The sequence below is a fragment of the Melospiza melodia genome (assembly GCF_035770615.1).
Source record: "Melospiza melodia melodia isolate bMelMel2 chromosome 10 unlocalized genomic scaffold, bMelMel2.pri SUPER_10_unloc_1, whole genome shotgun sequence".
NCBI classification, from domain to species: domain Eukaryota; kingdom Metazoa; phylum Chordata; class Aves; order Passeriformes; family Passerellidae; genus Melospiza; species Melospiza melodia.
Window position 1 is genome coordinate 739,523 of NW_026948501.1, and position 121,540 is coordinate 861,062.

A 121,540-nucleotide genomic window follows, 5' to 3' on the forward strand; every position below is an offset into this window, starting at 1 on the left:
CTTAATTTTCACATGAAAAATAGTCTTTTCAGAATGAGAAGAAACTCCAATCAAAATTCCAAGATTTATAAGTAAGGACTCTGTGCACAAAGGAACTCTGTGCTTGCCGTAGAGTGTCATGTGCTAAAGCACATGAAGGTCACCCCAAGGATTATGTGATCCAGACCAAACACAACATGCATCTCCTACAGGAAAAGCGTGTCAGAAAAACCCCATGTATTTGCAAAGCCTTGGCTTTTTGGTCTCCAATGTCTTTTTAAATCTAGAAGAGGCTATTCTTTCCCCCATTAAATCTATCTTTCCTGGACATGCAGTGGTAATCCTCATTGAACTGCAAAGCCTATCATGAAGAAAATTTACTTTGTATTGAGACAGCTCATCTTGTAACAGAATTTTAATGCAATATGACAGGCAAGTTTTTTATTTTTGGAGAGAAAGAATATCTGTATGAACTTTGCTAACTGCTCACACTGCATTTATTGGCCCTTTACTCTTACCCTTGCACACACGTGCATTAGATACCAAGGGATTGAAAACAATTTAAAACTGGCCCAAGATAAGGACCGTATTCAATGACATTGCCCAGTGCTTTAAAGCTTAAAGAAGCTTTAAGCCCATTGTACTGGGCCCAAAGTAGAATTCACTGCTAAAATTTAATAAAACAAAGACCTTCAGGTCCTCAGCAAGGTCCAGGTCACTGCAGGAGGTTTCCAACCAGTTTCTAATCTATTTAAAAGAATCTTCATCTTCTTTGAGACTAACATTGTGAATGGCAGAAATCACAGAAATGTTGACAAGGCAGACTTGTTTCTATTATGACTTCCTTCATAAGACATGAAGGGAAACAGCTCGTGTAACCCCTTCTAACCTAATGAGACAGGTTAGAAGAAAAGGGCTCTATAGAGCTGCATATATATCTACTGCCAGCAACTCAGAGAAAGGTGGCATCCCATGCTTGTTACTCAAGAGTCACCATTACAAACTGTGCTGCAAATGATCTCAGGAACATTTTGCTCCTCATAGTTTTAAAGGATTGCATGCCTTTCAATTCAGGTGGGAAGAAAGTTCCAGATTCAGGGGAGGTGTCCCAGCAATTTCTTTTGTCTTCTTAAATCTGTTCTGTTTTGCTCTTTTTCTGGCAGCGTCATACCACCTTTTTCTTAGCTTTTATTCCCTCCAGTTCCTAGCAGAGCTGCAAAACAGAGCCCTTCTTTATTACTTACCTGCTGAAACTTCTCTCTGAGACCATACAATTTACCTTGGTTGGAGACATGGCTTTATTTCCCAGATGTAAAGAAACTGACACCGGCCCTCTGTTACAATTTTGCTGCTCAAAAGTGATGGCTACAACTTGCTTAAATTGTTAACTCACTCCAGAATAACTTAACTGATTCTGGTCAGAGAAACAAATGCTGCAGATAACTCAGACTGTAGATAGTGAGTGCCTAAAATGAAAAATGGTCCAATTCTCAAGAAAAAAACCAAAATGCTGGCTAGGGTGGGGAAAGAATTGGACAGGATATAAATAGGTAATTTTAAGGCATGCTGGTTATTTGGTGTTCTGGTGCTATATCTAACAAGTTTAAATGCTTAAAATAAATCTTGTCTCAGCTTCACAATTTATAGCACGGACCTTGCTTCTATGAGAGCAAAGAACCTGGGAAATTTTCAACAATTTGTAAGTTTGTTTCTGCTGCTGTATCTCCATTGTACCTGATAACCATGCAGCGATGGCTGGCCAGCTTGGCTCTTTTCTGGTGAAAATGCTATGGAGAAGACCCACTTCATTGACCTAAAGGACAGGACTAATCTAAGAGAGCCATATCCATTTTTACAGTAATATATTTCTGAAATAATTTGTTGTGTATTAAATTTGTGTATGTATATTAATGCTTTAAGGTAGGATTTGGAAAGTAACAGGTTGGATTTTCAAATGACAAAAAATCCAGATTGGTTCATCACTGATGAATCTGCTTTCTTACTCTGGTTTATCTAGACCCTATTCATAGACTTCATCTAGAACTACTTTTGTTCTGGAATGATTAGTCCATGGAAATTATTTTTGGGAATGTCACTGCAAAACTGTGTTTCCATTCCAGCACACTACTGAAGACCTTGACAGTATATTTCCACAGTAATGCCTGCATCAACATTGGCTATTTCAGGGGGAAGATAAAGAGCAATAACGAACTACTGGGTAATAAAAAATAGACTGAAGCCCAACACAGATAACTTTTCATTTTATTGCTTTGCTATTTTTTTCCTGAAGGTAAATGCCTTTGTGAAGACCATTTCACATATCTTTTGTTTTCAGTGACAGATTGCTCGATAGGTACTTTTGTTTTTCTTTGTATAATTTACTCCTTGTGATGAGGAGCTGGGAAATCTCAGAAAGCTCTCCTTTAAATATGTGCCTCACCTGAAGAGGCAGGGTTTTACCTCTGTGGAAGGAGCACTTCACCAGGGCTACAAAAGAGAGCATCGCCCTCCAACTCTGCTGCAATCCCTCCTACTTACAGCATCCTACTCCCTGTCCAGGCACAGAGTAGTGTGTCAGGTGGGCTTTCGGGTCTGGCTATTTAAGAAGCTCTTGTTTTTTGGAGTGGTTCTGGGAGCTGGGAAGAGGCTGGGAGGGTTTGGTTCCCTCAGACAAAATTCGTATCTGAATTGCTCTCTGATGCGTCCATGGAATAACACATCAGCCAGAGAAGCCATGCACAGCCCGAGGTCTCTCCTCTCGGCTTGTGTCGCACAGCCGCCCCCAGCAGCTGCACCGAGAAGCTTTTGGCTCCAAGGGCAACAGCCGGGGTAGAGTCTGTGGCCCTTAGGTTTCCTTTCCTAATCCTTGTGACGTGATTTTGAGCTTCGCGCTGGGTTCGTCCACTAAGGGGCCCATAAACACCCCTGTGGCATGCGAATGATGAGGAGCTTGAGCGCCTCTTGCTCCCTGCAGCTGCATCCCGGAGCCCACTGGTTCGCTCGGGGCCGAGTGGGATGCGCACGGTTAGCCCAGGACGGGTCTGGCTCAGCGGGAGCTCCTCGCAAGGAGCCACGCAAGCGGCAGGCGTTGCTTCCCCGGGGTCGGCCGGGAAGGGGGCAGGAAAGGGTGTTTTCCGCCCTCCCCTCGGCCCCCGCTCCCGGCCCTGGGGAGGGGCCAGCCCCGGCGGGTGCGCCCTTTGCCCGCCGCTGCCCCCGGGCCGGGCGCAGCCCCTGCTCCCCTGGCAGCCGGGCCGGCCCCTCCGGCGGGTCCCGCTGCCGCTTGGGCCGAGCCGGGCCGGGGCCGGGGCGGGGGCGCGGGCGCATCCCGCCTCCGCCGCCTTCAGGGGCGCCGCGTCCCGCTGGCGGCGCCTCATGGCGCGATGCAGCTGCAGTGGGAGGGAGAGGAAACCCACCCCCCTCGCCCGGCGGCCGCCTTTGTAACCGCCCGGCCCAGCTCAGCGCGCAGCGGCTCGGGGAGCGCCGGAGCGCGGCGGCGGGAGCAGATGGAGCCGGAGGGTAAGGCTGCGCCCAGCTCCCCGCGCCCCGGCCGCGATCCCGAGGGAGTTCTCGGTGGAGGCTGCGGCGGCCGCGGGGAGCTGGGCCGGGAGCGAGGCGGCGCCGTGGTCCCGGCGGGCCGCGGGGTCTCTGCGGCGCGGGCGGGAGGCTGGTTCCCGGGCCGGCCCCGCTCCAGGTGTGCGGGCCCGCCGCCGCCTCCTTCCCCTGCCCTCCCCTCGCCGGCCGGCGGGCGGGCGCGGTCCCGCCGGCTCTGCCGGCGCCAGGGCCCCGCTCCGCCCGCGCCCTCGGCGGGGAGCCTGGGGTCGGGCCGCTCCGCCGCGGGGAGGCGGGGGCCCAGCGGAGCAGCTCGCACGGACTCGGAGGCGCCTTCAATTAACTTTCTTTCTTTAATTGATTTTTTCTTTTCGTTCCCTGCCCCCGCGAGCGGCTGGCGCGGTTCTGATGCAAACCCATCGCCCGGGGGCCGGCCCGCCCTCCCCGGGCTGGACCCGCAGCGGCGCTGCCCGCGCTGCCCGCGGCCTCCCAGGCGCCAGCTGCGGGCTCGCCCCGAGCTGCCCCCGCACACGCACCCCGCACCCGCCGTCCCTGTGCGCCTCACAATGGCCAGGGAATCCATGTTTGAGTAAATGCAGCGCTGAGTTGTGTAAATATATTTTTAGTTCTCGTAAAACCACACAAAATCAGTTCTGTTAAACATTAATTTCATTAAGACTGCTATTAACTGTAGAGATTAAATTTATTTCCTGCCAATCCATATTTAGGCACTTATGAAATGCTGAGGTTTTTTTCCTTCTCTCCTTTTTCAATACCTTTTGGAACTGTTAGTACTCTAAACATAAACCATTTCCAGTTGCAAATTGGAAATCTCTGAACCATAATGATCTGCTATGTTTAGCTGGCTGCCTCTGTAAAACCAGGATTCTCGTGGGAAAAAAACCAAAATAAACAAAAAAACCCCAAAAAACAGAAACAAGGAAGGAAGGGGGGGAAAAGCCCAAAAAACCCTGAAGAGATTTATGTTTAGAAAACTGGCCACATTCATCGTTGCTGTTTTTTAAACCTCAGTACCTATGTCACATTTTCCATTCCAAATATTAAGAGTGGTGTAACTATGTTAAAGGGATATACTCTACTTTCCATTGCAAGCTTTAGGGAATTTTAACACAAAGGAAAACAGCTCTGCAACATAAAAGAATCTTGCAGTGCCTGATACACAGCGGCACCAAGGAATCGGAGAGACTATTGGCAATTGTTAATGACCAGAATTGGTTTTGTTGAGAAGCATGCAGAATGGAAAGGGGTTATGTATGGCAACCAATACATTGATAAAAGGATTCTTGCATTCTTTAGAAGTTTGTCATTCATAGAAAGCTGTTTTTCACAATGCTAGGAGGATGTTTTAGAGTTCGTACTCCATCGAGCAGAGCTGTGTTTATAATATCCCTTGGACTAATCAAGCTGGGTTGTTCCTGATTTAGCTCATTTGTGACCCAGTTCGTTATGTTGTAAGTGTTCTTACCTTAATAATGCTAAAGAAAAATTATGAAAATGACACTGAGTTTGAAGGAACTCCTTTTACAGAAATAAGTTCTTATTTTTAAAAAGTGGAAGTTTTCTGTCCTGTTTTTACCTACAAAAGTTGGGTCAACCTAGGAAAGATGATGGCGAGTTTCAGAGCTGCTGAAGTTCCCCACCTGCCCTGGATCCAGAGATATTCAGGCAATCTGACTTCTGGCACCTCCTGAACTTTGTGTACCAATCTTCAGTACGTTAATTTTTAGAGGCTGGTCCTCCCACATGGGTTGGAGCCTGCGGTAGTGAAATGCCCATGCTATCAGCCTCCTGCTCTGTTAGTGAAAGAGTCAGGGCTCTCATGTCAATTGCTTGTGAATTGCAATACAAGCAGTATGTAATTGCAATGTCAGTTGCTTGTAGATTGGTGCAATATGTGTCCCTCTGTATGTGTGTGTTTGTGATTTCCTTGAGTGTGGTGCGTCTCGCTAAAGAGCATCAACCAGTGAGGCTTACTCCTGTTTCCAGAGTCAGGGGACTCAGTGTGGTAATATAAGGGAAATAGAGCTTGCTTGCTCTTGTGGCTCTGATCTGATGTGCCTTGCTTGCATAGTCCTGGCTGGAATCCTTCTTGAATGGAGCTGGAATTGCTGTTGTTCAGTCATATTTGCCACAATTTCCTGCATTTAAATGTATATCTAAAACTCTTGCTGAAAGTGGAGTCAGGACTTTCTCTTTCCAGAGGACCTTTGCCTCTTGCCGAGTGTGCAGATCTAAGGCCTGGCAGGTAACTTCTACAGAAGCAGGAAGAAAGATGGAGTTGATACTAGGTTGCCCTTTCCTTAATGAAATCCAGTTGTAGCATGCGAATGCTACGGAAATACTGACCGACACAATTCTTGTGGGTGTCTCCCCAGCTCCTAACAATGGCTGAGGAGGTAATGTAGGACAAGGTTGGGACTGCAGAGTGTATTTGGTCTTGGAGTGTCTCAGTGGTGCAAGAGAGAATATTACATTCAAAACAATAAAAGCAGTAGAATCATAGTGATGATGGTCCCCATGGCTTTTTGTGTGGGATGAGCTTCTGTAGCGTGGTCCAGAATGAGGAAGACTGCCTTAGGTCAGTGGTAGTGGAAGCGGGATGTTGAAACCTTGTGACACCAGGAGTGACAGACTTGAGAAGTCAAAATCCCAGGTGACGATTTTTTAGTTGTGCATTGTTTGCACTGCATTGTTTTCAAGGCGGTTTTTGTCGCATGGTTTTCCAATGGTTTTATACTCTGAATTCCCTGATCAGGTTCAATGTGTTTGGTTTTGAGGAAGCTTTGTTCTCAAAAAAGCTGTGTGAGGTGCAGTGGTGTGGGCAGGGCTGCTCTCTGAAATATGACCTAAAGTCCAACTGTTTCCTACTGCTTATCAATGAAAAATGTACGACTAATTTCTGCAGGAAGTTTTGGGAACAGCTATGTCTTCCCATGTGTCTATAAGCTTAAAAAACACTGAATTTTCCTAACTGAAGCATGTCTGTTCCTGCGGACCAAGCTTAATAATTATGGATGTATGGAGTTTTTTTCCAAATTGTCTGATTGGTTGTTTTAGGGATCTTGATAAGATTATTGGAGATCAATAATAGTCCTGCTTTGATCAGTGAGTGTGACCAAGGGGTCTGTGTGAGAACTGAAAGGGCAGGGAGTATACATGCAGCAATGATGTGATTAATGCTTTAGTTAGTTTCTCTGACTGTGCACTGCTTTCTACCACATAGCACACAGAAGCTGTGAATTTCTGAAATGCTTTTGAGCAAGATTTTGAGTAAGATTAATTTTCTTATTCAAGCTGTTTTGTTGAAATTTATATTTTAATTTTTAAATTTAAATTTTTCATTTACTGAAAACTCAATTTGAAACTAAAAGAGGTGACTGGTAAAACCTAAGTAATTAATATTTCTAGCTCCCTGGATACAGATATTGTGTTAGACATTTGAGCCATTGATTGCATTTGAGTTGAGTGAACAGTGGTGGATAAAATCAGTAATAACTACTGTAGTATCCATTTGTATTGGCAGCATCAGATTTGTGAAATTTGATGTTTCACTTGAGAGACAATGACTTGTGATTCTTACACAATGGTGAATATTGATACTCTTTTGAAAATATGTCTCTTGTTTCAAATTCTCTGAACTAGCTGAAAGTTCCTTTTAGGTAAAAAAAATAATGTGACTTCATATATTTCAGATGTGGGAACAGAGGGTATGACATAACCTGAGCTAAGATGGACTTGGGTATGAGTGGGAGAGAGGAGGAGGAAAGTAGGAGGGAGTATGGTTGAAGTCCTGTCCTTGATGTGACAGCTCTTGAGCCATGCTGCCTGCCCGTCACCAGCTCTCAGGGCTCTCTTTTTGTTCTCTGCCAACCCCTTTGAACACCCTGCTGAGAGCTGAGCCTGGCACCCCTGGGCACACGACCCCAGACCTCCATGGTGAAAATCCATGTGAAATTGAAAATAGATGTCTGCAGCTCACTGTTGCATTCTCTGGAGCATTTGGGAGGCAGTCAAGTCACAGCACGGAACTCTGGCTGGTTTGGAGGTTATGAGTGGTGAAATTTGAGATGCCTTTGTTGGTGGAACAATAGTGAGGTATACTGGAAAGTGCTTCCAGGAGAACTTTTTTCCCTCCCTCTACTCTCCCCCCTCCTATTCACAGCCAGGTCCTAAAAGCAAGGGTTATTATAACTTGATTTACATTTTACACTTTGCAGCATCTTAAAATTTAATGGGTCTTTGGGTTTTATTTCACAGTTTGTGGCTGTTCATTCTATCTGTACTGCCTGCAGTTAGGAGTTGCTGATATTGCAATACTGAGTGTTTGCTTTACCTGGGTACCCAGCGAGTGCTGTGCCAGCCTGTGCAGGAAGATGTGCTGGTATGGGCTGTCCCTGCTGGTGATGCTCGTTGGAGTGACAGCCTCATGCTCATCTCCACTCCCTTGGTGGTGTGGCTGTTACCTTTTCTGTCAGTGGTCACCATGTCCTCTATGAGAAATACCCAGGTCTGCAGTTGTGGTCTGGCTTCTCAGGGTTAACTTGTTGAGTTTAAGTGGCATTATTTAAAGCACATTGCCTCTGTGGTTCCTGACCACTACCTCACAAAATGCTATTCTCCCTGCCTTTTCTTCTGGTTTTGCTGACTTCCATTGCTTTTTTTGTTGTTCTGTGAAAGAGTTTATTGGTATTACCTGCTTCCTTGTTTTCTGGGTTGCAATTTTCTTGCTATTTGTCTGGGATTAAGACCCTTGTGTGGGACAGAAAGGAGTGATTCAACTGCTGTGAAAGGGCTAGGTGAAGAATTGAGGTGAAAGGCTGAGAAGTGGAGGTTGTTGACATAGCATAATCTCAATCATGGCATACAAGACTCCCTGCAGGATCCTTAAGGGGCTCAGCAAAGTGAGTTCATCAACTCCTCATTTGTAATAACCTCCATTAACAGAGGGATGAAATTCCTATTGTGAAGCCAGGCCGTTTGAGTAACATTTCAGATATGGGCACAATACTTTTGTCCCTCAGTCTTTCTTTTCTCCGTCTTAGTGTAATTAATTTTGTGGTTATGGACTCTAAAAACCAACAGCTCTTCCACAGATAACCATCAGCATAAAAAAGTTGCAGGAGTGCTAAAATGGGATTTTTCTCTTTTGTTGAGGAGCTTGGCAGTGCTTGAATGATGTAATGTATGTTAATGGTGAGCCTAGTAAATCTGGCTTCACTGTCACAAGGCATCCCCAAGAGGCATTGTTGGTCCCTCTCTGTGCTCGTGTTGGGCACCAATAACCTGAGAAAGATGTTTTGTGTCTCAAAGAAATATGTCAAGTGTTACCAGCTTTGGTGTCTTAAATGCTGGTGAATTTCTAGAGAGCTCAGAGTTACTAGAGGCAACTAGTAAGCTAGCAAAACTAGCAAACTGTTTCTAAATTTTAAAATTTCATAGGCCTCTAGAGTACATTTAAATGTGCTGGAAGTATTGATAGCTGTTCAGAGAGCACTCTTGAGGCTGGGTCAGAAGCAGTCATTGGGCAGTGAATAGAGTAAGGTAGAATTAATGGTCTTCAAATCTGTTGATTTTTTTTTTTCCTAGTCATAGTAAAAATGCATCTTTTGGGATGACAGAACCTTCAAGGTACTGGCAGGGACAGAGCAGACCACTGACCTTTGCTGTGAGAGGTGAGGAGCTTTGAAACTTTTTAGGTCCTCATGCATTTCAGCATGGCCATGAGCAAGTTCTTTACTGTAATTGCATTTTAAAATCCTGAAATGTCCCCTTTTGCAAGATTGCTCTGGTTCTTTATTTCTTCTTTATTCATCTAACTTGATGCTGCTTCGCAGAAATTCTTTTGTTTAATGAATATTCAAGGAGGGAGCATTTTTATGCTGGACTATTGAACGAATCAATTGCACATGAAATTTGCCATTTTTCTCTCTCGAAGCATTTTGAGTAATCTCCACTGAAGTATACAGAATCACTGCTAAAAGTGTAGTACCTTTACAGGTAGATTCTGGTGCTCATCAAGCTGGTTAATTAATGTGAATGGCTAAAACACTAATAGAGAGTCCGAAGCTGACGCTGGTGAGATGTCAGCCTGTTATTGGAAGCCCAGCCTCTATCCTTGGGATGGAGCATTTGGGTACAGTGTGTGCAAACAGCACACACACCTCTACATGGCATCACGACAATCTGGATGGAGATTTTTGGAGGACAGCAGTCTTCATATTAAAGAATCTAATTTCTAAAAGTCTGAGGAACCCAGTAGTCCCAGTATTTTTTGAAAGACAGGGTGACATCTAAATATCACTTGGACGTCGGAGGTTTCTCCTCTTTATTTTATACTTCTGAAAAACAGGCAGGTGTCTGACTATAATGAAGGAATTTATCACTCGGCTCTAGTTTTCTTAAACTCTTGGCCTCTTTTTATTCTTTCTTTTTGGGCTTGCAGGCTCTGAGCAGAAATTCTCTCTTGGTAATTTAACCCTGAGGAAATATTTACATTCATGAGATTCTTGCTACTTCAGTAATCATTTTGAACCGTGAGGTTGGGACAGGGTGAAAGTTAATGTACCAAACACTGGGGCAAGGAACTGTGAAAGGAAGACCAAAGAAGCCTCCAGCCATGGGTTTACCATGTTTGATATGAATCACCTGCTAAGTGTAATTTGGTTATCACTTCCAGAACGAGATCTACAGAAATACCGTGTTTTCTGCCACTGGCCCTATGTGTCTGATGGGGGCTTGTGATTTGAATTTTAAAAAGCTGAATAAAACTGTTTGTGTAAAAACTGAATGGAATGAAGAAGTAGAATAGAAGACTGAGATAAAAAAAGAAGGAAAAAGTTTGTACCATGCAAAAAAACCTCATAGGGGTGTAGGAAGAGATTTTGAAGAAAGAGGGTTTTAAAGTCAAATTAGTAAGTAATCTGAATTTTGTGGAAAAGGAAACCTGTACGAAACGCTCTGGAAGATTAACCTGTGGGCAGGTGAATTCCCTTACTGCAGAAGTGAGGGGAAAGTTCTCCAGGGTAACACCAGCAGAGAGCTGAATAAATGCAGTAAAGGAAGGAGTGATCTCTCTGCAGACCAGTGAATGAAAATACCACCAGATCTCAGCTTCCTGTGTGTTTGGTTTTTTTCCCTGGATTTTGCTGTTTCAATCCAGCATCGTGCCCTGTGCTGGCTGCAGTGTTTCTGGGAAAGACGGGGGATGAGAGTGTACTCAGTTCTCACACCTTTTGGGGGAGAAATGTGCAAGGTTTCTCATGGAGGTTCTTGGTGGAGGATGGAGCTTCCTCATACAAGCCCACCCTGGCCACACCTTTTGAGATGTGTTTGGAGCTGCAGAGATTTGGTAGTGGTGTGGCCCTTGGGTCACGCTGCAGCTCCATGCTGCTGCTGGATTGTGTGCACCTGCATGGGATAGCTGAACACAGAATCCAGTGCAAGCTGGGCATTGTATTCCCTCTTAAATTGGATGGAAAAGGGGATTGTGCCCCCATAGGTAAAATTGTACTGTTGGGTGACATGGTTGTACTGGAGCTGTGCTGAACCTACAAAAACTGACAGTGATTAAGGCCTAGCCCCCAGGCTGTAGTAGTGTACATCTTGAAACTCTTAGAGGTTTGTATTAAAATAACATATATGGTTTTTCCATTTAATTTTTCCCCTTTTTTCCTTGTTTGTTGAATATCTGCAAAGCCCTTCACTGGGGGTAGATGCATTTTGCCCGGAGGAAACTTCAGCCATTCCAATTTCCTGTTGGAGCCAGGTGTGCCACCTCTGTGAATCGCTCTCACTGGCTGTGGGAGTCATTCATTCAGAGAGAAGTTTCCCACAGAGGAACAAAGGGTGCTGCCTGCTGTACTCTCCTGGATCTGTTTTACTAATTGCTGTTGAAATTCTTACAGCCTGTTTCTTGGCTGTAGAAATTCCGGGGCCAAATATCAGCACTGTGGGGAGAAGTCCCCTTCTAATTGTGGCATGGTTGAGAAATGCGTTTCTTAAAATTTTTTTCATCTTATGCAATTACATGCCTTGCTTTGCCATTTCTAATTTACTGTTGGAAGTGCAAGTGTTCCCAGCTAGGGGAGAGTAAGATTTCCTCAAAATAGTAAAATAAAAGTAGTAATTTAAGAAAGTCCTGTCTCATCCATGCTGTGTGGGATTGTTGGAACTGGGTCTTTGATTGGAGTTATGGCTGCTTGATCTTGATGGCTGTGCAGTCAAAAAAGTTGCTTCACTTGGAATGCAGAACAGATGCTTTTCTTATTCACTTGAAAGGATAGTCTGGTTTTTTATTGGTATTTTCCAGACCATGCAAGTCCCAAAAGTTATTTTTAAAACTGCTAATCCTCTTAGGACAAAGAAACTGCCGAAGCAAATGTTGAGTATAGGAGAGCTGCTGAGTTACTTGTCCATTTGCTTTGGGGCTCTGGCCACAAACCAAAAACCTTTGTAGCAAATGGTTATGGAATAACTGGCAGCAAGAGGTGGTTTTATTATTTCTTTTCTTCCCCCTACTCTCAATTGTTTAAAAATTCCGTTGTGTTTTAAAGCTAGAGGGTTCATTGACTCACAGAATTCACGGCCTCCACAGAAATTGACATTTTCTTATGGCTGGTAAAGAATTTCTAGTCATTCAGAAGCTGTATACAGAGCTGTGCCATGTTGCTTTACTTGCATGTTTGAAGTGTTAAAATGTTGTATCATGAAAATGTATTAGGAGGGTGGGGTGGATGTTCCAACCCACTCCTCTGTACAAAGTGTTGAGTTTTGTGTTTGAGCTGATTCATTCAAAGCTGTAAGGAGGGTTCACATTATATCTGTTCTGAGGCAGGTGAGTTGCCTCCAGCTGCACAGTGTGCACGGTTTTATTGCTCCCTTTTCTCTACTCCCTCTTTGTTGGATTTTCATGGAGAATTGAGCAGGATCTTGCTGAATGATTTTTGATGACAGCTGAGCCTCCATAGGGTGGTGGCTTCCTCTCTCTCCCATGGAGGGTCAGAAACCCAGGAGTCATAGGTGGTGCCTGTAATCTGGGAGAGCCTTGGTGAAATGCTCTTAAAAATCTTAAACTGTGAGAACACAGCTTTTAATTGTGGCTGTTTGATTCCCCTACATCTGCTTTTGCACCTACATTGCTTGGGTCTGCCAACCACAAAGGTCTTGGCTGCTAAGACTATATTCCAAATTTGCCAAACACATTAGATTTTCCTGTCTTCTGGTTCCTGATCTGTTCCATTAGCTTTATAGGCTGAACATCAAACTCCTGTTGAGTCCTGGTCTTCTGTTTGTCCCACTTCATAGTGCCTGAGGAATCCTTGAGTACTACTGATGTGACTTAGCATCAACCTAACACTTTTTTTTTTTCCTCATTTCCAACTATTCTTGGTCTCTTCCCTCTGACATATTCAGTTCTGAGTGACACAGTTCTATGGAAGCTCCAGGATATTCCTGATGACATCTGTTCTAAAATGTTTCTGCTGTTGCGTCTGCTTGGCGGACTAATAAAAATTAATAAACCCCAAGTTACTGCAGTTGGAGCTGAATTTAGCCTTGATCTTCAGATCGTTCTGGAGACCAAATTGCAAAAATGCACATTTTTGTGCATTACTTTCTGCCCTCTAAAACTTTTAGTTTCATATCCAAAACTTATTGAGGTTTAGATAGATTGTGTTTGTGGAGTTATGATAACTCTGTGCTGCTCTTTCCCTCATTTTTTAATTTTATTTCATTTAATTCCCACCTCCCACTGAATTTATGTTCCTCTATCTTGTGATGGAAGAAGTGATTTTGCATATTAAATGAGAGTTTTGAGCATGTAATCTCTTGGTGTAGCTTGAAGAGTTCTGGGTGTGGTAATATGATACATAACAAAATCCATTGTCATTGTCATTCCTAAGTACCATGCATCCCACAGGGAATCCCTTCAGGCACCTACTGAGGAGGTGCTTGACACTAAAAGCTGATTTTTTATTTCACCAGATAGTGAGGAAAATAAGATGAGACTTAATCTAATATCCATTTGATTGGTAAATCAATATATTGATCTGTCTTTTGAAATGCATTAAACATGTTTAAATAACATATGTCTTAGTTTCTAAAAATACTGCAGAATCATCATTTCCAGTAAAGGCCTTAAAATACTTTTTTATGAAATAAAATTGTTTTTTCTTTTTAAAATGTTAGAAGAATTTTCAAGGGGATCACATTTATAGAAGGGGGAGTAGTTAGAATATGATTCTCTAACTTCCATTTTGGTTTTGTTTGTTTTTTTAAGACTTGAAAATCAGATGGTGGTTTAAGGATTTTTTAAGTTGATGCTGGGGATTGCAGTGGTGTGCCCTTGCTGAGAAGGCTTGTGGCAGACCTTCAAATCCAAATCCTTACTTTTCAGTCTGGTGTAGTGAAGATTCCGTTAATTTATTTCACTTAGAAGCAGAGTAGGATTTTCAGCAACTTTGGTGTTAAAAGACACAACCCAAAGAAATTTTACAGCTTTCCCCCTCATGATTCTGCTGCCAGATAGATTTATTGGAAGGCAGTCACACTTCCAGGGATTAACACAGCCTGGAGCAAGATAAATCCTTCTCTAAACAGAGTAGGCAGAGCTTTGCCTGGGTATTGCTTCTTCGATGTCTTCCAATGTCAGTGGGTAACCAGTGCAGGACTAGAGCTGATAAGCCAGATTGCATGCCCAGATTGCATCCCCAGAGAAGGAGAATCTGTTGGAAAAAATGCTTATCCAAAAGGGAGCCTGAACTGGAAATATGGTGGTAACGTTCAACTTACGGATGGATTTATAATCAGAGTTCTGCTTAAAATGATGCATCTTAATTGTATGTATTTTTAGATCATGTTGCAGCTTGGTAATAGACTTGTGTAAATGTGTCTACTGAATAAATGTGTAATTAGTGTCCAGAATAGAGGAAATGTAATTAACAAGATTTTTCTTCATAAGGACCGCATTTATCAAATAGGTTTGTCTTTTCTATGTTAGCAACCTGGTCTAGTGGAAAGTGTCCCTGTCCATAGCCAGGGGATTGGAATGTGGTGGTTTTTAAGGTCCCTTCCAATGCAAACCATATGTAATTCTGTAATATGAATATGCAGAAACTGAATGTAGATTGTTATAAGTTCTTGTTTTGGCTTTGACTTGTACTGGGTTTGGTTTTCAGTGATGAAAATGTATTGCTGCATCTTTAGCTGACTCTTCAGCTGACTCTGAATTTGTCCCCATGCCCTGCACCCAGCTGGTCTATTCAAGATGTGGTGTAGAGTCTTCATTTCCACTTGCTGATATTGATTAAACTGTAGTGCCCAAATTTTTTTCCTCTTCCTTTTGGAATACATTAAATGCATTTTTTAAGAGCTGGATGTCACAGTTGCAAGATTTGAACTAGTTTGTTCAAAAACTGGAAGTCTGTATTTTTTCTACATTGTTATTTTTAGGTTTATTTAATGACAGTCATGATAGGGGCTGATTTATGCAGGATTTGAAGTGTAGCTCAGCTGTGAATTTCTACAGCAGTTTATAGAAAGCGTAGAAATGCTTGTGGAGGCTAGATAGTGACAGTGTTTGGTTCTGTTGTTTGGCTGAAATAGGTAGCATGATCATTAAAGATATTGACATCTCTGGTCTCTTGGAGTTAACCTAGATAGTCAGTGTTGCTGCTCTCTCTCAATCCTACACATTATATCTGTTCTGATTTTCTGGTTTTGTGAATTGCTGATAATCAATCTAACGTGTTTTTTGACTAGGGTTTTGTCTTGTAGGGTTGAGATTTATTTTTTTTTAACTAATTGCTTTTTGAGGGAAATCAGAAGTATGGCTTCCTTCTTTCTATTTTCTTTTTCAGTGCTGGCAATTGTCTCCTGAATGTTGGATCTGAGCTGACAGATCCACACTCCATCATGCAGACCTGCTTCTAAATACATTCCCAGCACACTAACTATTCCAGAAAGCTAATGCAAACACCTCCAGTTTCTTCTTCCCGCAGCTTCTGTCACACTGACCATGTAGAAAAAGCTATTTGTGTCTAGATTTCATTTGTTTCCCTGTGCTAGTCTCCAGATTTGGAGGACTCATTAAGCTCTCTTCTGCTAAAACAACTTGCAGGTAGTCAGCTCCTTCCTTTTTGGGGCTGTCCCTGTTAACTCACCTGGAATCTAGCCAGCATGGCTAAGGGTCTTCTACCTGGGAAGATAAAGAAATCTTTGTTACAAGTACTGTTTTGGGGGTGATTTTCTTGTTTTTGTTGGGTGATTTGTGGGGTTTTTTTGTGGGAGGAGGATGTGGTTGGTTTTGTTTGATATTTTTTTTTGTTTGGGGTTTTTCTTTTGTTTGTTTTGTTTCATTTGGTTATTTTGTTTGTTTGAGTTTTTTTAGTGTGTTTGGTTTTTAAGAAGACCTTCAAAAATAACGTTATGTGTTTTATACATGCTGGAATAGCTTCATCCCAGTGAAGGCAAGCAGCAGATCCTTGGCAGTATAGCTCAGTATAGTAAAGCTCAGGTTTCGTTTGCATTATATGTTTTTTGATCCCTGGATGGATTTTCCACTAGAAAAGAAGCATTATCTTCTGAGTTCAGGTAGGCTAGCCCACTATTAAAAGTTGGCTTGCAGTGTTTGTAAATGTGGGCACATCATAGTTTTATATCATGTAACCAGGATTGTGGTTACGTGTTTTCTGCTCTTTGTTGACATGCTCGGTTTCACGGTGTCATGATTTGGGAATGTACTCCCCAGCTAAGTGTTCCCACCTAGACTCTCCAAGCCATGCTCCACTTGCTCTCTCTCCCTTGTGGCAGCTGGATAGGAGAATTGGAGGTGCAGCAGATAAAGATCATGAGTTGAGAGAAGACCAATTTACTGAAACAGTGATGAGGTTAGAAAATTAACAGTAAAGGCAGCAATAGTAATACAGAATGAACAGGAAAGAGGCCAACAATTCATGTGCTCATCACTATGCAGGACCCTTGACAATACCTGACCACACCATGCTGTGCCACCTGGAAGGGACTCCTTCCCCCATCCTGGAAAATGATGTGAAGTAGTACAGCATAACCTCTGGGCTCTACAGTAAAAATTAACTCTGTCTTGGCTTGAGCCCAGGACAAGTGTTCTTTTTGGGATGATGCTTCAGAAACGAGTACTGACACTTGAGGTTTTAGTACTGTAGTCAGCTTGCAATACTAAGCAGACCCAGTACAGCAGAGGAAAAATGTGTGTCTTGTTAGGGAAAAAAATATTCTTCTGAGTTCATGGGGGTTCAGTATATTCCCTTGCAGATTCAGCTTTGTAAGAAAACAGATATTTATTTTCTCCAGATTTAGGTCCCAAGTATGCTCAGAGATCTGAACCAAATGTAGAGTTCCCTACAAGTCATGTTATGAGTGTTCTCCACATTCAAATGTTGGATAATCTCCTTAGATTATCTTTAAAAGTGTTTGAGGATACATACAGATTGTAAAATAATCTTAGTTTAAGATCTGGGGTGCTTAGCAATTGAGGATTGTCTTCAACATGTCAATATCATTAGGTAAAAGCCCAGGCTATTCTAAATAGTTCTTCTATTATCTTTTCCACTCTGTATTTGCAGGCTTGATAGAAATTTTATTGTTTATGTGGCATGAAAGACTTTGGTCCATAAGAGCAGGAAATGACAGGAAAAAAACAATCTTTACTGCCTGTTACACCACTCTGTTCCAATGGGAAAATAAAAGTAGGAACAAAATTTTGTCTCCCCCCCCCCCCCCTTCATTTTCCTCTTTGTCGGAGGGGGTGTGTTTGTTACAGTAGAAATTGTTTGAGAAGCTATTTTTGTGCTTCAGCTTGTGAAGTGCATGGGTCCATCTGGAAACACTAGATTTCTTTCAGTTCGGGGGATTAGGAAAAAATTGCAGCAGTCACAGAAAGGTATCTGTCATTTTTTGAAGTAAACAAAGGATATTTAGTGATCAGTGGCTAAGATAGTTACGTGAAGGCAAGGGAAAAATGTGATGCTGAAAAGTGGGAGAATTTGAGTTCTGCCAAAGAAAAGAGCTTTGTAATGGTCTTATTCATTGGTGAGTAATCTAAACTGTTGTCTCTGCAGAGTTCACGGGGTCCTGCAGTCACAGTGGTAACAGAGGTTGTCTTATAATGGCTGATCAGGTCTGAGAGAAGAAAATAATTTTCTGCATTTCAGAGATGTTCACCAGTCAGTGCTCTGCTGGTGTTACAGGAAACTCCTAATTGCTAATATTGTCAGGAATGGTCCTCTGCCCCCCTCCCCTGTTACAAACTTGAGTTTGTACTACTGTACTGGCAGCCAGCAGTCTTGGCACCAGCGCCAAAGGCAAAACTAGAAAGATGTGTGTTCAATGAATCTGTAAGATGTATGTCAGGAAAAGATTCCTTGAGCTAGAAGCTGGTGTCATGGTGGCTTTACATCTTTTTGTATTGGATAAAGTGGCATTTGATGGAGTCATCAGAAGACCACAGATCTCCTTCACTGGAAAAAGTGGATGTTGTAGGAAACTCAAGATACAGCCCTGCTAATTCTTGTAAATCTCTTGGCTTCTTTCCATGCATCTAAACAGAGGGTTTGCAATCCCTAATTGGGCATGAAGACTTCTCACTGAAGTGGCTTTACTTGGCACTGTGGTAAGACATTCTGATGCCTTGAGAGGTAACACAGGTTAATTTTGGCACGGTGCTGCCCTGCAGTTTGTGGAGGAGGGCTCCTCTTATTATGCATAGACAGTGTTTTATTCTGCTAGGACTAATAGCAAGATCATATTTATATAGGAGCACTGGGACTAAATGCATGGTATATTGCAGTAAACTGATTAAAAAACAAAACAAAACAAACAAACAAAAAACCCCTAACAATTTTATTAACCTCTTTAGCTACCTAGAGTATTTTTAGATTTCACCCAAAACAACTAGGCATGGAACTAGGAGATTACTGAGAGGTAAGGTGCTGCTCTAGTGTTCTAGCTTTCTCTGCAATTAGGCAGACCTTGTTTTGCACTTGGTTGCTTGAGGGTTTCTAATCAGGAGAATCAGAAGCTTGTCCTGTTTCAAGTACTGACTTACACTGTATAATTGAAAAACTCACTTTTAGGTATTAGTATACAGTGCTTACAATTTGACTGAATCAGCTACTTCTGAATTGAGCTTTGAGGTAATGCTTTTTGGTCTTTGTGGGCTCAGTTGGACCTCTGACAGCAGTTGAGTAAGTCAAGAAGAGGATTGGCTGTGTTTCCTCTGACCTCCTGAAGCTTTTTGTCTCTTCCATAATTCATCTTGGTCAGTTGAGGACTTTACTTGGAGTCTGTAAAAAACAGGATTAGGTTATTTGAGCTGTCTGGAAAACCCTGTTAGACTTGGATCAGCTTTAAGGCTACCCAAAAGATTGGGCTGGATATCTAGGCTAGTGTGTTGCTAGCAAGACACCTCTTGGCATGAAGAACTAGTGGTATTTTGGATAACCTTTAAGATTTCAGCTTGATCCAGAGTGCGCAGATACACGCTCTCCCTTGCAGCTGGATGGATTCTCTCCATCTGTAGCATTGGCATTTATTAGTGGCAACTGTGACTTGGGATGCAGAGACTAACAGTCTCTACAAACTTTTTCTTAGTGGATGCTTCCTGTTAGAAATTCCTGATAAGAAGTCTGGTCTCACTTGCTCTCACAAGACTGGACTTGATGGTTGCCTTCTCTCTTTTGTCAGTTTTGGGGAAAGACTGGATTTGGCTTGTAAGGGAGGAGTATAAAAAATTCTTGGAGTTTTTCTGATTGAGGTGTGGGAAGCAGTTATAGCGGACATTGTTCCGTTTGGGATGTATTCTTAGTTTTTGGTATTTAGTGGTAGATTTTGCTTAGGTAAAATGTTTACTTAAAAATATCAAAGAAAGAAGAATAGCTTGTATTTGCTATGTCTACATCAGCCTGTGGAACTGGATCTGTGGAAGGAAGATGGTGCTGAGGTTCACCATCTGCCCTGGGTGAAGGGCTTTGAGATCAGCTCACGGTAGGCCCTGAAAGACCACGTGCCTGTCAGCTGCTGTTGTGTGCTTGCACACTCACTGAATGCCTGTCCTCTTGAGAGAGAGCAGCTCATATGCTCCCAGGCTGTGCTTGGCTACAAACCAAAGCACAGTAGTATGAAGTGAGGTGGGAGATAGCTTCAAAGGACCCCTCTGGCTAGCACTAAAATGGGGATCATGTGGTGATCATTGATGGGGATCAATGGTGACATATCACTTGTCATCCCCTGGAAAACCCGCACAGTGGAGTTTGACAGCCACCTTCGTGGGGCCATGACTCAAGGCTCAAATTGAGCCTTGGCCACTCTTTTTGATCCCACATAGGAAAGAAGCATCAGAGAGCAGATTAATTCTGTGTCTGTAAGGTGTTCTTTGCTCATCAAATTGACTTTGGATAATGATGAAATTGATGTTTGCAAATGTCTGACTGCATAACACAGAACAAGCCAGTCTAACGCAGAACTCAGCCACTAGACCCAAAAACTAAAGCAGGAGAACCTCAATCCATTGCACTCCTTCTGGTTTGATGGCAGCGACAGCAAAAGATACCCAGAGCCTGGAGATGGACCACAGGTCAGCAGGAGAGCACCTGAAGGACAGTGCAAAGCAATTCTAAGCCAGTAGATTGGCATCACTAGGACCCAGCTTAAATTCCCCTATGCACATGAGTACAGCATGGGAAATGAACAAGAGGAATTAAAAGCATACAGTCCCATGATTGTACCAGCTAGGGCTGGAGCTATGCTGAGAGAGCTGGAGGCGTTCAACCTGGAGAGGAGAAGGCTCTTGGGAGACCTTAGAGTCCCTTGCAGTGCCTAAAGAGTCTCTAAGAGATTTAGAGTGGGACTTTGGAAAAGGGCCTGGAGTGACAGTGACGGTAAATGGCTTCCCACTGCAGAAGGCAGAGTTAGATTAGATTTTAGGAAGAAATTCTTGGCTGTGAGAGTGGTGAGGCCCTGGCACAGGGTGCCCAGAGCAGCTGTGGCTGCCCCTGGATCCCTGGCAGTGCCCAAGGCCAGGCTGGACAGGGCTTGGAGCAGCCTGGGACAGTGGAATATGTCCCTGCCCATGGCAGGAACACCTTGTTGAAATGAAACAATCTTTAAATTGCCATTGAGCCCAAATCATTTTAGGACCTTGACAAATAAAGCCATGCTGTGAAGGCTGGGCTGCCTTCTCTGACAATTGGCTTTTGCTGTGATTTCAAACAATTAAAACTTGCTTTAGTGCCATCAGTAGCCATGACCTTCCACAATAAGCAATGAAATTGTTTGAAAGGTCAGGAAGATGTTGCTGTTTTTTCTGCCTCCTAAGTTGATCAACACTTGTCTTCTTCCTATAAACTGGAGTGTTTCCTGGAGGTGTATACCCCATTGTTTGCTTATCAAGATTGCTAAATATGTTTTACAATCAATGTCTTTAAAGTAATATGTTCATTTGGAGGGGGGATTACTTTTAAAACTGAAGCATTAAAACTGATAGAAAATAATTTTGTGGTGATCCTGGCAATTGCTCCTTTTTGTTTGTTTATTTAGGTTTCATTTTTTAAAAAAAAATTATTTTTATTTGTCTCCAGGAACTTCATTAGTAGGAATTTCTTGTAATCTGTCTTTTTCTTCTTCGCTCAGTCTCTTACTTCTCTTTAGTGGAAAAAAAGGGGGATGTCTGGTTTTAAAAATCAGTATTATCAGAGCTAATTAACATTGGTTGAGAGAGAAGCACAGGATATACGTTTCAAAGGCACAGAAAGAAATACAAAGCTTGATTTCTAGTTAAAAATTTACTTTTATTTAAAGGTTTGCAGCATCTCTGTTTGCCTTGATTAAGGCATCTGATTTTTAATTCCTTTGAATTTTTTTTTTCTTGATGAGGGAAAACAGCCTGACATTTTACCCAAGGTGACAAATTTCCTTTAAAGCTCCAGTTCTAGATTCAGGTAGTTACTTATGGATCTCAGATTAGATTAAAAAACTAGATAAATATTTGACTGAGATTTTTCAATGTTTTTGTTGGAGGCATACAGCTTTTTAGACATTAAGTCATAAAAAAATTGCATTTCCCAAATTTCAGAGAGCTAAGTCCACCAAATCCCTGGATGTGTTATAAAAATTGTATGGCTGATTTCATAATACTTGCGCCTGGCAGAGGTTTGTACTTCTGTTCTTTTCATTTCTGAGGCCACAGGTAAATATTGTCCCTGTTTAGTTCATTTATTTTGTCCTCCCTAGCAAAATTTTTTGTGCGAGGTTCTTTGGTGCAGTTCTGAGTCAGTCCACCAGATGACACTTGATGCTTAAGGATGAAAACATGAGTGGTCCTGCATGAAAAATTCTGCATTCCTATGTTGATTTAGAAAAAATTTCAGATCTTCTTATTTCCAAAACGTTTTCTTTTGATACTTGTAAAGTTTGAGGGGTATGTACAAATGATGCTCCCCGTCCCTGGGAGTGTTCAAGGCCAGGCTGGACAGCGCATGGAGCAAGCTGGGCTAGTGGAAGGCGTCCCTGCCCATGGCAGGGTGTGGGATGAGATGAACCTTGAGGGCCCTTCCATGATTCTATACTCTTGTTTAATGAGAGGTTACTGGTGGGAGTAAAGGCTCTCAGAAGGGTGTTTTCTTACCCTGTTAAACTCATCACAATGTGAGTAGTTTTAATATCCATTAGTGTGGTGGAGCCCCGGTGCCTTTGCAGGTTTTACCACAATATTGGCAGCAATTACAGATCCTCCAGGCTGGGGTTTTACAGGCCATAGTTTACAGGCCATGGTATGCGTTTGTTGTGTTCTTTGCTGCCCTCCCTCCTCCCTTACCATCTGTTCCCCAAATCTTTTCTTTTTCACTTTAACTCTTTTTTCACAACTTTTCTTATAGTATTCATGATCAACTCTTTTGTTCCCTTCAGTTTTGTCTCAAAACCCCATAAAAGAATTAGATCAAAACCATAAAGCAGTAAGTGAGACAAACGGAGCTTTTAAACTGTGTTCAGAAGAGATTTGAAATTGAACAAGGGGAGGTTTATGCATCCCTAATTAGAGGCAAAGCTAAGTAAGCATGACAGATTTATTGATGATAAACCTCAGTCCTGTTTAAACATCTGTTGAAGCCCAACTTAATAAGTAATAGCAGATTATTGCTGCCTCAGATGCAGTTCCTGGGTGCCTGTGGGACTCTGGAGGAGCTGCGCTGTGATGTGTTTGCAGGGCCAGTCCCAACAGTCCTGGGGCTCTGTCCGCTCTGCAAGGTTTACTACAAGTGTCCAGAAAATTGTCTTAAAATCAACTTGTTTCACTTAAAAAAAAAAAATCCAGAATATTCTCAAGGTGTATTACTGAAGGGGGCAAAAGATGCATAAAATTTATTTTCTTTTGGATTGAAGAGGATCTGAAGAGCTCTTAAAGTCAGGCAGAAGACTCTAATATTCCAAGGGCAACAAAATATTTACCTTAATATGAACGTGAAATTACTTGTGTGGAAAATCATGTTTTACAGGTTGGGGAAGTGTGGAGTGGGACACCAGTCACAGGGTGGTTCAGTGCAGTTCTGTTTTAGTGCTGCTGGCATTAACTGAGGGCATGGGTGGTTTGTTTGACTGCATTTGCACACATTTTCTCAAAGTGGGAAACTTGGGAATTTATTGGAAGTGGTGTTCTGCCTTTTCTATCTTCACTTTTGCCCTGCTTTTCTTCCTGTAGTCCAACAGGTCCAAGTTTCATAACCAGTACAGTAGTTCTCCACCTTTTTCATACAGAGATCCTAATTTTTCATATTCATTTAACTTGGGAGGATGTTTCCTTGAGAAAATGTGAGTTTTTTTAAGCCAAGAGTGCATTGCCAAATGTTTGTCTAAAGGATGTCACTAGTATGGAGGGAACAAATGATAGCCATCCTAAGTCCAAACCTCTTGGCAGCAAGCTACAACAAAGAGCTTTTTGGACTGTCTTGTGCCAAACATTTAAACCTGTGTGAGAGGCTGTGCTTAAAAGAAGAACATTCAAACCAGAAGCCCTGCGTGCCATAAAATAGGCAACTCAGTGCAAGACAAATGCATTGTGACCTTGTTCCTCAAGCCAGGGTGCAGTTTCATGGCTATTTGAAAAATCAAAGGACTAAAGTAAATGTTCCTTCTGCAGGCACTGAGCTAGTTCTGGGTCCAGAGCATCTCAGACCAGGCTCTGGTCACAGAGCAGTGCTCTCCAAATTGCCATGCTCAGCGCCCAAAATGGCAGCTGGCAAAATTCAAAATTGAGTCTTTTGATTTGTAGTTCTTTGTCTAGGTGCCTTCACCAAAAGCTTATAAAAATCTCAGCTAGGAAGTGTTTGAATGTCTGTAATTGATATATTGTTTCATATGAATGGAAATGTTACTTCATGAAGTGCTTTGGGATTTTTGGGGGGTTTTGAAAAACACCTTTTGTATATTAAGATTATTATTAAGCCGGATTTATTCTGATTGAACACATTTAAAAATCCAAGATGAGGGCTCTAAAAACTACAGGCTTGAGTTGATTTGAATTTTGCAGATCTTCGTACAGGCACTGATTTTGGATCAATGCAATACTGAAACTAGTAGAATTTTTTCTTCCTTTTTAATTTTTTTTTTAAATTTGTATCTATAAAGCTTAAACTTTTCCTTTGGTGTGGAGTGAGATGCATGGATTTGCCATGTCAAGCAAGTGTGCTGCTGCTGTTTGCTGGCAATGAAACAAGAGCATTTGTACCTCTTAGGCCTGGTAGAGAAATGACCAATTGAGTCAATTGTAACCATTTACTTTACAGCAAAGGATAAATTGAAAGGCAAAATTGAACAAAAATACTTTTTCTTTGTTTTTCATGAAAGCATGCATATATACAACTAATTACAAAAGCTGCAAAATAAAGCTTTGAGTGTTAAAGCTTTTTTCATAAACCAGAAGTAGAGCAATAGTCCATGTAAAAATTGCTGATATAACCACAGGCTCTTTTTTACTGTGCAGATTTCTGCAGTGTTTTGTTTTAACACCATTTTTGGTGTTTCTGAATCAATTTGGGAACTAAGTAAGAGAAAGAAGGACCGCTGGTGGTCCAGTTGTATGTTTGATTAGAGGAAAGCAGTGCAGCATTCTGCCTGCTCCAGCAGGAGATGCTGTGCTGCGCCCAGCAGGAGCCCAGAGGGGAGGTCTGCTTTTCCTCTGCGCTGAGCACTGATGAGGCTGCGCTGCAAATCCTTGGCTCAGTTTTGGGCCCCGCCTTGAGAGTCTGGAGCGTGTCCAGGAAAGAGAACAGAGCTGGGGAAGGGTCTGGAGTGCTAGGAGTGGCTGAGGGAGATGGGGGCAGTAAAGTAGGGTCAGGGGAGACTTTGTCTCTTTCCACAACTCCCCGACAGGAAGGGGGCAGCCGGAGGTAAATTGTGATCTGCTCCCAGGGAGCAAGAGACAGGACAATAGGAAATGACCTCTTCCCCACCAGAGAAGATTTAGATTGACTGCTAGGGAAAAGTTCCTTCACTGAAAGTGAAGCATTGGACAGGCTGCCCACGGCAGTGGTGGAGTCACCATCCCTGGAAGTGTTAAAAAAATGTTGCTGTGGCACTCAAGGATGTGGTTTAATGGTGAACGTGATGGTGCTGGATTGGCAGTTGGACTTCATGATCTCCAGGTCTTTTCCAGCCTTAATGATTCTATGATTGCAGTCTTCTGTCACCCTTAGTCATGAAGAATAGATGTTAACTGAATGAATCCTTACACTTCTTTTTGTCTAAGGCTGCTGTATTATGGAATTTGGATGGGAATTGGCCCTTGTTTTGGACATCCCATTTTTACATTATAGATTGTTACAGAAATATGGTTTCTGTTCTGGATAGTGTTACTTTGGTATAAATCCTTATATGAGCCCACCTGACACTCTCCATGTGCTCACAAGTATCTTTAAAAACAATTTTAATGGGCTTGTGACAATCAATCCAAGGGTGTTCTACTTGTGGAAGACAAAATCTTTGATCTATTAAACCTTGTATGGCAGCAGTGGGATGACCCTGTTTTAGTGTGCCATGAAGAGGATTTAGATTCTTTGAAAAACTTGAGGTTTTGCTTGGAAGAACTGATGTAAACCTGATTTCTTTCAAATACTCTTACTGCTCAGTGCAACTGAATCAATATGGGATACTACTCTCTTCTTTTTACTGCTTCTTGCATGAAATGATACTAACTTCTCTGCATGATGTCAGTCTCTCTGTGCTTCTTCCCTTTTATTTTTTTTTCCTGCAGAATTGTGCATGCTGTTTGCATTGGGCTGTGACTAATGTACAGATTTGCTTTCTGTAGTGCCAGTGATGTTCTGCCAGTGTTGTAGTAGGGGATTCCCACAAGAATTCCCCTGCCTCCGCCATGTGGAGGAGTTGTGTGCACCAAGAATACATATACTCCAGTTATTTACTTTGTGGGGTGGGAGAACAAAGGTTCCTATTTACTTCTTTTTATTTGAAACAATACTACCACCTCGCTAACCAGTGCTGAAGGGAGTTAGCCCTGGCCCAGGAGCTGGGTAGGACACTGGCCAGGAGTCCATGCTACACTTCTGTTCCTGCTGTGAAACCTTGGCAACACTTAACTTTTTTCTTTTTTTTTTTTTTAATTTCTTCCATTTTAAAGCATTATTTGATTGAACTGCGAACAAAGCCTGTTTTTAGTAAGTATTTGTACAGTGCCTATCTTGATGGGCTCTGCTTTCTTTTGGGATTGTTGTGTGCCTTTGTAGGAATAATAAAATTAGAAACAGCCAATGGTCCAACAAGCTGCTATCAAAGGGCTCTCACCAAGAGCAAGCCCTGGTGTTCCACATCCCTGAGCTTCCAAAAAATGCAGACAGCTTCCTGGAAATGCAGACGGCAAGTTGCTTCATTATACATATGCACGTATTCAGCTAATTGCAGAGATTCATGCTCCTCTCTGGTCACTTCAGTATGTGACAGACCTGAGCACAGAGTGCTGCTCTTGTGCACTGTTTGCTATGGGAGCAGTGATAGGGATTTTGGGAAGAAAATTGTTCAGTGATGTTATTTATGGATAGATTTATATTAATATTTTTCTTAAAGAGATGATACATAAAATTAATCATGAACAATTACTGTAACATTAGCAAACTATGTTTCCTTAAGTTTGAAATTATTAAAAGGAGTGGTTGTCAAGGTGTATATGAGTACATATATATATATGTATAGTGTATGGATGCATATATACAGGTATTGAAAATTTAGAATTACATATAAAAAATTAAGAATAATGGGCTTGGCTCATGCTCTTACTAAAGTTGTGTGGTGTTGTGCACCATTCAGAGCATACAACTGTTGTTCCCCTTGCACAAAGACAACCTTTGTTTTTTGGGTGAAGTCATGGTCTATTTTAAACCTCGTGTTTTAATAATGAAGTTCACTGTAAACTGAAGGAAATGAGACCATAAGATTTTGTCCTGATAAAAACCAAACTGGAACTTGCAAAGTCAACTGTGAATAAATGTGCATGTCATAGTTTATAGTTTCTGCTTTCAAATCTGGTTCCTCTTTTCCAAATGTTTTGGAAGAAAAATACGCTCCCATCAGTGACCTCATACAAATAAGTTCTATTTACTTTCAAAGCATTTTCTGACTATGAAAATAAAATGAAAGTTGAAAAAGGCACTTCATACCTCTCATACTTGTTTGACAGATTCCATTGAGTTGAACTTCCAGCTCCCCCTGTTCCCCACTTCATGCTGGCTCAGTTCTGGGTTTTCTCCTGGTGTGATTCCAGAGCAAAACACTCTGGGGACACGCAGCTCCAGGATGAAACTCAGAAGTGTTTGTGCTTAAAGAAATGGTCAGCACTGCCTGTCTGTTGTCAGTGATGATAATAGCAATTATAGCCTATTATTAGAACAGTGAAATTTAATGCGCTTATTGAAGATGTGGTATGAAATGGCTGGATCAAAGGTGTCTGAAGACCCATTTTCTAGCTTTATTGAGGAGTATTTGTTTTGGTTGATCTAGTAGAAAAATTACCCAGTTTAAGTAGGTGAAGTTATTTGGGTGTTTAACCTTTTTTTGGCACCATTTAGACCATGTAAGTGATTTAAACCTCTCTCTTTATTTTTACTGCAGGCCTTAATGCAGGGAGTTTCTAAAATAAGTTTCAGAAATTTGTATGACCAAGGCAAAAATTTCTGTTTAGTTTGTTTAAGACTAAAAGAGCAAAGATATTGGGTTCTTAAAGGAATATATTTTGGCAGCAGAAGTGATTGACAGCAGACCTACTTCTATTTTCTTGAAAGTTATTTGGTTTTCAAAAGCTGCTCTTGCAACAGAACAGTGATAAAATCCCCTTGCTGTCTTAATGCCTTTAAGATAACTCCTAGTGGATCGGAATGATCAATCTTTAAAGTTGCAGTGCCCCTGTAGTGATTGCACATGCAGGGGAAATAATAATTAACGAGCACTGTATCATATAGCTTTTTAAAATTGATATTTATAGCAGCCAGGGTCTGTAAGGTAGCACCTGTATGCGTTATTAGTGCATATGGGGAATTTTTCTGCTGCCATATGAGAAGGAAATGCTGGGTGTTGGCAGAGATGGTGTTAAAATGTTGAAAACTCAAGGGGAAGGCTTGCTCCACTGTGCCTTGAGAGATTTATTGCATATTCTTAGTTTGGTTTTTTGTTTAACTTTGGTGCATGCAACTAGTGAAAGTAGGAATATACAGCAATGCAAGTGCCTGCATCAGATGTTGCAGTTAGGCAAGCTGACTTCTCCTTTGTTTCATTGGCAGATGAATGTAGTTGTCAGAACACAAAAAATAAGGAATAGCTATCAACTTGTTCCCTGTTCTTCTGGGTACATTATTTGAAATGGTAGTTTATCCTTAACAATGTCTCCTTTTTGGTTTTGGGGTTTTTTTTGTAATTTTATGTCTGTTCTTCCAATAAGAGGTTATCAGTCATCTAAAAGCTACCACCACCCATGAGATCAACTCTTCATTTCTTTGCACATGCAGTGTTCTGATAAAAAGCTTCAATAAGATTACAGGAGGATCATGTAATAATGAATAGCCAATCATTTGTCAGTTTTGTTCTGTTTATGTTTTTGCAATAAAATACTAAAGTCTGTTTTTCCCCTCAGCTTTGCACATCTGATACCTTGCCTTGTTATTAGGAGACGAGGTATGATTTTTATGATGTGTATGTTCCTGGAGCACAAAGGTTTTAGCCACATAATCACAGAAATGTTGGCCGGTCAGTCTGTTGCTATTTAGCTGTTAGAAAGTCTAAAACAGTGATGCTTTTTTGTTTGTTCAGGGTGGCTTCAAAGAAATCTCCTGGCTGCCCTTTCCAAGACATACCTGGGTATGTATGATACACGTAAAAATCAATATATTCTTGACTTTTAATAATCAATATATGCCCTCCCTGCAATTTCTTGGCCTTCTGCTCAGCCTCACTGTATACCTTTGTCTCTCCCTAGCAGGTGCCTTTTAAAGAAAAGAATAATCAATCTGAGCTGCTCCCTGGTCTTGTTGATCTTCCCTGGTAGTTGATGGTGTGGCTTTTAATCTGGTTTCCTGAGTAAGTGAGGTTTATGCATTGTGCTTTCTGTCCCTTCTTCCTCCTCGGGCTCATTTCAGACTGGTCAACAGAAGGGCTAAGGAGCTAAGCAAATGTTTTTTTTCCTTTTCCTTTCTGTTTTTCCCTAAAGTCTATTGGCCAGATAGACTGGTTCCTAGAGAGGAGACAAGCGGGCAGAAGCATCAGATGACAGCTGGACAGTGGACATGAGCTGCTCTGGACTAGCCCCATCCTGCACCGCTTGGTGCCTGCTGGAGCTGGGAGAGGGGCGCAGTGGAAAGCTGGCATGGTGTGAGGCAGTGTGGCTAGAAACACGTAACCCATGCCAGGTGAGCCCTGCAGAGCTGCTCTGTGCTTTTGGCTTGCTCTGGTTTCCAGCTGTTTGGATTTTTTAAGCCCTTTCAGCCTTTCTCCATTGCTTGTGTGTAGTAGCTAGCATTTTATAGCACTTTGCTGGGCTTGCATTGGCAGATTTAATTCTGCTCTTCCTTGACTTTGCGTATGAAGTGAGATTTTGCTGTGAGTGAAATTTTGCTGTTGGCAGCTATAAAGACATGATGGCGAGGCCGCCTGGAGGAACTTGGGAAAGCATGGAGAGTTGTACTGTGTGATCTGGGTCAGGTGTGATCAGCAAAACTGATTTTTATTGTGATACCATAAAATCAAATTTGTGTTTTATTTGTATTAGGGTTTTTGGTTTGTGGTCTTGTAAAGTAATGTTGAACTTGTATTTGGCTGAGGAGGAACACAGATGGAAATGATGGGTTGGACTGTTTGCTCCTGCCTTCCTCAGGTCCCGGCAGTGTGTGTTCTAGGGATTTTATATGTGTAAATGTAATGTACTAGTTCATCTTACTGCTGTGACATGTTGCAAAAACCATGTTTTCATTTTTTTTTTCTTTCTCTGAATTCAGACTGGGACAGAAATTGCTGCAAGTGAGAGAGGAGTCAGAAAGGGACCTAGCCTAGGTTATTTCTCAAACCAGTTCTCCCCTGGTCCCACTTTGGTAGACAATATCAGCCACTTCTCTTGGGGCCTCAGTGGTGTCTCCTTTTCTCTGACATGGGACTGGAGAGATGAGGGAGCTCCAGGGAGCAGGCAGTGCGTGGGGGCTGGCTAGAGCAGCTGTGGAGCAGCCAGCACTGGGGTTTTCAGAAGAAACTCCAAAGCCTGACAGGTTTTTTCCAGCCTTGTGCCCAGCTGGCTTGTAATTGCTCTCACAGTATCTCCACCCTGGCTTTACTCTGTCTTTTTATATGGCCCACAACTTGCTTACCTCCTCTCTTTTTGGCTTAAGTTTCTAAACAAGCCCATTGGAATTGACAAGTAAATAAACGGTGGATTTTGAAGTGGATTGCCTTTAGCTGCTGTTCTTGCAAATCAAAGTGGTCTTTGTGTTGGTGCAGGCTTCTTGGTATCCTCTGCAGAGCGGCTGAGGAAGGAGGAGGTCTGGCTAGTGTGCCAAGGTGGAGCTCTCTATCAATTAACTGCTGTTAAAAAACGTTTTCCGTGTGTTCAGAGACAGTGCTTGGAGAATTTTTTGATGTGCAAAATTAAATTACATTGGTAATAATCAGTGGTAAGCTGATGACTGTGGAAGTTGCTTTGTTTTGTGGCAAATATTGGACAGTGACTATTGCACTTTGGTCTAAGCAATGTGTTAATGTCACTGTAGTGAGCAGCTCTTACCTGTTTCTGAGGTTGGAAAAGACCTCCAAGATCATCAAGTCCAACATTTGACTGAATCCTATGATGGCCCCTAAACCATGTCACCAAGCATCATGTTTGCTTGTTTTTTGAACACTTCCAGGGACAATGACTCCACAGGCTCTGGTTTGCCTGTTCTAATGTTTAGCCATTCTGTTTCAATGAAAGACATTTTCTTAATGTCTAAAAAATACTACTAATAATATCCTAAAAAAACTAATTAAATTTGTATAAAATATAATGAATATATTGATGAAATTGGTGCCAGGCTTCCACCTCCCATGGATTATTTTGGTCGACTTTCCGTGGGGACCCTGACAAGACACAAGGAGGGGAAGGGTGGGATGGTGTGAGTCAGGATCTCATGGAGGAGCACTGTGGAGCAGTGTGCCACAGTGTCCCCCTTGCTTTTGTTGATGAATTTTTCTCAGTTTCACAAGGGACAAGACCCTTGAGGTGATCTGTCTCATACTATATCCGAGAATTTTTTGTAAAGGAAAGGCTACCTTGTATTTTCATGATAAAGTGATGCTTCTTATCAGGCCTTTGTGAAACTAGTCCTCCTTGCTACATCCTCAGCTCTGCAACATGTTCATCTTTGTCAATCAAGTTTTAATTGCGATTGAGCATTAATTCCTGTCTGTGTAAATTCCAATATGTAAATACAGTTTCTTCAGCTCCTCATTGGAAGGATCTTACACCGCACCTGTTTCAACCAGCATCCCCTCAGCATCTCAGGGAAGTTTCATGCTTTTCAACTATGTGAAATCTGGTGCAAATGAAAGGAAGTGCAGATAAAATTATAGTAGTAATAGTAAAATACATTTTCTTCTCCTGGACTACACTCCCACACAGTCTGGCTTTAGAACATCTCCACCGAGTAGCAGCAATTGCCATCGGTGAAGCCCCCTCCCCTTCCCACATTTATTTCCATGGTAACCCACAGAAGGCATTCTGCAGCCTCAAAACTACTTTTGCTCTTTCATCATGCAAGCTGGCATTGTCAAGGGCTGAGTGTATTCCTACAGCTTTGAATGAATATAAAAAAAAGAAAAAGCCTGAATTTGGCTGGGCAATTTTTATTTGGGAGGCCCTGCAGCAGGAAGGAACAGGCAACCTTCAAGTGGCTTAGTGTCCGTACATTGCTTAGTAAGGAAAAAACAGTCTTGCTTCATTAATTGATTAATGGGGAGGGTGCCGGTCATCAGAATGGTCTGTCTGTGAAGCAAATGCAGTGATTTCCTGAATGCTGGGAGGTGGCGGGCAAGGGCAGATGGCTGGCCAGGCTGGGCTGGTGAGCTGCCGGTAAGTGTGCATGCTGTGATCTGCTCAAATAGCGCTTTCTTGTGGAGTCTGTAATGCTTTTTCAGGTATGATGTAGAAAATGGTGTCTTACTAGATGCCTCCTCCTCGACTGTGTTATGCATTAGCCTTTTCCTGGTGTAGAAGTGGGGGGGTTTGGCAGTGTTGGGCAGTGCTTGCTGAGTGTGAGCAATTTAGTACTGGTAGTAAAACATTTGCTCTTTCTGTACAGCGCCATAATGAGCTGTATTGATTTTTTGCCTTTTTTAATCCATATTTATGCAGTATTTGCATGTAAATGTTGAGAGGATTTTATGCTTTTTGAACCGGCTAAGACTGTTTGATTGCTCTGTATGATAACAGCGGCGTGTGGAACACAGAGTACTTGGCAAAAGAAAACCAATTGCTTGCAAACAGTGTCTACAAATGGGGGATGAATTAAATGATATTGTAAGTAATTATTTTTTTAATAATCTGAAAGCAGAAACCTGTCTGGTTCAAGTGTGTTCTGAGTCTTGTATGATAAAGGGATTGGATGGATTATTAATTAGAATTTTCTGCTGATGTATTCCGTGTTGTATGAGTATCTGATTCACAGTGCAGGAAAAGTATTGGTTAAAATATTTCAGGGGTGCTGCCTGATCAAAGGATTTGGTTGCCATTTGGTTGGCTTGGGACAAGCTGGCAGGGTTTTTTTTTCCATTCTTACATTATTTGGCAGGGAGGGGTGAAAATATAGCCTTTTTCTAAATGTGTCTGAAGTACATAAATGACTGGGAAGTCACCATGACAACATGGGGACCTGGATCAGACTTCTCTCCATGCTTATGCTGTTTTGGTTTTTTTTTTTGTTTAATATTTGTTATTTGGGCATTCCCTAAGCTGTTTGAGAGAGTATCTTACAGCTCCTGTTGGTATAGGACTTTTAATGATATCCAGCTCTTAAAGTAAATTATTTATGCAGGGCTTTTTTGGCTCAGTCCAATGTGTTATTCAGTTTGCGGTATAATTAAGGTAGAATCTAAACAAGGACATGAGCACCTTCAGCAGGAGTTAAGGTCTGCCTTTACTGCAGTTTTGGTGTTGCAGATCTGAAAACTTCTGATGAGCTTTTCCATGGTCCTGAGGATTCCTGTGTGGTGCTCCCATGTAGGACCCAGAGCCTGGAGATTCCTGAAAGTTATGTGCAAGCTAAGGTGTAAGAGAATCTTTGTACAGGAGTGCCTGGAGTTAGGGGCAAGCTCGGGGACAGCAATAAAAGGGACTGATCATGGTCAAGAAACAAACAGTTCTTCTACCCTCCTTTGCTAAGGGAGGCTGAGTGTAGCTCTCAGGGAAGAAGAGGGTTTTGCAAGATATGTTGCTGGCTGTTCCTCTGCACCTGTTGGGACATAGTGAAGTAATGCGGCCCAAGGGGAGTAAGGTTTGTGTTCAGTTCCTTTCTCCATCACCACTTACAGATTTTGGAGTGGTGAACACAGACTGTGAGAGGTTGGACCATACAGGGCATTCTGAGCTCTCCTGAAGCCCTGGCACTGTTCAGAAGGGAATGAAAGACTCCCCACGTTAGAGAGGGTGTGCAGGGAAGGCAGTAGTGTCAGCACAGTAAAAGGCTTTGATGGGGAGTTGTGGAGTTTGATTTCTGGTCTCCACTGCACAGCTATGGGCACGTGTGTGGAACTAAATGTGCCTGTTTTGTGGTTAATATTTTAGGGTGATCCAGCTTAGGAATCTTCTAGAAGAGTATTTACTTTGAGGAGGAGACATCTTACCTATAGATATCTCCCTGGTGCTGTCTTCTGCTCCCTCCTGGCAGGGTTACTAGGGTTGGAGAGGTGTTTGTTTCATACTTGTAGCAGCAACCTATGTAATTGATAGTGAATTTGGTGGAATGATGTACTAGATGTTCTGTGGAAGTGGTGTTTCAGTGTCAGCAGAGGAGGGTAATTACATGCTTCTCTTGATGGAAAAAAATCTTGATGGTAATTTGGGTAAATGAAAGTAAAGTCATTGCAGTTGTCACTTGTGCCTATCTAAACTTGGAGAGAAAGTAGGTCTGTGACGTTTTCTGAGAGTGTATGGATTTACTTGCCCTTGTGGCAGAGCTGTGAGTATGTTTCAGTATTGGGGCAACTGAAAAGTAAGTACAACATGACAGTGACTTTCACCTTGTATTATTACACTACATCTTAACATGAGAATGTGAAGAACCATGCATTTTCCTCTTGACACCCATTAATCTAATGTTTTATTGGATGCCAAATGAATAATAAAATGACTTTTTTAATTTGGAAAAATGTTGAGTTCTGTCTTAAGCTGGAGCAAAATTTTCAAGTAATGCTGAAAAGAAATTTTCTACATCTGGGTAGGATTATCTCCTTTGAAGAGCAGTATGTCTGTGTGATGTAGCCTATTTTCCCTTTTTCTTGAAGTTACCCGATGTTATAATTTTGAATATAGAAAATGTGAGGAAAATTTAGTCCTTCAGAAATCCATCTCACATTTCGGAGAAAAGATTTCTTTTGAGCTAGAGGCTCAAATAATGAGATAAATCTGTTATGAGAAAAAACAAGTTAGAGCAAGAGACTGGTGGAGTTGGTTACATAGACTTCTGTGGTTACATACCTTGCTTTCAAGATTCTTACAGTTATGATACATAATATTGGAGGCAAAAACTTGAAAGTCCCAGATTTAGGAGTATCTAATAAACAAAACAAACATAAACCCACCCTTCCTTTCCCTGCCAAAAATCTCCGACTGCAAACAACACAATAAACCTCTTCTTACTTCTAGGGTTAGAGTCAAGCTTGATGCTGTAAGGAAATCAACACCGAAAGAAATAGCTCTAACATACGAAAATCCGGTGGGGATAGGGCAGAGTGACACTGGTGATGCCACTACAGCAGTCTTGGTACTTTAGGATTCTGATGATGCAAATTATGCTTTTTACTCCACCTGCTCTCAGCAGTAGTGCTCTAAGAGTCAATGACAGTCACCTGAAATCAAGGCATTTGTATTTATTTTTTCTTATTAATTTTTTCATTTCTAAGTGGGGAAAGAAAAGTCTTGGCTTCAGTCCTACAAAATAGGATTAAATTAATTTGCAGTATTTTATTAGGAACAACCTGGTTTTGCTGTGTGTCAGAGACTGGCACTAGCTTGCACTTTAATCCTGCTTCTTGTCCCTTCCTAGTACATGGAGAGTGTGGATGTATGGACTGCCATGAAGAACTACATCCAAAGTTTAAAAATTCTTTCCCACTTACTGGGTCCCACTTACCACCCCTTCAAAAAAAGGAAAGACTTCATCATAGTGTATAAATTCACAATTCAGTGTTAAAACTGAATCTTGGTTTTTTTAGAGCTATTGTTCTTTGCCTTGCTCTCCCACTCCCCCCCCCCCCACCAAAAAAAGAAGTTTTTGCATATGCAAGTTCCAACAGGAAACCAAAACTCAGCCTTTTCACTTAAGCATGGGATCAGCTGAAGTTTAATTTCCCCTGTAAATGTGATATGGCAATGAAAAAACCCTTGCCACAAAAATTGTAAATGTCTAGAAAACACACTTCCCTGAAAAAGCTCAAGGTCTTGACCTCTTTGGTTATAAAAGACAAACTGCTTTAACTTGGGTTATATTTAGTGAATGAGTGGTAAAAATGCTATGATCTGAGAAGGTGGAAAGATCAAACTAGAGTTATTTTCCTTGTAAAGGTGACTTTGCTTTTAAGAGGAATAAATGGTATCAGTTTTTGAATACTTCTTTCAATACTTCTGATTCCCAGTGAAAAAGTATTTTGTTGCAGAACAAGAGGTTTTGATATATTTTTTTCCATGCCATTAGGTAATAATAACTGAGATGAAATGTTTCTGTTTGCTGGCCAATTGAGTTGCAGTAAACCATGTCATTCCCAGGGTTCTGCAGAGTGTAGGACCTGTTACAACAGCAGCCCTGCTTGCAGTTCCACTGTAGAAGATGCCTCCAAGCCCAATTCCTATTTCTGCTGCCTGTGGTCTTACTGGCTTCCATCCTGAGTGCAGCTTTCACACTACTGCTGCCCTGTGTATGGGATCAGTTCAATCAGTTCTGAGCCGGGTCAAAACCTTCCAAGTAAGAATAATGTAATGCCTGTGGTTGAGGGAGCAGGGCAGGAAGACTCTTTCAGTAGGAGGACGCTAAGGGTAGTATTAAACCACACCATTAGTCCCACCACATATATCTTGCACCTGTGAAAAATTCTGTCCTTTAGCCCAGGATTTACCATTTCTTTCTGCAATTGGGTGTTTGGTCTGGTTTGTTAAAATGGAAAATACTGCTATGAGAAGCAGAATGACAGTAGATACAAAACATGGAGTGCTAGTGTGCTGTTCTTACCAGGTATTGAGTTTCCCTTCCAAAGGAGCTGCCCAGTGTTCTTGTGTTTCTACTGACCAGCCTGGATGGAAAAATATGAAGGGCCCTCAAAGAGTTAAATACACAGAAGTATTAATCAGTGAATATTTAGGTCATGGAGGACTGAGACTGGAGAAATACAGAACATTACTGACAGCCAGAGGGGTTTATGTTGGTAATGGACTGGGGGATATCTTCTTGTCGAGTAGTAGCACCAGACTTTGACTTTGTAATTGTAGTTTCTGTTGTGTTTGTGTTCTTAGTTGCACTGCTGTTGCTTTGCAAGATGTGAGGTGTTCAATAAGTCTCTAAATGGGCTTTCTAGAACCATTACTTGTGTCTTTCATCATGTCCTGCAGCACTAGTCGGAGCTGACTTCCTAGTAATCGCAGATATTTTGAAGATTACCTTTAATCTTCAGGTAATTAATTTGTAGTCTTTTCTGAGGAAATGATTACAAAATTCAATGTCTTACTGACTTTTTGCAGGGCTCTGACCCATAAATCACTTCCCAGTGACATGGATAGTTCCAGTTTGAAAAGTGTGGTATACAGGCTTTGCCCTGTCCTCTAAGGCTTTGGTGCCTAAGGGCAGGACTTTTTAGTCTTATCTGTCTGTAAAATGTCATTGAAGATCCATGGTGTGATCTGCATAAGAATGGTAATGATGAGCTTACACTGTGTGTATGTCCCTGGGGAGAGAGGCAACTCCTGCCTGCTGTCCCTGATGTCCAGATGGTGGTGACTTTTAAAAGGCTTGTTTGCATCCTCTTTGAACTGCTTGAAAGCCTTTGTCACTTTCAGGTGATTAAACAATCAAATGTAACAATTTGTTTGTTTAAATTTTTTTTTCAAATGTCAAAACCCAGTAGTTTTAACATTATCATGTGTATTTCCAATAGATTGCTGAGTGAATTGGAACTTTATGCTGTTAAATGTTATTACAATTTAGGTTCTTTAGTCAAAGAAGCCAATATATTGTTATGGCTTGTATATAACTATTATATTTTTAATTCTGAAAATGTTTTGAAATAAGGCATATCTTACTGTACAGAAGAAGGAGGAACCCTAGTGTATAATAGTTTAGAATGTGTGATAAATTGAATTTTACTTGATATTAAGAAATTTGTATAGTTTTCATAGCTAGAATGAATTCTTTCATGGAACTGTAATATAGCTGTTGTAATTCCATCATCAGATGAGGTCTCTATAAACTGAAATATTTGGACAACATCCGTGGTTGGGTCACTTATTCTGAAAACTGCCTATGCTTTGTGTATGCTATGCACTCTGGCATTCTAATGTTATTTAATGTTTTTAAATGACAGGTGCAGAATTGTAAGATTGCTACAACATGTATTAGGTAGCCACTTCTATTAAGTTCTTTTTGAACTGGAGGTTGATGCACTTAATGTTTGTTATACTAAGCCAGTCACACGTTCCTATTATCAAATGTAGAAGATACATCAAATGTTGATAATCTTGTAGAAGATCAGTAGAAGATTAATATAGTATCCTCAGTAGAGTGCATCTTGTGCTCTATGCCTTTCTGAACATATATCTGTTGCACGGGATGTTGCCTTTTTGTGCATCTGAGAATTCCAAACTGGCTGCTCTGAGAGGAAGAGGGATCTGTTTGGTCCAAGAATGTTCTTTGTAGATATTGGGTTTGGGAGTGCTGTAGGAGTTGCATTCAAGTATCTGGTCAGGAAGAGGAGGTTCACTATGGTAAGAAAGAAGACACTCTTGGATCTGTGAACAGAAAATTGGAGAGATTACCTAGGATTTTCAACTTGCTTCTAGTATTATTTTGTTTGTTTTTTCACAAGGCCAGATTGGATGGGGCTCTGGCCAACCTAGTCTAGTGGAAGATGTCCTTGCCCATGACAGATGTTGGAACAAGATATAGTTCAAGGTCCCCTCCAACCTAAACCATTCTGTGATTCTATAACTCTGCAGGGAGCAAAATACCTGATTCTTCCTGACCATTAGTGCAAATGGGCTTTTCAGTTAAAAGCCATCTTGAAGCAATTATTTTGCTTGACAGTCTGATTTTTCCTTTGCCACAGCACCTCACAGAAACTGATCAAAGTGTTCCATTTTGAGAACACAGCTTTAGCCAGTATACACTGGAGCTCAGGGCTGGTCCCTCTGAGTGTGTCTCTGTGGAGTGTTTGCAGGGAACACAGAAGAGGAATGGCCCCAGAGCACGGTGGTGTGGTATGGAGTGAGGGTGGGGGAGCAACAGGACTGTGTGCAGGTCTGTGCACGATAGGATGTGCACGACAGGCTGTGCACTTGGCCTAACTTAGAAATTGCCAGAACTGCAGCAATCCTGTTTGGCTTCTCTGAGGAGAGCTGTCCTTCTTGAGCAGTGCAGGTGGGGAGACATGACCGGTGTAGACATTTATGAATGCCAGATTTGAATGTGGAGGGATAACATCTGAGCTCTAAGCATCTCTGAATTAGCCCCAGTTTATTTGTGAGCTAGGATAATGTGGCTTAAGGTGCCTTTTGAGCAGTAACTTTGTGTGGTGACAATCACCACAGTGTTTTAAGGGGTCTGCCCATCATGTGCAGAAGCTGACCCAACTGCTGCAGGGAGTGTGGCTAAGGACAGTGTCATGATCAATGACAGTCAGTGAGTTGGGGTGGGTCAATCATTCCCAGAGTGGAGCAGGATGGCCAGGGCATAATCAGGCCTTATTGCAATTCGTGTATGCATGTGTTTGGTGGTTTTTGGTTTTCTTTTTTGGAAGGGCTATTTTGGAGGGCTCAGTGGTGTTTGCTGACACCAGCATGCTGCAAAAGGAATCAGGAAGTGTCCTAGGCAATCTGGAGTTGTATTACTGTTATTGTTTTGTTCTTTATTGATGGGTGCCACCTCAGATCCTCACTTTACATGTAAAGATATTGCTCTGAAAGGTGTCTTGTTCCTCTCCTTGTGAAGCTGGCAGTAGTTAAAGCTCTCTGGGGCCAATATGACATAATAGATCTGAAAAAAATCCAATCAAACAAAAATTATTTATCCATAACCCATTCTAAGCAATTGATAGGATTATGATGTTATTACTAAATTACACTTTCACTGTCAATTATTATACGAGCTCAAGATTGTAAATTCATTACAAGAGTCATTTATTATCTGAAATAATCTTGTAATGATTTTCTTTTACTGTTTTTCTTGTACAGTGAAAATTCTTTGCATTTGTCTTAATAGCATCTAAATTTCTGTATTGACTTTTATTTTTAAATCCCTCCAGTCATCCTTTCTTAATAATGCAGCTTTGCCAACAAACATACATTGTATGCATGGAGATTTCTCCAATAATGAAAGAATAATATGGAATAACGTTGCAGAAATTATAGAGAAACCAGTGATTTATTGAAACAGTGACTGCCATGCAGTATGTGCTGTTTTATGCAATATAATTTTAAACACAAACATTCAGCTATTCTGTGCAAGTGACATAGTTTATAATTATCCACGTTGGCTATGCATACATATTGGAAAATGCTAGTTGCCTGTTATATTTTATGTAATGATAGACCACACTCTAAGTTAACTTCAGAATTGAAAGCTATCACCTAAGCAAGACAGAATGTCTACTATTTTCACAATAATAATTTGAATGCATATTTTGGGTTAATGATCTGATTCTGAAATTGTTGCCTGTTCCTGTCCAGCTTTAAAAAAATTATTTATTTTAAAAAATTATTTTAAAGTAATTTCTGGCAGATTTGAAATTCAATTTTGAGATTGTGGGTTTTTTTTTTTCTTTAGAATGGAAATTTAGCAGTCATTCACTCGGATTTTATTTTTTGTGATTTATAAGTTATGTCCCAAATGATAACTTGGGTTCTTGAAAAATGTCCTTTGTTTTCATGTTGTATTGGCTATGGATTGGATGAAAGTGCAATTGTAGATAACTGGAGAGATGGAATAGCTGCTATAGATATAATTAATTAACTGAAGTTTTGTTGAGAAAACTTAATTCTAATTCCTTTTACTCCAGTTTTTCTCTGTACTCTATATTACAGGCCTTTGATCTGGTGTTACTTTCTTTGGAGCTTGTCAGGCTGAAATAAAAGATACTTTATCCTATCCTGTGACTGGGATCCAAAATACTGGAACTGGTTCAGTGGTTTTCAGTCTCTTCCACTTTATTTATCTGTGTGTTGTTCCCATGGACACCTTTAACCTTTCCCAGGTTCTTTTTCTTGCTCTCACTTTGGATCTTAGAGACTGTGGATCACAGAGTGAGGAAGCATTCATCTAAGATAAGGAGATGGTCATGCAAGTGAAAAAGTGCTCTTTGCTCTTGGTTCCTCCATCTGCAAGGTACAGAATGTGGTTGTGTGTCCCCTCAGAGCTGGAAGAGATGTGGAGTTTGACCTGGGAGTGGCTCTGGGATAACCTGGGTGTGCAGGTCTCTGGAGGAGCAGGGTGCAGAGCCTGAGGCCCCAGAGAAGGGTAAAGATGGTGTTCTCTACTCAGCTGAGAAATCAGTGCAGTGTAGTGTGGACCTTTGGTCAATGTCATAGGCTGCTCCAAGTCTCCAAAAAGTAGAGACTCTCAGTGGCTAGATCCCTCCAAGATTTTCTTGCGCTGGATTTGCAGTCATTGTGTGGAATTGCTTTGTTGGAAGTATAGATATGAGAAAGAGGCACAAGACTAGGGATGCTTTTGCTGTTAGCCTCTCAGTGCTGTCCAGGCTCTTAAAGGCTCTTCCAAACTGCGACTGTGCTTTTGTGAGCCCACGTGGCACTCAATCACCCAGTCCACAGCCGGGGCACCACAGCGACCTGTTTGCTTCTCATTGCTGCCCTTGTTCAGATTATCAGTCAGAAATGTTTCATTCTGTGTCCTTTTCTCAATATAGGAGTTAATATTTGAGAACGTTATTTATTGGTAATTTACACTGTTATTTTGTTACATTTGTTTTAAATGGGATAAAAAATATTATACATGTCACATTGTAATATGTGTGATTGACCTAGTCAAACCAGCAGCCTACTCTGAGTGGCCCTGCTTTGAGCAGAGGGGATGGACTGGGTGATCTCCGCAAGTTCCTTCCAAACTCAAAGAATCTGTGGCTTGGCCGTTTTCTATCAAAGCTCTCAACTTCAAGTAGAATGTTACTGAGCCACACTGAGAGCTGAAATATGTCTTCTTCTAGTGATTATTTTGAAATTGTTCTGAATTTTGAAACATGCAGCTCTGCTGTCAAAATAGTGTAAAAGTTTTCCTTTTGTGTTTCAATAATGAAGTTGTATTTTCTTAATTTCTGCAGTGTGGAGTGACAGCACTTTGTGATCACACAGAAAAGCTAGACCTGCCCTGCAAAGCTTGCTTCTGTAGCAAAGAACCTGAGCTCAGTTTTGAGCTACTTTTCACTTACCTGCTTTTATTTAGTACCTAAATAGACTTTTAAATCAGCAAAGGCTAATTATTGGTTTACTAAAACTAATGAAACAATTCAGGATTATAAAGAGAAAGCGAGTTGGTTGGGACACTGTTGGAGATGAATTATATTGTCATTAAATCTTAAGTGGAGGGTAATTTTTACTCATCTTGCTGGTTAAATAAGATCTTACACATTGCAATGTGTAGCATTAAGAAGATGCACAGGCACATCTGCTGAGCAGAAAGAGAGATCCTTGCATGCTGCTTTTGTCATTAGGAATAATTTAGTAAGCTTTCAGTAAGAGAAGAAACAAAGCACACAAAGCATTTTTTGACATGGTTTTGAATGAAGGCTGGAATTTGCTCATAGGACTTGACTGGGCTGTTTCTCATCATTTTGTCTTTTAAATCACTGGAAGGTGGGCAGTGTAATGCTTTTCTCTGTTTGGAGAACAGAGAAACTCTTCCTGCAACTCTGGGAATTGGAGATCTGCCATCTTTCTCTTTGTTCTTGGGAGAGAATCCCAAAGACAATAAATCACACAGCTGCAGGTAACCTGAAAGGAACAAATTGAGATGGCTTTGACTGCAGTAATTTGTTTGTAGAATAAATCTCTTTAGGTTTTCACAGTAATGGATCGCTTTGGTGTTGCAATTCCTGTGTTTAAGTAGTACAGATGTGAAGTTGTGGGTATAGTATTAGGCTGAAATAGTTCATTGATTTGCAAAATCAGAAATCAGTGTAATTATTAATTGGGACTCTTTCATCATAATGAAAAACCTTTTACTTGTCAGGGGAAAATGAAAAAAAAAAACAAACTGTGCTCATCTAAGAGAAAAGCCTCAGGAATGCTGAATAAAGATTCTGTCTGCATCCCTTCATCAGGATCTGGTTTGTGCATCTTACAGGAGCTCATCCAGTGTGGGCGTCTTAGAGGTGGTATAGACATCTGACATCAGTGAGGGCTCTGAGGCTGTCAGGCAAAATGATGGCTTCATCTTTGAAAATCTGTGGTGAAAATGCATTTATAGTTGCAGCTACACACTGCACCTCGTGCTCAGCTGCCTCTGGGGACACTGTAGAGAGATCAGTTTGGCATGGGGTGTTCCCTTCTGGGAGACCAGGAGTTGTCTGTGGGTAAGCATCCCTGTGTCATGGAGGAAGCAGCCAGACTAAATCTGGAGACCAGAGCTAAACCAAGTTAATTACCAGAAACATGAGATGCAAAGTGAGTTTGAATGGGAAAGAGGCAGGAGGAGGAAAAGATATGTTAAAATGCTGTTGCTGAAAGACTGAAAAGTGGTGGTGTGTGGGACTTGTCCTGTAAGTCAGAGAAATGCCCTTGCTTTTGCTCACCTGGCTAGAATAAGAACAATGAGGGTAAAATTATGGTCAGAAATACTTCACTATAACTAGAACTTCCTTTGAGAGAGTTCTAGCCTGTTACAAGTGCTTACTTTATTTTTTAGTCTGTGCATGTTATCTGCCCAATATTCAATCCTGAACTCAGGAAAAAATTAGAGGAAGGCCCAATTATCTTCCATCTTCAATGAATCCTTTTGCAAAAGAAAAAATCAAAACAAAACACGGTCTTTCGAATTAATGAATTCTGGGTTTCATGTTAGTTATAATGAAATATATGAATGAAAACCAATTCCCATTTTCCCTTCTAAATTGGGCACATGCAACAACTTAAGATGGTCTTTGATATCTAGACCTTGGCATCTGCACATTGGCCAATGCAGGAATTAAGTCTTGAAGTCTACTGCTGAAGTTAAACAAGTTGCTTTGCATTTCATCACACAAAAGTAAGACAAGACTTGTATGCACCAAAGAAATGAGTCTGGCTGGTCATCCCTGCTTACCTCCATTTTCTCTAGTAGAGGAACAGTGTTTGACAGTCCCATGTGATGGCTGAATCTCCTGTTGTGTGCAGCGTTCTGGCAGGGCTTTTGTCTCCTTCAATGTCAACCTGGCTGACACCTACCCCAGGCTCCTCCTTTTCTTTGTCACTCTTTATGCCTCAGTCTTTTTATGTCATCTAACCTGCTTTTCTTACTAGATGGAGGAGTCTCAGGGGTTTTTCTCTTCTGCCTTTGATCTTGTGTCACAGAAAGTAACTGTGATGATCATTTTTGCCTAATTAAACCATTTCCTCATTTGAGGGGGAAAATCAGCTAAATGTTTCCTCCAGAAGAATGAGATTTTCACAGCCTCTTTGTTACATTTTGTTAGATCATAAAAGTTTGTACTTGCCTTCATTTATGGGGATTTGATGTTCAGTATCCCCTAACATCCATTCTCTATATGTCAATATGAAGAGCAGGCCAAATGTAAATACTGAGAAGACTATGGCCAAATGCAGGAATTTGCTTACCAATGAATAGTCTCCAGCCCTAGACAAAGACAATAAACATGTTTTTTTCAAATTGGAAACCTGTTTCCCGTGTGCCTTGTCTGTTTCCTGTACGGGAATGTCACTGGAGGTTTGAAATCATAATGCCAAAGTTTCAGGGACCAGATCTGTAAAGATATGACAAATTCTGATATGACAGAAATGCTAATGCAAAAGTTACTGATGGGCATCTGTGTCCAAGTCAACTGAGAGACAAAACCTAAGGCCAAACTGATACTCTCCAAAGGGATACAAATATAAACAAAATCTGAAAGAATAACTTTGGTACAAGTTTGTCACAGAATAGCATGGAAGAACTTGAGCATTGCCACTTCGGTGGGTGTCAGTCTCTTCTCCTATGTAGCAAGTGACAGGACAAGATGAAACAGCATCAAGTTGTGCCAGGGGAAGTTTAGGTTGGATATTAGGGAAATTTTTATCACTGAAAAGGAGGTCAAGCCCAGCACAGGCTTCCCCGGACAGTGGTGGAGTGCTCAAAAAGTGGAAGTGTTCAAAAATGTTCAAAAAAATGTGTAGAGGTGACACTTGGGGGACATGGTTTAGTGGAGAACATGCAGATGATGGGGAGATTGATGGTTCAACCTGGTGCTCTTAGAAATCTTTTTCAATCTTAACCATTCTGTGATCCTGTGATACTGTGGAGAAGCACACAACGTTGACATTGGTTCAGGACATTTACTGTGTAGTTCATTATCACACTCAGCAGCACTGCAGACATAGATCTAGAAATTACAATATTTGTGTTAAACCACATGAACATATATGACTACTTAAAAAAAAATCTCCCAAGCCCCCACAAAATCCATTAATCCTCATCTACTCTCCAGCAGAGTTTAGATTATAATCACTTAGAAGTTTATTAGCAAAGAAATAATTACATGTGGAGTTTTCCACTCTTGGGACTTTGGTCCATGTAGAGCTTTGATAACAGTGTTGCTGTTGTTGATAACAGGAGATCCTCAGGCTGGACTGGTCCCTGGAGCGCCAGCTGGATGAGCCAGGTGCCTTCTCACAGAGGGGTTTCAGTACAGCCCTGCAATTTGGGGCTGACTGCTGTGGCTGAAGGGAGGCTGGGGCTGGGCAGCAGACTGCATGTCCTCAGTCTGTGTGCATGTTAACAGAGGACTCAAAACACAGTCAGTAAAAACACAAGACTTTTTTTTAACTTTGTACCAATAACCCCAGGAGCTGAAGGTAAGTTCTTGCTAACTGCAGTACCACATCCTGTTTCATACAGGAAAGAAAAATATTTTTGTTTTGAGGCTTTATTGTGCCTGTTTTTAATCTTGGAGGAGAATATATTCTGTGGTGCTTTTTCTTTCTCATTTTCCTTTTGAGTGAATTTATTCTGTTCTCAGTATGGCTTTTCTGGTTGTTGCTTCCACTCCTCAGGCCCCCTTGGAATCCCTAGGGTTGGAAGCTGGCCCTTCTTCCCATTCAGCTGATGTGGTTTTCCCCTTCACTCATTTGTTGGACAGAATTTGCTTGGCAGCCTGCTTCAAAATAAAAATAAAATAAGAAATACCACTTTCCTTCTTAACTAAGGAAAGATGACCTTCCATACAGTTAGTGACAGATTCTGATTTTTTGTTCTGGAAAGGAGTTTAAATTTTCTCTGTGGCAACTCAGTGGCAAGTTGAGTTGATTCTGTATTATGTCTCAAGAGATGGTATCATTGCCACTATGGTAGAAATGATGGGGCATATTTGACTGGCCTTGGAAGGATCCTTGCTTTGTGCTGTCTGTGGGGGATGTAGTGGCCAGCTGCACTCAGAGCAACATAAAACACCTGACAGTAGAGTGTCTGCTTGATTTTTTTTGTCTGTTTTTTTTTTTCCTTGCCCCAGTGTAAAATTGTATGTAATGACTTTATAGCAGCAGGATTTCTGAGATGTGCTTGTAATTTTGCCTTTTCTTTACCTTGTCATTGGCTAAGTATGAAGATTTTGTCAGGAATTTGTTTCACACATCTGTGTTAACTAGTGCTGCAATAAAGAATTAGATGTGGATGCTTCTCATTTATGTCACTCAGAAATCTTCTCCTGACCATTGTAATTATATAAATGTAAAGTAAACACTTAAAAATCACTTTTATAACCAGTTTTCAATAGCAGTTTGCCAGCTAACCCATATCTAAGAGAAAAGCCCTAGTGCCCAAGCTGCCCCTGCAATGGTGGGGGGCCAGAGAGCCTGTACTGACACTGCATTCCTGCTTCATGTAGAACTAACAGTGCCAGGAGTGTTTCTAGCTGGAGAAATGTGGGTCTGCAGTGTGAAGTTTTTTTATTTACATGCAATATAGAAAATGAAGACTGTCCTGTACTACCCTGTCTAGGGAGCATTGAGTGGGACAAGGAGTGTGCTTTATTGTTGTGAGGAAAGGGCTGATGTACATCTCTTGAAAAGCTAATTCTTCAAATGAAAGTATACCAGATTAAATGAGTAATGAAAATTCTGTAATGGTTCCTTTAAAGCGGTTGTGGAGAAATCCTTTGCTGCAGGATCAAGTGTGAAATGTCCCAGTGGCAGAGAAGTGTTGGAAAAGCTTTGCACAGGTACCTGGGTTATGTGCTGTTCTGGACAGGGCAATAAAAACAAGAATGCAATGACAGATACAGAGACTGCACTCAAATGAGTGTGTAAAAGAGGTTTTTACTCTTTGTATGTAAAAACCTGTTGGAGAACAGAAGTCAGAGCTGAAAACTGCTCAGGAATATGCCTGCTGTGATTCAGATGATGAGATGTAAGGTGTGTGCTAGTGCTGGTAAAGCACAGCCTTTATTTGGATTAGCTTGCAGGAATGTACCATAGGAAAATCTAATGAGAATAAAGGCGGGGTATTGTGATCCAGATTTATGGAAGATACAATGACAATGATGTTCAGTAGTGACACTTGAGAAGCTATGAAACATCTGTTAGAGAAAGCATTCTCACCTAAGGCAGTTAAAATTAGTCAGAACAGGATAAAGGTACACCAAATCCCAAATAGTGTTATAGGTCTAGGGAAGCTTTTGGTCCTTTCTTGTGCTTTACATGCACAAATTTGTTAACTTCAGCAATGTGCTTCTTTCACAAAAACCCTTTTTTGTGTCTGTGTTTCTGCGGTGGGGTGAGATGAACTGAATAGACCAAATTTCTGGCAGCCCTGCTCAGACTGAGCAATTTGTCAGTGTTTGTCAGGTTTGTGTTTTTTGTAAGAGTTCAAAGCAGCAGCCGCTCTGTGTCTCCTTGAAGATGGAGTCTGCCCTGCAATGCAGCATTCATTCAAAAATTTTAGATTTTGCTTCATCCTTTATCATTTCCCATGGAGATTCTGATGGGAGAGCAAGATAGGAGAAGAATCTTTGAACATCTTCAAGACATTTGATGTAAATCTTTGAGCAAGCTCCATCCATGCTGGTAGAATTGCACTTATTGTCACTTTTGTGGTCCCTCATTATTGCCACTTTTTGTGGTCCCTCATTTCCCTTCTCAGACTGTGAAGCAGACTGAGAGTTTGCATGCTGAGAACTGTGTTTTTGTTGGTTTCCATGACATGTTACTGCTGATACTGACTGTTCTTGCATTAATAGCAAACTATATTTAATTTAAAAACTCTATAAAAATATGAAGGAGGCCTACAAGAGAGCTGGAGATGGATTTTTTACAAGGATATGTAGTGACAGAACAAGGGCGAATGACTTCAAACTAAAAGAGCTTAGGTTTAGGTTGGATGTTAGGAAGAGATTCTTTTTGAGGTTGGTGAAGTCCTGGCACAGGGTGCCCGGAGAAGCTCTGGCTGTTCCATAGCCAGAAGCATCCAAGACCAGGCTGTATGGGACTCTGAGCAACCTGGTCTAATGGAAAGGGATTGGAACAAGATGCTTTTTGTTTAAAGTGCCCTCTGCTCCAAACCATTCTGAGAATCTATGATTCCATAATCTAGCTTTCTCTTTTCTATTTCAGAAGATTCAGGCTTCTAAACCATCCACATCCTTTGTATCGCATTTCAGAGGGTTTGAAAGTCAAAGCCAGCAGTAATCTCGTGTGACTTGTGCTTAGCACAGCTCCTCCGTGGGCATTTGCCACGTTTATGTGCTTTGACTCACCAACCGCAGTGGGGGTCGGAAGTGAGCTGGGGGAGGTCACTTCCTGCGAACATGGCATTTAACCCATGAAATGGAAGCTGCAGCAGGAGCTGTTCTTCCTTCTTTTTAGTTGTCCTACAACTTAAGCAAGTAAGAAAAAATGTGTGAGTCTCTGCTCAAGCACAAGTAAGTGATATGCCTCTCTTTTGGTGGGGAGTTGCAGTCCATGCCAGATTCTTGCTTGCTTTGGAACATAATGTTTGTTTGATTGCATCTGTTTCCGAAAGCTTATGGTGGTATCTCTGCTATCACTTGTTTTGCTGAATTTGATGTTTTGGAATGTCTGAAAAATGTAAGCTAATTGTTGTCAGTGTCACTGAGCTGGGTTCTATAGCAGAGCTGTACAGCCTCAGCACAAACACTGCCTTACACCCCTGCCGAAGTCTCAGCAGGAGGACGGGAGGAAGAGATGAGCTTGTAACCTTTAAGTAGGTTTGAGCAAAATGCTGGAGCTAATAAAGCAGCATAAGATGAAGAATTAATGTGTGAATTTATAAAATAAGGGTCAAAACACCTACTTTGCAGTACTGTAAGTAGCTCGTAAGAGGTTTTAGCCTAGACAAAAGGAGTGTCTGGTGGTGCCACACATTTGAAACCAATGAAGGAACCACTAGCTTTTGTTTTCAGTATAAATGTAAGGTGGCTCACAGCAATGAATCCTAGGAGGAAAGATGCAGGAATTGGGGTTTAATTCCTTTTGAAATTTCACAAAATGATACCAACATGTGACAGTGGTTGAAAAAGAATGGGGAATGCTTAGGGTAACTGGTACTTTATTCCAAGCCAGCATGGGGTAGCTGGGCTCAGCTTAGGATGTCCAGCTGGGGATGTCGTGGGGCTGTGGTGCCTGAGGGCAGGAGAAGCTGTGGCTCTCCTGCTTCAGCGCCGGTGGGGGACTGTGAACGTGTCTGGCATCTACCGGGAATTCAGTGCTTTGCCAGATCTGAAACCAGTGCTGTGCCTGTGTCATCACACAACAGAGCACAGATTAGAGGGGTCTTCTCATATTTTCTAGAGCTATGGTAGGGGCAGAGATTTGTCTGTTGAGGAATTGGATCACTGAAGCAGTTTTTAAGAACATACAACATTGCTAGATTGCGTTCCAGTCACATGCTAGTGAATACCTGCTGAAATGTTGGGCTCTGTTTTCTGCATGCTGCCCTTTTAATTTTCTCGAATTCAGGCTTTTTCCTTGTGCACTGTTTTAATTTCTGGCTGTGTTGCGCTACTGTTCATAAGGAAGAAGTTCTAGTCCCTCCCCTTAAAATCTGGCCTGTGGCAGCACTGCTACTGTCACAGGGAGCTTTTGGTACCCAGAGCCAAGCCATCAGCATAAATTCTGTCAGTGATGATGTGTTTGCAGTAATCTATTAATCTGCTCTAATAATCCTTTCTGTTTTCACCGCATTTTTCTGTTAAATGAAATTATATTTGAATAGAACTTAATACTTAAAATTTCCTGGTTTTAGCTGGAAGTATGTTTTAATAGCTGGTCTCAAATCTGCTGAAAAGAAGATATTTGTGGTAGAAATGCTAATGAAGCTTCGACCAGCAGCAACTGGCATCCATACATGGGGAATTCAGGGATTGTATATTTGGGTGGCAGAGATCAGTAAGTAGATTTGTGCCATCTGAATCTATTTTTGACAACAAAATCTGCAGTCTGCATGGCTCAGACTCCAGGGGCTTTATTCAAAAGGTCACATCTTGATTTAATACCATTAATATAAATATAGGAAAATTTAGTTAATGTGAATGGGAGTGCTTTTCATTTCAGGCTTTTGATCTTAATAGGAATCTGGGAGAAAGTAGGTTGCATTTTTGAAGCTAAAGCCATGTTGTTGAAGATATCACAGAAAGGCAAAGACGGGTTTTTCACCTTTAGATGTATTCTTTCTATGTGATGTAGGCCACCCTCCACTCTGGTGAGATTCTGGTAAATTCAGCTAGTCCATTTCAAAACAGTAATAGGGAAAGAATGTTTTCTTTGCCATTTTTTAGTGCATTTATGTCAAATTTCTAAATTTGATGTGTTTTCCATTTCTGAGTACTGCCAGAACCCCATATATTTATATGTTCAAAAGCAGCAACTTTAAAACACTTTCCTTTTTAAATTATTTTTTCAGCCTTCTTATCACACACTAGAAAAGCTGATGTAAGGGTTTTAGGTAGCCTTGCCACAAATCCAAAAAAACTCCAAATTAAATACTGCGGGGTCCATGTTGGTTTGTTTGCTGAGTCTTCACAGAATTGAATCAAGAATGTAAAACAAAAAAACAACAATCATATTAATCACTTCTTTCTCTCTGTTGTCACTGGATTGTATCTTAATGGCATCTTCTACACTGGAGCTTTTGCAGGCATGTTAATCTTTTATATAAGGAGGAATAATAATTAACTGGAGGGATTAAATCTGAAGAAATGTCACTTGTACCATTCCCACCACATGGAACATATTTCTGAATCATCCTTATACAGTTGTATTTTATCAAGTAACAGAACATTATATGCTACAACACTTGTATTTCTTTTTGGAGAAATCATTTTGAAATGTTTTTTAACTTTTATATTTGCTCTTTTATTTTGGGTGCCTATGGTAAATATGTAAATAATTCATTAAAGACAGGATTGCGGAAATTCTGCCTGTCTTATCAGTCAGGCAGTTTAACAGGATTATTAATGCTGGTATGTTGATTGTAATAACTTGTGAGTGAATGGCTCATCCCTCTCCTTTCCCCCTTCCCTTCTTCAGGAACTTGAATGAGTGATACAATTCCAGAAGTAGCACAAATTTTCTTCAGGATCAATAGAACACATACTAACATCTTCCTTCCTTCCTTCCTTCCTTCCTTCCTTCCTTCCTTCCTTCCTTCCTTCCTTCCTTCCTTCCTTCCTTCCTTCCTTCCTTCCTTCCTTCCTTCCTTCCTTCCTTCCTTCCTTCCTTCCTTCCTTCCTTCCTTCCTTCCTTCCTTCCTTCCTTCCTTCCTTCCTTCCTTCCTTCCTTCCTTCCTTCCTTCCTTCCTTCCTTCCTTCCTTCCTTCCTTCCTTCCTTCCTTCCTTCCTTCCTTCCTTCCTTCCTTCCTTCCTTCCTTCCTTCCTTCCTTCCTTCCTTCCTTCCTTCCTTCCTTCCTTCCTTCCTTCCTTCCTTCCTTCCTTCCTTCCTTCCTTCCTTCCTTCCTTCCTTCCTTCCTTCCTTCCTTCCTTCCTTCCTGCCTTCCTTCCTTCCTGCCTTCCTGCCTTCCTGCCTTCCTGCCTTCCTGCCTTCCTTCCTGCCTGCCTTTCTTCCTTCCTGCCTTCCTTCCTGCCTCCCTCCTTTCCTTCCCTCCCTCCTTTCTTTCCTTCCCTCCCTCCCTCAGGTTGCCCTTGTTCTCCTTTTCCAATCAAGTGTCACATTGACTCCAGTCCTGCGTTGGAAGCATGTGGGGAACTGCAGCACATCAGCTCAGCACAATGTCTCCATCAGGCTGGAAGGAAGCCCAAAACCAAAACTGCACTGGCCAAAATGCATCCTCTACAGAAACCCCAAGGTAGGTGGCTTTGTCCTTCTAGAAATTGTACAAGTTTCTATTGCACAGGAAGTATAATATTTTAAAATTATTGCTTCAGTTTGAGTCACAGCAAACCAGTTACTTTTGCATTCTAATGTATAGCTGGTATGGTTTTATTATCTTCATTTCCCAATGTTAAATAACCACCTAGAGAAGCCTTCAAGAAGAAATTGATTCAGCAATAAGCAGTTACTTAACTTGTCACTTTATATTTCTTGTCCTGTTGGTGTACCTCATGCAGCTGTGAAGCGTAAGTTGAATTTAACAACATTGTTTATATTTTTGATAAATTTTTTTAGAAGCATTTTAGGTAATAATATCTTATTGTCAAAACCTTGTCTGTTTTCCATTTATTTTAAGAACTACATATGGCAACAGGAAATGCCTAAATGGAGCAAATGTATTTTGAAAATATGACGTAGAAGCTAAACCAATCACCCGTGGGTTGTGGTACTTCCACAGAACTGCCAGCTAATAGTCAAATAGATGGCACACCCAAAATATGATGGAAGAGGAGCCTGGAAGTAGTGTGTTCCAGCTGTTCTTCTGGTCTCCCCAGGCTTCTGAATTCTACAAAAAAGATTGCAGATTCTTGAAAGAGTAGAAATTGTTTTCATGTTTCTTCATCAGTGAAATGACATTTGGTCTTTGTAATGCCAGCTTGCCAAGAGTCCTACTCTTACCACCCCATGCTTTGTAGAATTAATTGCACTTATGTGTGTAATAGGTGCTTGCCTCAAGGGAATTGCAGATGCAAAAAGCATGGAACTTGAAAAGTATTTGAACAAAGGAAGCTAAGCCTCAAGAAGATACTAAGTTCATAAACCAAAATGTTTAGAAGATATGGGTTCATGTGGTAGATGATCATTGTCATCTGAAAAAGAAGATATTCTTGTGTTGTACACTCTAAGCCATTGCACTACCACCCCATCCCAATTAAAATATCTATACAAAAGCAATTCAGCTTTAAACAACAGCAAAGAAAGCATAGTATTTTCTGCTTCTGGAAGTAAACCTTAAACATTAAATTAATATACTACTTCATGCTTGAAACATCTCACAAGGTCTGTGTCTTTGTGGAGCTTTCACCTAGAGGTCTTGGTAGCCCAAGTTTAATTAATGATTGTTCCATGAATGAATGTTGTTATTACTGGCAACAAAAAGGAATAGCGAAAGTGTCTGTTCAGTGAGAACTGGAACGAATTCATCTGGTGCAAATACTTTGCTGTTGTATTCATAGGCACTGATTTCCAATCACTGAGGATGTTTTTTCTATGTGTGTATTTCAGAAAGTTGGAGGGGCCCTAGATAGCTTGATTCAAAGCCATGAGCTGCTGTGTAAAACCTTCAGGAGAAGGAGGAATGAGGAGATATCTTCCCAGCATATGGCTTCAGCCTTCAGGCGGCACCTGAAAGTGCTTTGTAATGTTGGTATCTTCCATGTAGCAAACTTCTAGTTTTAATTAGAGCCAAAGAATCACAGTTTGGGTGGAAAGGGAAACTTAGAGCTTTTCTTGTTCCATCCCCTGCTACAGGCAGGAATGCATTCCACTAGACCAGGTTGTTCCAAGCTGTGTCCAACCTGGCTTGGACACTTCCAGGGATGGAGAAACCACAGCTTCTCTGGGCAACCTGTGCCGGGGCCTCACCACCCTCATGGGGAAGAATTAATTCCTAATTAATTAGGAATTAGGAAGAATTAATTCCTAATATCACTTCTAACCCTGCTGTCAGTCAGGAAGCCATTCTGTCTTGTCCTAGTGCTCCAGGCCCTTGTCCAAAGTCTCTCTCTCCACTTTTCTTGGAGACCCTTTAGTCACTGGAAGGGGCTCTAAGCTCTTCCTGGAGCCTTCTCTTCCCCAGGCTGAACACCCTGCCAGCTTTCTCAGCCCAGCTCCCGAGCAGAGAGCCTGCAGCCCTTGCAGCATCTCTGTGGCCTCATCTGGTTGCAACCAGTCAACATCATTCTTGTGTTGGGGGCCCCAGAGCTGCAGAATGGAGCAGAGGCAGAGAATCTGCACTACCTGGTGCTCATGCTGTAGGTGGGGATGCAGTCCAGGACGCGACGAGGTTCTGGGCTGTCAGTGCATGTGCTCAGGTCATGTGAAACATCTTGACAGCCACACCCCAAAGTGCTTCTTCCTGGGGCTAATCTTGATCCATTCTCCTCCCAGTCTGCATCTGGGATTGCCCTGACACAGGTGCACTTGGCCTTGAACCAAGGTGGCCTTGAACATCTGGTGTGGCTGAAATTTTGCTTGCTAAGTAGTCCTTGGTAAGGTTAGTGGCTTTGCCTCCATGTTGAAGACTTCATTTCTCAACATTACTTCAGTAGGTAAAAATTCAGAATTAATGAAAGGGTTTTCCTGCTTCCTTTTGGTCCAGTGCAGAATTTGTTGTCTGATGTGATTCAGATGAATCCACTAACAGGAAAGTCATCAAATGTTTACATGGACAGCAGTGAGACCCAGTGTAAATGCTTTGATATTATTATAAAACCTTGGGTGTATGAAAGGCCTGATGGGGTATGTGGGGTAGGTTCTGACATGTCTGCCTGCTACACTGTGCACCCTCTGTAAGGAGCACAGAGCTTATCTTTGGTTGATGGGCCAGATGGCTGTGTGGTTACTTGTTTTTAGGTTGTTTTTTTTATTTTTACATGGAGAAACATGGTCAGACGCTCACTGATCATGTGGTGTGCACTTGAAAACCTGGTGAACAAAACACAGATCTTCACCATCCCATTTATATGCAAGAAGATTTTCTTCTCCTGTTTCCCTGTTATTCCTGTATAAGATAGGGCTTGTAGAGGTCCTTTCAGAATTGAACTTTAATATCTTTATTTTATGATAGGAATTTCAGGTGATTTTGGAGACTGGGCAAATCAGTCCTCTTATAGGAAGTGTCCTCTTAAGGCTCAAATCTTTAAAAATTTTGATTTTATTCTTTCATGCAGAAATAAACTCAGTAATGTAGGAAGTCTAAAATGTGACCTATACTCAAAACTCCAAAATGCTTTAACACCTCTTCATCACTGACCTCAGACACGGTCTGGCTATGGACTACTGTGGCAGCTCCCCATTGGCTGGAGCAGGGCAGACATCTGGGCTGATGTGGATCTTAGAACAAATGCAGAATGAAGGGACTTATGCAAGCAAGGGACAACTGGAATTTACTTTTTGGGTGCATATGCCTCAGTTTATCCTCCTAAAGAAAGTAACCCTGGAATTACATTCAGAACAGTTGTCAACTCAAGCCCCATTACAATGCTGATCACATGTCCCAACTGGATGATCAGAGTCAGAAATGGCTGAAAGAAACTGTTTTCAAAAATGTTTTTTCAAAATACAACATGTAGTTAGAATTTCCTCACGTAATGTGTCAACTCATTGGATAGTCTAGATTGAAGGGCACACTTGGCAATCCTACTCCATGCAGTGTGTGCTTTGGGAACAATCCCACAGCCAGTTTTCCTGCCTTCCAATGTCAGTTTTTCCTATGGGAGTTGTTTTCCCTGTATGAAACCATGACAGCATGGGAATTTGTTGCCATGAGTTACTGCCTGTCTATGCTAAATAATTTACTCTGCAACTAATGTTAAGGTCTGAATAATCTTTTTAGAATGACATTACAATTTAATGCCATTTTTAAAAAATACTGTATTAAACTTTGTGCCTTGGCCTCCTTGTGAGTCCTGAAGAGGGATGTGAGTGTTCTTACAATACTTGTTTTATTTATACCATATACAACGCAACATAGAACCGAAAGAGGAAGGAAATTTGTGAAGACTAGTACACCACAGAAGAGAGGGGGGAGAGAGTAGGAGAGGAAGAAAAGCCATTATGTTCAGCCTGTGGCATTTTGGACCAAGCAAACGCAAGGCACTGAAATCCATGCTGGGGTTGGGTTTTAAAGGTTTATTTTGGGATATGGTTCATCCCTCTACCTTTTTTTTCCCAATATAAGACATTCAATGGGGTACCAGAATTTTGAGAAGTCATGGAAGGGGAAGCTCATTAGTGTGATTGAGAGAGCAAGCAAACTTGCAAACTGAAGCGTAAGCTCTGCATCCTGTTTGGTAATGAGGAAGCAGTGCAGTGCTGCAAGCTGCTCAGTTTGTTAGCATGGCTAAGCCAGCTGTAGAGACACAAAATAGAAGCCTGTCATATTTTCTTTAGCAGCTTGCTTTGGTGCAAGCAATACTTCAGGATTGCACCAGTGCCGCTCATAAAAAATGAGGAAAGAATGGATACCTCTTGGTCTGGATTTTGTTCCCAGTTTAGGATAAAGAAGATGGAGATTTATCCTCCTGTCTTTTCTCTTCTCTTTCATTAGTACCTCCTAAGCCTGTCCATCTCAAACCTGGGCAGGAAAGAATTCCTCCTGCACCATCTCGGCCTTTGCCAGCTGATCCCAAGTCATCAAGGAGCTTAGCACCTGGAGAGGAAGAAGTACCAATATCAGCGGGAGTCAACACGCTCATTGAGAAATTTGAAAGTATTAGGTAAATATGGCTTTGCCAGATCTGCTCTCCTCTCCCTTTTCTGCATTTTTAACTTAAAATATAATAGTAGAAAACATTAACTATAATGATTCCCTGGAAAGTCCTCTTGGGATGTTTTCTACTGGAAGTGCAAAGTTTCACTGAGGATAAAGAATATTTTTAATGCAAGCTGCAAATTTTAGTTTGTAACATGCAGTCATGTTTAAGGAGCTTAAGACCTGCTGAATTTGGTAAGATTCTAACAAAGGCAAGTAGCCCACAGTCTGCTTTTGGTAAGTTGGCTAGATGTGGGAATTGCATAGTAGGAACTTGATTGTTATGACATGAACTAATTTAGCATTTTGTCCGACATACAATAAACATCAGATCTTGCTTCTTGGAGGCAGGGAAGGATAGAGGGTACTGTGAAACAATGTCATGTAGAACAGCAGCTGTTTTAAAACTTTGTAATGAAAGACACTAAATTGGATAAAAAATATATATATTTTGGTGTAAAACCAGCTCAGTTTGCAAACACATCAAGAACTTTTTCTGAAGAACCAATCTGCCTGATGGAGCTAAATGATGGGGTTTTTTCCACAAAGAGGGAGATGGAGACAGTCATCATACTGTGCCTTGGAGTGTTATCACCTGGGTGAACCTGGTGTCTTTCAAAAAGGAAAAGTAGTGCCCTCTCATGCTTCAGTACATCCTCTCTGGCAGAAAACACCTTGCCAAAAGGGCTTGGTTCTGTTGAAGAATGAGAGTTTCTGTTTAAATGAGCCCAGAACCAATTGCTTCTTTTTAGAGGCGATTTCTTCTCCAAACCCTCAAACCAGACTGTTCTTCAAGGTGACATGGAAAGCACTAAAGGCCCAGGATTCTGGTGGTGCCATTTCAGTAGCATGTAGGGGTGATGTTTTTTTGCTGGGTGTTGTTGGGTGATCATTATTATTGCAAATGTGCACACTCTTGCCTTCTGGGATTGTCAGTGGGATGCTTGAATCAAATGACAATCACACCCTCTCTTTCAGGGCACTTGTGAAACCTGAGTATTAATATGACTGTGGTGCTTTGTTTTCACTCACAGGCAACCTGTACATATTCTTCAAAGAAACCAGCTAAATTTAGCTCTTAAAATGGAACCTGGCCTGGATTCATCCAAGCAGATGAGCTTGTGTGACCGTGACACAGTGGCTTCCAGCGACTCTTCCACAAATGACAAAACTGAATTGGATGAAACGGAGCCCAACATACCATGCAGCATGGATCTAACTAACACAGACATAATGAAAATTAAAGAGCTGAGCATAGGTGATAGCAAAAGCCATGAAGACTGTACTGCTGTGACTTTGAGCAAAGAGTCCCAAGAAGAGCTTGGCAGTAAAGACTCAACTGCAGAACTGAATGGGAGTGGTAAAATTCCCAACAGAGACAGTGGCATTGACAGTCCTTCTTGTAGTGTGGCTGGGGAAACATTCCCCAGTGAAGAAGGGGCCGAGCAGAAGAAGTCCAGCATGGCTGGGAACCCAGGAGAGATGGAACCTGACAGAAAGGGCACCAAACCTTCCTCTGTGGAGCAGAAGAGGGACTCCACGCAGGATGACGACAGTGACATTGATGAAGGAAGCAGTGAGGAGCAAGAGATAGCAGAAGTGCCAAAGTTGGAGTATTTGGATGTAAACAAGGTAAGGGAGTTTGTTTGTTGCTATCGCGCGCTCAGAAACCAGTTCCTGACACTTGCATCACTTTAATACATTGTTTGGATCATTTGTTTCGTTGGTTTTTCATCAAAGGATCATGATAGTCAGTATTGTTTCCTGCTTTATGCAGGTCCTAACTTGTTTCTGACCTAGATAGTTTTTTAGAAAGGTTCCCAGCTACTTCAAAAGGTTTAATATAAGAGAATCCATCACAGCCAGAGGTTAGCTGTTAAAATTCAGATGCTTTTGTAGGTCAAGACTCCTACCTTGTGTTTGTTGCTTGGGTTTGTCTGGGTTCAGCTTGTTAGAGCATGTTCTTTTCCATGGAGCTCTCTGTTATTCAGGGAGTTAATCGGCTAGTGCATCTTGCAGGGTCAGGACCTTGCATCTGAGTAGAATGGGCAGGATCAGAATCTTGTCTCACAGAAAATTTGGAGTGTTTTTTTACAGAAACCTCTGCTGCTTTTGATGTGACCACTTCTTGAGGGCAAAGAAGTTGTTTTAATGGTAGTTATGTCAAATTACTCTTCAGGAAACTGTATCTGGAAAAGAGATTTTTCTTTGATTCCAGAGTAATATAGTCCAGTTGTGTGTTTGCAGCAGCTATGTAAGATTAATGACAGATTCCTTTGATTATCAGCTTGTCAAGACAGTTATTTTTGGAAATAGTGCTGTTAAAAGGGATTCGATTTTTCCAGAAAAACAGAAGAGAGTATTGCAAAATATCTGCAAAATATTCCACTTTTTGCACTTTTTGTTTGATGGCTGTTTTTGTTTGTACTTGCAGGTGTTTGGGTTTGTTAGAGTTTCCCCCCCACCCCAAGCCATGATGATAGTAAAGTTAATATGTGGGATTTTTGTGTTTTAAAGAATATGATCAGCAGCTGCAGCTAATGATCTGTAGCTAGTGAAATGCAGGGTCCACACCTCAGTTTTTATAAATCATGTGGTTCTGTTGAAATCACCAAGTATATAATGATTTGTGCCAGTCAAGGGCTTGCCCCTTGGGAAATGTGGACATTAGAATGCATTTCTTAGTTTCTAGGTCAATCATCTGATATAAATAAAAGAATGATGAAATGCCATGCAAGTTCTGTACCTCAGAGCTTGACAAGTGTGTTTATAACCAACATACACACACTGTGACATACTTTAATTGTTTTATATTCATGATGTGCATGTATGTGCATGTGTGCCACTGAAATATTATTTGAAAGATATGTTATTAGTTGCAACAGGCCAGCAAGAAAGCCTAGAATTGTAGAATTTCCTGAGTTGGTAGGAACCCATAACAATCATCAAAGACCAACTCCTGGAAAATAATATATTACATTAAAAATCTATAATCTGGTAATTAAATTTACAGTTTGGACTAGGAATGCTGTATCAATCCAACTGGAACAACCCCAAGCTGAACACTTTGCCATCTGATTAAGAAGTGCTTTGATGACAAATACCACTGTTTCATATGATATCAATGATTTGATGGCTGGTTTTGAGTCTTGTTCCTTAGGTTATGTGTCCATATAGTAGGAAATAAGGATGACACAAAATTATGCGGCTATAATTCTCTGGAGCTCACCTGGTAAATTTATGAGAGGTATCTCCAGAAGAAAACTCATTTGTTTTGGTTTTTTTGTATTACCCTCCCTCCTTTATGTGATGCTCTGCAGGTTTTCCCATGCAGTTTGAGTTTATTTCCCCTTCCCAAAGGCAGTTTTGAAGCTCACCAAGCTACACTAAGTTACCTGGTTTTTGCAGTCACATGGAGGAGGAAGGCCGAGAGGGCAGCTTCCTCTTCTTTCAGTGTAAAGATTGTGCCCTCTTCTGGGGACACATTGGGTGAAGTTAATTTCTGTGTCAAGTGTCCACATAAAATCATAGAATCATTATGGTTGGAAAAGACTTCGAAGATCATTGAGTCCAACTCAAACTCTGACCGGTCCACTGTGTCCCGAAGAGCCACATTTACCTGTCTGTTGAACACTTGCATGGCTGGTGACTCCACCACTTCCCTGGGCAGCTTCTTCCAATGCCTGACCCTTCAGTGAATAAATGTTTTTCCTAATATCCAATCTCTAAACCTCCCCTGGCATAACTTAAGGTCATTTCCTGCTCCCCTCTTTGATTCTGTTGCAGATTTGAGGCACTGTGGACTCAGGGTTAGAGTGAAGGGCCACAGCTTCCAGCAAGGAGAGCTAACGTGATTCAAAGTTGACTTGTTCCATGGTTATTCTTAGGCTGGAATTTCACATCATCCTTGACAAAACTGATAATTTTCCTGCTTGACAGAAGAGAGAATTCAATTGGCATCAGCTGCTGGCCTGGGAGCTGGGGAGCCCTCATCTCCTTCAAAAGGCCTTAAGTTGGGAAAGCATTTTTCCTGCATTTCCCCTCCTACCCCTAGTACCAGGCTTTGCAGCTGCACCATGAAGGTAGCCAGTGGTCTCATTAAATATGAAAGCTGTTGTACTTGGAGGAGAATCATAAGTACAGCTGCAGAGTGATTTAATGGCGGATCAGTAACTCCTAGGATATCAGTGTAAGTGAAGATCATGAATAACTATTCTTTTCTACTTCAGTGATCCCTCTATCTTCCACCCAAGCTTGCACACAGCTCATGCTTGGGGAAGGTAACTTTACCTGATATGTGAGTGGTAATGTTTTATTTAGTCTAGGCTTAGCTATGCAGTGATTCGTTAGGAGTCTGCAGCAGTCTAACAGGGGTCAGTATTAGCACAAATTATGTTTTTAAATCTCAGGAGTGATTTACTGAGATTTCCTGTTATCTTTTATCAAAATAAAAATTAACCAAGGGGAGGTTATTAGTTTTGATAATGTCTCAGAAAATGTCAGGAGCTCCAGGAAGTGATGCACATTAATATGGATGGTTACAAAGATGGCTGCAAAGAAAAGAAGTGACATAAAAGTGAGACTGAGGGACTGTTGTGCTCCAAAGTCCCAAGTCTTCTGCTGACTGCCTGAGAGCCTGAGTAATGCTTCTGGGAGGGGTATCAGTGCTTCAGAGGGGTTTTTTTAGGCATTTTTTCACTAAGAGTCATATATGCTCATTTGTAATCACCACAGAATGCTTTTCTCCCTCTGTCATGCTTCCTGATGTGTAAATAGTAACAATGGAGCCCCCTGTGGGTCTCATGCATTCATGGACACATGCTTCCATTCTGCCTGTATGTGGCTGGGGTTTCACATCTGATTTCATTGTCTAGTGTGTGTTGTAAAATTTGGCTTGCAATCCTGCTACTATGACCTTTGGGTGAGATTATCTCCATGTATATTCAGAAAAAAAGTCTGTATGTCAATGTTTTAGTCATAATGTTGGTTGAGAAAATTCAGATATGACACCATGATGATTTAAATATCTTAAGGAAAATGTGATTTCAGTGCAACAAAGACAACCAAGCATAGGATAACTTTTCTGTATTATTTTCAGGATTGTTGAGTAGGAAGTGGCCTGTAATCTTTCTGTGACTTTTTGTGGTCTTTGCAGGGCTGACTGATGGAGTTTTGATGCATAACCATGTATGATTTTAACCTAAGCTCTATCCCAGCAGCTCTCTTGCAAGATTTGCTGAAAGCCCTATGTGCCCTATGTGAGACTGATGCTGACTGAATGTAGTTGTGCACACCCATTGTATGGAAAATGGTTGCTGCAAGATTTAAGGTCCAAATGCATTCCAAGTGTGAATCTGACCTTCATTAGAAACTGGTTCTGTTTGACTTCAGGCTGTTGTTTCTTTTTATTTAAAATGTTTTATGGACAGCTGCAGCTGAAAATGAATTTTTGAATCGTTCACAAAGTGAAAGTGCATCATGCTGCCTTGAGCGCTGGAGTGAATTTTGTGTTGTGAAGTCAACACCTCCCTCTTCAATTTTCTCATCTTTCTTGTCACCCCTCCAGCCACACTGTTCTGTCCAGCCTTTGCAGTAGGTGTAAGGTTCTAGGGAATGACTGCACAGGAGATGCTGTGGCTTGTGGCAAGCAGTCACTCAGCAAGAGCACTGCACAAAGCAGAGCATAATCTCAATTTGCAGGTTTGTTTTACTTTTCCTTTAGAAACATGGACCATGAAATATCTTGTTCCTAGTGAACTGAATGATGGCTTGGGCTTTGTTAAAGCTATCCCACCATGGCACAAAATGAAGTTAGAAGAATGGGACTGCCTCACGTTTAATTAATCTATAGTTTCATTTAAAATGTTATGCCCATTGAAAGGCAAATATGTTGCAAATTTGTCTGAAAAAATGTGCCTACCTCTCTGCTTAGCAGAGAGAGCAACTGAAGATAGAGTCACTGTAAAACTGAGCTCAAGCTGAGTCTATTAAGCCCTTGTTTAGTATTTAAGAAGATGTCAGCAAGTTTTCTTGAAATATAAGCTGAATTGCAGATGGTGAAGGTCAGGAGCTAAAAAACTACCTGTGCTATGTAAAGATTTACTTCTGAGTACAAATGTATTTGGTTGGAAATAAGTATTTTTCCAATTCTGAATTCAAACAACTGAAAGGATGCTCTTGGTGACTGGCATGCCAGCTGGTTACATCAGTGCCTTTCATTTGAGCACTCCTTTGTGCCCAGCAACACCAGTAGATAAATTCTTTCTCAGTGAGAGATCCTTGTAGTTACTGGGTTTGACTGGGCCAGCAGAGCACTGCAGTGTAAACTGTAATAAGATGTATTTGCTTGGAACAGTTTCAAGACTTATTGTGCTGTGGTTTGTTTTGTTTTTCACTTCCCCTAAATATTAATATATAGTGAACAGAGCACGATGTTGTGTAGCATGTTGAAAGAGTTAAAAGAGTATTTGACTTGGAATAATTTGAGAGGTGGGGCAGATAGAGTCCCTGTCAGAACTTCATGTTTTCCTGTCTTCAGATTTGTGCCTGGAAATAATTCAAATTTGTGCCTGGATTGCTTCAAAGGAAGTCTGATGTTGCTTCAAATAAAGGAAAGCTATTTACTTTCCTTCAATAATACTTACATCATGGAGCTATGAGTACTTCATGCCAAGTGGCACCTCATTCCATGTAGGATAATTGTGGGTCTGATTTGTTGGAGTTCACGGCTTTCTTTGAAAAACCTTTGAAGTTTTCAGTTGTACTGCAGTTTGTCGGAATCTCTGTGGAGGGCTGATGTTTAAATTTTTCTCATCAACTTTATTTGGAAACAAAACACGGTAATGTTGAAGAAGCTTAAAGAGAGCCTTTATTTGATGTTTTCCAACAATCTGATGGCGGCTCACAGGGTTACATCTACAAGTCCTTGCCCCAAATGTGAGCACCAGAGACAGACATTTGGGATTGAGCACTGCTACTGGTGACAGGCCCAGGTACTTCCTGAACTGGCAATTGCCCCATGTGTTTAATAGACTTCAGCTAAATTTTTCCTCTGTGGATATTTCTGGTTCTTTTGTGAACCTGTGTGAAGGTTACTGCCAGCAATGTTGTGTTTCTTGAGGAAGCAGCACCTTGGTGATTTTATTTGATGCCCTTCAGTTTTCCCATAGAAATAGTGATTAATTGCACCCAGTCAATGTTCTGCATTCCAGGAATCGTTAATGCACCTCTTACCTTCAGTGCATTTGTCTTTTTTTCTGGATCCAGCCCAGTAAAGTTTCCCTACATTGGATCATCCTTTCTGCCTATTTTCCATGCTTGTATTCCTGAACACAAGCCAGCCAACACTGTTTTGGACTGGTTTCATTATATGTAGGCATGGTGTTTAAAATCTAACACTTTAAAAGATTGTTGGGAAGCTCAAACCTGTATTCTAGTAATTCAGATATTATTAAGCACTTAGTGAATGAAGGGTCTATGTAGCTTTTGGCTGAACAGTGCCTAAAGTCAGTGCTTTAAAACTGTATTTAGAGTTTTTAAGTAGTCCTTTCTCTCTCTCTCTCTCTCTTTTTTTTTTTTTTTTTTTTAATGAGCTTAATGAAAGGCTTCACTGAGTAATTTGGGTTACCTTGATGAAAATTCTTTCCAGGGAACTGGCCTGTGTATAAAGCTGCACAAAAATCTTAGAAATATGCCATAGAGAGTAATGCTGTGCTAGCAAGAGTAGAAATCTGGCCAAACAACCTGATTTCTAGTTTTCATTTTAGTTACAGGACCTGAATCCAAAAACAAGAACAGTTTATTTACAATCTGTTGCCTTATTTTTCAAATTAACTAGACTTATTTCCAGGTTTAGAGGATGTTTCTGGTTCTTTTTATAAAGTCGTAATGAACTCAAGTGATGTCCTGACCAGACACCGATTGCATTACTAATTGCTCTTTCAGAAAACAGCAATGAAATATCTCTGGAACAAAGTGATCTTTTGAGAGGTGTGGGGTAGATTCTGGAATGTGTTAACCTCTTTCACTCCAGGCTCCTCTGGTGGTAGGATTTAGGCCACTGACAAAATGAAAAACAGAACAGTTGGTGGAACTTAGGTGTGGAGGTGCAGATGGATGGTGTCATTTGTAACTTTTTTTTTTTTCAGTGTACAGAGCCCCAAAAGCTATTCAACATCGCCAATGAGCTGCTCCACACAGAAGAAGCGTATGTTAAAAGACTCCATCTCTTGGACCAGGTAAATCCATTTTGAATTAACTCTCCTTTCTTTCCAGTGAGCAGCAATGATGTCTCCTGTCCAGTGCCTAAGCTGTAGCTCAGTACAAATGCTGTGTGTAGGTGGAAGATGGAGTTTGCCTGCCAGGCTGTGTGCCGTGGATCCCAGATGTGAGCTTTGAGCAAGAGGGTTCTCTGAAAGGAGACAGAGGATTGGGGTGGCAGAAAGGGAAATGGGAAAGCAGCAGTCCAGGACACGGACACTGCCAGCATTCGGTTCCTCCCTGGGTGTGTGGGGAGAGGAAACCACAGGGATAATGAAGGCACTAAGAAATGATGAAATCTGTGATTGCTCTTTGATGTGCAAGAAGTTGAAGTTGTACTAAAATCAGGCCACATGTGTTAGCCCTGAGCCTACAGCCAGCTATTTTTTTACCAGTCTGTTTTGTAATTGTTGCCCATCATGTTTACACATGGGGGTGAAGTGAAACTGGTGTGATGAGTCTGAACTTTGTTCCCCATAGACTTGGAGTTGATGCTACACAATTCAGACATTTCTATAATTACCTCAAACAAAAAAAACATGAATATGCAGGAAAGAAATAAAAATGAGGATGAGACATATTTCTAGCAAAGTGCTTTTTAAAAATGAGTAGAAGAAAAAAAAATAGAAAACTGTCACCTGGCAAGAAATACTGTTAGAAGCTGTAACTTGGAGAATGCTTCACCCTAACAACTCTTGGAGCTGTATGAAAGACTTACAGTGCTTGTATTAGATTAACAGAAACTGTTTCTGGACCATAGAAATCTAGGGAATGTCTTTTCCTTTTGTTCAATATAGTGCAATTTTTCCTACTGAGAAAAACCCAATCACATTATTTATTTTGCTTTGTGTAAATAGCAGTAAATGCTTTTCAGGGACTGAATGATGTTTGCAGCTTGCACTCAAATATGAGATGTCTGATCTTCCCAGTCATTTCAATCTTTTTTGAATTATAGCTCAGACTTTCCTAGTTTTTTCAATGGCCTATAGTGATATATCTAATTCTGGGTGATTAAATTTTGTGAACCTCCTTAAGACTCCAAGGACTGGCTACCAGGGGTCAAAATCTGCAGCTCTGTTCTAAGCAGTCAGCTTTGCAAAATTGCAATCTAAAATCAGCATGTCTAGGACTGTTTTTCGTTAAAAATGTTGGTACTGTTTTGTTGCCTTCTGCAGGTTTTTTGCACTAAATTGTCCGAAGCAGGGATCTCATCTGAAGTGATAACAGGCATCTTCTCAAATATTTCTTCCATCTATTGTTTCCATGGACAATTTCTTCTTCCTGAGCTCAAAACAAGAATTACACAAGAATGGTAGGTAGCTGTCACTACAATTATTTAAAAAATGCATTTTCAAGAAACTGTTGCAACCATAAGGCCTAGTCTAAGTCCAAATTTTTTATTGTTTAATGCAGTAGTTACATTAGTTATTTACTAACTCTCAAACATTTCTGACTTAAGGAGAAGGCCTGAGCACTCAAAACTTCCAGAATACATGGTGAGCGTTTTTTTAGTTGGAAGTATTACCAGAGCTGTTTTCCTTACTGCATTCCTACTCTCCTATTATTGCAGTACTATGAAATTACAGTACTAGGAAGGAATAAAATTGCTTCTTTTGGCCCCATAGCTGAAATAAATATTTTCGAATACCATTTAAAATTTGGCTGCTTTAATGAGGTTGAAGGTAGAACTTATTGGTTTTAGAGGTCTTTTCCAACCCTAATGATTCTGTGATGCTGTAAGCTGTAGATAAGGCAGAAACACCGTGGTAGGTAGAAAGGTTAATTGTAAGTCAGATCTAGGAAATCCAATTTGAGGGGACACATTGGGTGCATGGTGTCCTGCAGCGGCAGGTGCAGATAGTGCTGACCTTTGCAGGTCCCCTGATTGATCAAGACAAGACCAGGGTTTGCCTCTCTCTTGGCTGAGTCCAGCCTTCACACGTTTGTCAGTGACCAGAAGGGGTGAATGAGTCTCAGCACCTCTGTGCCTGATTTGCACTTGCAGGGACAGCTGTGACAGAGGAGAGGAAAACTGCAGAGTCTGGGAGTCAGAGGAGGATAGAAGCTTGTCAACTGGCTAAAGAGGGGCTTGCAAGCAGGCTGGGGGAGAATGGCTGGCTCTCTGCCTGGCCCTGTCTTTGGCAGAGAGAGATTTGTGGCTACTGCTGCTCCAGCCTGGGGTTACTAGCCCCTAGGGATTACCCTGTTGAACTGAGCCATCTCTTTGCATTAAAACCAATTCAGATGTTGGGCTGTGGTGGAAGAGATTATTTTTAATAAGTAAAAGTTTCCCACAAGATTTAGTGTTGGGCAGAAGTTCTTTTAATGATGTATAGTCAGTCTGCTTTTCACTTAAGACAGTGAGGGGAGAAATGTCATCCCTTTTACAACAGGATTCATGTTTGAAGTTTCATCTAGGATATTGCATAGATTACCATAAACTGAACTTAGCCTGTCTTGATTGCACATATGTGTAAATGCTTCTGCATGTGGGAGACAACTGTGGAACTCTTACAGCTGTGTTTTCTCTCTGAAGATACCATTCATTTCCAGAGATTTCAGTACTTACCTGTCTCTTTACCACAGGAGCGTCAACCCACGGCTAGGAGATATCCTGCAGAAACTTGCTCCTTTTCTGAAGATGTATGGAGAGTATGTAAAGAACTTTGACAGGGCAATGGACATAGTGAACACATGTATGCAGCGGTCCTCTCCCTTCAAAGATGTTGTTCAGAATATACAGGTATGTTTTTAATTCACATAATAGGACTTGGAGATTGTAATGGTTTAGGAATGATACTCCCCAGTTTAGAGACTCCAAAACCACACTAGTACTCCTTTGTTTTCTCCCACTGCCCTTTTCCCCTCCTCTGGGAGTATCTGAAGAGGAGAGCTGGAGGCCCAAAAAGCAAAAATCATGGGTTGAGGTAAGAGCAATTTACTGGAAACAATGAGATAAGAAAACAAACAGTAAGAGCAACAATATTAATAATAAAAATAAAGGTGTACCAAAAAGAGAGTGCAGAGTTCAATCCAGCTGCAGCTACTCACCAAAACCACTCCCTCCAGTCAGGACCAGCATCACCCAAACTGCTCCATGTGCCACACTTGCTCCCCCATAAGGAACCTTCTCTGAAATGAAACCCTCTCCTCCAGCCTGGCGATGACCTGAGGTGTTATCCACTAACATTGAGGCCCTGGCCACACCCCTCCTGGCTACTGGAAAAAATTAACGCTCTGCTGGCTAGAACCAGGAGTGAGAGATCCTCACTTAATTCAGTGTATTTATTTGTTTCCCAGTTAATGACACACATTGTCAAGATAATAAGACATACTAAAATTACACAATTTTAGTGGCATTCCTTTCTTCTTCTTTTTTTTTTTTTTTTTTTTTAATTTTTTTTAAACTTACAGAGGCCAGGGTTAGATTGGATATTGGAAAGTAATTCTTCCCTGTGAAGGTGGTGAGGCCCTGACACAGGCTGCCCAGAGAAACTGTGGCTGCCCCTGGATCCGTGGAAATGTTCAAGACCAGGCTGGATGGGGCTTGGAGCAACTTGGGACCGTGGATGAGGGTTGGGCTGGATGGTCTTCAAGGTCCCTTCCAACCCAAACTATTCCATGATTCCGTCAGATCACAGAATGAAACTTCACCTTTGGCCCAGTAATTCTGACTCTTTTGAATTTATCTTCCTCATTTCTAACTTTATTTTTTTTTTATTAAATACAGTTTCATTCTGAGGTGGGTGGGCTTAGGTTTGGATATGTCACTAACAGCATCTGCTGTTTGTCTGGTTTTTCTGAGGCTTCCAAAGTGGCAAGCTGCGCTCAGGATCACAGCTCCACAGGAGGACGCTTGAGATGGATTTTCATGTGTTTTCTCATAATTGCACAAAAAGCTGTGCAGGGAGAGGGGAAGAGCTCTGGTTATGCTGGTGTATCCATAAAACTGTTCTATCCTGCTCGTCCCCTGGGCCAGCTGAATGGATGCTCCAGGCTCCAGGATGCTCATAAGCATCTCTCTGCCAGTCTTTGGAAGGCAGATACCATCCTTTGGGAAGGAAGGGCTGGCAAGGAGTGGGTTAAGCTGAACAGGGAGCACAGCTGCCTGCCCTAAATGGGAGGACTGTGGCTGGGCCAGCTGTTGGGAATCAAGTAATCCCCTGGCAAGCTGGGAGAGGAGAGGCCCTGAGTGGAGGTTTAGGGCTGTGTCAGAGACTCAAGACAGAAGTTTGGAGAAACAAGGACTGGGGGAGGTCCTTTCCTGCCCCGCTACTGCTCCACAGGACCTTTTCTTACCCTTCTTTTGCCTGTACCCGTCCTGCTCCCACCAAGGGCACACACACCAGCACTGTGTTTTGCTGTCCTCAGCCAGTGGCAAGTCATGGCTTTCTGCAGGGTAATCCATTTGGGACTGTTTTCCCTACAGCACAGGCAACTCCCTTCTCTGAAAGTCACCTGTCTCTTCCCACCAAGGAGCTTCCAGCATAAACCATGTATGTCGCCTGTTGGTCTTCACCGGTTGCAGACCACGGGCAGCTCTGCTGTTGCCTGGGCAGAGCTCTTGCCAGGCAGTGTGGGCACTGGCGATGCAGGCGGGAGATGCGCCTGGACGCCTGCTGATGACAGAATTGCACTGCAGGTTATTTAGTCACACCTACACAGCACCTTTTGCTCTGTTGCTCGGTGATTATAGCTGCAGGAGGCAGAGATTGGACCCAGAATGCTTAGTCCACTTATTTGACATATCTCTGCACTATCAAAAGCCACTGATAGTTTTCAACATACCAGTTGAAGTATGTTGTGATCCTTCAGGGATGCACTGTCTGCCTAAGCTGCTAACGGAATAGTGTATATATAATATACAGCGTTAGGCATTCACTGTTACTAATTATGTTAAATTAGGGAAAGCAGAAAACAAAAATCAAATGTTACTAATAAGTTGATGACTGTGACTTATCAAATTTAGTCCTTTGAATTTCTGGAAAGATAGCTAATATTTTTCTCTCAGACATTCATCCCATTATCTCCAGTCTTGCTGTGAGAATGGAGCGAGTCAGCAGTGTGGTGTGGGCTGGAATATTTATGAGGAAATTGCAGATACTTGAAAGAAGTTCCTTTCTCTGAGAAATACACAGTGAGATTAACATCGTTATAGAGAGGTTGTTTACATGAGAGCAGACCACATTAGTGGGCTGATGTAAAAATAATGATGTGTAGAAGAGCTTGTGTGTGTCTGTGGTTAACATGCTGCTGTGGAGTCAGATTACATCACTAGCAGAAACTTCCTGTGTGCTTTAAAGCAAGTTACTGGTTCTTACTGAGATTCTCATCTCTCCTCTTTTAAACGAAAATATTCTTTTGCTTCACGGGATCCTATGAAAACAAGTACACTGCAATACTCAGTGCCATTGTAAGCAGAGCACATTGGTGCCTTATTGGATGGTGTTTTGTGTAACCAGACTCAAATCTCCTCCCCTTCTTGGCCAAGTGAAAAAGAAGCAGAATTTGAGAGAGCTCTGCCTTTCAAAGCTGATGTGTGAGCAGTGTTCCTACTGCTCATACAGTGAGCTCTGGCAAGCAGTACATTCCTGGGGGCATTGTGATTTCATGAAGTTGGGAGAACAATGCTGCACAGGGCCATGGATGGGACAAGCTTTTCTGAGCCTTCTGAAAGAAGATAGTTGCATATCAGCAGAAAATGCCCGACATGGGATGAAGATTCACATAAAAGCTGCCAGCTCTGATATCTGCTGTCAGGCTCTCCAGCTCTGGAGAGGTTGGGTCATGGGCCAGTGATTGAGGCTGAACAAGGCCAAGTGCCAGGTCCTGTCCTTGGGTCACAACACCCCCAGCAGCTCCAGGCTGAGCCAGAGGGGCAGCAAAGGCCCTGGGGGTGCTGTGGCAGTGGCTGAACAGGAGCCCAGGTGGGCAGGAAGGACCAGGGCACCTTGGGCTGCTCAGCACTGGTGTGGCAGCAGGGCCAGGGCAGTGCCCATCCCCTGTGCTGGACATGCTGGGGTCAGTTTTGAGCCCCTGACAACAAGAAAGAGCTGCAGGGGCTGGAGTGTGTCCAGAGCAGGGAACGGAGCTGGGAAGGGGCTCAGCCTGGAGAAAAGGAGGCTTGGGAGGGACCTTCTCACTCTGCACAACTCCCTGACAGGAAGAGGCAGATGTGGGATAGGTTGGGCTCTGCTTCCAGCGAACAAGAGACATGACAAGAGGAAATGACCTCAAACTGTGCCAGGGGAAGGTTTAGATTGGATATTAGGAAATATTACTTGATGGAGAGGGTTGTCCAGCCCTGGCTCAGGCTGCCCAGGGCAGTGATGGAATCACTATCCCTGGAGGGATTTAAAAGACATGCAGATGTGGCGCTTGGGGACTTGATTTAGTTGGCCTTGGCAGTGTTAGGTTTATGTTTGAACTCGATCATCTCAGTCTTTTCCAACCTAATGAGTCTGTCGACCTATGATGGCTTGAGAAGCTCCTGTACACTCTTCTAGTTGTATGTGAATGGTCATTTTTCATTCTGTTATACACCAAAGGCAGAAAAAAATCAAACCCTCCTGTTCTTGCTTTCTCTCCATTACAGAAACAGGAGGTGTGTGGAAACCTGACTTTGCAGCATCATATGCTTGAACCAGTGCAAAGGATTCCTCGTTATGAGCTTCTCCTGAAGGACTACTTAAAGAAACTTCCAGAAGAATCTCCAGACAGGAAAGATGCTGAAAGTACATGTAAACGCCTCTCAATCTAAAAGCACAATGAAATCCTGGGCAGTTTTTCTTTGTGTGTTCAGATACTTACAGCCAGGACTATGGTAGAAATGGAGATTTGAATTAATCAAATTATTACCAAACAAAGGGATTTTGAATGCTTTTGGAGTTGAGAAGAAAAGGGTTGGAATACCTGCTCTAGGAATGAAAGCAGCTTTGGCAAACAAACAGTGACAATATGTTGAAGTTTGCTGTAGTAGAACATCTAACTTTTTTGTTTACTCCATTGTGTGGCTAAGGACAAAGACAGGAAGACATCCTTGCAGTAGCCCGAGGAAGAAAGGAAAAATGGTTTTAAATTTGTATTGAATTTAAATGTGTATTTCTTGCCAAGAAAACCAGATAGACTCTGTTTATATGGTGAAACAGGAGAAGTGGACTTCTCTTGATTACAAGGAGTTTTTGCTCTCAACCAAAAGAATGTCCATATCACCATAAGCTGGCAATCCCTGTTTTAGGAAAACAAAAATATGCTTGAGAAGACTTAAGTGAAACTTGACTTTTAATAGGTGATTCCTAGAAAGTGAGGGTTCTTTGTCACTGTGTGCTTTGGCTCAACTAGATTTTTAGGAGAGAAGGATGAAACATAGATCAGTTGAACAGGCAGAACTGATTGTGTCCATAATTGCTTATGTATCATCAATTTTGAAGGAAAAACTACTCAGAGAGGTGAACCTGTCTCCCAAGGTGCTATTAAAATATATAATCTAGAGAATGCATAACTGTTGGTACCTTTATTGCAGAGTCGCTGGAGCTGATATCAACAGCAGCAAACCATTCCAATGCAGCCATCCGGAAGATGGTGAGTAGCAATTCCAGAACAGAATTGTGATCTGACTGAAACACTTGGCTCAGCTGAGGGCCTCCCATTGCAACAGGCTCAGCACGGTAACTGGAGAGGAAATCTGCCTGTCACTCAGGCTTTAAACATGTGTTGGATGTCGGAGTTCTTTTTATTGCAAATGCAGTTTTCTGTGGCTTGTTTGGCTTAAATTCCACCTCCCTCATTCTTAAGGACCCAATGAGTTGAAAAAGGAAGTATTCATAAAACCCGTTATTTGCTTGTCCTTGAGAAGTGTTGGAAGTATTCCAATTAGACCCATTCACAAGGTGTCCTTGCAGATTTTCACACTGTTTTTTTAGTCCTACAGTTCTTCAACAGAATGAAGGTTGCTTTGATTTGATTTTGGCCCATCTTAAGTGCACAGAATGTGCATTTTGCATGCATCAGTAGCTTCAGAAAGCTGTGCTTCAAAAGCTGGGCAGTCAGATGTGGAGATTTTGGACATTAGCACAGGTTTTACACATAGAAGAGCTAGTGCATTAAAGTAAATGGGCTTTACAGCTGCAGATGTTATCCCTTTGGTGCACCCAGATGTCTCAGGATATTTTGTATCAAACAGACCTGAAATGCTGTGTATCTGGCTTAGGTCCAAGGTTTATGTTCACTTCCCTATCAGACCATTACTTCCTCTCTCAGCTGGTGGGGACACCATGAGACCATGTTTCCTGTGGCTGCTATGGGGAAGTAGCCAGCTGATGTCTGTGTATTTCCAGTATGTCTGAAAGCATAGTTAGGAAACCATCTGTTTCTATTTGAGTCTGGCATGTTCTCTTGATAAGGATATATTTTGGTGGAAATTTTTCTGGTTTTGGGCCTCTTAACTCCTGGGAGCTTTGTACAGTATCTCTGCAGATATCAGGAATATGAAACAACTCGTTGGCTCATTGGTTTCTGTGTCGGTTGCTTTTTCTGTTAGCACACAAGAACACATTGGAAAAGGCTGTTATAATAATTTTGCTGCTTGAGGTCCAAGCCAGACTGAAAGGAAAGGAAATGCTGTAGCAATATCCCCAAAAGTTAGTGGAGGGTTGAATTAATTGTTGGCTGCTTACTCTTGTTGTAGTGCAGTAGAAGAAATAAATCATGCTTCCATTATTTGGTAGTGTACAGGTCTCCAGCTTGGCCAGTGATTTTATTGGACATTGCTTCTAAAGTTCCAAAGATTAATATTTGGACTTGATGATCTTAGAGATTTATTTCAACCTTTATGATTCTATAATACATATTTAGCATTGAATAGTAATAGTATAAAAGTATCAAATAAATTTATCTCAAAGTGTCATTAAATGGTACAATCCAAGTATAACTAATCCAGTATGATAAATCCAGAGTGGGGAATAGCACGGAACAATATGCAATGTGTTTCAATATAAATGCAAAGATATAAGACTGTTTTCTTTCAACTTACATACATTTACCACAGAATTTAAAGAGTGGCAAATAGACCACATGGAATTTTTTTTTTTAATTTAAATTGCTGGATGTTTGTACTGGCAGGAAAAGATGCACAAGCTTTTGGAAGTCTATGAGCGCCTGGGTGGTGAAGAGGATATTGTTAACCCAGCCAACGAGCTCATTAAAGAAGGACAAATTCAGAAACTTTCAGCAAAGAATGGCACAGCACAGGATAGGTATTTATTCCTGGTGAGTGTTTCAGCTGCTCTATTATTTTCAGGGCTGTGCTCAGGTTGGATGGGCCTTAGAGCACACTGGTCTAGTGGAAGGGGTCCCTACTCATGGCAGGCAGTGGAAGGAGATAGGCTTCAAGGTCCCTTCCAACCCAAGCCATCCTTTCAATCTATGATTCTGTGGTATGTTTACATCTTCCCAAGCTTAAAGACAAAAAGCATTCACCAGCTGAGCCCAGCTACTCCTTTTGAGCAGCAGTTTTCTCTTGTAGTTTTTTCCTCAAAGATTTCCTTCTTTCTTTCATGCTGTGCCTTTACTGGCCCAAAGGGGTCTTTTCCATCTCCCTCCTCAGAGGCTGAGTTTTTGCAGAGTGCCACAGGAGGTGGTTTCCAGCCAAACCACCTTGCTGCAGGAGATGGCCAGCTCTCACTGGCACTGGGAGAAGAGCTCTCGTGCTTTCAAGGCAGTCCAATTCAGAGGGAGGGGCAGAAGGGAGAAGTGACTGGCTGAGGTGTTTCTGTGTGCCCACTTCTCTCAGTAATGATCCATCAGTCTCACTTTCACCTTAAATCTCTTCTTGAGAGCTGTCTCTTAGAGTAAAACACACCAGAGCCCTAAACCTTCACAGTGCAGGCTGTGTCTAGCATGTAAGTGCCTAAGTTAAACTCTTGCCTCATTGCAGTTTAACAGCATGGTGCTGTACTGTGTGCCAAAACTGAGGCTGATCGGCCAGAAGTTCAGTGTCCGAGAGAAGATGGACATTGCAGGACTGCAGGTTTGCATCTCTTCTTTCCTCTTTTTTTTAATGTTCTTGATAGCTTTGGATCCCTGCTGAATCTAAATACATAACATCATATAGTAGAATTCTAAAACCCAGCTTTGGATCACTTTGGATCAATGCAGTTTTTCCATGACAAGAAAGACCTTAGGGTTCTGGAATGTGTCCAGAGAAGCACAACAGAGCTGGGGAAGGGTCTGGAGCACAAATCTGATGAGGGAGCTGGGGGGATTCTGGAGATAAGGAGCAAGACCTTCTCGCTTTCTACAACTGCCTGAAAGATGGGTGTAGCCAGGTGAGGGTTGGCCTCTTCTAACGTGTGACAGGATGAGAGGAAGCAGCCTCAAGTTGCACTGGGGGAGGCTTAGGTTGGATATTAGGGAATATTTCTTCACTGAAATGGTTTTCCAGCCCTGGCACAGGTTGCCCAGGGAAGAAGTGGAGTCACCATCTCTGGAAGTGTTCAAAAAACATGTGGATGTGGCACTTGAGAACATGGTTTTGTGGTGAATGTGATGGTGCTGTTTTGATGGTTGGACTTGAGGATCTTAAAGTTCTTTTCCAACGTTAGTGATTCTATGATTTTATCTCTTTTTGGGTTTTTTTTGGTTGGTTGGTGTTATGAACCAGTTTAACACAGAAGACCAAATGAAACTAAGCCTCTGTGAATAAAATGGATCGAACCCAGAAAGGTTTGAAATGTACCCCGAAACTTGATTAAAACCAAATGAAGTTCGATGTTGGTGCCAAAAAAAAGTGATATATTTTATTTAATAGTAAAAGAGGCAAAGAGAAAGAAAGAGAAAATAAGGACAGAAATAGAAAAAGAGGTGTGCATGGGTGGGGAGAAAGGGAGAAGGTGACACCAGTTGGGTGGAAACATATCACCCTTCCCAGGGTCCCAACAACATCTCATTGCTCCCCTCCATCTGCTCTTCTTGGTGGTGAGGGTCCCCCTGCCAGCTGTGGCTGCAAAGTGTGGAATCCAGTGGATTGAGAAAGTGGTTTGGGCCAGGTGGGAGCACCCACATGCCTCCCCTGCGTAGGGCACATTTTACACTGTCCTTTGCAACACTATGGATCTGTTGCATCATCTCTAGTGCAGGGTCTGGGGACCCCTTTGTAGGGGGGTGTTTGATGGACCATGACTCTGCTGTCCTTCATGAGGATGCGGTTTCTGCCAGGGTGAAGGAGCCCAGAGCTGAGCTCCTCTGCACAGCAGAGGATGGGTGTTCACTGCTCAAATCAGAGGCTTTTTCATCACACACCCAAAGCCTCTCCTCCCCCCAGCCTTTGGTGTGTGGGTCTGTTCCAGCCTGGCAGCTGATAGCCCTGGGGCTGTGACTTCCACCCTGAAGGTGCTAAGCTTGATCTCTCTCTGAATGTGTTCTTCTCCCCTAAGTCACTTTACCTTATCTTCATCAATGAGCAGTGTAGGGCTCCATTCAGGGTTTTTGTGGTTTTCTCTGCATCTGTTGTACAGTTTTGCTATAACAAGCAAAAGTCTTTCATGAAGATGTTTAAGACATAAATTATAACATTTGAGTCTCTGACAGCTGGGCTTTTGAAATTTTTATAAGAATCATTCAAAAAGAGAGTATAGTAATGGTGACTGTGTGACATGTTTGAATTGAGAGCCTTACCTTGTTCCCTGGCTGGCACACCTCCCCCTACTGCCATAGGTGTGTGATTGGTGATACAGACACACAAGTTTTGCCACAAGACAGGTAACTATGGAAACAGTCCCTTATTTTTTCTACTTCTATACTTTATTCCAATTGGTCTTTTTGACTAAGCATTTCTAAGAATGACTGTATTTGTAAGTCATTAAAAATGTTGGAAAGACAAGTTCAATGAGTGAAAAAGCTGATGTGCTTTTTACAGGTCCAAGAAATTGCCAAGCAAAATGTGGCTCATACATTTTCCATAACAGGAAAAAAGAGATCATTGGAACTGCAAGCCAGGTATGATACTTGTTCTGTCTTTGAAGGTTTGTGAAATTGATCTACAGGCTGTGCTAGTGTGACAGAGCTTTAAATTATGAGGTGAGCAGCAGGGGTGGGTAACAGATATGTAAGAGAATCTCAGTCCTAAGTCAAAATGTGTTGATTGCCTTTACTGAATGCAGTGTTTATAGTAGTGCTTGTAGGGTCCGCTGTGTCAACAATTCAAGTATTTTTGGCATTTGGTAATAATTGCTGTGAATAATTATCAATAGTGTTTTTAAATAGTGGGTAGCAAAGCTAAAAATCTAATGGATATAAAGCTGTGAAGCTGTGAATTGAATTTACTGAAAATGTTTTAAGTAAAACAATGATGTTTTCTCTATTTTGCTTTTATTTTAACAGGACAGAAGAGGAGAAGAGGGAGTGGATTCATGTTAGTACAAAGCAGCAATGATAAGGAGGGCAATCACCATGCAGGCAGCAGTTGAAATCATCATTTTGGGGTTCTGAATTAATGTGGCTGTGCAGGGAAGCTGGGTGGGCCAGTGTGGTGGAGTTGCTCATGGAGAAGTGTGGAGCTCAGTCAGGGTCCTGGTGCTGACCAGCTGGCCCCAGAAAGTATCTGGGGGCTCCAGCTGGGCTCCCCTTCCCTGCATTCCTCAAGCCCACTATGAGAAGAGACTGAGGCACCAGACCTTGTATATTCTTCCAGTTTGACTTGTAGAAATACTGTCTGATGGCAGTCTTAGTTTTTAACTGAAACAATAATGGGTTTAACACCACCACTTAAGGCTTTTAAGTTTCCCTTTCATTTATACAAGTGTAAGGGTTTTTCACCAAATGGTAATCCTACCGATCTTCCTATGAGAGAAGTTTTTTTTTTTGTGATGCTTCTTATCTTTGCTGACATCTTTGTCTCAGGTCATTCAAGCCACAATAGAAAAGCACAAACAGAACAGCCAGACCTTCAGAGCTTTCAATAGCTCTTTTTCACAAGAGGAGGAGCATCCTCCTGATTCCTCAGTAAGTACCAGTGCTTCATTCTCCTTTGCCAGAACCGTTTTACCAGCAGTTGAGACTTGCACAGCTAACTTTAAAATAGTGGAGTCTTGTTCTGGATTTTTATATGACATTACAGGGCAGTGATCTCCATTTCTCTGGCTTTCAAATGTGTATCAGTCACAGTTAGTCAGCCGTGCAGATACAGAATAAATTACCCAGGACAATTCAATTGCCTGAGACCCATCAGGCATGTTTTCCAGGCTGGTGGCTTTTTTTAGCAGAACAGGTATAATTCCTCAATGTTATAAGTGCTTAGCAGTCTGGAATGTTATTTGTGTCCCTAAGAGATATTATTTATTACTTTTCCCCACCTCATCAGAGATGCATTTTGGGATTATTTCTTTGATGTTATTTTATTATTATTTAAAATATTTTAAAGACTTGGAAGGAAAATTATGCATTTTAAAAGGATCTTGAAATACTGTTCTTCTAGATAGCAAATATATTTCAGAAAAATACTCTTCAACTGAATATGTAATATAGTCTTAAAAGTTTGTTGTTTCTCTACAGCCATAAGGTATCACTCTGTGTTGCTAGGAATTTTGTTTTAGAAGTATTGACATCAGGACCGTATCTCTCCATTCAACTTGAAAATGATGGTGATAACCTTAGCACAGGCATTTGCTACAAAATGGGGCTTGAGAGAGCAAAATGTTTAGGAATATCATATGGTGCTGCCTATGACTTTTATGACTTCAGACGTGGTGGATCTTGGAGTAGAGGGAGAGAAGGTCCATCTGCAGAGATTGAACTTTGGGAGCTTTTTATCTTCCCCATTCCCTGCCAACTACATTGTTTGTTTGGGGTTCTTTTGTTTTGGTACCTAACCATTTTTGACATCTCTCCTTGGAGATTCAGGACTAATTTGGTGACTCAGATAAAAAATCTGGATTTTTTATCTACCAGATTTTCCAGGGGCCTCAGGAGAGATGTTGGATTGCCTTTCCTCCCCACATAGTCAGATTGACAGTGAAGATCTCAATACTCCGTAGAGTCTAGAATACTGCTACTGATAGCTGCCAGCAATGAGCCATTTTCAGAATCTGGCGTAGTTTACTTATCCTGAACTATTCATCAGCTAAAAATACTTGGGGGAAAAAAATAGAAAATAGTCAATTCATGCCTATATTTTTCAGTTAACTTATGGCTGCATTCACAGCCAGGCTGCATTCAGAGCCCAAATAATAAGTAAACTAATAAACACATTTCTTTCTATGGAATTAAAACACAGCGTCTGGTCAAGTTCATTATTATTATCTTACTTTGTAAATTCAATTTGATTTTGCTTCTGTGTTCATGGTGTAGCCTCCTACTTATATTCTACTCTTCATAAAAGCCAAGCAGAGCAGGAGTCTTGTTTATCCCTGGCTGTGATATTAATGCAGTCTGTACTGTAATTTCTTTAATGCCAGAATACTAACCTGCATTTTTAGGAGATTATCTTCTCTAGATAATCAGCTTTGAAACTGATGTCACAGCTAAATGTGACAGAAATTGCTGTCAGTTAAAAAAGGTAAAGTATTTCTGTAAGGAAAACTGGGCAAATACTGAGAACATTCTAACTGCAATACGCTGCACTAGGTAGCATCCACCAGACAGATCATCTATGGAACACTGGGCAGCAACTTTAGAGGGAAAAGTGACCCTTGTTTTTCTCTCAAGAAATGGATATGCACTCATGGATTCCTGTCTGGATCTGTAATAGCCACTAGAAATTAGCCTGTGCAAAAAGAGTCACATTGGTTTTTTCCCATCATTGGCCATACATTTTCTCTGTTAGGGTGCTTAGGACTGGTTGCAGTTCATGACCAGTGCATGCAACTCTGAACATGCTTGTGTGGTAGCAGTAGTAATTTAAGAAGGGTTTTTGGAAAGCTTTAGGGTTCCTTTGTGGTTTAGTTCCTCCCTTTTCACCTGCAGCATTTTCAGGCTGTGTGAAAGGTGTTTTTAAAACCATCTAAAAATGTTCCCAAGGAAAAGGACCACTTTCACCACTGCTTCATCTCAGAAGAGTTGGAGGCACCTGGTGTGGTGATGGACCCAATTTGTGCAGTCTTGGAAGGCTGGCGAGGAAAGCTCAGCAGAGAGCTGAGCTCTGTGGAAATGACATCTCTAGGATCTGAGATTGAGAATGCTTCTGTTAGTTAAATCATGAATGTTAGATGCTGCTGTTTCTTTCCCCATAGATCTGAGTGGTTCTGACAAACATGTCAATAACCGTATTGTTACCAGCTCTGAGACAGTGTGAGTGGTAATGGTAATGTAACAGGGGGAAGCCCTTTTGAAATATTTTCCAGGTAAGAGTAGAGGGTATTTGATTTTTAGCCCATTATTCCAAATAGACAAACAGACAAGGGGATCTGAGTAGGCAACTGGAGTAATTTACTCTTTTCCCTAAATTTGCTGGGGGTTTTCTCAAGCTCTTCTTCAAATCTTGTTTTTCCTCCACATTTTTCTTTTTCCGAGTCCCATCAGAGCACAGAGATGTCATTTTACTAGGCAGAGTAAAACCCTGGGTTGATTAGGATTCCACTGAAAAGAGCCCCCTTTGCAGAGGACTGAGGAACAGATGATGTGAACACCTCAGGGTTGCTGGGTTTTTGCAGAGGCAGAAATAGCTGGTTAGAGCTAAGTAGTGATGCTTCCCTTAATTCAATTGTATTCCCTTAGGAAGTGCTCTAGGGTGGGACAGCCCTGGTCCCAGGGGATGCATTTGCTCCTTTCCTTGTTCTAAAGAGTTGATTGATTGTATTAGAATATAAATAGACTCAATGAGGCATCAGAATGAATAGCTCTTCAATTTGGCCACTCAAACAGAGATTAAACCTTCTTGCTTTAAAATGAAATGAAGCCAGAGTGCCAAAATGCACTGGCCATTTGGATAATCTTCAAATAAGAGATGTTGTCTGATCAGCAAAGGAAGAATGACCTATGGGAATAACAGGAGAATTTATCATAAAGAATTTAACAGTTTGAAAACCTTGTGTAATCTAGCAAACTCCCTGTAAATTCATTTGCAGATAAGGTGGTTTTCCATTCTTTTTAGAATGTAGCCGGTGATTTTGGTACTCAATGTACAAAGCTTATTTGCACTTTATATCTATTGAATGCTATTGAATGTGTATATATATGGCTTACATATAGATATATGAATATTATATATTAACTCTATAGGAACATATATATATATATAGATATACAAACGTCTATGTGTATTTAGTACATTTACATCTCCATAACTGTATAAATGGAGATGCCACTTCACATTTATTTAGGGATTGAAATGGATTACGAAGAAGAGAAACTTAATGGAGTGGTGTTTTAATAGAGTAAATTTTGTTCCTCTCAGAATCAAGTACCTTCACAGAGCTTTTGCTGGTGTGGCTGGCAGGCTCCAATACAGAAGTGTCCTTCAAAATTTGGCACTGGCTTTCTGCAGCATGTAAGGGACAGGCACAGGTTGCACCCAAAGGAAGGTTGGCAGTTCAGTGCCATCTGTAAAATCATCCACATCACAGCCCACCCCATATTTGAGGATGGCTGAGCACATGTGCACCTGGGGGTAGTGGAAGGTGTCCCTGCTCATGGCAGGGGGCCGGAACAAGATGAGCTGTAAGATCCCTTTCAACTCAGACCATTCTATAATTCTGTGATCTGATTCTATAAATTAAAGTGTGCTCACAAGCAAAGAATTGACGGGCTGAAAGCAAACTCTCTTTCTTTTCTCTTCCCCCCACCACCCCCACCTTCTTCCCTTCCCTTCCCTTCCCTTCCCTTCCCTTCCCTTCCCTTCCCTTCCCTTCCCTTCCCTTCCCTTCCCTTCCCTTCCCTTCCCTTCCCTTCCCTTCCCTTCCCTTCCCTTCCCTTCCCTTCCCTTCCCTTCCCTTCCCTTCCCTATATATTTGAGGAAGAATGTCCATGTTGAAGCTGTTCTCTGTCATTCTCTTTCTCCTCAGATAGCCAGCACCAGCTCAGTTGAATCAATGCCAGGAGCAGATGGTGGTGGTGCATTAGGAGGGGTGAGTAATTTGAAGCTAATACTTTAGTCAGAGCTGTGTTGGGAGGTGGGTTATGTTTATAGCAGGAAAAAATAATCATACTTCAATATAGGTTTTATAGAGTTTATATCCTGCTGTCTGTGGCCTCAGCTGTGCTGTCATTAGTTTCCTGGCTAAGTTATACCCACAGCTAGTTGCCATTTGCAGCATCAGGGAATTTGAATCCTGCTCAGGTGTGTCACAAAAACCAGGAAATAAACTCTTCTACCAATTTGCTGGGTTAGAAAGTTGACATTACTTTACTAAGAGTGCTGGATGTGAGGGCGTTTCTCCTCAAAGCATGAATAGACTTCTTAGAGCAATATAACTCCTTTGGTAATAGATACATGCTGCACACACATCAGAGTTGATTCCTTCAGTTTGTAGCACTGGGTTTGGAGAGGGGGAGATTTGTGTGGGCTTTTTTGTTTGTTTGTTGTTTTTTGGCGATTTTTGGTGGGGTTTTTTTTGTTTGTTTGGCTTTGTGTGCATGTATTTAAATTGTGATAGGGAGCTACACTGATTGAAGGGAGAAGGGCAAAAAGATACCAGGAAATCTATCTGATTAATGCTGTTGCATTGTATAACTCAGGATTTCATTCCAGAACCACATTTTGAATAACACTTCTTCCACAGTATGCTTTCCATGTTTCTGCGAATGCAGAGGAAGAGATGATTGTACTTTTGTATGTCTCTGGCCTGTAAAACATTGGCTGCCACGAAAGCAAAATATACTTTCAAGATATTATTCATTTTGCTCAGTAAAATGGCTATAACTGCTGCTGAATCCAATCAAGGGTTTGAGTCCTTAATAAGGTCTATTTTTTATTGTTCTTATCTCTCTCTTCTAGAATAAAAGATTTTCAGGAAATGCCTAGGCTTAGTTGAATTTACTAAAAGTTAACCTCAACAAGAACAACCAACCACCAAAAATACCCTTACCTGTAGAGACATGGTGTAGGATGTTATGTATTAGCATGATGATTTTATGAACTAAGGAGCCATTTAGCAGCACCTCCAGACCTCTGGCCAAGCTTGGAACCTTCTGGTAGAGTGCACAGTGTCAATGCAAAGCTGTTAAACAAGCCAGCAACCTGACTATAAAAAAACCAAGTTATAAGAGTTTGTGATTAGTGTGCTCCTTGCTGGTTATTTTTTTGTCTTCACTTAATATTTTCACTTAACAATTTTTACTTTATTTACAGTCAGTTTTGTGATTAGTGTTTTGTGCCTTGTGTTGCAGATGCTGTATTTAGTGAACTACTTTGAAAAAAATATATTTTAAAGTATTAAAAAAAACCCCAAGCCTACATAAAAATTTTGGGGTGGTTTTAAGTATATAGATTTTATTTGTAATTGAATAAAAAACTTGTATCTTTTTAGTTGATTATAAATTGTTGTGTCAGTGATTTACATATGATAGCATATCTTGATATGTTAAGTAATTTTCCTTAAATCATGTATTTAAAGAAAAATTTAATTCCTGACATAGGAAAAAAAATGGAGTTGATCAAAAAGACAAAAATACCCCAAATTTTTTAGTGTTGATTCTGGGCTCTAATTTTGCTAAAAATTAATATTATCAAGAGAATAATGAATAAAAATGCTAGTTGCAGGTTCAGAAAATATGGATTTTTGGTGCTGGCATCCCTTTAGTGCCGCTCAGTGAGAGCACAAGCAATACATTTTGTGGTCACTCGGTGGTAGTGGTGGCCAGCACACTGGGAGCTCCTTCCTGTGCCTCCCCAGCCTGCCTGAGAGGCTTCTGGCGTTTTCTTCAGCATTCTCGTTCACGCTTGCATAACCAGACAATGAAGTTCTGCTGCAGGAAGGATCACCTGCTTGTCTATTGTGTCACAGTACCTCTTTGCTGAATTCTCTTGCTGCTCTGCACTGCTAGTGCAGGTTATGCTCAGACTTCTGTATGCAGGAGGAAATGTGAGCCTGTGTTTAAAATGTCTTACACATAATCTTGCCAATATGATGTTGGCATGCAGAGAAACAAACTAAAAGATAGAAAGTACCTTATAAAATCTGTTATATAATTTAAAATTATTTTTCACCTATAGTTAGCATTTCCAGAAACACTTGCTGATTGCAAGCCCAATGTGGGTTGCTCCAGGTAGTTAATTTATAAATGGAAAATACACCTGTAAGAGAATAATGAGAAGGAAAATAATTGAAACTGCTTTGTAGCTCAAGTGTCTGCTCATGTTAGAGTCTCATCAGACTGTATTTATGGGTCACATGAACAACATTGGGGCTGAATTTCTACCTGCTAGCCCAGACAGAATGAAATAGCTGGCACAGAGCAGCTGTGGGTGCCCTGGATCCCTGGCAGTGCCCAAGGCCAGGCTGGGCAGGGCTGGAGCACCTGGGACAGGGGGAGGTGTCCCTGCCATGGCATGGTGGCACTGGGTGGGCTCTAAGGTCCTTCCAACCCAAACCATTCTGCGTGATTCTCCGACTGTATAGCAAGTAATAAATAATGGTAACAGCAGCCTCCTAAGCCCCCTGCTTTCCTTGTTGCTCCTACCAGCTTTTTGGTGATTCTCCCCTGCATTTCAGAAGCTAATGGAGGCTGCATAGTTCACTAAGTTCAAGATGTCTGCTCACCTAGGAAGGCCTGCCACAGGCCTTCATCTTGCAGTCACATGAGTTGTACCTCTTGCTGGGATATATGCTATTTTTCCACCAAAATTTTAAAATTCAAGCAAACTGTCAAGATTTAGAGAGTTAAATGCAGTAGAGTAAAAGCAAATTAGCAGTCAAAACAGCCTAGTCTGAAAGAAGTAGATCCTGGCTCTGAACAAATTTTATGTGAGTGTTTTTTCCTGTCAGACTTAGCAGCTTCAAAACAGAGTTGGGCATATTGAGAAAGATGAGAAATATGGCAATTATTCAAGCTCATTATTATCAAGATGCTGAAGCAAGGGTAGCTCTGTGTTAGCACCTCCTTTAAAAGGCATCAGCAGTAAATAAAGTAGCCTGTGTAATAAGTGACACAGTTGCGAAGTGACTGTTGAATTTATCTAGGGTGAACAGTGTGAGTTACAATGCGTATCCTTGTTTGCTACAAAAGCCCCTTTGTTCAGACCATGTGTGACGAGTCTGTGGTAAAGTCACCTGAGCCATCACTGGGTGGCATGAGGGCATTGCCAGTGCAGGAAGGTCTCATCTTTTTCACAGGAATGGAAAGGGATTTTTTAAAAATTCTTTCTCAGTGTCAGTAGTTAAATAACATTTTGTTGAAAAAGTCTTTCTTTTATAATAGCTCTCTGGAATTTGCCAAGTAATAAAGACTTTTTCATTTTTATTATTTTTTTCTGCAGCTACAATGCAATGTTTCAAACTCTTCTGTTCTCACTGTATTCTGACAATGTTGAGAAATACTGTGAAGTGTTGCTGGCATTCTTCAAACACTTAAAGACATCTTTATACGACATGTTGTATTTTTGTGATCTGCACGTTGGCATGTTAATCGTGGAGTCATGGAATGGTTTGGGATAAAAGGGACCCTAAAGATCGTCTCGTTCCAACCTCCACCATGAGCAGGGAGGCTTTCCACTGGACCAGGTTGCTCAGAGCTGAATCCAACCTGGCCTTAAACACGTCCAGGCATGGGAAGTCCAGTTTATGCTGGATCCAGTAATGCTATTCAATTTATCAGGAAATTGTGCAATAAGGTTTGCTGAGTGACTTTAGGTATTGGCTTGGATTTAGAGGCTAACCTTGCCTGGCCACCTAGACAGCAGGTCCCAGAGAGTGCAGGTCCCTGGCAGAGGTGTCCCTGCCTTCCTGAGGAGCCTTATGCTTCATCTTGTGCTGGGAGGGAGACTAAGGAAACTTCTAAATTAAGCATTTGAAGTTGGGTGGTGCAAAGTCCACTCCTAATACCATTTCCTTCTTCAGTCAAGCCATTTGCCCCCAAATCTTCACACCTCCTTCCCAGCAAGAGAGGGAGGTTTACAGCGCACCCACAAAGTCAACATGCACCTTGAAAGAGGAAGGGATGAGTGCTGGAAGAGAAGTTTTCTTGAGATGCCCACCTTGACCATTCCTCCACCTCTGCGCTGACAGACAGGGAGAGGAGATTGCTCTGTGGTGGTGAGGAGATGAGTGGGCAGAAGGGGCTGAGACTACATTATGTCTTCCCGAGACGCCTGATGGTTGAGCCAGCCCCCCAGCTGAGGCAAGCAGCAGAGTCATGCAAATTCTTTCCCAAAATGGTGTGAACCCCAAAGAGGATCTACGAACAATGTTGCCATTATTTTTTAATCACATACTTGTACTTTTAATTTCAGAGTGATTCCTCTAGGAAATCTTCCAAATCCAAGCGAGACAAAGAGAAACAGTCTTGTAAGAGCTGCAGCGAGAGCTTCAACTCCATCACAAAGAGGCGGCACCATTGCAAGCAGTGTGGGGCTGTAAGTATCCCGGCACGCTCAGCTCTTGGGTTTCTTCTGCAGAGACCATAGAAGACAATTTTTTGTTTTATCAGTACAGGGACTAAAAGACATCCTGGTTCATGGCAAGTCATTGACAGAGCAGGTTTTTCCACTTGCTTTACTCTCTGGATATCACGGGGGAAAGCAGCAAAACTGGTGCAAGGGTCCTAGTTTGTGCCAGTTTAAAGGCAAATTCAATGCCTCAGTGGACAGAAAGAAAGGTGGTGCTTTTTGTGGGGATGGGCATATGTCTGGGAAGGGAGTTGTAGTTTGTGTGCAGAAACAATGGCCTTTAGACAGCCTCACTTCACCCAGACAGCAGCTCTGCTAAAATGAACAGCTGAACATGCAATATTAAAGATGGTATTAAGCTACTAGAGAGCATCCAAAGGAGGGCAATGAAGATGGCAAAGTGGAGCCATGTGAGGAGCAGCTGAGGGCACTTCTTCTCTTTAGCCTGGAAAAGAGGAGGCTGAGGGGAGACTCACTGGGGTCAACAACTTTCTCTGAGGGGAAGAGGAGGGGCAGACTCTGATCTCTTTCTGTGATCTCTTTCTAGAACCCAAGGGGAAGGCCTGAAGTTGTGTCAGGGGAGGTTTAGGGTGGATGTTAGAAAGAGGTTCTTCCCCCAGAGAGTGGTCAGGCACTGAAACGGGCTCTCCAGGGAAGCAGTCAGAGCACCAAATCTGCCAGAGCCCCAGGAGATTTTGGAAAACGCTCTCAGGCACACAGGGTGTGATGCTTGGGGATGCCCTCTGTGGGGCCTGGAGCTGGACTTGGTGATCCCCGTGGGTCCCTTCCCGCTCAGCACACTCTGTGATTCTGCGTTTCTTTCCCTAAAGAAATGTTGTGCAAAAGTGTTTTCCTCCTGCTTGAAAAACCAAAGAAAATCCATCCCAGAGGCTGGGTTACTGAAGGCCCTTAGCCACCTCCCCTAGAGCCATTTATCAGTGCCTGAATTCCCTTTTTTTTTTCTGTAAATCAACTATGCCCAAGATGAGATGGATTTCTGCAAAATTATTTGAAACCTCATTCAGTGTTCCTAAAGTAACTAAGAGTAATGTTATTTAAATAATATTAGTGATTTGAAGTAGAGATAAATTTTCAGCTGCAGAGAGATCTAAATGTATAGTTAAGGTGTTAAAGGAAACCTCAGTCTTAGCAACTGAAATTAAATTGTGGAGGAGGCATTTCTACCCTAGAGTTGGGATTTTCAGTCTTCTGGGTTTGCTTTTATTAAATCATGAAATACATTTCTGGGGGTTTAAAATATCCCATTGCAAAGTCAGTGCCACTAAAGAAATGAAATAATGGCTTTCCCCCAGGAACAAAGAGATAACAAGAAATACAAAATGAATAATTTATCATTAAACCACCATTTTTTGTGCAATGCCTTGTGGTGTGGCAATAGCATTCGAACGAAAGAAGTTAATTTTTCTGAAGGAAAGACTATCATGTTGCTAAAAATGCTGCCTTGCTTTTGTTTGGGTAACACTGCCTGAATTAAGGCAGTCTTCTTCATATAGTAAATATATAGTAAACAGTGAACCATATAACAACATATATGTGTGCTGTGGGTTTTTGGTTATTATTGTACAGAAAGTCAGAATGGATGTCCATCAGGCTGACACCCTGGGAACAGTTTGTCTCCCTGGAGCAGGTGTATTAGAGACAAATTTTTAGCATGAAAACAGGTTCTGGAGCTGAAGATCCAGCATTGTTTCCAAGCACTGGTTCCTTGGGCCCAATGTGTTATTGCATGCTGTTGGCAGCTGGGATAGACAAATCACTTTTAATGGATAATATATTGGACTATGTTCTTAAAATAGTTGGTACTTTCTGGATTACTCAGTTCTCCAGGATGTCCTTGATTGATGAGGAGTGTCAGCCACTTTCATTCTGAAAATGAGTCTTTCTTAGACCATTAAAAAGCACTAATTGCTTTGTCAACTTAAGCTCTTTTTGACTTATAAAAGCTTGTAAGAAAAGGCAAGAAAAGCAAACTTGCATGATGTTAGTCATACAGTATCTTCCCAAAGACATAAGTTTTCCTTAATTTGGTATTTTGGTATATGGCATGGGATCACAAGCACATTAATTATTAATGGAGGTAGACATAGTGAATATTCTATTGGTCTCTCTATCTTACATTTACATTAGCTTTCATTGAATTTTGCTTTACTAACAACCATTCTGTAAGTCAATTTCTTTGATAAAGGATTGTGCTTTAAACATGACACCACCTGTCTGTTGCAGGTGATCTGTGCAAAATGCTCTGAGTTCAAGCCCCTTGCAGATAACAGCCGCCATAACCGCGTGTGTAAGGAGTGTTTCCTGCAGCTCCCAGCCAGCCCCTGCAGCCCCGGCGTGGAGGCAGCTGGGGAACAGAAGAAAAGACTAGCTGCAGAGGTACGGTCTTTGGCTAAGAAACCTTGTGAGACTCTCTCTTTTTTTTAGTGTATTTAGGAAAAGCTAATCAAATTAGTTTTCTTTTCTGCCCCACCATGGTATTTAATCCTCTGACCTATAAATCTTATTGAACACGCTTGCAGCCTGGATGCTGTTTGTAGATGGTAAGCATTCATCATAGGATGCTGATCACACATGGATGCATACAGGTTTGGCAGCTAAGCTTCAGCTTCCCAACTTACAAAAAAAAGGAAAACCCTCTGACTTCTTTTTATTATGGTGTATTTCCAATCTTGAGCAGTGCATAGTAACTTTTCAAAAAATAAGATCTGTTTTTTCACTTTTAATTCCATGTAGCAACTCTGTTGCTTGGGGGCTTTGACAGTTTTGTACCTAAACACATCCAAGATCTCAGCAATAGGGTGGGGTAAAGCCACAAGTCCCCCATGGCATGAGCTGCCAGGTCTGCAGAGTGCAGTAACAGTTCTGGATCTGGAAGCTGACCCCATCAAAACCTTCAGATATGGTATCAGATAGGCAGGAGGTTGGAATGAGATGGTCTTTACAGTCCCCTCTGACCCCAGCCATTCTGTGGTTCTGTGATATATGCTCCAGCTGTGACTACAGATTGTGAGCTCTTTATGGGTGCCAATACAGCCTGTGATATCTCATGACAAACTTTGCAGCACTATTTCAGTGCAAACCTGCACCTACACAGGAAGAGAGAGCCCTGTTGATCTGAAAAGCTGAGAGGCAAACCAATGAAATGGGACCCATGGCTTTACTTCAGAAAGCAGATTACAACAAAATGCTGTAAAAACCCAAGGACAAGTATCATTTTTTCCCTCCTCTACTCAGGCTGCTAGTTTTTTTGTTAAATCTTCAAAGGATGAGGTAAAATGCAAGAAAGCCAGGGTATAGAAAGAAAAGATCAGTCAGGCTTTTTCTTTCCCTTCTATTTACATTAAACTTTCTTAACAAGCTCAGTAGAATCTGAAGAGATTGCCACTTAACAAATGTTATTAGCAGCTGCCAGAAATCTTTGGAAGGCTTCTGTGCAAATCCTAATGCAAACAGGAATTTTGATTTTCTTTGCTTCTTCCATTTATTTTTTTTTTTTTTGCACTCTGATTTGGCTCCACCATGCACCAGAGGTTCTGTTAATGAACCCTTTGCATTAATTTGAAGTCATCTCCCAGCCTACTTTGCTAAGCAAGAAATGAGGTGCATCATCTTAATTACCATTTTCAATTTACTGGGTGGAAGTTGAATTTAGCTTCATGTCTGCTGGGAATGGTGGTTCTGCCTCTGTTGCATGGAATTATGCTATTTCTTAATTGTATATAATAATTATTAATTTCTTATTTGGTTTTGGCCTACCCAACATTTGCCCTCAAGTGTTATTTGACTCTGCACCACCTGAGTATTTTATATTTAATTTTAAGTATTTTGCATACTTAAACATAAATGGAAACAGCTCTGTTTAATTTTTTCCCCATCATCCAGAAGCAAAGCATCCTTGTGGCTGAAAACAGCCTCTTCAGCAGCTACCTCCAGTTCCTTGAAAAAGGGAAGACTTGGAACAAAATGTGGGTGACCATCCCCAAGAGTGAACCTCTTGTTCTGTATCTGCAAGGAAGCAGCCAGGTGAGATGGCATTCATGAGGGCTAACACACAGAAAAAGAAAAGCATAAGTTTAAACATGTCGAGCTGAGAAATGGGTCAAAGGATTTGGCTTGGTTTCAACAACAGAACTGAATTTCCTATTCTGGATAGCACAAAGCCTCAGAGATTTTAGGTTACACCTTGTTATCTGTACTTACTGCTGATACCATTGTGAGCAAATATTAAAGCTCATTGCTTTTTCATTCAATTTTTTTAAAAAAGAGGACAAAACAAGGATAATTAGGTTATGCTTTAGCTTTTTTAAGCTTTTATACAGGTGTAATCAAAGGTTATATTAAGCTGTCATTAGGGAAAGCACTTTCCTGTTAAATATATAGAGCTGCAAAGGAGGCTGGATATTGCAATTGCTGGAGCTGCTGGTTCAGGCGTTTTTTTTTAAACCTAGTTCTGGATTGATGAGATAGAGGAATTTGTGAAAATGTAGATGTTCTTCAGCCTGAAAAATTATAAAGCTCCTTGTCATAGCATCGTGGGGTTTTATCTTTAATGGAAATACTGACATTTATAAAAGTTTTTTGTCTCTAAATGTACTGTTGAAGCTAACTAGCATTTGTGTGTGATGAAAATCAAGGGATGGAAACATCTATATCCAAACCAGAATATCTCTCATGCTTCCTTAGCACTGAAGAACAACAATGCTGAAAGGAGATTCCCCATATCCAGTTTTGCATTTGGCATTTGACACATTTATACACAGCTTTGTTTTATCGCCTCTGTGGGATGGAAGTAGTAATGGAACTGAATTCAGCCAGCAATTACCTTGCTGTAGTTGTAGCGATAAAAAGGTTTTCTTTTTATTAGCGTCTGTTTGTGGCTAGGATCAGTCAAGGAAATAAATTTTCCCTGTGATTTTATAAAGCATTTCAGAGTAAAGCTCACCCTTTATCTGATTGACAAATACCACACCTTGTCGTTAGAGCTGTGTTCATTTTGCAGCCTGTCAGCAGGAGCACCTCTGGCTTTTAGAAAGTTTGTGTAATGTTTGAAACATAGTGCTCCCAAAGGCTGAAAGCTTGAATCTGGAGCTTCATGCCCCTTGGCTCCATCTGTGGTTCCAGCCCCGCAATGGGTAAGCCTCCAATTTGTCCTGCAGACAGCGTGGCTGAAATTATACATTGGAAAAGCAAACAGCCTCAAACAAACAGCCTGGCTTTCTCTGGAGCCAGGGTCTGGAGAAAGGAACAATGCTTTCAAAAGCCAAGCAGAGAGAGCAGCTTTTTTCAACTGATGCGCAAGCTGTGCTCAGCCAAGGGCCAGTGCGAGCCCTGCATCCACACAAGCAAGCCAGATTGCCTCACACTTGGGCAAGGAGAGCAGGAATAGAGGGAGAGAAGTTTAAATTCTTTAGCCTTCCTCACACAGAAACATGTGTCATCTAAGAGGTGGTGGGGGGAGAGGTTGGGAGGAAGCAACACCCCTTACACAGTATGATTGAGAATTTCTCTTACTGCCCAACCGATTGTTGCACTACAGCACAAATAATAATCCATGGACATAAATCACCTGCACTCAGTGCAAACTCAATGATGATTCTGCAGGCCCCACCTGACAGTCATGCAAAACCACAGATGGAAGCTGGGGGAACTTCTCTGCTTCAGTTGCTGTGTACTTTGTCCATGTCCTGCCAAATTTGATCTTGAGCCTCTGCTGATATTATTAGTGAGATCCTATTTTTTTAGGGAAAAAGGGTGCCTTTGGCACTGATTGTCAATTTTATGACAGTTAAATTTAGAGGTTAGTGTCCTCAACTATTTCAGGGGTGAGAGAATTCTCCCAATAAAGTATCAAGAAAGCAAAAGAACAAGGTTTATCTTACATTCCAAAACCAGCATTTACTGTCAGGAATGAGACTATAAACAAGAAGTTATTCCTTTCTTCAAGAGCCTGCCATTCCCATTTGTATATTTCAACTTGCATCCAACTGCAAAAAAAATTTAGGAAGTGCTATTTCTTGATATTAATCCAACATTCTTCTTAATTCTGGTTTACACAGGATGCACCAAAATTCAGGGGAAAATCTCTTCCAGAGCTTCATTACTGGTGTCTGAATGTCTGGAATCAGTTGGGAGCCACTCATATGCTTAAATATTCTTTTCCCAGACATAGTTCTTTTTTGCATAACCACCTCTGTGAATCTCACAGACCTCTTTAGACCTGCAAAGAAGCATTTCAGGGCCTGAGATGTGTCTTTTGGGAATAATATTGCCAACAATACTATTAAACTCTTGAAACATAGAGTAAAGCATGACTGTAGAAGTTTGAAAGTCAGGGGATTATTGTTAAGAAGAACAGAAAGAATAGAGAATAGCTGCCTCTTGGGAAGAAGGAGCAAACCAAGCTGAATCTGGAGCTTTGAATACAGTGAAAGCTTCTTCCTCTGCGCCCCTGGCCCTCATGCCAAAGAAGGGATGCCAATGCAGGTACAAACCTGACTCACAGATTTAAAATAGCAAGAAAACTGCTCTTTTTACTCTTTTGTTCCAGGAGAATGAATTAATCTCCTGAGTGTTCACAGTTCAAGTCTTGTATAAGACTTCACACATCAGGTTTCCCAGTTTATTTAGGTTTGGGAATCATATGAATTTGATTTGTCCTCAAATGGAGTCACAATTTGTACAGCTGTTTGTCGTGCTCATCTCAGTGAAATTATAAGAGTTTACTTATAAGCAAAGGCCACTTCAAGTGTAAGGAGCAGCAGTTTTAAGATAAATTAGTCTTCTCAAGGGCTCCACCTGGACCGTGTGCCTCTGTTGGCCTTGTAAAATTTTCAGCTATTTGCAAAGCTCTGACATGAACTTACCTGAGTGAGATGTGCAAAGGCTTCCAGGATAGCTGAAAAAGTAATGGATTTTGAAGAAATATGAAGGGTAAAACTAGTATAGCTAGAGCTGTACTAGTACATTAGCTATATTTATTTATATATCAGATATATAGCTATATTTATATATCTATCAGGTCAGGCTTGATCCAAGAGAAAATTTTGCTTTATAAAGAAGAGAAATTTTCCATTCATCATGTAAATGTGATTTACTTTTAGAAAATAAGGGAGTAGCTAAGTTTGAAATTGACCTCAGGGTTTTTTGAGAAGTTTGGGGTTTTTTGCTTGCCTGTTGATCCTGTTTAGTAGAAGATTTACCTTGCCCTACAGTAAACTCTGCTTGCCCTTTTATGGTTCTGAAGATCACAGGAGTCTCTCGATGACTTGTGTAAGGTTGGGGTTAGATCATGAGTGGATAAGGAGTAGAGTTTGGGTAGAAAAAACCATGGATTTTCTAAGCCCACTTGGAAGTAGGAGGTGGATCATGCCGTTGGTGGGTCATTGTTGTCCAAAGGCTTATACACTGCAAAGAACTGTGCAGTGCCAGAGGCATGTCTGTATGCAGGGGTGCCTGAAACAGAACTGCCTGTCTGGTGGCACTGAGTATTCTGTTCCCAAATCTTAAACCCTGGATGCTGCAATGGCTGTAACAAAACAATAAATACATGCTGCTCTAATGACCTAGGCAAATAACCCATTTGTGTTGTGCCGCTGAGAGCCAGGATGAGTGCACAGTGCATGTGATTGCTGACAGTATTACACATCCACTAAATTTTTATCTATCACTCACACTATCTGAGGAAAATTATTGTAATCAGCCCTAAAGTGAAGCTCTTTCAGCACTGGGTATTTTGGTTTGATGAAACACCAGTATCTTGCAGTTGTACTATGTTGCACACAGAAATATTTTTTTTAAATACAGTCCAACCAGCCAAATCCTGTAGGCTCTTAAAAACATGAATTTCATCTCTCTTATAAGGCCTGTAAATCCTACTTACATACTCAGTTTAAGGCTGGAATTCCTCATGGGTGCATAATAGCTGCTGGATTTGCTGGGCTTCAGGTAGGAGGGAAGGGCTCAGTGGCAAAGGACATGCACGGATGCTGCTGGTCCCAAAAACAAGTCTGGACTGGGGGTGGGGTGTTCCTCAAGGCCAAGTGCTTCACCTTTACCTCTCAGTAGTACAGCTTTTCAGAGATAATGTAAATCCCTTCCTTTTGGATCAGGCAGGTACAGACAAAGTGTCAAGGGCAGCATATTAAGGGAGGATGCGAGACCAAAGGCAGACTGCTTAATTTGCCTATGTCTGCACATGTTGGGTAGGTGCAACACGTACAGTTCAAACATCAATTTGCTCCTACAGTGCACTTTGTGGCTACAAATAATATCATTTGTCACTGTCATGGGCAACCTACAATTTTCCATTTGACAAGTCTAAATGTCTGCTCTTCCAAACCAGGACCAGTGAAACAGGCATGGTTGAGCATGCATGTGCTCTTGTGCATTTGTGTTCATCAGTCTTGTGTTTGCTTGCTTGAACAGTGCCACGTGTGCAGGAGCTGCTCTGTACATGCCAGTTCCTCTGCATGGGCAAGACCTTCCTGTTTTTAGGGATGTTGCTGTGGTTTCAGGGAATAGAAACTGGGCTGCATTTAGGACAACTAGTTACACTCAAATGGGAACTGAGTGTAACTTTAGTGTTTAGTCTAAAGCTGCCTTAAATCTTGTTGAACAGTGCTTGATCTTCAAACAATTGGACTCTGGCATTTTTGCATGACAATAACAGGCAATAGATGAATAAATCAAGAAGCCTGTATTGATAAACTATTAATTAACTGTGATACATTTTTTACTGTATTTCTTGCCAATTTAGTTCATGTATGTGTCTGCATTAATGTGAGCAGTTTTGATACTTTAATTATTTTAGACAAAATGTGGAAAAAGTAGGCAACTTTTTTGACCATTGTTCTCAGAGTTTTGGTCCTCTTCCAGATTTACCAAGTCATCTGCATTTGGTGTGGGCTGACAAAAGAATGAGTTTGCCACCTCTCTGTGGGATGCTTTGTTAGCTGTGGTATGGGGCTGCAACACAAGCAGCTGCTACAGAAGGTGGTAGCTTTGTACAGATGCTTGATGCCTATGTGATTCAGACTTCAGTTTGGGGACTCATCTTTAGAAACACTTTGCTGGGAGCAGTTGAAGAGGTTGCTTGGCTATGGCACACCTTGCCTTGCTAAAATATGTCTTTCTTGAGAGATTAGGAAAGGAGTTGGTTGATGCTCAAGATGTGACTGTTAGAGAGCTGTATTGCTCCTTAGATCTGTGAGTCAATCTGGCTTTGAAAGCATGGTCAAGAATTTGAGCACTGGTTTTCTTGACATCTCCCAAAAGCATCATAAATTACTGAAAATCAAAAATTGTCTTTTCTGTCAAAGACTTTTCCCTTGCCCTTTAGTTGCCTTGGTATCTCGCAGGGTCCAGCTTTGCTTAATTGCTTCCTTTTAACCAATCCTACAAAATATCCCATGATGTTCAAAAGGGACAACATCAAACTCTTCTAGGCTGGCTCCCGTTGCCTGTACCTAATGCAGAGGAAGTTTTGTAAAAGGCACACGCATAAATTCTATGAAATTATATGAAAATCCCTGGCCATATTTACTGTGAAAGGAAATCAGTGAAGTAAGAATGAAGCACCACTAGGTCATTGCTTTTTGCTGGTTTAAGCTGAGCAGTCGGTATTGCCTTGTCCCGCTTCCTTCATTGCAGCGCTGAGCGAGGAGCTGGGACTGCGTCTGTGTGCTTCCTGCAGTGTGTGCCTGCTGGCTCCATGCACTGTACCCTCCTCCCACCTCAAACTGCATTTCCTCCTCAACCCTTACATTTGTTTTCTCTCCTTTAGGATGGACGAAGCCCACGTCCAGTCCCTCTGCCTGGCTATGAAGTCAGTTTACCAGGTTCTGGTGAGAAGTTTGATCTGAAGCACGTTTTTAAGCTTTGCCAGTCCCATCAAACTCTCTATTTCAGTGCAGAAGATGAAGAGCTGCAAATGAAATGGATGGAAATTCTCACCAAAGCTGCCAAAGGAGAGACTGAGGATACAGCTGAAGGGCTCAGCAACCCATAGAGCAAGTTTCATTTAGTTTCTTTCCTACATGCTATAAACCATCACTTGAATTTGGTATTCATGGCACTTTGGGATCTATATGGCTTTATATTTTCATGTGTCTGCATAGGAAGTTCAGTGGTTTCTCAACTTTTATTGTACATTTTTCAAGTACAGTAGTTACCTGCCATATATTATGTTAAAGAAAGAAGTAGTTATAGTTGTTGGTGGTGTCAATGCTGGTTTTAAAACAAAAGGCAAGGAGCAAAGCATTAATTTTAACAAAGGTAATGGAAAATCATCAGTCTTGTTTTCCTAAATGTATATTTTCCAGTCCTTTTGATTGCTGTTGAGTGCAGGATGTGTATATTCTGTGATTAGTTCTATAAATGCTGCCTTTTAAGTTAAATGTTGTAAAGGCTTGTGCTGGCCACTGACATTCCATTCTCTGCCTCGCCCTCCCGGTAAGGTCTTTGTGATGTGTGAGCAATGTACTGAGTATTTTCCTGTTGCTAAAACCATGTCTCTGCTGTTTTGAGATGAGCTGTTCAAATGACAAATAGTGTAGAAGGGACTTCTAAAAATGACTGCAAGTGGTGCAGAACAGAACATTAAGAAGTTGATTTTAAGCATTTATTATATTGATTGCTTTCTTCTGGAAACAGTACCTTCCTTCCTTCTATTGGAACCCATTTTGATGTAAGTGAACAAACATTTTATACTGCAAACTGGGTTATGATCAATAAACAAAAACATTTTTAGTACATACCATACAAAAAAGTGACTTTTTTGTTGTATTGGTTAATTTAAGTGGCCTAGATTTTATTTATATAATTTGTAAATAATGTTTCATAAGTATTTTAAGAATTTTTAAAAGACCTCAGCTAATTAACAGGATTTATTACATAGTGTAAGAGATATTTGTATGAACTGAATTTGTAATTTAATTTTCCTGTTCACCTGTTTTTGTCTTATTTTCAAACATAAATGCTTATCTATTTAAATAAAAATTCCTGCAGTTAACTCCTGAGCCAGATTTCCTAGGCACAGCAAAGTTTAGGTCAACATTTAATATAGGTTAAAAAAAATTATAAAAGTCTAAAACAAACCAAAAAAAAAAAGGCATGTTTGTTCCTAGTCGTAGTAAGCATGTAGTATCGATCAAAATGAAATAAAATCTGTCACAGTACTGTATTTTTTAATGGTTTGGTTTAACTTTTGTTTCCTCTTCAGCCTTCTACATTTTCTGATATTGATAGAGAGGAATAAATGCTCCATACAGACAGAGTTTTTTAGGATTGTTGAAAATTAGTGATCTGCATCAGTGAATATTTTTCAGACCTACAGAAAAGGACTTATCCTTGTTTGGGGTTTGGTTTATTTTTTACATTGGTGAATAAATCACATATCTGAAGTCCATGATGATAAAAAATTATAGGCCATGTATTTAATTATCTACTGGAAAATTTTCTTGAGACTTGCATGTTTCTTCCCTATCCACCCTCTCCCAACAGTCTACACAGAAAAGACTTCCTGAAGAGTAGCTTTTACCATGAAAAGGAATTTTTTCCAGTGTGTGTTATTTCTTCTCCCAAGCTTCCTTGAAAATGTAATGATGTAGAGTGCTTGAAAATTTACTCTTTTAGAAACATTTCTGGTTTGGAGGTGAGCTTTTTGTTTGTTTCTTTGTTTATTTACAATGTACTAGCATTCTCTCATTCTATGATTTTAAGCAAATCAAGGGAAATGTGCATAGTGAGTACATTAACAAACCAACAAGCAGCAATGCAAGAGCAAAGCACCCTCAGAGAACAGCCCTAGGCTACAGAATGCTGTTGTGGGAGAGTCTCTCTTGGTCGGCATTGACTGACTAGCACAAGGCCCCAGAATACAGTGCTGCTGTGAAACCACAATCAGGCTCTGAGAAATCACCACACATCTCTGAAGGCTTGTCCTAAATTTACAGCAGGATCTAATCTCTTCCAGATCAAAGGCTGGAGGGTTAGGACCTTTGTTTCATTCTCCTTCCTCATCTTCTCTCCTTCGGAAGGAAGTAGGAACTCCCAGAGCTGAAGAAATAGGTGTTGCTGACAGTATTTGTCATAAAAGCTGTAAGCTTTAGACTTTCCTTTGTCGTAAAAGCTGTGCTGCTTAGCTCAGCCTGCTTCTGTGCAGAGGGTTAGCACAGGGATTAAGCATCCCATAAATACTACATATGCCTTCGTATTAGTGCATAAATAAGATTTAAGCTGCTAATAGCCCCTTTCTAGCTCTGCATAGAGCTGAATTATATATGCTGCCCATGGTGAGACCTGAGAAAAAAAAATTTAAATGTGGCTGCAGCAGTTAAGTTCAACCAGGGGACTGAATTTTGATTAAGTGGGGATTAAAAGCACAATACCCATAGCTGTGGTGTCCTGACATCAGCAGATTTCACAAAAGATGCCAAAATCTCACAATAAGCCAAGAAGCTTCTCTGTGCATGAAGGATGTGGCCTGTGGAGCTGCACCAACAAATCTTCTCCACTTTGCTTGCAACCATGAAGTAAAACCCACCAGGTCTTTCTGATTCTGCCTATCAGGTCAAGGCACTGGACCCTGCCTGCCAGATAGACACAACATTCTTGCTCTGAGCATGGCTGGTGCAGAATTAAACCAAGCTGTGGGGCTCTGGGCTTTTAGGCACTGCAGGATGCCAAAGTTCTGCTGTGTTTGGGAGCTAAACCTCACAAATCTTGAGAGAGCTTTCTTGGTCCTTCCCGTCAACAGCTGGATAAACCTTTCCTTTCCTTTGCTTCTCCAGGAGCTGCTGTCTCTCCAAGGTGCCCATCATCTCTTGCCTAAATTAAACTGATGTCTGTCATTTTTTTTCTGTAAATTGGCAATCACAGATAAAGGGTTTGAACAACCCTGGATTTCTTTCAGGAAGATTTCATTAACAAATCAATTAGCTGTATTTAATCTCATTCCCACAAATTTTTCATTCTGAGTGTTTATTTATTAATTTTCCTATTAAAATGTGGTGTTATGCCTTCAGAAAGAAGAGCTGGTAAAGGCAAAAATACAAAGAACTGGCAAGAGAAAAAGGCAGTGACAGAGCAGACAGACGGGGCCACTATCCAATTATTTATTTGTTTCCTGGAGGTGGGATGCATGTTGGTGGGTGCCTTATTTTGTAGATGGTGAGAAAGTGAAGTGATCAGGATGAGGAACGACATTGAACTCTGAGAAACACAGCATTCCAGAAATTATCTGGATCCAGTTGATTCACCTACATCATATCCACCTACATTTGAGCCTTTGGTACTGTACAAGCAATACCTGAGCTCTACCGCTGTCATCTTTGGACGAGACTCACTGTCAACACCCAGACTACAGAAAATCAAAACAGTCAGTTAAGAGTTTTTATTTGAAATCATTGTCTCCATTCAAAATGATGAAGAAGGAAGTTGTGGTTTTGCTAAATGATGTGTGGCCTTTTAATATCTCTGGCCCCAAATTGCTGATGGGTATCTAAAGTATCAGGGGTATTGTGTCCAGGGTCCATCAGGGGCAAAGTCAGCATGGACAAATCTACTAAGAAACAGGAAAACTGGGAAATCTGCTGTGTCTGCTGCAGACCATCAGCTCCAGGGAATCTGGGTCAGGTTTTCACAGAGGCAAATGGGACTGATCCATTCAGATGGACTATTTATTATTTGCCTTAATCTCTTATAAAAGGCTAGATTTCAGTGTGCTCATTTGGTTTACTCATCTTCCAGCCTCCGTTGGCTGTGATGGGTTACACAGGGGTCATTGACTGAGGGTTTAGGAGAATTAGTGCCACCATATCAATGCCTGGTTGTGAGCAAATGAGGGTTTTTGCTAAATCATAGAATCACGGTATCGTATGGATTGGAAGGGACTTTGAGATCATCTCCTACCATGGGCAGGGACATCTTCTACTATCCCAGGGTGTTCCAAGCCCCAGTGCCCAACCTGGCCTTGGACTCTCACAGGGATGGGGCAGCCACAGATTCTCTGGGCATCCTGTGCCTGGGCCTCACCACCCTCACAGGGAAGAATTAATTTATTTCTTAAATCTGAACCCCATGAGACCTCACGAGGTGAGCACAATCATATACATGTCTGTAAAACTGCTTCTAAAGGTGATGCAAGGGAGGGAATCCCAGATCTTTTGTTTTCATGGAATTCCTTGTCACTGACAGATGCTCACAGCTTCTTGAGAGAGAAAGATGACAAAGCTGTGAGTTTCTTGTTTTTTGCTGAAGCTGCTCAGAGAGATAAAATACAGCAGAGCAGTGAAAATGGGGGATATGGTTTTATGTCCATTATAAGCATCTTCAGAGACGGAACAAAGTAGTCACTGTGTGCTGGAGCACACTGAGACTGTGTGTATGTCCCTCTCCAACACTGATGTGGAGATGAGGCTTGTGGATTTGGGAGGTGAGCACCTGTACCTGTGCAGAGCACACAGCTTAGCCAGGTGAGGAACCTGTCTCCAAAGCAGATGTGAAGGAACATGTGTGACTGCCAGCTGCCTGATGCTGAAAGATATCCCAAGCTAGAGATGGCCTGGCTTTTAATAACCCCGTAGAGGATTTTTGACCTAGCACTTAGCCAATGATATTTTTCACTGTAATTTTTTTTTTTAATATCCACAATATCTTGTGTCAAAGAATTCTGAACCTAAACCCCACTTTGGCTAGAAAGCTTCTTCCCTTTTTTGAATCTGTAGTGCTGGCACCTTCCAGGTCTGGCCTGGGAAGCAGCACTGAACAGCTTCCCTGTAACCTTCCTCAGGACCCTGAGCTTGCACAGAACTCTCCTGGGTCTTCTCAGGTGTCTCTTTCTGTAACTAAGGAGTCTGTTTCTTTGTTCCTTGCTGGGTAGCTCTGATCACATTTGTTTCCCCTCCTTGAGTCTCTTTTCTTTGGCCACACAGGACATGAGGTGGGTCAAGGGCAGATGCTGGGGCAGGGGATTTTTTTTCTCACATTTCCATCCCAGACTGTTTATATCTGGGGCAAAGAATACTTGAATATTCTCTTTTTTCAGCATCTTGTGCCATTTTGACTGTCTTGAACAACAGTGATGTGCCAGGGCTTTGCTGGTGGGCAATACTTCTCTTGTTCAGTCCCTTAAGCCAGCTGGAAGAAGAAATACTAACCAATATCAGTTCAGTCTGTTTTGAAGTTGATGCTGGACATGTGTACGCATATCCTTCAATCACTGCCCTTTGCTAAATGAGCAAACTAACAATGTTGCAGAGCATCTGTGTAATTACATTTGAATGCACCACTCAGAGACCTTGACAAATCCATTATGTGAATTGAAAAGTGCAAAAGGTTAAAATAAAAATTGCTTAATAGAATTGCAACAATATAGTATTTGCAGGGATCCCCATGGCAGGGAGGACTCCATCTTATCATAAGGCTAATTAATTACTTTATAATACTATATTATTCTATATTATATTACACTATATTATATTACATCTAAACTGAATCTGCCAAGCACTCAACTGCATACAACTGCACAGCATCTTTTGACTGTCAGCCAACAGTCCTGACACACACTCACTTGGCCCTGATAGGCCAAGGAAACAAAACATCACTTTGGGTAAACAATCTCCATATTGCATTCTACCTTTACACAAACACAGGCACAACAAATGAGATAAAAATTATTTTTCCTTTCTCTGAGGTTCAGAGAATGTGAAACCCAGAAATATGCTTGGGAAGAATTGTGCCTTGCTTTTCTCTGTGAAGAGAAATGTGGTGACACAACAATCCCTTTAAAATTTCACTGAGGAAATGCAGAGCTGTGAAAAGTACTGAGCATCCACCATAAAATAAAAGAAATCTTTATTTGCTAGAATGGACACTGGGCAGCTCCTTGGCTGGTGTAAATGGATGGATTTAGTTACAGCTCTCTGTTAAATTAGCTGAGGATCTAACCATATAGTTTTGTTTGATCTTTAAGCATTTCTGCTTCCTACCAAGATTGAGATAGTCAGCGATTTACAGCACAGCTTTTGCTGTCCGTAGATGCACAAGAAACTTGAGCAGGATGTCTGCTCCACATCTGGAGACAAGACCCAGCAGGTTTTCATTGGTCTTGGCTTGCAAATAGTTAATGTTCTCCCTCTATGGTGAATTTCCCGCCATTCCTCCTAGCACAGAGAAAACCTGACACTACAGTGTTAATCCAATAGCTGCTAATTTTTTTTTTTTTTGCCTGAGACATCAGTTTTGTGTCAAATTTGTAGCATATTAGCAATTCTTCCCTGATTTCTGAAGTATGCAGTAGGTTTAGGATAATAATGCATTTCTATAAGTCTGTAATGAAATTGTCACTCAGGAACGGTACACTAACGCTTTACTATGCTCCTTAGAGAATTCTTCCTTTTGCTGTTTTGAAAGGATAAAAGCAAATCTAATATGCATCTCATGCAAGGGTCTAAAGCACTTGCTGGTGTCGCATGAGCTCAATCCTCTTCTGAGTTATGCAGATCAGATCCCCAGGATTTGATCACACGTGCCAACTTCACCACACAAACCTTACCAAGGCGCCGTGGTTCAGGACAGGTTCTGAGCCGGTTCCACCAAGTGAGTGGTGTTTCTCTGAAATGAGGGAAATTTACTTGATATTCACCAGGGTATAGAGCAATAAGACAAGGGGAAGCAACTGTAAACTGAAGGAGGGCAGTATTGGACTGGATATTAAAAATAAATTCTTTACTAGAAGGGTGGTGAGGCCATGGCACAGGCTCCCCAGAGAAGCTGTGGCTGCCCCATTCCTGGGAGTGTCCAAGGCCAGGCTGGATGGGTCTTGAAGCAGCCTGGGCTAGTGGAAGGTGTCCCTGGCCAATGTAGGGGGTGGAACTGGATGGACTTTAGGGTCCCCTAACCATTCTGTTTCTGTTTGCTTGAAGTTTATAAAATATAAATCTCATCTCTGGTAGAGAATTACCAGGTATAGAATGAATATCCTGACATTTGTAAAAAGTTGATATTAGGAGAAGGAAATTAACAAATCAATTTGTAAGGCCATGTCTGCTTAACTGGAATCGTTCTGATTAGCCTCAAACAGTGCTGGAGGAGATAGCTTTTGTGAGTGTTCACAGCAACATTATATCTTGGACTGAAGACACGAATGCTTGTTCTCAGAGTGTTTGTTTTTCCAAGCTACTGACAAACAGAATGTGTATTGATGCCACTTGGCCTGTCACACTGTATTTATTCATTTCTATAAAAGAAGGAACAAAAATGTTCCCTCCTCAAATTAGTTTAGCATTTCAGGCTCGGATGGGATATATCTGCTGTGTTTTTCTATACTGTGACACTGGACTGCACTTAATGGTAATACAAGAAAATAGTTCCTGGCTGTGGCCCCAAGCTGAATCCACCATCTCCCTAACACCTACTAGAAACAAGGAAAACACAGTGGAGTTTGCAGCAAGCAAGCAGGTCACATGAAATCAGCCATGAGCCATCTTAACACGAGCACAGCAGAGCTCTGTGCACTGACAGCCCAGGGGAGTCACCAGAAGAGCCAAACTGGAGCTGGGCATGGGCATTCAGCGTGTCCTTGGCAGAAAGGACTCTCCAGGTCACTGCATGCTGTATTCCCTGGTACGGGACTGTGGAAGAACAGAATGTAAGAAAATAAAGATAGTGCAGAAGGTAGTTTCACACCTGAGGAGTTGCAGCTGTACTAATCACAAAGATTAGGGACAGGCCTGCCCTTAATAGACCACAGCTGTGTCCAATAAGAAGACAAGTGCTACAAAAGAGTGGGTTAGCTCGTGGAGGAGAGAGATGGAGTTTGTTGGTTGTGCTGTGAAGAAGGAGTCAGTGTTGTGGGGAGATACCCATGAGAAATCACTGAGAAGGTATGGGAGCTTCACAATATGATGACAACAGTTGGTGACCCTCACATGATTCTGACATGATCCTGAGGTGATTCAGGTAGAGAACTGTAGAGAGAACAGTAAGGAGGTGATCCTGTTGTGGTTTGGGAAAAAGGACATAAATAAGACAGTGGAGTCAGGCAGACCAAGAGCCTGAGAGCCTAAAAATCCACATGAGCTATAGCCAGGCAGACCTGGGAGCCTAGAAGTTGGGACAATGTATGGGATACTACCCCCTGTCCTGTCCCTCGTCTGTTCCAATGGCCTGGAAAGGCTTGGGATGGCCTTGGGGCAGCCCACACTCCAAAGGACAAAAGGAGTCTTCAGGTTTTTCAGTCTTCGGTGTTGTTTATTAAATCTTATCTACAATATTTTCCCCCGGCCCGACAGAGGTCCGCACAGCAAGCCAGCCATGAGCACACTGAGAGCCCCCGGGGCGGTCACTTATCTTTATACTAAAAATTACGTATAAGATATTTACCTTTTCCCCCCAATACTTTTCACCCTTATTGACAAGTGCACATCCAGTAAGAACCAATCCCAAAGTGCCACCACCACCACTGAAGATGGATGACAAGAAGAAGAAGAAGAAGGACAGGACACGCCCTAATTCCTCCATCTTGTCCCCATAGAACCCCCCTGTACCGAGATTCTAAAACCTGTGTTTCGCATCATAATTAATCTATCCCTTCACCATTTATCCCCGTGTGATCCTCCCATCCTCATACAGGTGTTGCGTCCTGTGCATGATCAAAGTCCAACCACCAAGCACTTCTGGCAACATTCCAGGACCTCCGAGCCCCCCAAGGGTTGTCTCGGTGACTCTGCACATCAGGACTGCTGTGCTGAGTTCCCACAACCCCCAAGAAGAAGAGTGCTGGCTATGAGGAGCAGACGCCACACACTTTGCTTATTTGGTGCATTGGAGCAAGCCCTGTGCCCGCTGCCCAGGTATGGCTGCAGTCCAGAGGGGACCCAGGACGGTGCCGGGTCCCCCCTGAGTGGCAGTGTGTGCAGCAGGGCACAACGGCAAAGGCGCCACTACATGAACAGACAGCACGTAAGAGAAGTTTTCTAAAACTGTATCGTGGCCATCTCCACAGTAGCCTGATGTGATTGGGGATTGGGCTGTAGGGCGAGGTGCAGCCAGAGAGGGAGCCCAGCACAGCACTGAGAGCAGCTGGGGAGGCTGCCTGGTCCAGACCTGACGAATTTCAACACCTGGAGCACAAGTGAGCCGCGGGGGACACAATGGGAAATAACATATCAAGTGAAGAATAGATTGTTTCATCAACATGGAAAACAGAGCAAGAGAGGCTTGAGGTGGCCAACTAATACAACAAAGAACTGTAGAAGGAAGAAGAGAATTATTAAAAGAGCAGTTGGAGCTGGGGACAGAGTAGCTCCATCATTCAGTATGGTGTGTTCGTTTGCTGATGAAACGTGCATTTTGTTTGTGAATGGCAACTATTAATCTTTGATTAGGCATAAATGTAAAAGTTTATATTCCATAAGCATAAGTACACTCGACAGATACTGGATCGATGTTCTTCGAATTCTATAGCTATTGATAAAATTATGTAACTGTTGATTTGTTACTATCCTAATACATAGCCTTTAACTTATTCTTGTGAGTTGCCTTTAAAGTTGTACATCTATTGATATTGTCAATATTCTAGAAGTGTAAGTGTAAGAGTTTCTGGTAATATGTAATGTAAGTTTGAGTAATAAATCAAGGTCAGCACACAGACACGTTCCAGAGTTAAACAGAAATTACACAAAAGATGATTGTACTGGGTTTACTATCTTTTGCAAAGGGCCCTGCAAAAGATAGGAAACACATTAGTTTATTAAAAGCCTTAGGTTGTTCTTGCTGTGACATGTTGCCTGAACATTTGTATACTCTTAGTCCTAAGTGAGATATGTGAATATGTTATAATATCAATTTACTCAAACATATCTTTGCAGAGATGCTGCAACTTTGTAATTAAAAGAAAATGGGGAATTGCGGAGGGATAGAATGCAAGAAAATATAGTGCAGAAGGTAGTCTCACACCTGAGGAGTTGCAGCTGTACTAATCACCAAAGATTAGGAATGGGCCACAGCTGTGTCCAATAAGAAGACAAGTGCTACAAAAGAGTGGGTTAGCTGGTTGAGGAGAGAGATGGAATTTGTTGGCTGTACTGTGAAGAAGGAGGAGTCAGTGCTGTGAGGAGTTGTCCATGAGAAATCACTGAGAAGGTATGAGAGCTTCACAATATGATGACAACACAGGACCAGGTTGGTTTCTTCCACACTGGAGAGCATCACTCCTCCCTGCTTAGAGAAGCCACACTTTATGCCCACATCTATCATAAAATCACAGAATGGTTTAGGTGGGCAGTAACCCCATGTCGTTCCACTCCCTGCCTTGAGTGCTGTGTCCAGTTCTGGGCCCCCCAGTTTAGGAAGGCCATGGAGGGGCTGGAGCGTGTCCAGAGAAAGGCAGCAAGGCTGGTGAGGGGTCTGGAACACAAGTCCTCGGAGGTGCAGTTGAGAGAGCTGGGGTTGTTGATCCTGGAGAAGAGGAGGCTCATCAGTCCTCATCACTTTGTATAGCTCTCTGACAGGAGAGTGCAGCCAGGTGGGGGCTGAGCCCTTCTCCCAGGCAATCAACATGAGGATAAGATGAGACAGCCTTAAGCTGCCCCAAGGTAAGTTTAGGCTTAACATAAAGAAAAGATTGTTCACAGAAAGAGTGCTTTGGCATTGGAAAGGGCTGCCCAGGAAGGTGGTGGAGTCACCATCCCTGGAGATGGTTAAGAAAAGACTCGACATGCTACTCGGTGCCATGGTATGGTTGACAAAGGTGGTGTTAGGTCATAGGTTGGACTAGGTCATCTCAAAGGTATTTCCAACCTAGTTAATCCTGTGATACTGTGAGTGAAGCTTATAGCTGGGAGAGGAGGAAGAGGCAAAGTCGGGGGCAGAGTGAAGCCATCTCCCTGGGCCAGCAGCACACCACTGATCCAGTAACGGCAACAGAATGACAACCCACCAGATCATTTCATGTCATTTCTAAAGTTCACATTTTTCTTTCAGCAATCTAATTGTTGAGTTTTTAGCTATCACACCTGTGCATGTGTGATCTAACTAAACAGAAGCTGAGGCTGAGAGCTAATATTCTCCATTTCAAGAGTTACAGAACAAGCAACAGAGTCTGCCTAAGGCTCTGAACAACGTAGGCAAACCCAGGAGTCGCTGCCTGGGTCTGAGGGGCTGATGCTCTGCTGAGCCAGCCTCAGCTCCTGAGGCTCAGGGAAGGAGGGGGTGGCAGCAGGGCCAGCCAGGAGAGGAGAAAGGGGATCGGCTTGCTGCTGCTGGAAAGCTGCCATCACCGACTGGGATCTGGGAGCACGTCCCTGTTTGGGTGGCCAGTGAGTGGCAGGCAGTCCCTGTCTGCTGCCTGCAGCTGTCCAGGCAGCTTTGCTGGGCACTGTCACTTCAGTAGTCTTGTGCCCTTGGCATGCCTGGGGCTAGCTCCAATAACTAGGATTAAAAGAAAGGCAATGTCTTAGGGCAGTTTAGTGAACTCCAACAGTTAAATAATCCCTAAGAAAAAGCAGGAACTGTCTGGCTGAGGCTGCATGGCTTCCCCTAATGCTCAAGGTGAAACCAGTGGCATTAAAAATTATGAAAGCACTCACCTGCAGCTAGGGAGGTGAGTGATGTTCTGGGGTGTCATGCCACAGGGCTGCCTGTGGTGTTCCAGGACATGTGGAGCAAAACCAGTGCTGTTGCTGATTTGCTTACAAAGCAAATCTGAATGCTGCCATGAGGTGAGTGGAATTCAGGTGCTGTTGCTGAATTTTCTTCTGTAAGCGCTTGTAAGGAAAGATTTGACTTGCTTGTGTACACTTGCGTTCAACTTGCATTTGTAACAGCAGCTGCAGGGGTACTGGCTTACAGAAAAAAATACTTCTCTGTCTTTGGTAATCCTCTGGTTTCACTGGACTTGACTGGAGGAGCTTCAGTTTCTTTTTGACTTCGATTAATATTTGGCATTACTAGAAATACAAACCCAATTCATAAACTGCAGCATTTTCAAAAATGCTGGTGTTTTACTATAATGTGACCAAGAATTACTTTATGAATGTGGTTTAGTGGTAGAGCTAGAAATAGCAATCCCTTATATCTGCAATATTCCTGAGGCCTCTCTGACAGATAAGCTCATAGCTCCAGTGCTATGGCCAGCAGCACACTGAGCTGTTACCATTTCATGTGGGCATGATCCTGCTCTATTTGATGTTTCCAGAAGAGCCTTAAGAGGTTTTTTAGTCTATTTGGGTTTCGAGTACCTTGGAATTTAATCTCTCTAATCTGTTCCTGCAGACTATTTTTTCCTTCTAATTCCAGGTGAAAAAAAAAATGAGAGGGTATAACAAGTGGGGGAGAGTGTGAATAGCTGCAGTGCTTGGTGTGGGCCCCAGACTATAGGCTCAGCACCAACATATAGAGCTTCTTCAGCAGAGCTAGTTGTTCCTCCTCTTGTTATCTGTGGACACAAGTGCAGACCATTAAAGGTGTTTTTTGGATCCACTGCCAGTATCAGCAAATCAAGGATCTCAGCCAACACTGCTGAGACTCAGACTCACTATGGTGATGCTGCAAGTGCAAGTGGCAGGGGAGACATGGCCAGGATGTGACAAGCACAAAATGACACACGCAGCATGCACAAGGCACTTGGGTTTTGCCAAGCAGCCTGTGCATGTTTGTGTGTGCCACCCAGCTCTGGACAGGATGATGGATCTGGGAACCATCCACTGGGCTTCCTTGCAGATCCCAGTGAAAACAAACACAACTTGGTAGACCATAAACTGGATGTATGTGAGAGATTCTGCTCCTGGAATATAACCACATAAAGAGCAGTATACTGTGTTTGCTAGACTAGACCCATGAAAACCAGACCGAGGTACCTGAGGCTCTGCAGGTCTTGAGCACCAGCCTGGCTGCATCGGGGGCTGATGGCAGGCAGGAAGCAGGGCAGGCGGCGAGGGGCAGGCGGTCTCTGGCCGCCCGTGGGGCGCCGCGCGGGCCGGGCAAGGGCCAGGCCGCAGCCCGGGGCCGTCAGGGCACGGCGCAATCCCCGGCCCCGGCTCGGGCTGCGCGGGCCCCGAGCGGCCCCTCCCTCGCCCCGCGGCCCCTCCTCCCCGCCCCGCGCTGCCGCTGAGGGGCCGCGGGGCGGGCGCCCGGCGGGGCTGCCCGGGATGGGCCGAGCCGCGCTGCTCCCCCCGGCCCGGCCCCGGCGGAGGGCGGGCGGGTGCGGGTGCGGGTGCGGTGCACCTGCCGGGCGGCTCGGCGCGGCGGGGCTCGGCGGCGCTCGGCGGAGCCATGCCGGCCGCCAGCACACCCGAGCTGGACGCGCCGCGCACCTCCGCGCTGGGGCGGGACGGCGGCGGCCCCCGCGGATACGCAGGTACGAGCGTGGTCCCGCGTCGTTCCTCGCGCAAGTTCCCTCCTGCCTGGCGGCAGAGGGGAGGGAGGATGTCAGCGGGGGTAGCGCCAGACCCCAGTCAGGGTGCAGGATCCCTGCCGCGTAGGGATGCGGGGTGGCCGGGGTAGGATGCGGTATCCCTGGACAGAGGTGTTGTACGTGCCCGGGGAGAGACGCGGGAGACCCCAGCCGGGGCTGCGTTACCTTCCCGCTCAACTCCGGAACCCCGCGCCGGGCAGGGGCCCCTCCTGGCCGGTCCCTGCAGCCGCGGAGCGCGGAGGGGACGGTGATCCGCACCCTGAAGTTCTCGGGCACGCCTCGAGACGGGTGTCCCGGAGCCGCCCCGGCGGGTCCCCGCGACCCTTGGGCGGCTCTGCCGGGGCTGCGCTCGGGAAGCCGAGCGGGGCCGGCGCTGGACCGCGGGCCGGGCGGAGGGGCCGAGCCGCCAGGGCTGCGCTCAGCAGCCGCGCTCCGGAGCGTCCGAGCGGCTCACCCGGGGCTGCCGGGGCCCTGGGGAGGGTGGTTGCTCCCACAGAGGAGGCGCTGCGGTTCAATGATACAAGTTTGGGGTTCAGTCGCTGGGATGGCCGCGGCGCAGGGAACGAGTGCATAGGGGCAGAAGGGAGTGCTGGTTCTCAGGGACATCGCTCCTGGGTGTGTATCACCGAGCTGGGAAGGAAATTAAGATATCAGTGGTTTAATGGAATATGTTAATACATGGAGGGGTGGAATGAGAAATCAAGCAAAGCTTTTTCCTTCTTATCTTTCTGTTCCCTGGAGTTTTCTTACCCAATTCAATTGCATAGACTATAAAATTCTTTTAAAACCTCTTTGGCTTAAGTGGGTTCAATAATTTGGAGGTGATGTGAGGTGAGGGAGGGTCTGAACTGGTGGGACATGTTCGCTGCTAGGGCTGTGGGGCTGGTGGGTGTCTGGGCCTGGAGGGAGCAGAACATGGTCTGGACCTGCTGGCCCAGGCGGCAGGAGATGCATATTCCCAGCCACAGCCACCTCTGCAGTCCAGGACCAAGGTGAGATGGAAGGATGCTGGAGCTTGGTGCAGCTGCCATGACCTGCTGGTTGCGGGGGTTTCTTCCTCTTTTCTTCAGATCACAGAGTAGATGGGCTTTTCCCTGGCTTCAATGCAAGCAGAGCTGAGTGCTGCTGAAATCCAGAGACCTCCTTCTCGTGTGCAGCCTGTTCTCTCATATCCTCGCGATTTATTTGGCTCGTGAAGTTCTAAAAGACTTCATTAATGACCTGAATTTGTTGTGCCTATGGAAATTGGCAAATGTATTTTAGCTACTAGCTAAATGCTAGTAGCAGTGCTTTAAATTGTATCTTCTGAATGTGCTTGACAGTTTAATTTTAATTTAATATAGCGGTTAATTTGAAAACACTAAACAAGTTCTGGGAAATGGGCTTAGAGAATTAACTCAAACCCAAGTGTAAACCCTGTTGCTCTAGTCTGATAGTGTTGCTAATTACTGACTTTTCTCTTATTTAAAATAATGTATATTTAGCTGCTTTTGTGTGTTGTGTCAAAGTCTTGTGGGACTGGGTTTGGCCACACTAAAATGAGTTTTGGAAGTGGCATGTCCTGTGTTACACTCAGCCTTTCTGTTTCTGCGTAGGTTAATCTTGCTTTGTGCAGATCTGTGACAAAACAGCGAGGAATGCTAATCTGCCAAAAACTATTTGGGGTTCAAATTAGAAATCCACCCTCAATTAATCCCTTGGATATCTACAGACCTGGCACCTCTGAGCCATGTCTCCAGCCAGAATGAAAAAGACCATTTTTTCCAAGCCAACTACACCAAAACTGTGGAGCAGGAGCTCTCAGTAAGGTGCTAAACTGGAATATGCTGGGTGAGGGCTTGGCTGTGCTGCACTGGCTGTAGGACCAGCAGTGATGTTTGAGCACCCAGGGCTTTGCCAGACCTTAGCTTGGTGTTGGCTCTTCACCCTCTCTGCTGTTTCATGGGCCTTTTCCATGGTGTAATTCCACCTTCGCAAATAAAGCATTTGGAACTATTGAGTCAGGTGGATGTACTGGTGGCAACCCTAAGCAGTTTAGATAGCTAAAATGATGGCTAGTTGTATAATTTTAAATTAAACTCTTGTTCGTCTAAATGTGACCGTGTTATTTATACGTCAATGTTTGCTGCCAATTGTTGCACAGTGTACAGTATCTTTCATTGCATCCTGTCCTTATTGGTGATCCTTTTTGATGCTAACTACCCCCTTACATTATTTCAGACCATGAGCAATAAGGTGATAATAAAGATTTGCACAGATAAACTCCCTCACATGTTCCTTCTGAGAGGATGAAAAAAATGTGGCAGGATTTCCATTTGAATTAACGCATGAATGAGAGAGAAATTAAAGGAAGTTCCTTAGTACAGCCCTGATGCCTGTAGTATTTAGAGGTCTTAGAGCTTCCTGAGACACAGCTGTGAGATTCAAACACCCTGCACTTTTCCTGGTCTTGCCTTGGTTTGAAGGGCTGACAGGAGCGGGCAGAACGATCCCACCCTCAGACTGGGGAGGGTCAGCAATGTGGTTCCCTGAGGAGCTGTGGGAGCCGCGCTTACCCCGAGGGAAGGTCAGCAAATGTGTAGGGGAAGAGCACAATAGATTCTGGAGCTGAGAAGAAGCCTTCTGTGCTGTGGCTGTTGTGCTGTCACAGCAGTGTTTACAGTGTCATGCTGTGGTAGTGTTCTGTGGACACTCATCAACCAGTGCTTGCCAGGCTCAGTAAATTCTCTGGAAAAGCCTCTGAGGTCCTGAAAGGCTTGTGTCAGGGGACCCAAGCACTCTCCTGCCCTGTGGGAATTGGCCTGGCTGCTGTTGTCAGCCTGTGCCACTCAGGTACTGGTGCCTCTGAAGCTGCCCAGGTTATACCGGGGTCTTCTGGGTGAAACGGGAAAAAGAGAGAGAAGCACAAAGGAATATAATTATTTTTAGTCCTTATGTTGCTGAAGTGGGAGGCTCTGGCCCTCCAGTTATCCAGGGTGATACCTTTTTTTTGCTGTGGTTCCTCTCATTCCTTAATACCCTCCTGTAGCTCTTTCAGACCAGGTAGCATGTACTGCTGCCAACACAGAGATGCATCGACAAACACATCCCGTGCAGCCACAGACAGGGGAACAATGAATGCTGGATCTGGCAGAAACACTCATTATGACAGGTTTTTAATTAGTAGGTCTCACTGCTGGGCTGTTGTCTGTGGTTCTGCCTTGTTCCTCCACTTTCCAGGGAAGGGGAGAGGTTTCGTGAGGTGGGAAATGCTGCAGGCTGCAGTGGGTGCTCTGTTCAGACCTAATTGTGGAAGGAATTATCTAGCAGACACCACTGAAAGAAAGGGATGGGGTCTCTTGCTTAGAACAGATAGAAGTTGCAGTTTGCTGGAGGACAGAGGCAGGACAGCATGTTTTGGCTCAGTTGTAGCCTGAATGTTGGTGGCCGTGGTGGGATGCCAGCACCGGGGTGGATGTACCTATGGTGTGACTTAAGCTGTTCTTTTGTTGTGAGCAACTTTTATTTTTTCTGGAGTTTCCTTGGTAGTGCAGAAACTGAAATTACCTAACTAAGAACTTACAGTTGCTCTTCCAGGACAGCAAAAACAAAGTTGTTCTTGGAAGCCAGGAGCGCTGCTGTTCTGTAGTATGGCCGCATAGAATTTTATCACCTTGTCCCTGCCATCCTCACATGTGGTTCTGTTTTTAGGCTGCAGAAGAAAACCTGGATCCCAAATTTCCATTTCCACAGGGCAGAAGGTGATACAGCTTGGAATATATGGGCTTGTCATTTCCCCAGGGTTATTTCTCCTTTCTTGTTAATCCATGACCTCAAAGTCAAACTTTGTATTAAGTAATGTAAAAGAAGTGACAGTTGCAGAGTGTCTGGTGATTGGCTTTATCTCCTGTACTGCAAGGAGTTAATCTGGATGGTTAGGCATTTGCACCAGGCATTGATACTGCTTTGAGGGAAGGATTTTTGTGCTTGTCATTAAACCATTAGAACAGTACAAAATTGAGAAGGAAGAGAGCTTTTGGGTTTTCTGAGTCCTCCACAGTGCAAGATTATTCCCTGTGGTATTCTCCAATGCTTTGTCCTAGCTACTCTGAAATTACCTAGGCTAGAGAGACAGACTATTAGTAGACATCTGAATTTCAGCTAAAGAATGAGGTAAGCTGAATGCTTTGAAACATTGAAATTTAAAAAATCACAAGTCAGTCTTAAAACACAGAAGCACCCCAATGACAGTGGATAACCCAGCATTTTCTGGGTGGTGTAGTCTATTTTAAAGGGTGGAACTGCTGCCAGTTTTGCTGTTCCCACTGTGTCAGAGCCAGGACATCCTTGGACCTATCCCCTAGAAAAGCAGAGCATCCCCAAGCATCACTGCAACTCTACAGCAAAGAGATTTATAACTGTGATAGAATTGGCGTGATTTTGCTTACTAATCATGATTGCCACTGACTTTTTATGTGCGCTGGAGAGTCTTGCCTTCAATGTTATGGTGGAGACAAGCTAACACACAGGAGAATTGTCAGTTTTTGTTTCTGCACTTTATTGACTCACTGTCTTTGAAATGCAGCTGCAGATGAGAAAGCATGTTATTCCAAAGAACAGTTTTGACTGGCCAAGTGGATCAGGATTGGCAGAGAGGTGATTTTGCAGTCTGCATGAACGTCTGCCTCTCATTTGGTTGTCAGATGACAGAGAGAAATGCAGAAGTTGCAGAATGAGCAACTGCTCCCTAAAATAAATCAATTCCTGTGTCTGCTGAGGGTCTCAGGGATGGGGGTTGAGCTGGTGCCTGGATTACAAATGAGCCTTTGCAGCAGGGCACAGCTCCTTTGGCCCAGCACCATCTTTAGGGGGGTCAGTAGCTCCGGGGCGGGCAGCAGTCGCAGCTGCCTGAGCCCAGATTGGAGTGGTGGTGGCTGGCAGAAGCAGGGTTGGGGAAAGGGATGGGTTAACTGCTTGCCTTTCCTCCAATGGACCTGGGAGAGATGATTCCATTGTTATTTCTGGGATGAAATAAAGCCAGTCACAAGGCTGCTCCTGTATTCCAGACTCCTAAGCAGAGTAGCTTTGATTGGGAATGAATTTGAGGAGAGGTCAAAATGGGGACAGAAGTTGAGTAGGGTGAAGGGATGGTGTACAAAATTCCCCGAGTGCGTGTGTGGGCTGGGAACAGTGTGTAGGAGGATGATTTGGCCTGTGGGAGCTCAGAGAGCTGCAAAAGGCAAGTTTTGGGGTCTGATTTTTTCCTGTTCAGAAGAGCAGAAATCTGTGCCTTCATGTAAAAGCAGAATTACACCCAGGAAGGTTTCTGCTTACAGCCACAGTTATTTCCAAAATCTTTGCTAGTTGACTGGGTCAAAAGAGGCATCTGGACTGGACACAGAGGTTCCACTTTGCTCTAAGAAGTGGTACCCCACAAAACCAGGGGCAGTTTCGCACAGGCAGGAGAGCCCTGGTGCCCATTATTCTTAATACCTGCAGAAATTTAGGTTAGGACTAAGGTTTTGATTCATTTGAATCTGTTTCAGCCCAGAAGCTGAATTCTCACGTGTAGCCCCGAGCTCCCCAGCTGTGCACAAAGGAAGGGCAGGACATGGGGCTGCCCTCCTCTGCTCTGCTCTGCTCCCTCCAGCTGTTTGTCGTTCTGTGCATAACTCACCTGCAGTCCTTGACTTTTTAAATGGCAAAAAGCAAGCACAATGCACTGGTTCCCTGTCCTTATACTGGCATTCTTGTCTGTCTGGGTGCCACCTTGCAGCAATTCCTGTGTGCAGGGAGGATGAAAGCAGGTGTGTTTATTGACTTGTGCTGTTAATTGTTGCTGTGCCTGAGCAGTTCCTGGCAGGATGCTGCGTGGCTTTCACCCAGCAGTTTGCAGCTTGCTCTGGTGGCCGTGGCCAGGCTGCTGGCTGCACGTCCCTCTGCGTGAAGCCCAGAACAGGAAAGCCAGACTCTGTCAGGAAAAGAACCAACCGGGAGAGAAGCAAAATAAAAAATTATAAAACCACAGAGATGGGTTTTAAATCTGGCTGTTGGCTTCTCAGCCCACAAATGACTTCTGTCACCATAATAAAAGGCATGCTATTGCTAACTTTTTCAGACTGGTGTCTGAAAAATCAGTTCACAGAAATTCTTGCTGACAGTTGTGGATGCTAGGTCACAGCTCTGTGGTGTGCATTTTACAGCTTAACGCAGCAAACCAAGGACAGGATTACCTTCAGATTGCTCTTGGGAAAGACTTAAGGAAGCTAAAGTGGGCCAGCCAGGGGGAGGGAATGCAGGTAAGGTCTGTAGCATCCCAGCTTGTTTTGCTTAACAGGGTGATTGGAAATTCCCCATGAAAAATAACGAACCTGTATTCCATCATCTGTTTTAAACCAGGAAAGTGGTTGCAAAGATAAAAGGTTGAAAAGTTTCTATATTCTTTACAGATCAGTTCTTTGTGGAAATGCAATTCCTATGTTTTAAGCTTTTTGGCAAAAAATTAAAATATGACCATCAAGTAGCATGCAGATCTGGTCCACCTAAAATTTCACATTGGGGGTGGATTTTTAATGACTGAACTGTTTTTTGTCCAGCTCTGGACCCTTCCTCCTTGAGAACGTTTTTGGTCAAGTAGGTCAGTGCAGTGTGGCCCCAGCCATCCATAGAGGTTGTGCCCAGTGTGGCAAGTGTGGTGCAGAAGCAAGAGGCACCGGCCACATCGTGCAGGCACATCTGCTCTTATCAGCCCTGTCCAGTGCCCCAGCACGTGCCTGTTGCTGTGCACAAGCCAGATCAAAGAGCTGGTGCAGGCAGATAACCCAGAGCCAGGCAAGACAAGTTTGCAGCCAGGCTGAGCTCTGTGTCTGGCAGCACCCAGGGCAGTGCAGGAGAGTAGGGCGTGTTGGGAGTGGGCAGTGGACAGGCAGGGATGCTGCAGGAGGCAGCACACATGGGGCAGCACACAACTTCTGTCCTGTCCACTTTTCTAGTGGGGCATCCCTCAGCCTTCCTCTGTCCATGGCTCCTAACAGAGATGTGCTTTCCCTGTGGAAATACATCTGGGGTTTCTTTTGGCTTCTTCAGTGGCTGGCTTTCCAACTAGCGGATCACTTTGCACCCTCTGCAGAAATGTTACAATTGTTTATTGAATGAGAGATTATTCATTAGTGGTGGGAAAAAATAACGGTGAAAGTTGAAATTATAAAAATCCAGACTTCACTGGCCCAATGAAGGACACCAGCAAGGATTTGCCCACCAAAACCTGTCTGAGAACAGAGGGACCTGGTGGCAGAGGTAAAGTGCACACTTGCCCTGGGACTCGCATGTTGCAAGTCCTATGGTGACCTGAAAGAACGGTGAGGCCCTGGCATAAGTTGCCCAGAGCAGCTGGGGCTGCCCCTTGGATTCCTGGATCCAAGACCAGGTGGACAGGGCTTGGAGCAACCAAGTGGAGGGCGTCTCTGCCCATGGAAGGGGATGGAATGGCATGAGCTTTAAGGGTCCTTCCAACCCAAACCATTCTGTGATTCCATGAAAGCAATGCTGCCCAAAATGTGATGGATGTGGGAGTCTCAGCACCTGAACCCTTGCATGTTGTAAATTACATGTGCCGAGAAATCAGTTTTATCTACTAAACAGAACACTGAATAAAATAAAGGAAGTGGGTAGGAGTGAGCCTGAGGTATCTGCTATAACAAGGGTAGGAGCAGAGAGCTTATTTGAGTATGGATTTGTGAACACAGAAATAAACTCTCTTCAAATACCTTTTTACTCTCCTTCTTAATTGCATGGAAGTTACATATTAATGGGAGAACTGGCTTTTCTAAAAAGGTGTTTTTACAAATATTTAATGGTGGCCTGTAAGAATCATCAGATATTGGGTTCCCTCTATCACACTTTAAAAATAGTTTGATCAATAGAAACATGGAATGTTTTATGGGGAATATTTTCATTCAGAAATGCTGATATGAGGCAGGTGCCAGAACCGCATATTAATAAGGTGCATTTCTTTTTTCAGGTAACGTGCTGTGACGGATGTGTTCCTTGGGTACCTGCAAATATTACCCTGTGCAGTTGTCCAGATGTTCCTCTCTGTGACTGACCCAGAGGAACAGTCCTGTGGCTGCTGCTCAGTTCTTGCAGGTCTCCATCAGGATTTGGGGGGTGAAGCTCCCGGAGCAGTGGTGGCTGAGCCTGACGCTGCCTCCCTGCAGTGATGGGAGTGCAGGGGGCTGTGCTTTGGTGCATGTGCTCTGTGCCACGCCTGAGCCGCCAAAGCTTCCCCCCAGGGAACAATTTCAGAGAGCCATACCTGTGTGCTGGAAGGCAGACAGGTCTCTAAGAGCTTTCCCACATGTTCACAGCAGCTGCCCAGGGATTGCAGCACAGCTGGGGACCTTGGTTAATCTCTGCAGCTTCTGTAGCCCAGGTCTCACCCCACTCTTTTACTGTAGGTCTGGTATCATGCTTACACTAACTTCTTTAAAAACCATGCCAGCATCTGGATTTTCTCGTGGGAGGATCAGATCCTGGTGGCCATTTGTTGGTTTAAAAGGCCAGCCCTGGCAGCCCTTGAGGCCAGCTCTGCAAGGAAGCAAAGGCCTGGTGGTGAGGAGACCAATGCCAGGGCCAGACAGTTTCACTCTATACAAGACGCTTTGCTACATCTGCTTTATTTCATATTTCACTTCTAGCTGCTTTTCTTTTGCTTTTTAACACAGTGAGCTCTTCCCAGAGCTCTTCTTTGAGATTGCTGTGGATGCTTAACACACCTGTGATTTCAGGGACACCAGTTTCTGAGGTGTGCTTCTCTAGGAAAAGAGACTTGCAGCAATAATATTGGTGTTTATTTTCTACAGTGTTGATAGACCCTAGTGTTCCCTTTCTTTCTGGCATCTAGTTATTCCAGCGTATTTTAGTGGTATCAATTCCCAACAGTAAGCAATGTAAAGGGGTAACCTTTGTTTCTCTGGGAATAATGAGACAAAGACATGGATTGCTCTCTTTCTGCACAGACCGCAAGTGACAGCCTTGCTAACGTGCTTCCAGGTAATTACTTGTGCAGTTTAGATAATTTTGGTAGATACTTATGCAATGTATTTGATTTTACTCACTGTTTTGCTGTGGAAGGGCACAGGAAATGTTTACCAGGCAGGCATGCCTAGGTTGCTCTCTCATTTCTTTTTCTTATCAGCAAAACATAAACCCACAGCTTGATGACAATGAAACCATATGTTTCCTCTTTTTGGCAAATCAGTTTTGCAATACAGATAATCCTGGCCGTACATGAGAAGAGATATTTTGAATTATTTTAATTTTTACATTACTCACTATTTTTGCCTGCCTAGAAATTATGTATGTGTTTATTTCTGAACCCAGAGGTTGGGTGAATTAAGAGTTTAGGGAGAACACTATGCTTTAGTGTCTGTCTTACTTTGAGGACAGTTATTTGTCATATGCAATAACCTGTTTGTTGTAGCCAGTGCCGTTCTGCACTGCCAGACAGCAGCATCAGATTCAGAGATTTTCTGAGCACTGGATATCCTCTCAGTGTGAGGCCAAGCTGAGAATTGCGATTGTATAAATCAGCTCTGCTCTGCAAAAAGCTGCAGAAACTGGAATCATAGAACTGTAGACTCAGAGGAGGTTTTGGGTTGGAAGGAACCTGAAAGCCTATCCAGTGGCACCCCTGCCGTGCAGGGACACCTTCAGCTGGGACACTGTCCATCTGGGCATTTCAAGGCTCTGGGCACCCTGTGCCAGGCCTGCCCACCCTGGCAGCCAGGAGTTTCTTTCCAATACCCCATCTAAATCTGCCCTGTTTCAGCCATTCCCCCTTGTCCTGTCCCTGCAGGCCCTTTTCCAGAGTCCCTCCCCAGCTCTCTTGTAGGCCCTTTAGCCCCTGGAAGGGGCTCTGAGGTCTCCCCTGAGCCTCCTGTTCTCCAGGCTGAACAATGCCAGTGCTCCCACCCTGTCTCCAGAGCAGAGAGCCTCCAGCTCTCTAATTAGGGGATTTATTCAATTTTACAGTTTTTCATTTTTACATTTTTGGGTGCCAGTTATGCAAACCAAGACCTGAACATAACATTTTCTAGATGTTTATAAAAGGAATACAAATTTAAATGTTAATCTGGTCAGCACAAATATTTGTGTTTTACCAGGCAGCAATGCAGCCTCAGACTCGAGTCTCAGTTGAAAACAAAAATATAATTAATTCTAATGATAAAAACAATAATAAAATTCTTGATTGTAGTAGATTTAGTCTGATAAACATGCCTGAAGGGTATTCAAAAAAGAAGTCTATATGGACCATCTGCTTATGTAAGTATAAGGATGGAAGCTTACTTAAACATGATTCTTTGGAGATGTAAGGGTAAAATTAACCCAGCAGAAAAGTGAATGCCATGGCTAACTATGAAAATTTTACAGGTGAAGGAAGTGAAGGACACCAGAGCTTGCAGGAAAGTTTTCCAAAAGCATTTTTAGAAGTTAATTGATGATTAAAATTAGGGCAGATTTTATGCAGAGAAGCTGAATCTCAGCTTGGTTGAAATTTCAAAAGGTTATTCTGGCAAAGCTCCATCTGGGCATTTCAGTAAATGCATTTGTGAAAAGCAAAAAGCAGTGACACATTTAAGTTTTTGGCTTCGTGAGAAGAAGTGGTATTGAAAGCTCTTAAAAGAAGAACAGCATTTCTCCTCTGCACAAGTGCAGGTACGTGAAGTTGTTGATGAACTTTCAGCTCAGGTACAGAAGGTTTTGGATGTGTAGCTCTCATTGAGAGGCACCTCTGTAGTTCCAGCCCCAAATACATTCATATGAGAATGATCATCCTGGCATGATCCATGATGCTGTTGCAGCCCAGGGCAAAGCATGGAAATGCCCACATTTTCAGGGGATGCTGGCTAATAGACATTTCTGTAGAGCTCAAGTGGAGCAAAAACAATTTAAAGCCCACAGGTGAGGAATGGTGCTGACCAGGTCACTGCCATCAGAGGTTTGATGTCTTGGCAGACACCGTCTTGGGCAAGGACGGGGCAGGGAAGGTTCAGAACACTCCAGCAGCTGCACGTGTAACTCGGGATGGGCAGTGCTGGAGTACATGAAATATATCTTGAAAGAAACGATCCAGTGCCAAATTATTTGTTCTTTGGAGAACAAAGAGTGAACAATGAGTCCAATAACTGGCAGATATACTGAATGCCTCTACTGAGGCTGCATGTGGTGGCCCAGCAGGTGCGCATCAAGGCCAATTCAGCTCTAATTACTTTTTGCATCTTGTGCAGCTACAAGAGTCACCAGTGTGAACTCTAAGAATGTGGACTGATCTCTAAAAATAGCCTTGGAATTGTAAAATGAAAAAAAAACCCAAAACCAAACAATTATATGTAAAATCCTTATTTTACAGATTAGGAGATTAGGACAATGTTTTCTCACGGTAAACCACAGAGTGATTAAAATAAAAAGAAAAGCCCAAACTCGTAACACTCATTTGGAGTGAGAAGGAAAATTGTCCAATGCATCCTGTGTGTTCCAGGAATGGGATGTGGGTGGGAAGAGGTGAAGAGAAATCAGTCCTATAGAAAATATTTGCTGTCATTGAGGCCAATTTCTGCCATAGTAAGTGGCTGAAAGAAGTGGCAAAACAAAGATAAATAATCAGCATGGAATTAAAGAGCTATGGTTTTCAAAGCTAGTGTTTGGTGCAAATTTACTGAGTAGATTGGTCTAGTAATTGTCACT

General features: G+C 42.3%; 1 protein-coding gene and 2 long non-coding RNA genes across 4 annotated transcripts; 2 read left to right on the forward strand and 1 right to left on the reverse strand.

The window, feature by feature from the left end:
* Positions 1 to 2,994: 2,994 nt before the first annotated feature.
* On the forward strand, positions 2,995 to 97,582 carry FGD3 (FYVE, RhoGEF and PH domain containing 3). Its single transcript, XM_063181842.1, is given in 20 exon segments — positions 2,995 to 3,106; positions 3,109 to 3,495; positions 51,858 to 52,028; positions 56,385 to 56,553; positions 57,623 to 58,220; positions 64,736 to 64,825; positions 66,023 to 66,159; positions 67,434 to 67,590; positions 71,443 to 71,581; positions 72,370 to 72,428; positions 73,968 to 74,114; positions 74,782 to 74,874; positions 76,762 to 76,841; positions 77,226 to 77,256; positions 77,745 to 77,846; positions 81,842 to 81,904; positions 86,227 to 86,349; positions 88,627 to 88,779; positions 90,286 to 90,426; positions 96,185 to 97,582. Coding segments are annotated over 20 exon segments (3,177 nt in total). The 3' UTR covers positions 96,410 to 97,582.
* On the reverse strand, positions 86,345 to 109,350 carry LOC134432972 (uncharacterized). Of its 2 annotated transcripts, XR_010031441.1 has the most exons (4): positions 109,260 to 109,350; positions 102,956 to 103,014; positions 93,267 to 93,298; positions 86,345 to 86,385 (listed from the first exon to the last, which is right to left on the reverse strand). It is a non-coding gene; the product is annotated as an uncharacterized LOC134432972 (long non-coding RNA). The 2 variants fall into 2 exon arrangements; XR_010031440.1 differs by lacking the exon at positions 109,260 to 109,350 and having other exon boundaries at positions 102,956 to 103,227.
* A 905-nt stretch (positions 109,351 to 110,255) lies between these two features.
* LOC134432970 (uncharacterized) lies at positions 110,256 to 119,276 on the forward strand. Its single transcript, XR_010031439.1, has 2 exons — positions 110,256 to 110,431; positions 110,887 to 119,276. It is a non-coding gene; the product is annotated as an uncharacterized LOC134432970 (long non-coding RNA).
* The last annotated feature ends 2,264 nt before the right edge of the window (positions 119,277 to 121,540 follow it).